Source organism: Pholcus phalangioides, unplaced genomic scaffold (assembly GCF_987345545.1).
Source record: "Pholcus phalangioides strain wild (caught in Gottingen) unplaced genomic scaffold, Ppha-v1.0 ptg000015l_1, whole genome shotgun sequence".
NCBI classification, from domain to species: Eukaryota; Metazoa; Arthropoda; class Arachnida; order Araneae; family Pholcidae; genus Pholcus; species Pholcus phalangioides.
In genome coordinates, this window is record NW_028301608.1 from 38859457 (window position 1) to 38983516 (window position 124060).

General features: G+C 35.3%; 2 protein-coding genes across 5 annotated transcripts; one reads left to right on the forward strand and one right to left on the reverse strand.

The window, feature by feature from the left end:
* Positions 1 to 15150: 15150 nt before the first annotated feature.
* LOC149075983 (F-box only protein 42-like) lies at positions 15151 to 30163 on the forward strand. The gene is made up of 10 exons (XM_089243504.1): positions 15151 to 15467; positions 21781 to 22017; positions 22189 to 22292; positions 22566 to 22741; positions 25318 to 25432; positions 25840 to 25896; positions 26181 to 26306; positions 26730 to 26848; positions 26990 to 27538; positions 29675 to 30163. Exons 1-10 carry the CDS (start codon positions 15341 to 15343, stop codon positions 29994 to 29996), a joined length of 1932 nt encoding a protein of 643 aa, XP_089099630.1. The 5' UTR covers positions 15151 to 15340; the 3' UTR covers positions 29997 to 30163.
* An 11020-nt stretch (positions 30164 to 41183) lies between these two features.
* LOC149075984 (chloride channel protein 2-like) lies at positions 41184 to 121345 on the reverse strand. 4 transcript variants are annotated; one of them, XM_089243501.1, is made up of 26 exons: positions 121207 to 121343; positions 82559 to 82638; positions 79779 to 79929; positions 78646 to 78765; positions 77020 to 77148; positions 76761 to 76894; positions 69633 to 69710; positions 68265 to 68343; positions 67353 to 67478; positions 66209 to 66293; positions 65735 to 65836; positions 64997 to 65081; positions 63672 to 63821; positions 63466 to 63535; positions 61830 to 61940; positions 58279 to 58376; positions 58056 to 58171; positions 57741 to 57877; positions 56300 to 56490; positions 53228 to 53339; positions 49845 to 49909; positions 49678 to 49728; positions 47249 to 47281; positions 46823 to 46927; positions 44893 to 44979; positions 41184 to 41530 (listed from the first exon to the last, which is right to left on the reverse strand). In XM_089243501.1, exons 1-26 carry the CDS (start codon positions 121241 to 121243, stop codon positions 41333 to 41335), a joined length of 2730 nt encoding a protein of 909 aa, XP_089099627.1. In that variant the 5' UTR covers positions 121244 to 121343; the 3' UTR covers positions 41184 to 41332. The 4 variants fall into 4 exon arrangements, 3 of the variants coding, with proteins under 3 accessions (XP_089099627.1, XP_089099628.1, XP_089099629.1); XM_089243502.1 differs by lacking the exon at positions 121207 to 121343 and adding an exon at positions 82916 to 83036; XR_016194026.1 differs by having other exon boundaries at positions 41516 to 41530; positions 44893 to 44954; positions 121207 to 121345.
* Positions 121346 to 124060: the final 2715 nt, after the last annotated feature.

Genomic DNA, 124060 nt, shown 5'->3' on the forward strand with positions numbered 1-124060 from the left:
CGAATCCTTCAAAAGGACCGATTTAACGGGAATGTTCAAAATCATATCTATTTTTTTTATCTCTTTCGCAGTGTGAATATTTTCCGTAGAGATTAACAGCTCACTTGAGCGTGTGAATCGAATCTCCGAGATGTGTTTAGGAACAGAGATTTTTGAGCAGATATCCTTTTTCAGGCACAAAGGCCTGGATCTGGGAATAATTTCTGCACCCGAAAACTTGAAAGTTAGCAAAATGCGAGGGGACTCACCAAAACCGTCCAAGATGTCTTCATCAGATAATAAAGTATTCCAATTATGACTTGTAGACGAGACTTTGTCTGCACTGCCCGCTGGCTGTGTATCTATTTCAACAGCCATAGCTGCACATTTGAAGGAGTCAAACTAGACCCCGGAAACGGGCAGAGCCCTAACCAAGAGCCTTGATCCTTCACTTCAGGAAATTAAATAAAATTACTCTAATGACAGAATTTTTGCCAAAGAGTAATACGGATCCTTTACCCCCTTCTCAGGGCACTTGGGTTGTCAACCAGGATGTGACGTACCCCGTGACGTCGGCGACTTCCGTTTGTGATCAATATCAGAGAAGTTACAGGATTTAATAATGAATTTTATCCGATTTTTCTCACAAAGTTTTTCCATGAACAAAATTATACAATTTCTCAAAATTTTGTAGGGTTTCTATGTCATCGAATGATTCAGGTTCAGATACTTTCCTCTGACCATGTATTATTTAGATTTAAGCGGTACATTTCGCCAATCATGCCCATTGGCGCTTATTACTAAAATCGAAGCAAAATTAGGATACGTGAAGGTGTGCATGTGTGTATTAGGCCGGGATTACACTATAAAAGTTTTGTAAACGTGCTTTTATAAAACTTGAAAAATACAACCAATAAACAGCACGGTTTCATTTGTTCGAATGTAATCGATCAGCTTATTGGTTGTATTTTCAAGTTTTATAAAAGCACTTTTACAAAACTTTTACAGTGTAATCCCAGCCTTAATTGATACGAAACAGTGATGGTAACTCGTAGGAAATTTCAAATATTTGTGGGAAAAATTGGATAAAATTTATCAACGTGGGAAATTTCTCAGCATTCCCGGGAAATTTTAGAAGTATATCCATGGACGGACCAACGGGTACACACGGGCATGGCTGCAACTAAATGCTTCGTCAGCCGGGGCAAGCACGCATTTTGGCGCCCCCTCATCATGTCGAAGGAGAGGTTAAAGAGTGAAATTTGCACCCCCTCTAGTCCGGCGCCCGGGGAACCAGACCCGCCTGCACCCCCCTATTCGCGACCCTGCACACGGGTACGGCAGAGACCTCATGGAAACCCCCAGTGTCCTCAGGCACTCTGGTGCACGCCAGGTTTTTCCTAATTATTCACCCTAGAATGACTGTCAAACTACTATTTCATAATAATAAGAAAGTCATTCGCCATCAAATTCGGACAATAGTACCCGCTGCCTAGCGAAAAATGTACAAGTGTGCCCCTTCCCCACTGCTCTACAATATCTGTAGGCAGGAACCATAGTGGAAGGGTTTTCGGGGCTAGAGAACTGATCATCTACCCAACAACTAGATACTCTTTCAGCAAGAGCAAACGCCCATTTTACCTCCCCCGTGTTATGTTTGATAATTACACGGAAGAATTCAGCGCCTCTGTCGGTCTAGTGCCTGGGACACCAGATCTACCTGCTACCCCCGTTCCTTAGCATATTGGTGGGGGGGGGGGAGGGGGAGGCGAAACCCTAGTCCTGAGGATTCTATATTTTAATATTAAGAATTCCCTGTCTTTGTCCGAGTTTCAAGCTTTACGCATGTAGTTCAAGCTTACGTAAATAATAAGTCAGAATGTAATCAGTCTTTTTATCTCGTTCTTGAGGCCCCTAAAAACGGTAGATGGATAGGTGATCTTATTTACTTTGTACACTTACGATATCGCTAAGGTACCCATCCCTCTATTGCAATTTGCTGATGACGTGAAGTTATCCTCTCTAGTCTAAAACACTGAAGAAGGGGGGAGTTGAAAAAGTATGTAGGATGCCAACAACTTTTCCAGTGGAGTTGTCAGTATTAACTTCCTATTTCAATATCAAAATCAGGTCAATGTATTTGGGCAAATGTATCGATCCTGAATATTATCATTTGGGTAACTGGGTAATGGAACGTTGTAGCCATTAGAAACAAGGGCGTAGCCAGGGGGGGGGGGACTTGGGGGGTCTGGTCCCCCCCCCCGAAATGTGAGAAAATGACCGAAAAAAGGGAAAAAGATGGCCAAATCCATTGTTCTGTCACTTTGGTCCCCCCCCGAAATGAAAGTGGTCCCCCCCCCCCGAACGAAATTTCTGGCTACGCCCCTGATTAGAAACATGCGTGGATTTAGGTATTGCAAAACTGAGCCGCATCCTGGATTTTACTGAACATTATCATGGTATAGTTTGCAAAGCTTATAGAATTTCATACATGTTGTGTACAGCATGCCGCAAATGTGATGCGCATACGTTGTCATGTGCTTTCCTGTGAGTCCGTTCGCCCGACTGGAACTCTGTTCACAAGTATAGAGCCTTTACAAAATTAAGGACATAAAGCTCCTCGAAAAACCACAGATCTGTGGTTTTTCTGGTAAAGAACCTCGAAGTCCTTTAACAAACGAATAGATGGCAGGAGTGGCTGGTCTTACAGACCATCGAGAGGCTTGAATTTCTGGGGTTGCACTCTCTGGAATGACGTAATCACTGAACTAGTACTAAAATGTTTTATCTACCATCGGGAGAACCTTTTTTCGAGGTCATGGACAGACGGGTTAACCAACGTAGGCATCACTTCCAAATAAGAATATCAACGGCCAGAAGAGATGGCTTTTTTTCTACTGGTGCGAATGCCGTGCCGTGAGAATTTCGAAGTCTTTCATCAGAACTTGTATTCGCCACATACGCAATTGCAGGGCCGCAACTAGGGGGGGGGTGCAGGCGGCTTGGTGCCCCGGTCGCCGGACTAGAGGGGAGGCGTAAATTTCCCTCTTTTACCTCTCCTTCAACATTATGAGGGGGCGCCAAAATGCGTTCTTGCCCCGGCTGGCCAAGCATCTAGTTGCGGCCCTGCGCGATTGCTTCCGCTATTGAAGATTTTGACCTGGCTGCGAAGTGCTTTCCCTATACTGAATATTTTTATTTATTATTTCATCTATTATTTTTATTTATTATTTCATCTATTATTTTTATTTATTATTTCATCTATTATTTTTATTTATTATTTCATCTATTATTTTTATTTATTATTTCATCTATTATTTTTATTTATTATTTCATCTATTATTTTTATTTATTATTTCATCTATTATTTTTATTTATTATTTCATCTATTATTTTTATTTATTATTTCATCTATTATTTTTATTTATTATTTCATCTATTATTTTTATTTATTATTTCATCTATTATTTTTATTTATTATTTCATCTATTATTTTTATTTATTATTTCATCTATTATTTTTATTTATTATTTCATCTATTATTTTTATTTATTATTTTTATTTATTATTTCTTCTATTATTTTTATTTATTATTTCTTCTATTATTTTTATTTATTATTTCTTCTATTATTTTTATTTATTATTTCTTCTATTATTTTTATTTATTATTTCTTCTATTATTTTTATTTATTATTTCTTCTATTATTTTTATTTATTATTTCTTCTATTATTTTTATTTATTATTTCTTCTATTATTTTTATTTATTATTTATTCTATTATTTTTATTTATTATTTCTTCTATTATTTTTATTTATTATTTCTTCTATTATTTTTATTTATTATTTCTTCTATTATTTTTATTTATTATTTCTTCTATTATTTTTATTTATTATTTCTTCTATTATTTTTATTTATTATTTCTTCTATTATTTTTATTTATTATTTCTTCTATTATTTTTATTTATTATTTCTTCTATTATTTTTATTTATTATTTCATCCATTATTTTTATTTATTATTTTCTAGTGTATTTTATTCCTTATGGCAGGCCTCTCAAAATGTGGGCTGCCAACCTTTGTCAGGGCCAACGCTCCGCAGAGACTCTGGCAAAAGTTTCGCGAAGAGATTCTTTGTTAGAGTGCTCTGGGGTGAGACGCGGATAAGCCTTGAAGGGAAAAAGGGATGCCGCGGGTGGAAAAAGTTTGAGAACGCCCTGCCTTAAGGCGTTGTTGTAAATTATAGAAATAAATAAAATTTTTGCGGCCCGATGTGACCACTCCCTTTGCTTAAGTACGGTCTTATGCCCGAAGTATACATAACTTCAACAACATAAATGTGTTAGAGCCGTGCATATACACACACTACGACGTTCCTACATGTACCAATTCGTAATAAATTCCCCAGAGGAATGTTTATACGTGTTACGTGTAAAGTTAAGTAGTAGACTTCAAATATATGAAAAATGTTGGTACACTTAAAAACTTTCTAAGGGCAGCTATCAATTTAAATTTAGAGCATGCCATAATTATAAAAAGACAGCCGCAATTATACTTTAAAAAATGTGTTGTTTATAGCGTAAAAATGCAAAATTTAAATCTTATATATAAATGTGAAAGTATGTATGTATGTATGTATGTATGTATGCTCTTTATACAAATCTACAGTTTTAGACCGATCGTCGCCAGATTTTGCATATATACCAAACAGGTCCGGGATTGAACCGTAGGCTACTTTAAAAGTTCGTCAGAGCTGGGCAAATGCCCCAAATGGGCGAAAAACTGTCGAGCAACAATAGTTTTGGGGCCTCAACAATTACTTTCGGAACGTTTACTTTGGTTACCGTGGTTTCCAACAATGCGTTTCAGACGTGAATATATGCCTTTACAATGGTTTGTCACACCTTTAATTCTGTCATGATAACAGTTTATGCCTTTATAACGGTTTGCCACTTTTCCAATCCTCCCAGTAATTGAAGAAAACCCGGGAAGCGCCGGGTATTTCTGCTAGCCTATATACAGGGTGTCCTGTAAGTGACAATGCGGTCTTCATCTCATCAACCACCCATCGTAGAGGTATAGTTTCAATTTAAAAAATGCTTAAAAGGCTTTTGAATAATATTCGCTGCACAAGTTGGACGTATGACGTCGCTAACAACAGAGAACAACAACTACGATGACAAAACTGGGAATAAAAATGTTCAACGCTAGCTGATGAACTCAATGCTTGCCTCAAATCATCAACACTCTGGCACGAAGCTAAAAAATTATCATTATCCACCAACATGCGAGTTCAACTGCAAAATGTCTCAGCACTGCTATAATTTTCACATCAGTTGATCAAACTTGGCAATGGAAGAATTCCCGTAGACACAAGCACTGGACTGATAACGTTCCCAAATGGATTTTGCCAGTTCTTATATATATAAACTCAGTTCAAGACAGACAAAGTCTTTCCAAACATTCAACAAAATCACCAAAACCATGAGTGGCTTTGTGAGAAAGCGATTCTGGCATCGAAAAATGACAGTGTGAACAAGATCAACGAAAAAATCCTAAAAACTATTCCGGGAGACTCCACATCTTACAAATCGGTTGACACTGTCACAGACTCAGAGCAGACAGTTCTGTATCCTGCAGAATTTCTGAACTCTTTGGATATTCCGGGTGTGCAACCACACAACTTGACCCTCGAAGTCGGAGCACCTATAATGATTTTAAGAAATTTGGAGATATCAATACTCTGCAATGGCAACAGACTCTACGTGGACAAATTGCATAATTATATCATTGAAGCAACAATACTAACTGGATGTGCTGGGGGAGAAGACGTCTCCATTCCACTTACCCCAATTATCACTGAAGAAATGCCATTCACTTTCAAGCGATTACAGTTCCCGATTCGTTTAGCTTTTGCCATGACAATCAACAAAGCACAAGGCCAGTTGTTAGTAGTGGCAGGTATCAACCTACTTGAGCCCTGTTTTTCACACGGACAGCTTTACTTCGCCTGCTCGCGTGTTGGTAATCTTAAAAATTTTTACATCTACACACCAGATGGACAAACAAAAATATTGTGTATCCACAAGCGATTGACTGAAGTTTTTAATTAAAATATTTAAAAATGAAAGTAATTTTTCTTACTTAATGCAGAAATATTTTGATTAAGAAATAATTAATAAGCTATGCATATGTAAATTTTTTACAGGGCGGGCAACGTCGCCGGGTATCAGCTAGTTATCTATATATATAAAATTGATTTTCTGTGTGTGTGTGTGTGTATGTTCTCTATACAAATCTACAATTTTAGATCGATCGTCGCCAAATTTTGCATATATACCAAATGGGGCCCGACTTGAACGATAGGCTACTTTAAAATTTCGTCAGCCTAGGGCAAATGCCCCAAACGGGCAAAAAACTGTCGGGCAACAATGGTTTTTGGACCTCAACAATCACTTTCCGAACGTTTACTTTGGTTACCGTGGTTCCCTAGCAATGCGTTTCAGACATGCATATGCCTTTACAATGGTTTGTCACTTCTTTAATGCTGCCAGTTATGTATAATAGTTTATGCCTTTATAATGGTTTGCCACATTTTCAATACTCTCAGTAATGAGGCTTTTGGAATAGTCGTCATAATCATCACCATCATCGCTTTGAGGGTCAGGAAAAGGGTGATCCTCCTAGAAATCAGTGTTATAATTGCCGATTCTATTGTATGAATGCGGAAATTTAGTGGGGTTTTCTGTCACATCAATAATTTTAAAAATTGTATTGAAATCTCGATTTTTGAAATATTGAGGTCGCTTAGAGATATACGAAGCCCAGGAGATTAAATAGGAAATAATTAGCCGCGGACCTACTTTTGTGTTGGATATCCATGCAATAACATTGATTTCAACTTTTTATTTATATCTTCTCAAGCATGAAAATTAAGTTCTCCGTATTGCCTTTTGATATTTATTTGCATAAATTTATATAGTTTAGGATGTTTTTAAAATTAGTTTTGGGCCCCGTAAAGTGCATCGAAAAAATTCCACAGCTTTAATTAAGCATTTTTGGAAGCTCAAACAGGCAGAAATAGATAACTTGAAGTTAAGGGGGAGGGAATCGAAATACCTTACACCCATAAAAAAAAATGGGGGGGGGGGACTATTCATTTCTACGTTTCTTTAAATTTAGATTTATTTCTTTCATGAGTCGCGCAGGACGTCGCCATATTGGTTAACTTAGACATGGTTTGCATGTCCCTCAAAGAAAGAGGGAGATATCGCATGATCCAAAAAGCCTCATTGAAGAAAACCCGGGCAGCGCCGGGTATTGTAGCTAGTAAAGGAATAAATGCGAAATATATATATATATATATATATATTGGTACTATGATTTTTGATTGTAAATATGTAAATATGTTAATTGAATATATACATACTTCTAGCTAAGTATGAGGGCCAGAATGTCACTTTGCGCCAGAACCCATGACGGAGACATGAACATGCATAGAAATCCCACAAGAAGGAAACACAATGAATTTTAGCCCAGGGCAGGCGCGGGCCCATGGTGATGAGTCCGGCGAGGCAATTTATTATATGTATGTTCGTTGGATCATCTTGTATTTTGCACGGACCTATTTTTCTCCATTTAATTCGGCATGGATGATGTGTCCTCTCCACCTTCCTTCTGGATCCGTGCCTGGTCCGCGGTTCTAGAAATCGATCTTATTTATAAAACTTTTGTTCATTACAAAAATTCAGTATTCGCCAAATTCAATTCAATAAGTAGAATGGGTCTCACTCTTGGATGAGGGTACGGACCTGCTTAAGACGTCAGAGGGAAGGGGGGGGCACAGGGGAAAAATATGGTCCAAAGGAGTTCATGGACTGAAAAATGTTTAGAACCTCTTAAAACCACTGCACTACAGGTTATAATATTACACAATATTATGAGGAACATCTTTGAACTGGAACTCTTGCTGTCACCTATCAAATACAACTGTTATAATTTTTCGATTGAAATTGATGACAGGTTTCTGATTAATGGGCCGCATGAAAAAACAATATAATATGATAGTAGTAAATATTTTATGAGCAATAATATTAGTTAAATCGTCGAATTTGTTTCGAAATTTTTACAGTTGTTATTTGTACGCAGTAAATTAACGTTAATAAAACCCGCAAAGCAGGCCCTCTTTAGCTTTCCATATTCTTTTTGATCACAATCAGAAAGCGACGGACGACTACATATTGTGAGTTTTACTAACGTTATTTTTTACACCATACAAATAACTGTTGGAATTTCGAAGCAAACTTGATGATTCAATCAATTTTATTTATTTGTTAATATCATACTGCATTGATTTTTATATGCGGCACATTATTCAAAAAACCGGACGCTAATTTCAATACTCATGTACATATCAAAGGACCACGGGAACCATGCTGTTTATATGGCGTGATGTTCACAGCAGAAGGACCACAGGAACCGTGCTATCTACAGCGAGATGTTCATAGCAGAAGGACCACGAAAACCACACTCTATCGCGAGATGTACATAGCAAAGGACCACAGGAACCGTGCTATCTACAGCGAGATGTTCATAGCAGAAGGACCACGAAAACCACACTCTATCACGAGATGTGCATAGCAAAGGACCACAGGAACCGTGCTATCTACAGCGAGATGTTCATTGCAGAAGGACGATGAAAACCACACTCTATCGCGAGATGCACATATCAGAAGGACCACGTGAACCACACTGTCTATCACGAGATTTACATAATAGCAGAAGGACCACGAGAACCACACTCTATCTATCGCGAGATGTACGTATCACCACGGGAACCATGATGTGCATATGATGAGATGACCACAGCGTGAACTACACTGTATCGCGAGATGTACATATCAAAGGACCACGGGAACCATGCAGTGCATATGATGAGATGCCCACAGCGGGAACTACACTGTATCGCGAGATGTACATTTCAAAGGACCACGGGAACCATGCTGTTTATATGGCGTGATGTTCACAGCAGAAGGGCCGCAGGAACCGTGCTATCTACAGCGAGATGTTCATAGCAGAAGGACCACGAAAACCACACTCTATCGCAAGATGTACATATCAGGACTACAGGAACCATACTATCTATTGTGAGATGTACACATCAGAAGGTCCACCAGAACCACTCTTATAAATGGCGAGATGTACACAGGAACCGTGAGAGCCACACTCTATTACGAAATGTACATATCAGAACAACCACGGGAACCATGTTGTATAGCGAGACGTATACAGCACAAGGACCACGAGAACCACACTGTCTATCACGAAATGCACATATCAGAAGGACCACGAGAACCATACTTTCAGAGAGATTTACATAGCAGAAGGACCACGAGAACCATACTTTCAGAGAGATTTACATAGCAGAAGGACCACGAGAACCATACTTTCAGAGAGATTTACATAGCAGAAGGACCACGAGAACCACACTCTATCTATCGCGAGATGTACATATCACCACGGGAACCATGTTGTATAGCGAGCTATCTACAGCGAGATGTTCATAGCAGAAGGACCAGGAGAACCACACTGTCTATCACGAGATGTACATATCAGAAGGACCAGGAGAACCACACTGTCTATCACGAAATGCACATATCAGAAGGACCACGAGAACCATACTTTCAGAGAGATTTACATAGCAGAAGGACCACGAGAACCATACTTTCAGAGAGATTTACATAGCAGAAGGACCACGAGAACCATACTTTCAGAGAGATTTACATAGCAGAAGGACCACGAGAACCACACTCTATCTATCGCGAGATGTACATATCACCACGGGAACCATGTTGTACAGCGAGCTATCTACAGCGAGATGTTCATAGCAGAAGGACCAGGAGAACCACACTGTCTATCACGAGATGTACATATCAGAAGGACCACGAGAACCACACTGTCTATCACGAGATGTGCATATCAGAAGGACCACAGGAACCATATTTTCAGAGAGATTCACTTATCAGAACTACCCATGGGAGGAGATACGGGAGGGGGTGGGGTGGGGTATTCCCCCCCCCCCCCAACGTCAAAGGTGAAGTTGACTGATTTAATGTATAAATGCATATATGAATTGACATCATCATCATCGTGCCCCCAGACTTCCAAGTCTATCTCCGCCTATGGAAGGACCACGAGAACCACACACTGTATATCACGAGATGTGCATATCAGAAGGACCACAGGAACCATACTTTCAGAGAGATTTACATAGCAGAAGGACCGCAGGAACCGTGCTATCTACAGCGAGATGTTTCATAGCAGAGAAGAACCACGAAAACCACACTCTATCGCGAGATGTACATATCAGGACTACAGGAACCATACTATCTAGAGCGAGGTGTACATAGCTGAACGACCACGACAACCACACTATGGCGAGATGTACATATTAGAAGGACCACATGAACCATACTTTCATAGCGATTTACATAGCAGAAGGACCACGAGAACCACACTCTATCTATCGCGAGATGTACATATCACCACGGGAACCATGCTGTGTATATGATGAGATGCCCACAGCGTGAACCACACTGTATCGCGAGATGTGAATATCAGAAGGACCACAGGAACCATACTTTCAGAGAGATTTACATAGCAGAAGGACCACGAAAACCACACTCTATCGCGAAATGTTGATAGTAGAAGGGGACCACGGGAACCATACTTTATATATGACGAGATGTACACAGCAGGACCACGAGAGCTACACTCTGACGAAATGTACATATCAGAAGGGCAGCAGGAACCATACTCTATCGCGAGATTTTTACGCGATTAATTGATATGGCAAATGATTGCGTCAATGAAAAACCTCTTTAAGTGAGGTCGCGTAAAGCGAAGAATACCCGTAATACAAAAACGGAACATGGGAGCAAAATTTCACATAAGGACCGGAATCCGTATCAAGATCGATCTGAAATGTTTCTCGGGAACTAAAAAGGGAGAGGGTGGAGGAGAGACAGAGAACTAGAATAGGTGATGATACGAACTTCGAAAGTAGTTATGGGGCGGAGTGTCAATCGAGAGGAGTGTAAGAACGCATAAATAGCGCTTAACGACTCTTAAGTTGGTGTAGTCAGACTTGCGCTAACAAACTGCGTACTGAACTGCAAGCTCATCAGTTGTAAGGGTAGGATGTCTGCCACTTCCGCAAACTAAAACGAAAGTAATTCCTGTCCGAGCATGTATGCAAGTGATTATGCACAGGGTCGCAACTAGACGCTTGGTCATGTGGGGCATGTGCGGATTTTGGCGCCCCTTTGTAATGTTGAAGGAGAGGTTTGAGAATATTGCGGCCCCCTCTGGTCCAGGGCACGAGACCTGCCTGCTCCCCCATAGTTGCGCCCTGACTATGCAGGTAAGGGAGCGGCTGTCGTAGTCCTTCAAACCAGTATGACAATGTAAACCAGAATGCAAGTGTTAACTTTACCGAAAGAGGATGTGAAGCCCTTCAATCCAGAAAACAAACCTAGATTGCTACACTCTTGCAGCTACTCATTGGTTACCGTGGGGCTCTGTTACTTAATTATATTTCAAATCAGTTCCGAGAAACCCCACGAAAATTAGGACGTTTTAAACTTTTTTCAGAACAAAAAAAATGCATTGATCAAAAATGCAAATGTCTTCAGTGTTCTTTCAATAAATGTAAATATAAATCATAGTTATTTGTCTCTGAAAGCTACTACAACCCTTCAGTGACCGTCGCACATGTACGAGGTGTTTTACTTTCAGGCCCTGTATAGCAAATCACCAGTTAAAATTCAATTGTGATAGTTTCGTCATTAATGATAATTGAGAGAAATACGAAAATTAATTTTTTACGCATATAATATGAATGGCAATATAAATTAGTAAATATTTTCCCTTTTTTTTTTTTTTAAACCGAAATTTTTGTTGAAATGTCAGCGATTGGAACTTTCGTTTTTCGCCGCTTTTCAGTTTTAAAATACATGAACCCGATTGGAAAGTCTTGAGCTTTTACGTAACTGATCATTTTAGCTCCTGAAAAGTGGTAAAAATCAAAATTTTTAATCATCGATATCTGAATAAAATTTTCCTCAAATATTTCGTCATAAATTTCTTTCTCAACATTTCAAATTTTACCGGCTTGCATTTTTTGATTGAGAACAGTGTAAAAAAACTAACGGTTTTATTTCCCTTTCAAAAATTTTAAAATATTAAAAAATTATCACAACTGAATTTGAGCTGGTATCTTTCCATACGGAACAGAATTTTTTACTTTCCGACGCTTTTCGAGGAATACCTTGTATATGTTACGGTAAATGTGATAAATCGGTGATTATGCATAATCACCAAATTCATCATATTTACCGTGACATACACGTGTATACACGGCAACAAAACGTAAGTGTAGGGTGTCCCTAGGGGTCCCTAGTCCTACTAGATTCTAAAAGCATATAAAGTCACACTTTTTGTTATCACCATATTTTTTCCCCCGCTCTAATGCTTCAGTCACATATGGCCCTAGGTTGAAAATCACCAAGCTAGATCTCAACAATTTTCAGTCCCCGTTGGATCTTTTTTTTCTCGTGGTCCCCCGTCTTATCCAGGGTCCCACCTACCCTCATCCATGAGTGAGATCCTTTCTACTTATCGAATCGAGTTTAATCAAAACTAAATTAATAAACAAAAATTTCATAAAAACGATCTATGGAACCCTGGGCCAGGTACGGATCCAGAAAGTCAATAATCATTACTCTCAAGAGCCGAATTATATGGGAACAATCTTAGAGGAGAGAAATAGATATCTTCTTCTATTTCTCCTCTAAGGATCTCTGTGTAAAATATTGGATGGTAAACACACACAAATAATCTCTACATAATAAATCGACCCTCCCGACACATCACCTTGGGTTTGGGCCTGCCCTGGGCTAAACTTGAGTGAGCTTCCTTGAGTGGATGTTCCATGCATGGCTATCTCAACATCATGGCATGGGTGGAGATAGATATGAAAGGCTGGGGGCACGATAATGAAATCTGTGGAGGGGCATGATGAAGATGATGATGCCCAGGGCCGGCGCCAGGCCTGAGTCGACGAGACGGCATGATTACAGGGGAAGCGCAGGTAAATGTAATTTTCAGTATTGAAATGCTCTATTCAACTCTTTGCTATATATATATTCAATCTTAATTTATATCTCAACACACCCCATTTCTTGTATCGGCGTAAGTGGTTCTAGTTAATTGATGTCATTCTCTCGTGTAAAATACAGGGTGATTCTAAATTCATGGGACAAACTTTAAGAGGTGATACAAGACACCGAAACAAGCATTTTTTATAGCATTTTCTGAATCGCAATAGCAAAGGGTGTTTTTGGAGAACGATTTGCTGATTTTTTTCCGATGGATTTGCTTTGATATGTGCTATCATTCATTCGAGGGTACAAATGCACCTTCGGATTGGATTGGATTTTGTTTTTTTATAGAATTTGCGTTATCAAGTCGCACCATGAGAAGACCCGCCACACTACAATACCCTTCGCTCTGGTCACGAGTATTGGCGTACGCAAAATCGACATTTAGAGCTGGGGGTGGGGGGGAGCACATTGAGTTCGGGGGACACAACATTTTGGGAACCACTGTACCAAGGTAATAGAGCTGAAGAAAGAAAACTCTTTTCACACAATCGAACCTTAAGGGCGGCAAAATATTATTCGCCTCAGGCGGTAGAATTTCTAGGACCGGCCCTGGTGATACCAATTTACATACATGCACATACAGGACTGTTCTAGAAATTCATGGCCAAGGAGCCCTGAAATTATTAAGATGCTTCTGGCTCCCGCTATTTTCTTCGCACTGGGCCCCGCGTCTGGTAAGGGTGGCCCTGGAGGCATATGGTCCCACGTCTCTCCCTTCTCCAGGTTAATAACCACTGGGGACTTTGGGTTACCAACCATCCTCCTTAAGATATGTCCTTCTTTTTGATGTCATTTGAAGCGTCCAATTACATATTTCGGAAAATTCACCCCTTTTAGTCCACCTTTTCAGGTTTCCGGAATTAGTTTTCATTTTTTCTGGGGAAATTTTTTTTTCTTCACTTTGAAACACATGTTTTTCATTGGTATGAGTGTTTTTGTGTTTTTTACCCCCACATGCACATACACCAATAGTCGTCGAAAATCCCACAATTTTTTTTCTCTTTCTGCTGCTTTTATAGAAAAGAGTTGGGAAAAATTATTGTTGTGGCCGGGTTTTATTGGTCGTAATAGTGGTGCCATACATTGGGAAAATTGGGATAAGTGACGTCACTGAGGGAGTGTACGCAGACGTCTTCCTTTCTGTTTTCGGATATCGTAACCAGGCCCATTTCCAGAAATTTCGTTCGGGTGGGGGGACCTCTTTCATTTCGGATGGGGACCAAGGTGATAAAACAATAGATTTGGTCACCATTTTCCTTTTTTTCGGTCATTTTCTCACATTTCGGGGGGGGGGGAACAGAACCTCAAGGCCCCCCCCCCCCCCGCTACGGCCTTGCTCGTAACCCTAACTTAGAACTCTTTTATATACGAATTATATATGAAGGCGTCTTAACCTCACAATCAAAAATCGAAAAATCATCCTCTTCCCCCTCATATGCTTGTGCAGGGTTGGGATCTTTTGCGGGCCCCTGGCCAGACTTTTTACGGGCCCTTTCTGTAATTAATTTACAGCGTAAAAAAAACAAAAATATGATGAGAATTATCCCGGGCCCCAGGGCTAGAGCCCTGTCAGCCTCGCCCTTGTGGGGGGCCATGCAAAGCCGCAACTAGGTGGGAGCAAGCGGGTCTCGCCAAGGGGGCGCAAATTTCTTTCTGAAACCTCTCCTTCAACATTACAAGGGGGCGTCAAAATGCACACTTGCCCCTTTTGAGACCAAGCATCTAACTGTGGCCCTGGGGCGGACGTACTTTCTCGCTCTGAACATCGACAGAGCCTCCCTGTTTTCAGGCGCCGATTACCGATAAACTATAGTCCGTGTTGATTCCTAGATGGCAGCACAAGTAGAAACATTTTGGGCTGCCGTTTTGAGGATGATTTTGGCTGAAAATATTTTTAAGGGACCGCGAAAACTTTGCGCGGGATGTATAGTAATGTGATATTTAATCGTTTCGTGACGTATCGATTGACGCTTAAAGAGACCGTATCGCCATTGTTTTGTTGTTGCTGCTGCTGCTGTGTAGTTTTGAGCAATATATTATCTCTATAATTGCAGTAAAATGTTTCAAATGCCTTGAAGTATAGGGGGTTTGCGGTTTGGAAACAAATTTGATCTCTCTGTGTGTGAATAAACTGCCAGAGACATGTGCGCGGCAACCATCGAGGATCTGCCTGATCCTATCATAGAGTACATTTTAAGTTATCTCTCGCCATATAGGGATTTAAAGCAGTGTATGCAAGTATGTCGGACCTGGCACAAGCACGTCTATGGTAATCAATGCATTTCTTTATATGAATTATCTTATATGTGTGTGTTTTGATGTCTGTGTGTTATGAAAAGAAGTATTCGTGAGATGTGTCAATTATCTCTAGATGTAACTGTCAAATTTAGGTGTGTGTGTGTGTCTCCATGGCCCTCACAAGGGTAGAGCTAACAGGGTTCCAGCCCTGGGGTATGCGATGATTCTCATCATTTTTTTGTTTTTTCACGCTATAAATGCATCATAGAGGAGTCCCGTTAAAGGCTGGTCTGGGGGCTTGCCTCTAGGATGTGGGGGCCATGTGTGTCTCACATATGTTTAATGGGTACAAATAAAGAAAAGTACAATGGGGGCTGGGAAAAGCCCCCAGTTATTTGGCTGGGGTAATTATGGCTAAGATTCCGTAAGCAGGGTTGCGCCAAATTTGACGGTCATTCGATGTCGCCAACTGATTACCTTGGCACTAGCTCTCAGAATTTTTCATTGGTGACAGTAGGCCTAATGTTTTTTTGAAGGTCACGTGCTACCCTTATCTTCTTTTGCGTCATTTTCATTTCTTATTTCCACCAGCGTCTTATGTCTGACTATATCATGTTTATTATTATTGAAATTTATTGACCCGAAGCTTTGTTTGTCCTCATGTATCCTTTGCTTCGGAATATTTCAAATTTTTTAAATGTGCCACTGGTCACTGAAGTGATCCAAAAATGTGCCATGGATTGCTTCAGCAAGGCTGCAACTAGATGCATGGTCAACCGGGGCAAGCACCCTCCTTTTAATATTGAAGGAAAGGTTAAAGTGTGAAATTTATGTGTCTCAGTCCCTTTACCCGAGGCAACAGACTTGCCTGCCCTCACCTCCTAGCTTTGGCCCTAAACTTGAGTCATCTGGAAATGTAGCATGGGTCGCTTGAGTAATCTCAGGGTTCTCAGCAACCTGGAAAGTCAGGGAATCGAAAACAGTCAGGGAAAATGTCAAAAGTCAGGGAAAATTCTAAATACTTGGGAAAAGTATTTAGAATCTTCTTAAAATCTCGTAAAAGCTGATGGGGAAAAAAATCAGAGGATAAATCTATATTGAAGTGGTTTATCTTCATTTTTTTCCCTGTAGGTTATTTTTCAGATCCCCTACTGGGAGAAATGTGTTATCAGTTGAAGGGTGGGATTTTACATACTGGAAAACAATGTTGGGCAAGGTCATTGAATCTGCCCTCTGACGAAATAAAAGAAGGGATCTAAAGTGGAAAGAAAGACCCACCTTTCCATTGTTGAAAACAAAACTAATACCAGCTTTTAACTTCTTTTCTATTTCTTCTGAAAAACATTTTATCCTCTTGCTTTTTTTCCCGCCTGTGGGTAGCAAACCTTTAACCTTTCACATATTATGTGTTGAAGCAATGATTTGAATTCAATTATCTCTGTGTGAGTTTTTGAAAGAAACTGGTATTGTGTGCAAGATCATGTATACAATTTGATTTTGGAAGGGGTAGTGGTGGTGCCGAAATATCAACATTGTCTGCAGTGTGCCTTTCAATGGTATATTACAGAGAAATGATATAATTTAGAGTGATATTGGACGGTTTTGAATTATATATGCGCATGACAGTGTATGTGCTTTTGGTCAGGGAAATTATCAAGCAGATTTTGCTGGGAACCCTGAATCTGTAAATGCGCAGCAGGTCTCTTGAATGGTCTGTAAACCTGTCATGGATCTCTTGTGTGATATGTAAATGTGCTGCGGGTGGCTTTCAGGGCCGTCATTTCAACTTTTTCCGGGGGGGGGGGGGCAAAGCACATGTACTCAATGTATGTATATATATATTTGCATATATATACCATTTTTAGTGTATTTTCAAAAGCCCCAGGGGGGGGGGGGACAACAGGCCCCCCCTAAATGACGGGCCTGGTGGCTTTTGAGGAATTTTTAAATGTGCTGCGGGCCACTTAAGTGATCTGCAAATGTGCCACTTAGTTCAGTTTTACAAAATTGGTATGAGGTCCCATTCCATATCAGATGACTTCCTCAAAGCAGAATGTTTTGCATTGTTCTGCAACGAACCCTTGGCTGACAGGAAACGTTCTGCGGGTAAAAATCCCCATAGTAGTGTTTTTTTTCACTTTTTCTAAAAATTCTTCCAGATTGTTTTGCAGTAGCACTAATTGTTCTGCGACGTAGGTCACAGATTCTGGCATATTCTGCTTTGGGGCAGATGACTCTGAGGCCACATTTGGTTCTCGAGCTATAAGTTGAGCGTGTATGTTTGAAACGATATTGGTGTTCTTATCATTACGCCAGTAAGCCTTACTGAATAGCACCAAATCAGGTCTGGTGATAAAAAAGTTGTCGCCAAGCAGCAATATACCATATAGGGTTAGTTTGTGTGGAGGTTTATAGGACTTCACAACAGAGCTTTCCCCAGTAGAAACTTTGTAAACCGTTGCTTGACAGTTTGATAGATAAAATTAGGTGGGAACAAAATCTATCTTCCCCCCAAGAATTACTGTATTCCTCCTGCAATAGCGGATTGTAATTACCTTTCTCTATGTTGGTAGATACGCTGGTGTTGTCATTGTCTCTAATTTTATGATATTACATAGGAAATTGTCTAAGTATTAATACCAATCTCTTAGTCAGGGCTTGACGAGTCAAAAGATATTAGGCACCAGCCCAATTTCTTAGGAGTCAAGCAGGGTATTTTGCTAAAAAAAAAACAGTTCTTTATTTTTTCTTTTACTTTTCCCGTGTTAAAATGTGTAGGGTAATGAAATCAGAAATTTTATGTTGCTCTTAGACTTCAATTTAGAAATTTACTGTAATTTTGCAACCACATTTATAAAAATTTCAGGTGTCGATACCAATTTTTTAGTCGCTGTGGCGACCTGGCACCTGAGATTTGTGTAGCTCTGCTCTTAGTTTCTATGATGACCTGGCACTTGTTAAGCCTTGTAGTAGACTGTACTTTAGTACTGGTCAATCATTAGCACACTTCTTCCAAATCAGAATGATTTAGAGCGGTTTTAATGGCAGCCTGGCATTCCTGTTCATTCGTGTATGTAAGGTGGGGGAGGGTTGAGGTTAAACACCCCCCCTCTCTTCCCCCACTGCCTTTTGAGCTGAAATTATGATGTATTTTTGCAGTGGAAAACATAGCCCCCCAAAAAAAGAAAAAACAATGTGAGCCTCAAATGAACAAATTTTTGAACCACTAAAATAGATGCAATCTTAACAACATAAACGTCCTTGGGCAGAATGATGTTCTTGAAGGGGGGCGCAATGCTACTTAATCCCAAAAATCATATTACAAGATCTCATTAAGCCATGTCCATATGGACCCATGCATTAAGACTGCAGCTGAAAGAGTCAACACTTCCACATTAGGATTGGCTGGTTTTTCATTGCCAATTAGCAGTCGTCATCCCCTTATAAGCATACCACACATTCTCAACACCAATGGGATATTTTGGCTAGTTTCTTCCTGTACACCTTGTTTTTTTTTTAACTTTATGTACAAAAGAAAATATTTTAACACTAAATAAAACACAGGGCATGAATTTGAAGAAAATTGGCCAGATGATATGGTTATAAAGAAAGAGTAAAAGAAAAAGTAAAAAATTACATCCTTACAGAGTGGATTCCGCTTATAACATTAAAAAAAACGATCATTTAAAGAAAACATAAGTGAGGAAACGCTTTAAACTGGAAATCTTGAGTAATTAGTCAGCGACCAATAATAAGTTCTATAAAGTGGGAAAATGTTATAAGTAGAAACTAAAAGGGCACTGACATATAGATTCAGTAAGCAATAGTATTGTTTGCCCGTGGGTGTGAAAGTTCAACTGCTGTTAATTTGTTATTCCGTATTAAATTCTCTTGAAAAATTTTCTTGCCTGCTTGGTTATCCTTATCCACATATTCTTAGTGATAGGACAGATCTTCTGGGTATTCAAAAATCCAAGTTGTCCTTTTTTTCCACCAATTTGTCCGTGTTTAACTCCTGGCCATGTTCTTCCAGTAGTTCTTGAATGTCCTTCATTCACCTCCAGTCCCAAGGTCTGTTCCAAGGACACAATCTCTTAGACAACTGGTGGCTCTTGTTCATGAGCTAGCCCCTCATTGCAGTCAATAATTCAATCAGCCCGAAGTTTTCTCCAAGCAGAATTTATGGTTCTCTTGATGACCCCGTCCCAGGCTATATTAATGATTTTGAGGCAGTGCGTGATATTCAGATGTTTTTTCCAAAAATCTCGGAGGGTAAGGTTTGTTCCCTCAGTCACCTCGAAGCATCGTTAAAATAGTTCTTTGGTGTAAAGCTTTTTGAAGTTGGAAATTGCATATTGGCAGGGCAGTCATTTCAACTTTTTCCGGGGGGGGGGGGGGGGGGCGGGCAAAGAGCATGTACTAAAGGTACGCATAAATATATATTTGTATATATATATATAACCATTTGTAGTGTATATTCAAAAGCCAGGGGTGGGGCAACGGCCCCCCTAATGACAGGCCTGCATATTGGTCCATCAGGTGGAGTAACAGAGTGGTGTTGGGAGGAAGGAACTTGATCTCAATAAACCGGAATTTCTCTAGTAAGTCATTCTCAAGGCTTGGAGGATGAGTAGGAGCCATAATCCATAACCAACATGACTTTGAGTGGCAGATTCTTTTCTGAAAGGTATTTTTGAACTGAAGGATTGAAACTTCATTGATCCACTCAGTAAACAAGATAAGAGTGACGCAAGCTTTGCTTTTTGATGTCCACATAACGTTTAACTGGGAAAAAGTTTAACTGCAAAAAAGCGACAAACTGGGGAAGGTCCATCATCTAGGTATAATCTTAGCTCTAATCTTTTTTGGATTCTTTGTTTTTATAGTTTCATCACTTTTTTTTTCAAATGAGGTGTATATCAATTTCGGTACTGGTCAGATGTCAGTACAACTTAACTATGAAAAAATTAGCCAAGCATTAACCCTTTCAGATCCAAGTGCCACAAATGTATGAGTTGCTTTATCTCGCTGTACAATTTTTCTTTGTGCCTTGGATTTTTTGAAAGCTTGATGGTATACGAGCAGAGGTTTCACTTTAAAATCCCTGCTTGCGTTAGCACATAACAAGAAGATAAGAAAATCTTTCATGGGCTTGTGGCTGGGCATTGCATTCTCTTCTGCTGTAATGTAGGACCTCTTCTGCATCTTTTAAAGTTTTAAACCATCCCCTGCTTACCCGATAGCCTTCTTTGTTTTTTGTTAACACACCTGATATTTTGCTCACGACATCACCGTACAAAGTCTTTGCTTTCTCACAGATAATGTCTCAGTCACAGAATCACCAGCTAGTTGCTTTTCATAGATCCACATGAGCAGCAACTTTCCTAATTCTTCCAGCATGTGTTGCCGCTACTTTGATACTCTTGAAACTCCTTTTGCTGTATTATTTAGCTCTCTTATTCTTTAATATTGTGCAAGTCGTGGATGTAGATGCCTTATAGGATCTTGCGATGTTGGTTACTCCCATACTTTGCTCGTACTTTTTGACTATTTCCTTCTTAAGTTCCAGAGTAATCATTTTCCTACGGCTTTTCTTCTCAACCTTCTTCGTCATGGAGGCCATCGTTGGAGCACAAGTACTTAAACAGCAGAGTCATTGCACTTGGATGCGGAATAATAAAATACTTTGAGCGTACATACGCGTGATTAAGATGTTACTTTTAGTTTTGTGTCATAAACAGTCAAGCTTGCATGCGTGTTCATTTTTCGAGTGAGGCAGGCTGACAGGAGACAACTTATGGAAAAATATTACCCACAATTCCACAGTACGTGTGTGGGTGAAAGCGAAAAACCATCGGCCTCAGTTATGATAACCGGAAACTCAATAAGCGAAGCAAAAAATTTTTGCTCATAATGCAAATCATGTTCTTGCATCTGCAAGTCAAAACGTGTTTAAAATTTCTGCTCGTTGACCGAACTGCTCTTAACTGAAGTTCCACTGTATCAATTTTTTAACAGTTCATATGTACAAATAGCAATAAAATTACTATATGGCATAGGTATCACATCAGAAACATTGTCAACAAATACATTGCCCATCAAAACATTGCTAGATTTTTTTCTAAAAATTATTTGTACATCTATTTTATTATTTTAAAAATTTCCATTGGAATGTTTTAATGAGAAACTGTACACACGTACAAAATCAAAGTGCTAGTGTTAGGAAATCAGAAATTTATTAATTAAAAAAAAAGTTGTTTCTTCATGCAAAAGCAGTATGAAATTTAGTGAGCTGTATATTTCATCCCCCAAATCAGTGATTTGTGATAAATTTCTTTTTACAGGTGTGGTCAGAAAAATTCAACGAGATTTCAACTGTGCCATCAGCTCAATGACCGTGCAATGGTGTCATATGATTGCTGAACCTGGCCCTACGATCTCCAAGAGGTATTCGCATAGTGCATGCTGTGTTGGAAATTCTATGTACATTTTTGGAGGCTGTACAACTGCCAATACAACTTTCAATGATTTGTGGAGACTTCATCTAGGAAGCCGCTGTTGGATTAGACCCTTGGCAACGGGTAATTTAAATTTTTTTTCCCTTTCTTAAGAGACATAAAAGAGTAATTCTAAAAGCTATTGTTGAAACCAAACATGATATATGCAATAATCAATTATCAAATATGATTGATAGCCAAGACATGCATCTATCTGAGTGAAGTAATTCGTTTCATTATTTTTATTTTCCTTAGGCACGTATCCACCTCCAAAAGCATGTGCAACTCTTGTTGCATATGAAGATAACCTGGTTTTATTTGGCGGATGGACCCACACGTCACCTTATCCTCTACATCAGGTAAACTTTTTCCTGTCATGAAAGTCTGTGATAAGGGTTCAGTCGCATCAGCTGTTGTAATTAGTGGCATAGGTCTGGATTAAGCACCTTCAACTGTTGACACAACATGACAACGTTCACATTTTAAATGATGCCCGCAAGACATTAAGCTATATTGCTTGAGTGGTTCTGAAATAATTAGTTTCTATTGTTTTGTAGTTTTTTGATGAATAATAATTGTTTATAGAGAACCTTCTGTGATTAAGACATGAACTTTTTGTCTCTTAACTCTAGGTTTGGCGTATTTTCAACCATCTCCACCTCTATAATACCAATACAAATAGATGGACTCAAATTGTGACTACTACTAACTCCCCAGCTATGGCTGGTCATTCAGCAACTATACATGGTGACCTAATGGTAGTGTTTGGTGGAATACAGCGACAAACTGGGGAAGGTCCATCATCTAGGTATAATCTTAGCTCTAATCTTTTTTGGATTCTTTGTTTTTATAGTTTCATCACTTTTTTTTTCAAATGAGGTGTATATCAATTTCAGTACTGGTCAGATGTCAGTACAACTTAACTATGAAAAAATTAGCCAAGCATTAACCCTTTCAGATCCAAGTGCCACAAATGTATGAGTTGCTTTATCTCGCTGTACAATTTTTCTTTTAAACTCGGAGTTAAGCTGTGACTTAAAAGATTCTGTAAGTTTTGAGTTAGAAATATGGGGGAATATAAACTTTTGGAAGCTTTCAGAGGTCAGCACTTAAAAATTGAGCTTTCAGGGTTTTTTTTAGATGATTTCTGGGAAAAATGCTTCCAATGAAAAGTGTGATTTAGCAATGCAATTCTGGAAAAAATTGCATGTGAAAATAAATATACCCTGTATTATTTTGGCTGAAAATTTTTTAATGAAATGAATTATTTGTTCACAAAAAAAAAAATTGAAGAAAAAAATCAAAAATCTAAAGATTTGCAGAGACATTTATGTTTTAATGGGTTTTTTTAGTATAAAAAGTGTGAAAACATTTTGGAAATTCAAAAAATCAACTCTCGAGTCTAAAAGGATTATGTTCGATTGTTTTGACAGGTAAACACAAATAACAGCTTAAATCACAAGCACAAATACTACGATCAAAGGCACTCTAAAGCATGGCATTCTTGTCATTCAAACAATCTTCATTGGTTTCAGTGCATACTTTCATAAACTTTTTGTTCTATCGTCCCCTTCTTCCTTTTTTTTCCTCATTGTTCCCCCCCAAACTCAAGCCAATCCATAAGATCTTATATTATACCCATAGCTTCTACCTCTCTCCTCCTCTGGACTATTTATTGCCTACTTTGAGAAACAATGTTTTACATTTGTACATGGTTTTTCAACACTTTTCAGTAGATTTTAAATGGGTGAAATTTGGGCAATATTTTGTCAGAGTTGACTGAATGTCACTTTTCCATATAATTGAAATCTGGCCACACACTATATTGAAAGCTAATCATTAACTTTGATGCACCTCATTCGAACGAATGATTAAGTATGAAATGAATTAATTTAATTCTTGGCTTTTATGCTGTTTCTGGTATAACTGTACATCAGAGCTGCACACATTTATTGCCCGATATGCCGGAGGCATGTAAAATAGATTTATTTATCTAGCCTTTCTTTAGATAAGCAGCATGATGTAGAACAGCAGTTTTCAACCCGTGCTACTCAGAGCCTTCGGGGCATGGTTGAGACATTGGCTCTATGCACACTTCCAGGGGCTCTGCCACTGCTCAAGGAAAATTAAATAGATCAATAAATTTGATAAATACAGTCAATCTTGATTATAATGACGTCAAAGATTCTGCAAAATTTTGTTGTTTCGACCAAGGTTGACGTTCTCAAGGTCTTTTTCAAGTATGAAAAATAGTTTCAGTCCGTGTGCATGGAGTTGTTTTATCATATTCAGGGTGACCATATTTGATCAGGAAAAATTTAAAAAATTGATATCATAAATACGGGACATAGCCAGTTTCTGCTAAAATGTTACCAGTTGGCAGAGAAATCACCAATTCCTTAACAACTATTGGGCAAGAAATACAGTGCTACAGCAAGTCTGTAGTGATTTAAAATGTATTTCACGGGGGGGGGGGGGGTGGTTGGGCATGGCCAGGTTCATCTTAATGGCATCATAAGCTCCCTACTTGGCCATAGAAGTACCTGCTACCCGATTTCATACTCACTTTCGAAAATTTGACTTGATCTTATTTTCACTTGGCCCTTTTTGCCCTTGAGGCCCTCTGACCGTGTCCGGGTAAGCCCATGACTTAAGACGGCACTGAAAATGACAGATATGTGAGAGTAAGTAATATTGTTGTTTATAGTCATAATTACCACACACACATCCATTTTAGTAAGGGTTATGAATTAAAGTAAGCTTTGTTGAAAAGAAAGGGCTTTTTTAATAGGAATAAAAATCAAGAATGGAGCAAAATGTTTCTTATACTTTTCATATTATCACCCTGATTATGATAAAATTGAATAATGACAAAAATGTGTCATTATATCTGAGGTTGATGTGTTTTAATTAATGTTATAAGTGAGGTCTGTGAACAGTTCCATCTTCATGGGAATCAGTCAAAACTGCCAATTAATGATGTTTTTACCTAGTTATCATTAGAACAGAAGTCTTTTTATCAAGTTCAAAAGTATATTTAAAAAAAGAGACCAATGGGGCTCAGTCATAGAAATTATATACTAAAGAGGTTGAGAACCACTGATGTAGAACATTTTATACTTGTCTAAGAAGAGTTCTCCAAAATCCACAATGAACATACATTCTGGAAGTTTCAACTTTGGTGTATATGAAAAAACAAGTAAACTGTGTGATCACACATGCATCTTTCCGTAGTCTGATTCTGAGTCCTTAAAACCAAGATTTTAAGGAGGGAGGGAAACTTCTTTCCCCCTCCCCCCATAAATGTGCTGGCACTAACAGACTAAGAAATAATTACTATAGAAAAAAAAAAAAAGAGTTTCAATATTTTTCAAATATTTTCAGACTCAGTGTGTTTTACAGTTCAAATGATGTTTGGGTACTCAATATGAAAACGTATAATTGGAGAAAACAACCTACTTCTTCCTTGCAACCTCTGCCACGTTACGGTCATTCACAAGTGAGTAATATCATAACAATATAGTTATTTAATACACCCCCAAAGCAGAATATATCGAAATCTATGACATTTCTCGGAACAATCAGTGCTACTTCAGAACAATCTGATGGAATTTTAAGACAAATGGAGAAAAATTTATAAGAATTTTTACTGCAGAACATTTCCAGTCGGGGTGGGGTGGGGGGGGGGGCTCATTGCAGAAAAATTTAAAACATTCTGCTTTGGGGAAATGTACTATTTGCGCATATTTGAAATAGTTTATTTTTCTCCTCTTTCTTAAATAAAAAACTCTGTAATATGTTGTTTATTTCATTGTTTTATTTCGTGTATTTGCCAATTTTAATTAATTATCCGAGAGCAATGTGGCCACTAAACTTCTCCCCATTTTTATTTTATTTATTTTTCAGATTTATGTTGATGAGAAACATTTGCTTGTGATGGGTGGATGTGGTGGACCAAACATGGTAAAATATGGTTATGCTTTATAATTTAAAGGAAAGAGAGCTTGGTAGTTGGTTTTTTTAATAAAGCCATGAATAGTTTTTTGTTTTTAAACACAGTCAAAATATTTTTTCAATGATCTTTCCAAGGAATGTTTTAAGCTGGTTAAAAAATTATCCATAGTAGTATATTTTTATTCTTAAAAGTTTACAAAGATTTATCATTTTTTAATTTATTTATTGGTTTTATTGAATTTTCATTTGAAATTGTCTTCTTTTTTCATTGACTTTTTTTCATTTATGTATAGCTATTCAATGACATATGGCTCCTTACACTGATAGATGATGAGAATGGGGCTTGGCAGTGGCGAGAAATGGTAGTGAAAATGAGGGAGAATTCTGCACCTCATTTAGCATTCCATCCTGCTTGCAAGGTCTGTTGTACTTTTTAATGCTCAATTTATAAAATTTGTAGTGTTAAATTTGATTGAAAAAATTATTTAAAACAAGTGTTTTCTTCTGTACTGGATGGTATGTAATGGGGGGAAATTTACCTTGTGTTCATTAACTAACGTGTGTACTTTTTTTCCATTGAAGATCGGAAAGTTGTGACTTTCTTGATTTTTTTTAAAAATGTATTACTTGTCGTTATGCAACTGTTATGCTAAAAACTAAACCTCCCAAAGAAAAAATTTCGGTGTTAGAGAGTTTAATATTCAAATTCTTGTGGAAGTATGTATACACTAATCTTATAGCATTAATTAAGAAGCTGAACTGCAAAAAGTGTATAATTTTAAATATTTATCATGTTTGTTTTTTTTTAGGTGAAATAATTTTTTTACATGCTTAATTAACAGGTTGGCAATCAGGTTGTAGTCATGAGCAGAGCTCAGAGATCCAGAACCTCACCCTCAATACCTCACCTACTAAGAGCACCGACTCGTATCTGGGTACCTCCATATGTGGATAATAGACAGTGAGTTTGATGATGAATGCTTGTTTTTTTCTCCCATGAAAGTCTTTATTTTCTCTTTTCCAATAACATAGTTCATATCAAGATTGAAATAATTTTAAGATATCTATAACCAAAACAATCTTTTTTATGGTTTATTCTTAGGCTAGGTCAATTCAGTCCACCTCAGCATACTGAAGAGGTAGATCCATGTGTTAATGGGAAGAAGGGTATTCTGAAGCGCCAGTTTGAGAGACGGCAGGTTTCAAACAGCCCGCCATCTAGCAGTAGCGATGAAGAAGAATTTATGTCTCGTGATATTGCCAAGAAGCTTGCTAATTCAGTTGTTGTTCACCACAGTAGAGCGACAAATAGTTCTCAAAAACTATCAAAGAATGCCCAGCAGAAAGACTGTCATGGTGAGCCATCTACTTCTGGTATAGTAAAAGATTCATCTGGATTTAGCCCTCCTACTCCACCCTCTACATCAAGCTCTGGTGCGTGTGGAATTTCTGTGATGCTAATGAAAGGTGAGAACTCGAACCAGCAAGCTGAGGATAATAACTCGCCTCCAGGCGGAGGTCAAAAAGACAATATGGAAGGACATGGTTCCAGACCGATTTCGGTGAGACCTAATGCTCGTCGAAACAGACAACGACAGCTTGAAGGGCTCGATAGAATGGAGCAAAGGTTGCGAGACCTCAGAAGTCTAAAGTGAGCCATTCTCTATTCTCTATCATTTTATGGGAGTTGGGGGAAATCATTCAGAAAATCAGATATAGGCTACATGAAATTATTTAAAAAACTGATTTTTATGTAAAAATATGAAACTTTTTTGTCTTCCCTTTTTGTCAAATTTAAGGAATTCTCCCCTTTTTCATCAAGAAAAAAAATCAGTAAGACAGTTTCATTGGCACATTGAGCACTGTCATTCTGAGCTGACTCATGACAGAATAACCTTTGTTTAATTTCAATATGTGTATTTACACTTCCCCAAATTAGGTCGTACACAACTAATCTTAGTGGAAAAGAATATGCAGTAGAACCCCACTAGTTCTACAACCTGTGTAACCAAAGCCAGCCGCTCTTAAAAAAAATTATGTATGTAAAAAAGTTGAAGAATTGACAACTGAATTAAAAAAACCTCACAAATGCTACATTCTAACATGTGATATTTTAAATATAGAGTATCACACCCCTTATAATGATGAATTACATAGTTGCCTTAAAAAATCGTCTGTTTTCATTTGAAGAAGCTGCATATACTTGACAGACAATGCGGTTTTAGTCATTGTCTTAGAATCATGGTGTCTCACGGCTTGCATTATCATGCTGCTCCATGTATGGAATTGCAGTTTCGAAAGCCACCACAGCTTCTGAATGAGTCTGGTTGTGGAACATTTTAATCTAATCCAGTGGTTCTCAGACTTGCGATATATGGTCGAAAACAAGTCCTGGTCATAATTTTCTCCAGGTTTTCTTTAGCAAGGTTTCCGTCAGGTTTACCCATGCTTCTGCAGGCCATTAAATGATGTATTTCACCGAATTTTTTTTATTCATTTTTTGGAAAATGGAAAGAAACTCATTCTCATCTTTGATGAGATATTGAGGCAACATTTTTTTTTTGTACACCTGTTTGATGGATTGCAAGGTCCATTGGCTGAAGCAGAAGAATAACATTGGGAGGTAAAAAAAAAAAGCACTTTAATTCTTTAATTTCCCTGCAATTGTTTCAGTCATTGTTAAACGTCTGTAACTCTTATCCCACCCATAGGGATACTCATTATTGTTACAGTTTTAAGAAAGCCATGTTTAAAAGACAAACCCTGGCAATCCGAACATTTTGCTAATCTGAACAGGCCTCTGTCCCAATTAGTTTGGATTAGCTTGGTTCTAGTGCATATATTTTTTATAATCATTCACACCACACTGTTTATCTTTAGAGAAAGTTGCATGCTGATGAGTACTTTTCTCCAAATGGCAGCCTTGACAAGAAGGTGGGGGGGGGGGGCTGTAGCATGTGTTTCTGCCTTAATTATTACTGTTCATCATTATTAAACTTGCCAATTCCCCAGTTCTCATCAAGGCACGAAAGTACTTGGCTATCTGGAAAAATTGTGATTGTTAGTGGAAGTTTTTATTTTCTGTCTACATTTAAACATGGTTTTTTTTTTCATAAATGAAGCTTCTGATTCAAGGGATACTATTATGTGTCAGTAGGAAGTGGAATTAATTTTTTTTATAATAAAGAAATGTGTGTTGTCCTATCACAATCAGGTGTTCCCTCTCCCCCTGATTGTGATAGAATTGAAAACATCTGATGGTAAACTTTACATTTTGTTCACCAACCTTTTAGGAAAAAAACTTCCTAGACAAATCTGCATGTGCTTGTCCATCATCGAGCCAGTTCGATTGATGTGAAACCCATTGACTGAGATGTTTTCAATATCCAAGCAAAATTTTTCATACTACTAGAACACACTTTAATGTTTCCAAAACAATTGAGATTATGCAAATTAAACTGTAAACACTGCTACCGCAGCTTGTCTGTCAGACCAGACACGACCCGGGCTCTGTCCCTTCCGGGATGTAAGCCCTTTACCCTGTCTGTCACCACCTATCATTTCTGGCAAGAACTTTGCACCCCACCTTATAGTGAATATAATGCTGTTAGGTCCTTGATTGCATGCCCAATCTTTCTTATTTTATTTGATTTTAAACCAACTTTTTTCTTCCTTAATTATTCAAAATTTGGCTTAAAACACGTGAACTTTTAATCAAAAATTTGTGCTAAATTTCAGATATCTGTATGTTTCATCAACCATGTGAATATGTACCTGTATTTTTCAGGCATCCTCTGTCTATAATGCTAACAAACCAAAGCTCACAAAATCCACCTCTTGGATGCATAAGGAATCCAATGTGTATGTATGTCTTAGACATATCTAATGCTGCAAGTTCCGGTACAGTGTCCTGGCGAGCACTCAGAAATCAGTGTCACAGTGCGCCGGATGAAATAATATTATATTCCTTAGTACTTGGACGTGGAGAACTGATCATGTTTGGTGGCATTCAGAAAGACCTGAACTCCAGGCAGCAAGAGGGCGACACTGTTCCAGAAATTGTTTCCAATACTCTACATTTCATGTCTGCGAAACGTTTTGTCATATGATATTGCATTATATCGATTAGTTGTTTTTTTTTCCTCCCCTTGTTCATCACATTCGCATTTTTTTGCACATTTTTTTTGTGTGTGCACCATGTGGTATAGCACTTTTTATCATCCTATGTTACCATTATACATTTTTTTATGAAAAACAAATGATCAGTATTGTTATACATTTTGTGTTTTCATTTTTTTTTCAATGAAGTATACACGATTCTTTTCAGAAGATGCTGCTATTTAAGTGTTGAAAATTACAGAAGAAATTCATTTTCGATTGTTTTTAATTTTTGCAAGAAATCTCTTTTTTGCAAATGATGAAACTGTTTTGCATTTTCCTCATACTCAAATTCAATTCATTTAGATTGTTTCTTATGGAATTTAACGGTTATCATATAAAATAATGCCTGGTTGAAAATTTTGCTAGGTAGTAGATTGAAACTGTGATTTTTGAGGTTGCGAATATTCGATGAAAGTGCCAATAGGAAAAAAAACAACAAAGAGCGAGCTTCTATAATTTCCACTGCAAATATGATGAATATATTATTTTTGGAATTAGATATAGAACAAGAAAAACAAATCAAGAATAAAGTTAACCTATATAATCATAGATAGAGAGGTACATGATAAAAGAAAAATCTCTTCTCTAGTGCATTAATGATCAGTTTTATATATTTTTTGCCAATCTGTACTGTCCCCCTGACTTATCAATCTGCATTAAGTTTTGTTTGTTATTTCAAGATTTTGTTAAGGTTATTGAAACATTGTTGCACTATGCCATTCTGTTTTTGGTTCAAATAGACTTGCCTGAATTATAACATTCAAAATTCTGCAAAAAAAAAAAAAAAATTAAGATTTACGGGAGTTTTATTTGTTTTAAGTTTGCTAAATAACTTTTGCCCTAAAATTATGTTCATTGTGAGCATTCTTGGGAAATAAAAATAATATATTGGAAATTGCATTCAGTTCTCTCTCAAGTCTTTTCTTCACTCAAATGAGCTTTTTTTTTTCATTGTTCAAAACTGGGAATATGTGCCTACATCTAGATATTACACATACAGTAAAACCTTGTTAAGTCATAACTTTAATTTAGTCGTCAGTTTTCTTTAGTCTTGCCCAGCTTTCATAGATAACAATGTTCATAGACCCTTGTTTACTTGTCACTAATTTCGGTTAATTCGTCATTATGGGAAAGTTTGAGGGAAAGGAATAGATGATTTCTATGATTCTCCCTTTAAAGAACTTGATAACAGCATTAAGTCTTATATACAAAAACGGAATAGCTCAAGTAATGAAAGTTATGCTGAAAAGTTGTCAAAACATTTCAGACTGTTCAAGCTGAACCTGATTTTGGCATGGGCCCCCAATAAGTTGGAGCTTCAAATTTAACTTCTTTGCATATAAGCTGCTGGCGATAAATTTGAATGATCTGTATTAGACTTATAGCCGATGAATGTGGTAGCCTTGCTCCACATTAAAAAAAGGGAGAAAGGGTAAGAAAGAAAAAAAATAAGGATGGGAAGGAACAGTACAGAGATAATTGTAAAAGAAAGTTAGTACACACACACACAGTGCTTTGCGTTTTTGCCCTCAGCTACTAACTTGTTTTTTTTTTTTTACTTCCTCACTTCTATTTGTAGTATATAATAGAAGGATTACATTATATGAGTGTGTATGTGGGAGGGGGAGAAGCTGAGAAGAACCACCACCATCATTATCAGTTCATTATTATGTCATTCAGATATCACGATGGTGGTGAGAAAACGGGGAAAGCACACACAACTCTGTTTCATATGGTTATGGTAATCCTTCGCGATCAGGAAAAACAGGTTGAAGAAATAGATGAATTTATTCCACTGGCATTTGTGTGGATGCATTATAACATTGTAAAGAGGTTAAACAAAATATCTCTTGAAAAAACCAGGCATTTTTTCCAAGTTGAGGCCTTCTAATGTCTGATTTTTTATGCCTCTGCCCCCCCCCCCCCTTAAGTCAAAAATGGGCCGTGTTTGAGATTGCTTTATAATTGTATCATGAACTACTGATGGAGAATTCAAAGCACTAAAATTAAATGTCATTTATATGTAAAATGAATGTGCAATAGTGTTCTGTTGTAGAGAACTATTCAACTTTGTTCTAACAACTATTCTGATTGTTGCTCTGATTGGTCTAAATTAAAAATTACTGCTATAACATAAATCATAAGTGTACCAGTGTATTTTACCCTAATAAGTTAAATACCAAACGCTAAAAAAATTGTTTTTTTTAATCTAATAAATTTTGTTAACATTGTAATTTTATTTCATATTTTAATTATTCACTCCACTTACTCCATAATTTCTCAATAACATGATGACTTATTGAGGTTTTACTGTAGTTAATTTCATATAGGCCTTCAGTAGGGCCCTGTTATCCAAGTTAATATAAACAAAACCTTACTCGGATGTGTGAGATCTTGCATATAGTTTGAATATATATATTCGAAAGCCATATTTTTATGAGCATCTTTTTTTCAGCCACCTTTTCGGACGTTTTGTCTGTTGTGGCCTTTGTATAATACAAACCTTATAGAAATCTGGGATTAAATGAAATAATAAAGCTGAAAATTACGAAGAATGCAAAAGTTATCTTCAAAAATGCTCTATTATAAAAAGAAATGAATATAGAGTAGTATGTATAAAATACTGTAATGTATTTATACAGTTTACAACATTTGAAAGATTATAACTAGAGACCGGTTTAGGCACTAAAAATTGCAAACATAGGCAGGCAAAAAGCTGCTAAAAATGCTTGAAATAGGAATTTAAAAAAAAAAGCCAAATAGGTAAAAACTAAGATATCAAAAGAATCAGAAAAATTACTGAAAAATTTCCTTCATCAGTGTTCCCACATATTAGTCTATAATAGCTGCATTATTTGCCAAGCCAAGTTGATACTATCGCTCCAAAAAGAAGTGATTGTTAGCCTCCAAGGCTAGGGCAGGGGCGATTTGTTCAACTAGCTAACACACAAAATAATGTTAGGTAAAATAAAAGAATTAGTGAATAATTATGAATCATGTTTCAAAATTAAAATCTGCACTTACAATCTTGATGTGAATTTGATGGTATGTTGATAACTATCTAAAACTATGTATAGCAGAGATGAAAGTCATTTCTGTACCTGGCAATACCAAGTTTTGTCAGATGCCTATCTCTGAAGTATCAATGTCTGTGTTTAATGGGAGAGTCTTTCTGATAAGAATTAATACTAATAATTGAAGTTTTTGTAAAGAGCAATTCCTTTGAGGTTCTTGAAGCCTAAAATATCAGAGTGTTACAAAACATGACCTCTAAGATTCAAGGACAAACATAAAACAATGTCGAAATAAGCATTTACAGCAGGAAAACTCAAAAAGACACTTTTGCAAAAAAATTTAAAAATAGGCAAAAAAAGAAATTTATGGAATTTTTCCTAAACTTCGGGGCTCTAATTATAACATTGAGATATTTCTTTCTTTTTATCAGTCTTTCTAAAATATATATGTCAATTTCTTCTGCCGTTGAGCACTCATAAAAACTTCAGGAAGCAACAGGTTTAAGATGCTGATCTTATCCAGTCTTACTAATCTGATCAGCTCCTCTGATTTGAAAATATAATTAAATCCTATAGCCTATAGGATTTGCCATCCCATAGGTTCGTGTGCTGTATTTGTAATTCCTACTGCTCCCTCACTCTCTGGCCCTCTTTTTGAAACATTTGATGAGCCAGGTCACAAGTTATTTTACTGCATCTACTTTTTAAAATCTGTTAATTAAGCACCTCAGATGACTCAAAACTTGATTAATCAGGGTTCTAATCTGTAATAAAAATTAGCCTCTATGTGTTGATTTGATTGAAATTTGTTGCTGTTTCTAATGACTTACACAAGCATTTTTTGTGAGTACACACCTTCAAGATTTTGCAATTTATAAATTAATGAAGTACTTATTTATGTGAAAATAGAGTAAGTGTCCATTTCTCTCCCTAAAATACAGGTGCATTTATTCTGTTTAGTTGAAACTGTAAATTCTTATATTCATCATGGATTGTTTTTGTGCTGTCAAAATGTTTGAGAAATGTCAGCATATTCAAGAAATCTTTATAAAGAGAATAACATGTTTTCTTTTGCAGTAAAAATTCATGTTTTACCATGATAAAAAAAATCAAGATCGTCATTTCTTTCAGCTTTTTTTTATTTTATTCTATGGAAATGATCTTTTCAAATTCATGAAGTATAACTTTCTTTCAGAACATAAATAAAATGCATGCTACAAGAATTCGTAAAATGTTATGATTTTTCAATCACTGCAGTATACATATATATATATATAATGTACATACACAAAAAAAAATTATCATAAAAATAATTCTTTCTAAAAAAGTGATTCGTACTTTTATCACAGATTATTCTCCCATTAGTTTCCTTCAGAAAAAAAAACACATATAAGACATTGACTATGTATATTTAAAAAAAAAAAAATCAGATCATAAGTATGAATGAAACCTTATCACTAGAAATACTTGTTGACTCACTCTGTAGCTAATTTCCTTCTACTGAACTAGGTTCTCCGATTATTTAAAATATGATGTCACATTTTGTCTTATGAGAGAATGAAATGTCAGGGACAGACACAAACAAAAATGAATCACAAAATAAATAATGTAGTAGTTACATTGAAGAGAAATGAAGGGCAAAAATGATAAATGCTGTAAGTGGCAAAAAAAGTTTTTCCACGTTAAAGTGTGAAATGCTTAATGTTGTCAATATGAAAAGTGCCTGGTAGTCCCCTAAGTGGTTCAAAAGAATGTGCTAAGAGGTTGCAAATGTAAACGTCCCTATGGGCTGCTGTTTTGTGATTTCCCAACATTTTCACTTTTGGCACTTAGTGCTTACCACTTTTACCCTTCAAATGTTCATTTGATATGAAAAGGCAATGAAATATATATATATTGCAGGGTAAGATCACATGGGTAAAAAATACAAAGCAAACAAAAAGGAAGACAGTTTTTTCCTTTTGCAATTGAATTGCAAAACATTTGTAAGAATTTTTCATATTGCATTTTCTCTTGGATAGATTTATGTATCCTCATCAGCGATACATAATTTTCATATTTATGAAATAGATGCGATAAATACAAACTTTTTGCAAAATTTTTACAAATAAATGTGAAAATTTTTACTACTTTTCTACCAAATCTTGATAATTTACACTTTTTAAAGCGAAAATTTTGCTCAGTAATATCGCACTGAGCTTTTAAGTGCATAAGGGTGCTTATGCTTGCCAACATTAATAGCCAACATTCCTTTGCATAAACTAGATTATTACACAATTATTTTGCAAAATATGCACATGGTTCAGGTAACCTTTCAGTTTTGAAAATGAAGTTCTAACTTGTATGAGTTCTCTAAGAAAATTATGAAATTAAAAATTTTGGTAAGTCAAGGGCATATTAAAAAAAAAAGGCACACATTTTAGAAAACAATAAATTTGATGTTAAAGAAAAGTGCACAATATTATACGAAAGACAGTAGCAGATAATGGTTCAAATAAATTGACCTTACACATGACATCCAATGCAACGAATGAAGCTTACCAGCACATGGTATTTTGTCTCAGTCTCTGCACCCAAATTTATTATTCAAAAATTTCTCCAGCTATGGGCTGGGCTCATTGGTAAATACAATCATTTTAACAGACACTATTGTACTTCCAGTAGTGAAGTAAGATGTTTATGTCATGCAAAGAACTTGAACTTTTCAAGAGCAGCTATTCAAAACCTTCATTATAACTTAATAGCATGTGGACAGAAGGCAAAGACTGTGTGAAGGAAGAGAATATATAGACTAAAAAACTTTTGCTTTTAACTAATTACTGTAATTTAAACTTGAAGCAGAAAAATATTCATTTTTTCAGTAAATGCTAAATTTTTACTGATTTTTTTTTGAAAAATTTACTTATCTCTAATCATCACCTAAAACTATTTCTAGGAAAAAAACTGAAATGAACTGATGAGAAATTGAAAATTATATTTTTTTACTCGATTACAGTATAGCATCAATTATCTGCACTGATTATCTAACAAATTTGCTTCAATAGTCAGTTACGGTTGTATAAAAACCAAAGAGTTCACAGTTTTAATACATTCTTTCTCAAGAAATGATCTCATTGATGCAATAAGGCTAAAACCCATCATTATACCATGTACAGAAAGCTCCCGACGAAGGCTACTAACGGGATGGGAAAATGTGTGGCTGTTATATATAGGAAGGTTACTGTTATTAAGAGATTCGGTATATTATTAAAAAATATATAATTTTTTATTACACCTAAAAAACTAACAATCCATACTGTAAACCAAAAGAACCTGTTTTGCATTCAAGATGTATAAATTTTGGATGACAATTTTCAATATGTAATTAGACATTTTTCTATTATTAATTTCATTCAAATAACGATTTGTTGAGTTCTAGGTACAAATTGCAACTGGTTTTGGCCAAACCATGACAATTTCATGAAAAAAAAAAATGTGTGGTACTGTGCAGACATGCATTATCCAGTCATGCACTTTTGAAATAAGAGTCATCCGCAATTTCTTGTTATACAGAGTAAAATTTTTAATTGGCACTTTCTCAAACACCCTTAGTCAAACAGCATAGAAACTAAGGATTCCCTGGGCTATGACACACCAATTCACTATATATTAGCTCTAATTTCTGCTGCTGTTGTTTTCTGAAACCATGTTTAGTGCCCCGTTAGCTTAGAACCTTGGGATCTGTAAACCAAATTTTGAAAACCACTAATGTAATGTAGAACCTATATTCTTATTTCCATAGGGTTCAAAGAAAAAAAAAACTCCCTTAGAGCAAATCTTGAGGGCTATTTCTTTCATTTTCATGTCCAAAAAAAAGTGACTGTTATTCAGAAATCCTTATTTGGAGGTTGACCTTAATGTTAATCAATGGGATGTGTTCTTTGTTTTAAGAAAATGTGATAGTTGTTCAGAGGTTTCACTGTATTATTATTCAACATGCGTATTAGAAAATAATAACAATGTAAGTAAACCCGAAATGTGAAGAAAAACAATGGCTAGACACGATCTCATCCAATAGGCACAATCTATATTTCTCAAGATATGTTACAAACACACACAGTGTGAGAGCTGAAGTCAATTATGCAAACTTTTGTGATTATAAAATCACCTATTTTCTATTAGTCTGGATAACTGACACTTTACCGTAATTGATTAGTTTGTTCTTTTGCATTTTACCCAATATAGCTGATAGTATACTGGCCTATCAGTTGCTGTTCAATAGATTTGTTTAATTTTCAATGTAAATTGAAAATAATATCAACAGGATTTCACGATTTACCTCCCATGCAACCCTCGTCGTTTATAAACTATGTTATACCTATGGTTTTATAACTATGATATTTATAATACTTACTATATATAACTATGTTCATGTCGCACAAAAAAAAATGTCTAATATATTTTTATCAACTTTTTTCAATTTTTATGAATATTAATACTTAAAACTGCTCCCATTGCTAGACTGAGTTTAGTAGGCTGGCCCTATCGCTTATTGGCGATTCCTAATTCTTAAAAAAACCCTTTCTTTCACATACATTGCAGGTGCTAAAATGCTTCTGATTTACCAAGAAGCCTTCCCATTTCTGATCCTTATTAAAATCTTCTGGTCGGAAATCTAATTCTTCCGATTTTTCATATCTCCATAGAAAAATCCTTAAAAGTCCTCAAATTGAGCTTTGTTGGAATGGAAAATCCCTATAGAAAATACTCTTCTAGTCCTTGCAATTTCAGGTTGACCCTGTTTTCTCAGGAAAAATATGGTTAATCAGGGTTTCAAGAAAAATCGGTAATTGTCACCAAATATGATGGTTAACGTAAGCAAAGTGGGTAATTATTGCTAAAAAAAATCAGGACAGGAAAAAATGCATCCTGGAAAAACACGATTTTTATATGGTCACCTGTTCTAATTTCAAAAAAATCCCTGGTTTTTCTCTTTTATTTGACATGTTTTTTTTGATGCGGAATGTGTCCTCATGGGATAAACTACAGATTTTTCTAGTCTGTGAATTGCCACATATCTCAGGAAGCATATCTCCTAACATATTTATGCCCTCTAAGGGTTAAATAAGATATAATTGCCTGTATATTTCAGTAATTTCAAAGAAATGGAATTTGAAACATAATTTAATGGCACTTTCCATTCTGAGATAAATCTCTCTAATGGCTATGGTCAAAATAAACTCTTATTGTCCCTTAAATCACTTCATAGACTGAAGACAATGTTGAAAACACTACCAAATATGAATAAATAAATAATGTATGTTTTATAAATGATTTAATACGTTTATTTAAATTGGCAGTTTTGAGCTCGCCTCAACTCTTCTGCAAATTTTCACCCTTTTCCACTAGAATATGGGGTGTTCGTTAACTGTTTAGAAAAAATTGGAAGGTTGATAGTACCCATCAAGACACAAACAATATTTGCAATAGATCCTATGGTCGCAATCTACATTTATTTCCTCAGATCGGACAAATACTTGTGCCAGGAGTCACGGCCCCCTGCAGCTATGGTTCTCCAGGCTAGGATCTTTGATGGGCCCTTCTACAGTTAATTTATGTGAAAAAGCCAAAAAATGGTAAGAATCATCGTGAGCCCCATGACTAGAGCCATGCCAAGAGTCTGAGAGGGTGTGTCAGTCTTCCATTCGCGACGTCACTTTGAGTATCATGTGAGTCTTTTGCTGATCTACACGTGATTTTGAAACATGATTCCGTTATATCTTTTTTTTCACAGTTAAAAATTCAACGTGTACACAATTTGTTTACTTCTGTATAGATTACAATTCACTCTTTGTATAGATTATGAATCCTGCTAAGAAGCCGAATTCACAGGGGTCTTCCTTAATTGTAAGGGGTTGTAATAACAATGAAGTATTGTTTCCTGATGCAGTCCTTTGTAAAGGTGGACTGCAAAAAGGCAAAAAGTTTTAGGGAAGAATAAAAAGTACTGTTTAAAATAATATAATTTTAACATTGGGGGGCAAAAAAAACATGTTTGTCTCCCCCCCCCCCCCCCCAAGAAAAAAATTCTAGTTACATCCCTACATATGCCAATTTGCCAATTCAACATTCATGCCACACACAAGCTCATAAATACCTTTTCTCAACTTTGGCACAGATCCCAATTCCAAGAAATATATCCCAAGAAATATAGTAGTAATTTATGAATTTGAACAACCATGATACACAGATTTTTTAAAATTAATGATCTCATAATTATAAACTTCTTTCAAGACTGTTTCAACCATACAAGATTGAAAACTATGGAATCGTTTTTCAAATAAAAAACATATATATATTTGAGAAATATAAAAAACATAAAAATATACTTTTAAAAATTATATAAATCACACCAAAATCGCTTTTAAAAACACTTTTGCATCGGAAGAGTCTGTAAAGAAATATCGCACTTATCATTCGGTTATTTCCTATTTATATCTGATAATAATAGTCATAATTTGAAGAAAATAAAAACAACTTCCATATGTTGGCATACTTGAAACATTTTTGAAATTGAAAAACTAAAACGCTCACATACATAATACAATATATAAAGGAACTTTAGGGATTTATAAATAAAAGTACACATAAAATGAATCGTATCCAATTGCCTGCATACTATGCAGGCATTTATGACAACAGTTTGAATTAATATGATAGGTTTGACCACACACAAACATCCTCGTGGGACACCAGATTTCAAAACATCACAAGAAAACATTTTAATTCTTACAATGTGGGCAGTCTTGTTATATTCATCTGAATATTTAAAAACATATATATTTGAGAGTATAAACAAAGTTTCAAATATATTACAGCAGGAAGTATATATACCACCTGATGGATTTATGAATCATGAAATACAATGAAAAAAATACAAACTACATAGAGTGAATCAAATGCAAGGAAACCTTGCTACATCAATACTCGATATAAAGATAAAACCCTATACAAAAATATTTTTTCAAATCTTGTTTGGAATATTGTTGTTCAATCACCACTAATGTCAAACTCCTCTCAATACAACAATATCCTTTACTACGATAAATCGCTCTGTAAGGATATTTTTTTTAGATTTTGAAAAAGCTACAACAATGTTTTTTAATATTTTGCTTAAAAAATACCCTTCAATATATTTTTTAATTCGTCACATATTTTAGTTCTTCTGAGGACATCAAATAATATCAGTATTTGGTACTGATATTATTATATATATGCTTTCTTTTATTAATATATGCTTATATATTATATGCTTTCAATAGTGCGAGTGCTACGTTTTATGTGATACCCACAAAGTATATTGCAATAAACCTCTTTACAAGGGCAATACATCTAACAGAATTTTGTTTATCAACTAATGAATTAAATTTTTTTCGTGCGGAATAAGTGCTCAAAAGTGTATTTCTTGGTAGTACTAACAACGCTGATTTAGAAAAGATGCCTATAGCAGCATAAAATTTGATGGCATGGGATAATATTACCTTTCGATATAACGATAATCCTTCTACAATAATTTTTCTTGGTCCACAGAACATTTTTATATCTGATTGGTTTCACTGTAGTGAAAGATTAAATCTAGTTCAGGGGTTCTCAACCTTTTGTGTTCCATGAACCTTTGTGCTGACAAGGTTAAGGACCCAAGTTTGCCAGTAAGATGATAGATTAGACCACAGACCCCTTCACAGAATTATTTTTGTTATATAATAATGTAAAAAACAAGCTAATTGTTATCTCATCCAAAAGCTTACTGATCCCCTGAAACCTTCCCAAGGCAGGGCTATACTCCCTACATTCTGATCAAGTTTGATTGGGTACAACGGCATATCTGAATACATAATGTTTATAAAAACAAAAACTATATAAATGAGATTTTTTTCAATGCTTTGATTTCAAGAATATAACTGAACCATTGTACATGCAAACAGATATAAAATTTAAAAAAAATCACAGTTCATGAATAATGAGTGCAAATTCAGGCATTGAATACTGATTGCATAATAAACATGAAAATTCTACATAAGAAGAGTACTTTTTTCTTGTGCCAAGGCTGGTCACAAATCTTTGAAAACTATTTCACAATAAAGATTTTTCAGGACGAAAACTGGAAGCAAAACAAGTATCACAACATAAACACAATTAATTGTTGATTTTTACTTCCTCTCAGCTGTAGCTGAATTATCGGTATCCCGAATGAATTGCAAGAAAATGGATTGATGCTAACTTCATTGATGTCATACAGGGGATGCTTTATCACCAACTTCATTATGTCTATGCTTCTTTGAAGATTTGCTACCGACATCATTGTTATCTTCACATTCAGAGTGTGTTTCAGATGGTGGGCCAGACCTGTCATAATTGTTAAATTCACCTGTTCCATGTATGCCATGAGTGAACAGGCCACTGCTGATATTCTCTATCGCTTTGCGAAGCTGAAACAAAAATGGGATATTATAAATTCATGAATTTTGGAACAGCTACTAAATGAGTTGAATCATGAGGGAGAAAAAAAAATTAACATTCTAACATTTTCATATATTTTATAACTGCTATCATATCACTTACCAATGAAATTCTGTGTGCACATTTGACATTAAAATATGCAATTCCCAATGATTTTGACCTGCTGAACACGAATATCATCATGAAAAAGTTTTATTGGCTTTTGGTTTTATTACTTATTATTACCATTTAAAGTGGGAAAAGTGTTTCGCGAGCGATATCTTTTTGACAACAATGACAGTGCAACCGACATGAAAATATGTGATTCTGAATAGTTTTCACCCGTGAAACACGAATATCACTATGAAAAAGTTCTATCAGCCTTATTTTCAGAAACATTGCCATGCAAAATGTTAAAAAAGTGCTTTATGAGCGGTGTCTGTGGAAAATGAACTTGACATCATGAAATTCCAGTGATGAATTTCTGACATGAAAATACACAATTTTGAATTATTTTGACCTACTGAACAAGATCACCATGAAAAAGTTCTATTAACCTTTTTAACTGAGATTTTACCCTGTTAAAAATGAATGAACTATAGTGCTGCAATGTAATTGTGTTTCTATGCATTTTTGCTGTGTTTTTATGTATGTTGGTATTATTTCTCTATATATTTTATATTTACAAAAGGTTTATATATATATATATATATTTTACATATTTATTATTTTTTCTATTGTGTTTCAATGTTTTTATGTTGTACTACTATACAGGGTGCATAGCAAATAGGGCATATGGTGTTTTACTGGCAAACCACGTTCATCCTATTCATCCTAGAGGCATACTTGCTATTTAGAAAAAGTTTCCAAATACAAATACAACGCCACAAAAGGCAAAATGCCCAATGAGGTGGCTGAGAAAAAGATGCCCATAACAAATATGGATGTCATATATTTCAAAAATACAGCAACCCAATTAAAAACACAATCACAAAAATTATAAACAATATATACACATGATACAATGCCCATATAGAATATTATGGTTGTCTTATTCTAAGTATGGATAGCTTCTTGATTTACCCCAACACGCTTATCGTATTTCTTAAACGTGTCACAATTGTATTACAATTCACAACCGCCAGGGGTAAGCTATTCCATTTATTAACAACACTATTAGAGAAAAATTCCCTGTGACACCATAACCTCGAATTGTCCCTAACAAATCAATACTGGTGTCCCCCTTGTAGTACCTGTAAATCCCCCTTGTAAATACCCTGTTTAGTACTCAGATATGTCATTTATGTTTCAGGGAGTTGTATAGTTATTAAAAAATATATAAAAAATTTTCATGCAGTCTCCATGTGCCCAAAACCCAATTAGAAGGTTGTTGCCCCCTCTCTGCTGATTCCAACAAAAACATTTCTTGTTTCAATATCCACTGAGATATTTGAATTCGAAAAACAGGAAAATTGGGGGGAAATAGTGTTAAACATGGGTAAATCATTTCATCCAAACTTATATATAAGACTGTTTTTACCCCTTCCAATTTTCCTCCATTTTGAATTTGAATATCTCAGTGAATATTGTACTTAGAAACATGGATTTTTTTTGTCATTAGGAGAGACCTCTAGACCAACCGTGACCCCCACTCTGTCCTCCTAGGGGACATAAGTTGGTTCGTCTTAAGTATTAGGAGAGACCAGGCAACAACTTTCTATTTGGGTTTTGGGGGCACTGGTATAAAAAGTTTTTTTTTTATTTTAATAACTGTACAACTCCTTTCAACATGAACAATATATCTAAATACTACACATTGTTTGGAAACTTTTTCTAATTGGAAGCATGCCTCTAGGATCAATGATTCACCAGAAAAAATATCATATGCTATGGACCCAGTATATGTAGTAAATGTGCGATTACAAAGAAAACCAGAGCCAATCCAGTTATTTTATGGTCAGATTCGTGTTCAGCACACCAAATTATATAGGAATTGACTGTTTTTATTCAAGATGCAGAAAATTTTTCAAATTTTTTTGTCTAATATAATTATTAATTGCAATGAAATGTCACACGTACATGTTGCAGTTGAATAGCCAATTAACAAATTATAAAATCATCAGTAAATCAGCAATGAATTGATAAACAACTAAAAAAATTAATAAAATCTCTTCCACATTTTTTTTTCAACTATCATATAATTCTCATATTTTAAGGCCCATTTACAAATGCTGGTAACTAAATTTTAAGTTGTCAAGTACTTTAAAATGTATGCAGATGACAAGGGCCTTCTACACAGGTTTAGATGGTAAGTGCATAAGTGATTTAGTAATTTAGTGAAATAAAGACAGTTCTATTTCTTCCGGTTAAGTAGACCTATGCCCATGTGCCAGTGGGTGTGGTCTGCCACTCTGAAGGTCTTTTCGCTCTCGGGGAGGGGGGGGGGTATTTTGATCTCAAGTATGAACCTGTTTATGCTCCGTCGTCTCCTACCGTTTCGATAGAATTCCATGGAAATATAGGATGGCAAAGTGGCTAGAGGACCCAACCTTCAAGTTTGTCGAAGAATATTTCTGCCATGAATGTTTGTTGAACTATAAAAACTACCTTAACAAACAAGCTAAAAATTATTCAATGTTGAAAATCGTGGAAGCTATGAAATATTCGGTTGACGTGCTGCCAGGAGGTGAAAAAAATTGAAGATTCAAAAATATATCGGGAACTGGTGTGGAAGATTTATTATGAACTGGAAACTGGGCGGATTTGGAATATTTCCCTCACCCAAAACGAATTGGCTACCATCTATTGGTAAAAATACATAATCAAGTATTTAACATTAAGATAGCATCTGCATTAAATTAAAAAAAAATAATAAAATTTCAAATAATTTTTATGTTTAATGAATCCTTAGAATTAATTCTCCCATAATCTTTTCGGCTTACATAATTCATAATTTATCTCCTCTTTAACTTCGATTAAAATATCACATACATAATATGTCTCTGATCACAATATTCGTATAAGGTTCATCTTCTACCGGTTCATCTTCATCCACTGTTGCAGAGGCTATGAGCTTTAAAAAAACACTTCTCTGAATGACAGATGCATTAAAAATTGTTACTATTATTTTTCCACTCGTTGTGTGTCTCTCTCCATTGATTTGAGTTGAATATAGCACGCATGCACAAACTGCGCTCGCCTTCTTAAAAATGATCCAATAAGCATCTACTAAATCACTTACCGTGTGGACACTTTTTGAACAATCTGTTAACTTAAAATTTAGTTACCAACTTAATCACTTAACGCGTGTAAATGGGCCTTTAAGGAAAAAATATACATCACTCTTACTTACCTCTTTGAGAGCAACCACACCAACCAATCTACCAATAGCAGTCACATATGCATAATTTAAGCCTAGCATAGAAAATAAGGAATGCACCTGAAACAGGATCACAGAAATGATCTATTTATAATAGAAATAGATATTTAATTTCAAGGGAACAGATATTTTTATGGATGTTATGTCGAGGTGAATTCGGAAATAAAAGTCATCTGGTCTCTGCCGGGACACGAACTTAGGTCTTCTTGCATACCGGATGAGCACGCTACATCGACACTACTGAAAACAACCTTGCCTTCCTTATTTCACACACTGTCGCATGAGGCACTGAAGTAGAGGCATTAATAGCCTATTTAAATTTCAGCAAATGCCCCCCTTCAGGTGGGAAATAAGGAACAGGATTGTGTGGTGTAGATGGTAGCAAGCTTGCTTGGTTTGCAAGAGGGTCTGGGTTTGAGTCTCAGCAGAGATCAGATGACTTTTCTTTCAGAGTTCACCTCAGCTTAACATCCAAAAAATATCTGTTTCTTTGATATACTGGGCTGAGAAAAGATATTTATTTCATTTATCATATTTTTTAGTCTAATCTAACAGGCAGCACAGCAAAAAAGAAAAAAATTATGTATATTTTTTCTCATTATTGTCATAGATTGTTGTATATATCCAGATAAAATCTGATTTCGGAAAGAAGTAATGAGTGTTTGATAAATAGATTCAAATGAATACAATAGATGAAATAAGGCAATAAAATATGTTTTGAGTGTTTTGATACTCAAATCACAAGTTTCCAAATTATTGATAGCAATTTAAGGGTTGCTAATAAAAATATAGTGACAAATTTTTCCATCAATATTCATTCATCTTAACATATTATTTAAATCATTTATTTAATGAACTCAATTTCAGTTTCCTGCTCCGGTAGTAAAAAATAAATAAACAGTGTAGTGCAAATGATAAAAAAAAATCTATTCTTCTTTACCAGATTTATCAGACTCGACCCCTGATTAGGGGCAGTAACACAGTCAATTTGTGATAACTCGAACTCTGATAGCTCGAATATCTGTTTAAGTCAAAGGTTTTTACTAAATGCTATTTTTGTAATTTCTTTCATTTCCCAAAACTTCGACTTAAAGGAAGAAACCTTTGAGTTATAGAAAAGTTTTAAAACTAAAATACGGAAAAAGTTCTATTAAAAAATTATTAAATTAGAGTAACTTATCTTTTTGAATTTCCAGTAGTATAAAATGTTTTACTAATACCATAACAGCACTGTTATTTTAATAATTTTTTCTTTTTCTCACTCTGAAATCGGAATTTCCGATAAGTCAAACTAACGATAACATCAGCTGCTGCATATTCGACTTATTGAGATTTGATGTGGTTAATGCCTTGGTGAATTAAATGATGCAGAATGCTGTGATTCTTAACCAATCTTTTACTTATAAAAGTTTCATCCCCCTCTGGCTTTGTGGACCTCAGTTATTTGTAATATTACATCTATAAAAAGAGGAAAAATTCAGCATGAAACCAGGACTTTCCCAGATCCACCTAAAACAAATAAATGCTATTACACCACATATGGACATTGTAAATATTCCTCTGCAGATCTTCCTAAAAATAGAACTGTAGATCAGAAATGGAACCAGAGCATGGGAAGAGAGACTAATTGTGTAGCTTTAGGGATCATACATACTTTATAGGACAGATCAATTATTCTCATGTTATCTGATTCTTGGGAGAGATGGTCCCCTCCCACTGGGATTAAACCGGCTGTAGACCCTCTGAGTCACAGGACCAGAGCTTAGAAGTAGAACTTTTAATAAGTGCTGACATAATGTATAATACACTGACTTTACATTGACTTAGAAGATTACACACATCACTGTGTGTGTGTAATTAGTTTATATATATTCACTATAAGTTTACAGTTATTTGTTTTTACCTTGATCAGAGTTGTGCGTTCAACAAGTTGAAAAGGCGCAGGATCAACATGACACTGGCTAAAGTCAACTTTTGAATTCAACTGATCTTCTACCCATGCGATATGCTAAAAAATAAATATTATTATATTGAAAACACACAATTGACTAACATCTAAAAAATCTATGGGCAAATATACCATATACACCAAAAGTTATTCATGAGACCAGTATTTGATTGGGTTAAAAAACAAATATCTATATTCAAAAAACAGTTTTATTCAAAGTTTAAGAAGTTGACACTGTTTTAATTCACTGATACAGAATAAAATGACATGAAATCTATGAATATGCTTTTATAAAGAGCATTCATCTTTTATATGATTGATCAAAGAATTAACCAATAAAGTCCTTGACATTGAAATCAAGACAGTTGAATGTGAACATACCTCTTCTCGTGACATGTCGAATAGGAATTTGGGCTGAAAAAGAAGGGAAAATAACTAAATATACGAAAACAATTTCAAATAGTGAAACAATATTTTAAAATATAATTTCACTGATTAAAAAAGTTTATTAAAAGCTGAAATTAATTAGCTACATTAAGTATATGCTGGCTTTTTTCTTTATACATAAAAGTTTGGAGAAAATGTTAAAATTCCATAGTAGCCACAGTACTAACTTTTTCATGCTCTTCAATTCAATTGCATGTTCATGTTTTTGTACATATTGATTAGATATATATCAGATTTTTTTTTTAAATCTTCTAAATAAACAATGTACCTACATTATGTTTAATACTCTATTTAACCCTCCATTGGGTGCAACTGATCTAACACAGGCTTTACATTTTATCTTCTCTCATTTCCCAGATGGCATAGGCACTAGCGCTATTGAGTAGCTGTTTCTCGTCTAGTCAGGTTTGAGTATGTAACAGTCAGTTCACTCAGTGGCCCGCCACTCAGTCTGAACAAATATATTTTAGCAGGTGGTCGGAGAAGACCTGGGCCATGCTACTACTTTACCGCACATCAATTTCGGTCATATATCACCATACAGCAATTTCCAACCAGTGGAGTTGGATGGATTAAACTACTACTACCACTGTACTGTGCACCAACTCCAGCAGTCATATATATATAAATCACTATACAACAACTACTACCGACAGAGTTGGATTGGAAATGAAGGCACCCTCTATCGGTGGTTGCCTCAGATTCATAGGGGGAAAGAACTTATTATCAATGTTCTTTCCCCAGGATTAAAACCACGAACCTTACAAAAACTTCCATGGTAGTAGGCAAGCATCTTACCATGCTGCCACTAGGGAACTCTTTAAACTACTAGTACCAAATTTCAATTACAAAATATTTCAATAGAAATATTTTCTCTTTGCTTGTAACATGCGATAGAGTCAATATTAAAAGCAAAAAAAAAAGTCAAGAACATTAAAAAATGTTTACAGTGAAACTTCTCTTTAATGGACACTGGCAGGACAAAAAAAATCTGTAAAAGAGGGGGTGACCATTAATAAAGGGTTCGAAACGCATACTTTTATTATACATTTAGCTTTAAAAGAGGAATGACTATTAAGAGGGGTTTTACTTCCCTATAATATTTTTATTAAATGGGCATTTAAAATTGTGTAATGGGTGTAGTAACAAAACAAGAATTTGATAATTTAATTATACTCTATCGAACTATAAGAATTGAAAAAGAGCAAGAAAAATACTACTACTAACCACACACGCATGTCGTCCATTTCCTCTATGGAATTTCTAACAAATGAGTGCAAGAAAAATACTAAGTTTTGTTTAAATATTCGTAGGTAAGTGAACTTAATCTCTAAAAATAATTCTAATGGTTTATAGCAGGGATGCACAACCTCCAGCCCATTGGCCAAATGCAGTTCACTAAAGGGTTCCATCCGGCTTGCAAAAGGTGTTCGATAATAGGGAAGTATTAATACACATGATATGATATATATATATATATATATACACCTTGGTTGCCCGTACTCCTTCATGAAAATACAGGAAATCAGGACCAATATGGGGCATAAAATTATTGCCAAAAAAAAAAATTATTGATTGTAACCAAAGTTGCCGATACAGAAAAAAAAAATTGTCAAAGGTTGAAAAGATGAAAAATTGTGAATGTCGGAAAATGGTCTAGTGCAAGTTACAGTGGATCAAAATGGAATTCACAGAAGAAACGTATATGTGTGACATGTGAGATATAAATATATTTATATGACTATAATTATGCTGATTACAGTTGTAATTATTATAATATAATTTGTAAAACAGAGGTTCTTAACCTTTTCTGACTCATGGAGCCGTTTTTAGTGAATAATTCCTCTGGTGGAGCCCTGTTTAACTTGAGGAGCTCTTTTTAGTATATCATTTATATGGCGGTACCATTTAGGTCCCTTTTTTTGTTTGTTTATCAAATTTATTTATTTATTTTATTATTCTCGAGTGTCTGTGGAGCCCCTGGGAAGTGCACACGGAGCACCAGTTGAGAACTGCTGTTGCAGAATAATGATGATTAAAAATATAATCTCAATTCTTTATTTCAACAAAAAATGAAATTCAAGTGAGCTTCACTGAAAATACAGGAAAATGGGGCATTTTTAAAAATAAAAGTCAGGATGACCAAAATTACAGGAATGCTCCATAAAATACAGGTCATATGGTCACCCAATATAAACCAGTTTTTGCCCCCCCCCCCCCACCCGCAGAAATACTGCATAATTGGCCTGTGAACAGAAAAGGTTGTGCACCCCCTTGATTTATAAGGGAAAGAAATAAAGAGGGGGGGGGGGTGCTTTTTCATTTCTCTTGGAAATAATGACGGAAAAAAAAATAAAACTGACCTGGTTAGCTTTCTTCATAGTTGGGGTATTGGGTGTACTTCCATAGTCCAACTGAAACAAAACTAAATTCATAAATAAAAACAGGAAAAATAACAATGAAATTTTCAACATGTGATATATCTAATTTTCATGAAGTTTTTAAAATAATAAAAAAAGACTATACATACCCTTTCGGAATCATTATTTGAATATTTCTTAAAAACACTCTCAAATGCCTGTTTTAACCTGGCATCTAAGGGAAAGAAAATATGCCAATTTGAAAATACACATCCTTTTGCATATAAATGTGATGCATATGAAAACAAATACTCAATATTTCTACATAATACGTTAACTATTTATTATTATTAACATCGTGTATTTTGTAAGGTAGAAAAATAGATGAAATTTAAAAAATCCTGTTATGAATGTCAACACGATTAAGTGATTTTATCCCTTACCCAGCAACGTATAACGCTTGGGCCCACCTGGGTATAGCCCAGGGGAATCAAAAGAAAAGGGGTGGCCTCACAAAAATGAGAAATGGTTGAAATTTTCGAGAATTTGCTAGGTAGTCCATCAGAAAATCACTTGGCCTGGGGACCTGAAGACAGCAACATTTTTTAGCCCAGGCTCATTTTTCAGATTAATATCTGCTACTATCTTAAATTGGTCTTTCACTTCCAGAGTTTAATAGACTAGTCTCAATAGTCTATAGTGGAACTGTGATATGAAATTATTCTGTGGACCAAGAAAAAATATTGTTGCATAGGGATTATCATTATATAGAGAGTCATCATTATCCATCAAATTTATGCTGCTGTTGGCATCTTTTCTAAATTGGCACAATCACTACCACCAAAAAATGTGCTTTTGAGTGTTTATTATATGCAAAAAATTTTAATTTCAAACAAAGTTCAGTTAGATGTGTGTGTGTGTGTGTGCATGCATGTTGTCCCTGTAAAAAGGTTTATTGCAATATGCTTTAGTATATCACACAAAAAGTAGTGATGCCAAAAACTTAACTCTTTCTGTGATCAGGTGGTACCAAATACAGATATCATTAGACGTCCTTGAGAAAGAACTAAAATGTGCATTAAGTTCTAAAGTATAATGAAGGATATTTCAATACAAATATAAAAAGTATTGTTGTAGTAGTTTCAATATATCCTCAAAAATATTGTTATATAGCGATTTATTATAGTAGAGGATATCGTTGTTTCGAGAGGAGTTGGGCCTCTCCAGCTATAGAAAATTCTATAAATAAGATTTGAAAAATATCCTTGTAGAGACATTTAAATGTTATATCAAGTATTGTTGTACCAAGAATTCACAGTATTGTGATTAACTCCTTAACTGCCATGGGCATGTTTATATGTTTTTATAGCACACGAGCAAAAAAAAGGGGGTGGTACTGGGGAGCAGATCATGTAAGATTTTTTCGGCAGTAAAGTAGTTAAACTAGATACCACAGCGTTTCTTAATCCGCCGTCACAGTGGTGATCGGCTGAAGTTGGTTTTCTGTGGTTCCCAACTTTGAGGCGTAAATGCGGACCGACCTAACTGTTAAAAAAGTCTCGCCACAGAGAGCAACAGGCCTACAACAATAAAATAATTCAATCATTACTTTTCACTCATAGTTAGAAAAACTCATTTCAAATGGCAGCATTACACAAAAACAAACTTCACATCAGGTTCACTAAGCGTACATGCACATTCCGACATGTACCACTTCATTAGAAATTCAGAAGAGGAATGTGGAGGAGGTGCACGTATGGTTCAGTAGTAGCAGCGCTTCTCAATCTGTCACTTACAATGGACCTCTTTATGCAATTGACACTCATTAAAATAACTGCATGTAATGGTGATCATTCCAATATTATGACCTGTAGAATAGGTTTCAAATGCTTTCATTTCCAGACTATCCTATATGTTTTGTTTTCAATATAACAATCACCCAATATAATGTCAGTTTTTGAAAGAACAATGGGTAGTTATATCATGTGTCAACTGTATATTCCTCCCTACCATTAAGTTATTTCAAACTTTCTTTTGTCTATGATGATAAAAAAAACTTTCTGATTACTTGCAAGAATTTTTTTAAAAATATAAAAAAATTTTGAATATGAAACCCCCTAGAAAGGAGTTACAGACCACAGCTTGAAAACCAGTGAGATACTGTTTTTTGAGCATTTTGATACATAACTTGAACAACATTGAACTCCACAAAAATATAATTGACTGCACATGATCAAATACAATAGACTCTGGACAATCCAGCCTACTATGGTGGAAGGGCGGCTGTATAACAGAAAAACCACATAGGCCAGAGTATGATAAAAGCTCACTTCCTACCTGCACCCACACTGTAAAAAACCCACCCTCTTTATACCGAAACCTGCTCCTAATCATATTTTCCGACCTCTAAGTACACAAGCGAGTACTTAATAAATGTTTATTATGTACTGAACCGTACATTTTAAAAATTAATTAGAATTAATGGTCGGAGAATAAAAATATTGGACATTTTAGGTTTTTTAGGATAAATTTTTTTATGCCTATCTCAATTGTGTGTGTGCAGGAAACACAAAACCATATACACTGTACAGTTCAGTATGAACACATATCATAAGCTTTTATAATAAGCACAACATTAATGTAAAACATAAGTTTAATTCTTAAAATATAATTATTTAAACTTATTCGCTCTTTTTCAACACTCTTGATTGATAAATGCTAACACAAATGTCAAATTTTAGGCCAAAAAAGTAAAAACGTAGTGTTTAGTTTTTAAAAGTCTTTGATGTAGATAATTGATGGCTTCTCTGTTTTAGTCCACTTCTGCACAACACAATGTCCCCTCCACTTACATTCTAATCTGCGCAAAAACCGATCTGGTTTAGAGGTGTGGCTATCACAGTGCTGGAGATTTTAAGTCAATTTTGCATAGCCACACTCCGAAACCAGTTTTTGTGCTGATCGGAATTATATATGGACAATTATTATGTATTAATTTTTAACTAAGCATGATAGTACCGAAACGAATAGTCACAAGTCATATAGTCGAGAGTCTACTGTATTCATTTTTCTGATCTTTGATCAATTCAATTTTTATCTTGGAGCCATTTTTCTAGTTCCTTTACTTCACATCTTTTTAGATAAATGGGTTTTATTCTTAGTTTTTATTAAAACTTTAATTTTATCAAATTATGGACAAAAGAAATGAGCAACTTTTAGTTCAAATATGCTGAGAAATAATTAAACAGTAATGAGAAATAGTTAAAAGTAGTCATCTTAAATACATATAAAAAAATACAAATTAAATTTATATTTCAAAAGATGAGAATTTGCAAGAAATTTTTCAAACAACATTAAGGCATTTACCATACTGAATAATAAGAAATAGTTCTATTTCAACATGTGAACCGTTACTTTTACTTAAAGAATGTTGTGCATGATAATCAGAACTACTAATATTATTTTGAAAAGCAGGAATAATTGAAGCTAAACCAATCAAATAAGATTATGAAACATGCCAGACAGCAAATTCGTGTTTTAAGTATAGACTTACCTAATGAGGTGATGGTATTATATGGGGAATTTATAGGAGAATACCGATGGGATTTTCTAGGACTCTTTGGGGTGATGATTGGGGAAGGCGGAGGAGAACATCTAGGGGATGGCTAAGGGAGGAAAAAGAAAATGTCACATTAGTACGGCTAGAAATTTTGGTTAAGGTTCTGTGTAGGGTAGAGTTCATTATTACATGCAAAAATATATAAAAAACATGAAGTAATAAAAAGAAATCCTTGCCTCTTTGGTTTAGAATGATCCAACATGTTAATGTTAACCACCTATATTAGGAACACGTTCTAACAAAAAGTTGCGAGACATTTTAATGTTACAAAAATTCACACATTTCAGAAATATCTGAAAAACTATGATCTAAGTCATAAAGTGAACACACTGAAACATTACCTATGGTTTCTCCAGAGAGGCGAGGACTGTTCTGAAATATAGCATTAATTTAATCTTCTGGGAGAGAAACACAACACATTATTTTTTTTAATCTAAAAATGCAGTCGTAATTACATAAACCCAAATAAACCAACTAAAACAAAACTTTGATACACTATTGACTGGAGTACAAAAATAATACATTTAAAACACTTAATTCTCTACATTCTCTAGCTGTTATAAATTAAAACAAAAAACAATGGCTAGCATCGAAATTTGTGCACACTACTTATTGTTAGTCAAAAGTAAATTTTAGTTTAAAAAATAATCATTTTAATCTTTTCTAGCCTGAATAGAATTTCAGCAAAAAAAACCAATTTTTCTTCTCCAGTTTACAAAGACTTTATGAAAAAAGTTTTACAAAATTAGCCATAACTTTTTTTTTTTTAAATAGATTATTATTTTTAGTCACCAACTATTTGTAGTCTATTAGACAGTTTCACAATAAACTGTACATAACAAATTAATTCTTTGATATCTCCAATAATGCCTTGTTTTTGTTCTCTTTTTATTAACATACGTTAAAGTATGCTAAATTACAGTGAAACCTTGCTAAAACGATACTCGATATAATGATAAATACCACTCTATACAACAATATTTTTTCAAATCTTATTTGGAACTACCTATAGTGCAATGTTAAACTCTTCTCGATACAAATACAAATACAAATACAACGGCACAACAGGCAAATTGCCCAACGAGGTGGCTGACTTAAGAACATCATGGATTCCCGAGCCATTTTTTGGAGGCCCTACCTACTACTGCTACACCACACATGCACCCCCCCCCCCCTTTATCATAAGAAGTGATATTCTTATGATAAATCCCTCTATATTTTAAGGAGATTTTTGAAAAACTGCTGTAACAATATTTTTTATAATTTGCTCAAATTCGTTCTGAATTTTAATTAACTTTGTGTCATTTTTAATTTTTTTTGTTCTTCTAAAGGCGTCTAATAACATCGGCAAATTCACTACACAGGATCACTGAAAGCACTAAAGTTATTGCTATTGCTACTTTCTGCATAAGACACAAAAGTGCAATGCACGCAACTGAATTTTATTAATCGACTAATTAATTACAATTCTTCTCTGCGAATGCATAAAATGAATGCATAAAAGCGCATTTCTCTGATGATACCATCCATGCCGATTTAGAAAAGATGACAACTATAGCATAAATTTGATGATACATGATGATAATGCTGCATCTCAATATAATGATAATCCCTTTATAACAATATTTCTTCTTGGTCGGCTGAGTATCATTGTATCGAGGTTTCACTGTATTTCTATACAAATACATACAAATACAAATGCAATGCCACAACAGGCAAAATGCCCAATGAGGTGGCTGAGAAAAAGATGCCCATAAGTCATATATCACATATCAACAGTTAAAAATTTGAAAAATATATATCAATAATGTACGATATATTTTTTGAGTTTCCATATACAGACATAAAATTATGTGTAATAGTTTTTTGGAAAATATTCTCTTGAAAAGCTACAATAAAAAACAACTTCATCTCAAAGATTTTACTCTTGTCAATGAAGATCTAAAAATATTTGTAAAATGCTACACATGAAGGAATGTTTAAAAAAAACCAATTAATAGTAAATTCAATACATTAGTGAAAAAAAATTCATATATTTTTTATTTTTTTGCATGCAAAAGTAACTGTGCAAAAAATAGTTTGTAATGAAGAATATTCTCTAATTAAAAGTTCCCACTATAAAGTGATTATGCTAAAAAAATTTTTGTTTAAATGTTTCTTCTGGCAATGAAAACCGAATTATATTTCATAATATCATATGGCTTTTTTGGAAATATGTGAGGATCACGTTATCAAAAAACATGAGTATATATGTATATAAACACAAAATTTGCAATTTGCTTCCCTTATTCAAAAGAAAAAAGAATATTCTCAATTATTCTCTAAATTTTCCATTCCAGAGAAAATTCTCTTTTTCCTTTTGCATCTCTAGTTCTTAATTACGCACATTGCCAAAAAATCATATTGTCCAACTGCAGAAAAGTTTATTAAATAAGCCTTAAGAGTTCATAATTAATAACTTCTTAATAATTTCTTTTCCCTTAGATAATTTTCATCACTCGATTTCTCATATATTTTCTTCGTTACTTTTTTATTACTTTTTTTTAACTTCATGTACTTACACCTTTTTGATAGAATTCATGATTTCAGCTTTATAACAGCCAAGTAGTATATTTATACCCATCTATGAAATTTTGGATGAAAATGCACAAGAAAAAAGTTATTCCTTATAAAAAACAACTTATTCTCCAACTATGCAAAAACTGTGCCTCTTAATATTCTAATTTCTAATACTAATCAGCACAGAAAGATTTTTGTTATAAGCTTTGAATTTTCAGCACATTTAATCTCACAATCTCTATAAGATTAAACTTATAAATTTGCATAACTGACAATATTTTTGGGTGTGGATTCAGTTTTTACTTTACCGGGAACAAAGAAATTACTCTACTAAGCAAACCAGGAAAAATAAACTGTTGAATGAACAAAATCTTCAAATGAAAATGAGCAATTGTGACATAGATATTACAGTATTTCATATTTATTATTTTTCAAATAGATGCTCACCCTTCCACTGTTTAATACTGGAACAACTTCAAATCGGGATATTCTTTTTTCTGCTTTAGGGCTCTTTGGTGATTCATTTAAAAGCTGTGAACGTTTTGCTGCTTCTTGTAGTCGTCGTTCTTGACCCAATTGGTAATCTAATAGGCGTAACAATTCCAGACGTTGAATTGAACCTAACAGAATCATTGAATCTGAAACATAGTCATGAAAATTTACTCTACATGGATATTGAATAAACAAAACATTTATATGCTTTAAATGTTTATGCAATTATTACTATGCATGATTAATTATGCAAAATTTCCTTAGTGATAAGAAATTGGCATCAAGAGAAGATTGTGAAAATCGATTACTTGAGTTTTTCGCCAATATGGACCAAGACTTCTATGAGAGAGGCATTATGAAGTTACCTTTAAAATGGCAACAAATCATAGAACAAAACGGTGCATATTTGACCAAAATTGGTAATCCGAAATATGTTAAATAAAGTCTTGAAGTTCACGTAAAAATAATGGATTTCTTTTTCCCTAATCTAATACATACACAGGTGATAATCTACTGATTTAATGCTTTCTAGTTTGAAAGACAGGTAGCAGCCTTTCTCAAATGTTGCCAACTTTGAGGTGCAATTGCGAGCTGATCTCTCCCTATAAAAAGTCTCACCACAGAGAGCAATAGGTTCCTTAATGATACAATTATTCGATCATTAAACTTCATCACGGTTAAAAAAATTTATGGCAAATGGCAACACTGCACATAACAAGCATTACGGAGAAACAAACTTTAAAATAGGTTTACAAGAAGTACGTGTACATTCCAACATGTACCAATTCATTAGAAGTTCATCAGAAGTATGTGAGAGGTGCATGTGTGATTTAGTAGTAGTAGCACTTCTCAAATGCATAATAAGTACACGTTCCCAAAAGTTGTCTTTAGGTTAGGAGCACTAGCTGTTCTCAACTGGTGCTTCGTGGGGTTCTGTGCATTAATTTCCCAGTGGGCTTAGTGACTGCCTGAGGAAAATGAAAATAACTCAGTAAATTTGATAGATTAATAAATATAAATAGAAAAAAAGACCTATAGATATATTTGCCAGAGAAATTATATACTAAAACGGCTTCACAAATTAAAAAAAAGGTTGAGAACCAATGAGTTACACATCACTTTCCACCATGCACCATTTCATAAGTTCTTTAGAGGATATTGGATTTTTATGAGGTTTAAGAGGTGTTTGTGTGATCTAGTAGTAGTATATTAACTTCATTGCACTGGTGGCAAAAATTGCAAATATTTGTTTAACAAAGACATCAATGATTGTGTTACTTAGTAACTAACCAAATACATCCTGCGATTTGCATCTCTAATGAAATTTCCAATGGTTATGTCAACAATGAAAAAAACATTTATAAATAATGAAGTATGGAAAAAAAAAAGACTTTACCTAAGGAATCTACAAGAGGGAAAAACTGCAGCCGCCCTTTCAATTTCAGGATGCTACGCAAATCTTTGTATGTACAGCCTCTCCATATACAAACAACATCACGCACCATGATATCCTCAACATAGATATTATGTGCTCTGAAAAAAAAATGTACTTCAAATTTCATGTATTCTTACTTACATTTTTCTTTATTTCACCAACCAAGACATTTAATTTGAAAAATAAATTAACTAGCAAGAGACAAAATGTAAGCACAATGGGAATCTCCAATATGTTTCATACTCTATTCAAAATCTACATAAATCATGTACTTACTCAGATGAAGTGGACACAATAGGTGGCAAGTATGGCAACTTTTTTATTTGTATAATACTGTCATATATGGATGGCTGGAGGGCTTGAGACACACCATTCGCAATTAATACTGCAAGCTTTATAAATACGAAAGAAAGCAAAAGAAAGAGTGAAATATTTTGCTTTGACTTTTCAGAATTATTTACTGTCTGAGAAATAGTTGAATGTACATGACTATGCTTACTATGACAGGCAGAATATGAGACATCTGACCAGTAAGCTCGAAAACAATGACTGAAGTAGATATGGTATGAGTCACACTCCCAGATAATGCTGCTGCACCTGCGAGAAGAAGAAAGATGATCATGGTAAATTTTCTGAATCAAAATATTTAATAAATGCAATTTGGTGAAAAAAAATCCTATTAACCGTAGATAAAGATCATTCACATGAATTATAATAAATACAAATACAAATACAATGCCACAACAGGCAAATTGCCCAACGAGGTGGCTGACTTAAGAACATCACGGATCCCCGAGCCCCTACCTACTACTGCTACACCACACATGCACCCCCCCCTCCCCCGCGGAACCCCCCAACGAATCGGTACATGCGGGAATGTGCGTGTACGTGTAGTGCCACTACACGTACACTACACTTCGAACACCACCACTGTGGGGTTCGAACCCGGATCCTCGCATCACGAGTCCGGCACTATAGGAGTCCGGAATTCTAACATATGCACTGCTGTCACTGATGCATATAGTAGGTAATGGATGTGACCAAATTAAAACATGAATGTCTCTTTACTATCATTGCTCAGATGCTTATAAATAATACTACTCAGAATAGCCTGATTCATAAGTTTAGTCACAGTAAGTAAATTGCAACAAAACCAAAAACTAAATGAGGCAGCAAAAAAAGATATTTATTCTCTCGCACATGCACACACACATATAAACTGAGAAGAAAAAAAAACTACAGTAGATCCCCCTTGAAACATTTTTCCGTTTGGCACCACTTAATTTACTATACTCATCGAGAATTTCCATTTAAAGCGTTTTCCTCTTACAATATTTTTTAATGAAAAATTTTCATTTTTGAAAAATGTTATAAGTGGGATTTCAATGTAGATAAATTTACCTTTCTTTGTTCTATTATTTTGAACTGTTTTTACTGAAATATGCATTTAGAATTAACTGCTTAGGTATATACAAAGTTGATTATATTACGAAATTTTGCACTTTTTTGAATGTAATAGTTTCTGCAACTGGAGTGTATTCGTTGCACTATAAAAATGTCTAATAACACTTAAAACAGAGAAAATGATTAAGACCTGTTAGTCCAGTTTTAGAAGATTCCAAGAAAGGAGAGAGAAAGAAAGAGAAAGGATTTTTTTCAAGGGAAATAATAGCCAATCAAAACCAGTGCTCCACCTGTTCAACCAATACACCTACAGATAAAATTATGTGTTTTTCCACCTCCATCCTATATAGATTATAAAGAAGATAAGATACACTATGTAGTCTTCTTATCTATATGGGAAGGTACTGACATGCCCCGTATAAACACCTATTACATTTAATAGGGTAAAAAGATTTAAAAAATGCTGCTCTTTCCAGTCCAATTTTATGTATGATTCTTAAAGAAAGGGAAACATGCTCACTGAGAATTTTGTTGTCGTTATAGCGAATGTGTTCAGATTCAGTCATAAATAACTCACTGTGAGCGAATATTTTTTGTATCGTTAACATCAGATCTTTGACAATCACTTTCGAATTACTCATAATAGCGAGGCTATCGTGAAAAGTTGTACTCATTATAGCAGACTTTTAATGTATATACAGAGTGAAGTATAGTCATTTTTCCAAGTTTATACACAAACGTCATTTTATGGAAATTAATGGCTATGTGTGATTGGATGACCAAGATTACATTCCAGGCTAATGATATGAAAGTGGAATTACCAATTTCTTCTTTAAATCAAAATGTTGAAGTCATCAAAAAACCAAGACAAAGGTTTGTAAACTGTGGGAAGTGAAAATGAGAGACAAGGATGTTAACGAAATTTTGAATCAATGATCCATATGAAGAATTTTACCCTCTGCTGGCCAGTAATATAGATTCTGAGGAAAAATCACAATGTGGAAGACCCCGTACAACAATTACACCTACAGTGAAGTGGATTGTAAGAATGACATTTGGTCAAAAAAGGCCTCTGCATCAGATAAAAAATAGCCTTGATCACAAAATTATGTATCAACAATTTGTCCTGAAACCAAAGCTGTCGTCCACATAGTTTTGAATAAAATTGATATCCACCCTACCAAAAACCAACGTTTAAAAACAAAAAATTTAACTAACTTGTAAGTTTATGCATTTATAAGAAACAAATGGTTAGGAAAGTCTGGAATGCTTTATAGAGCATTTTACTTAAGTGGACAGACCTTTTTGTTTTTTCAGCTGAAGGAAGCCATAAAGACATCATAGTGTTTTTTGCATCCAAAAAGTATACTCCAATTTCACCCATGATAAAGAATGCATTTAAAGTGATCTGATACTAAGGTAACTATAAATATGTAAAGTATTTTTACGTGTGATCTAGAAACTTAGAAACATGTTTTTTTAGATCTTTGCCTAAACTTCTGAAATACTCATTTATGAGTGGTTTGGAACACCCTGTATATTTTTATTTACATTTTTGAAATTTAGTACCATGTATATAGGGTATAGAGCATTTTGTATAAGCACCATGTATAGAGCATTTTACTTAAGTGGACAGACCTTTTTGTTTTTTCAGCTGAAGGAAGCCATAAAGACATCATAGTGTTTTTTGCATCCAAAAAGTATACTCCAATTTCACCCATGATAAAGAATGCATAGGTAACAGCATGCAGGGCATTTCACTGGCAAACCGGGATTTTAAAGGCATACTTTTCCAATTAGAAAAAGTATCCAAATAACATGTAGAGCTCAGATACGCCATTCATGTTGAAAAATTCATATGGTTATTGAAATAAAAAATCAACTTTTATATGGACACAGGTAAACCATTTTACCTACATTTAATACTGCTTCTCTGAACTTTCCTCCATTTTTCAAATTTGAATATCTCGATAAACATTGCACTTAGGAATATGAATTTTTTTTGGGCATCAGGAGAGACAGGGCAACAACTTTCTAATTGGATTTTTGGGCCAGGGTATCCATATAAAAAGTTATTTTTTTTATTTTGGTAACTGTACAACCCCTTTCAACATGAATGGCATATCCGAGTTCTACATGTTATTTGGGCACCTTTTTTCTAATTGCAAGTATGCTTTTAGAACCAATGGTTCAGCTGTAAAATGCCATGAGTGACTGTATGCAGCCTTGTTGTGTATAATAATTCTCAAGGGATTTTTTTTGCTGCATCATCTAGTTTTGTTTGCCACAATTTTATTACTATGCTTAAACTTATGAAACAGACTGTATGGACCTATGCTCAAGTTTTTTTTTCTTTCCTTCTTTGAAACAGTTTAAATTTTAGAAATTCTATTTGACATTACTTGAGCCTACAAAAACCTGATTTTAAAATAATTCCAAAAATAATAAATTTATAATTCAAATTTACTTCAATTATGACACTATAAATTTTACAATTTGAATGTATAAAAAAATTGATAAATTATTTATATTTAATACTTATGTTTCACAAATATTTTTTCAGAATGCACAGTTAAATTAAAAATTATATGCTAACTATTTATTTATAACTTGTATTGTCAAAAACATTGGAGAAAAACTTCCTACCTACAACAGCATAACCTCCAGGAATAATTCTATTGACGCTTCCACCTAACGTGATTCCTTCCGGGAACCAGGAGGCCATACACTCACCCACTAATCTACCAAAAGCTGCTCCTGAAATCGAAACATTGAATATCCATCAAGATACAAATTAAAAGATTCAAAGACCATATGTTAATGCTTCAACAAATTCTAACTGGCATGAAAATATATTTCTTATCCTGTCTTTAAAAAAAAGGCTTTGTACAGTAATACCTCTACCAGATAATTTGTTGCGAAATCACATTCATTAGCCAAAACAGGATTTTCCATGGCTTTGTATAGAAAATTGTTTAATTTATTCCAACTATGGAATGAAATTTGAAGATTTTGAAGTTTTGAAGTTTTATAAAACACTAAGAACCACTATAAAAAAAAACAAACTGACAGAAAGCTGGAATGAACAGCTTCACAGCTGGAGGGGTGACCCACTATGTTATATGTGGTCAGTTCATTTCTCTGTCTCATGCATACAGATGTAGAAGGTAAGCTCCATAACACTAATATAACCGTGTTGTATTATGTTAGTTTGCGCATCAATATCTACAAAGACGTTCGTTAGCCTAATTCATATTCATTAACTGAGGCTGAAAAACCTCTGAAAAAAATCTTTGTTAACCAAAAAGTTCTTAAACGTAGGTATTCATTAAATGAGGTATCAATGTAATGATATTACTCTCTGGTTCCGACACCCTTCCATAGTGTTAATATAGTCCATCTTTAATCATATATATAAATCCTGTACAATATTTTTATCTCCAGTACTTTGAGTATCCTTATAAGGGGTGTCCTGTAAGTCCTAATTCAGCCTTTATTTCATCAACAGTTCACCGTAAAGGAATGGATCTAATTTAAGAAATACTCAAAATGTGGCCAGAAACCATTCTTTCCAGTTTCTCACAAGGGAAAATACAGTGTCATAAAATTAAAAAAACTAAATTTTTATGTCTCTGTCCTATAATTTCCAATTAGAAAGCTATTGCCCTGTTTCTCCTGAGGCCAACATAATATGTTAGTTTATATGCTGTTCCTTTCCCAACTTTTCTCTGATTTTTAAATTCAAATATTGCAGGAAATATTGCACTTAGAAACATTGAATTATTGTTGTTGGCCTAGAAGAGACAGGGCAACAACTTTCTAACTGGAAGTTAGAGGATGGGGAAATGCATGAAAATGTATAATATTTTATTTTATGATGTACCGTATTTTCACTCTTGCAACTGGTACAGAGTGATTTCTGAACACATTTTAAGCATTTTGAAATTAGAACCATACCTTCACAACGAACGGTTGATAAAATAAAGGCAGCAATAGAACACAGGACACCCTGTGTATGAGTTTCAATAATGTATAACTATACAGAAATATTTCATCCACTATTTCAACAGCCTCATTCACATAAATGGTTTTTTCTTGTTTGAATTATACTAGAATGGCCGAACATCATATGCAAATGAAACAAATTAGCCTTACCCTGTATTAAATTTATTTCCATTTGAAGCGTGCAAAGAGGGAAAAAAGTAAGAACATTATGCCAAGGGAAAAAACTGAAAACGACACCACATATTCTTTACTAATCTAGGGGAATTATTTAACTCACCCATTTTGAAAACTGGTATAAACAATCCTGATGGAACCGGTAAGGTAGCAGCCAATGCTGTAGTAACGAACTAGAAAGGGGAAAAAAACTAAGATTGTTTTTAATTATGTAAATTTAATTGTAGAGTAAATTTATATTGAAAAAATAAACATACAAAGTGAAAAAGAAAGTTCAATAAATAAGCGAGAGAGAGAGATGCTACCTACCGTGACAAGAATAAATACAATGAGATTCACAAAAATGTTAGTGTATTTGGTTGTCCAGTGACTGACAATGATCACTTCATCAACTTCCAAGTATTTCTTTGACCAAGTAATGTTACTGAAAAGCTCATTCATTGACTCGTGAGTGGTCAGCTGTATGAAAATGAAAATATTTTTTACATTACTGGAACATTTAAAAAAATGAAATTTGATGTCATGCAGAACATGCAAGCTCAAGTTTTTAAAACAGGAAACCTATTAGCATGTTATGCGATGGTGCAAAGAAGCCAAAATTTAAACCATTTGCATCACGGCTTCAAATACACTACTCCTTTATTAAACCAATGTGTTGAACTCGCATTCAGTGGTAGTCACCACATGCAAAAATGACTATCATTGGTAACTATCAGATAATGACGCTTGTTTTCATGCACAGTACTATACCACCCTTAGCAGAGTTTGGCAAATAAAAGTGCGGAACCAAATTATTTGAACACAGTCGAATTATAATATCCAAGTATTTTTATTGAACTCTAGAAACATTCTCAGATTGCTTTACATTTGGCACAAAGAGACCATTGGAGTGAGCAAATTATCAAAGCAAAATTGAGCAAAATCACAGGGAGCAAATTATTATTATATAAGCAAAAAAATCTGCGTCTAGAGATAAAGGACATTTTTTAAACTATTCCATGTTATTATTGGTGATAAGGGACAATAAAAAATTCAGAATATTCAACTTGTGGATGCAAATGGATCTATTGTCATGACAGACATATCATTTGGTACATCACCACAAGTTTTGAATTGCAGTGAAATCTCAATATAGCAATACTCTGTGGATCCTGGGAAAATATTGTCACAGAGGGATTACCATTATATCAAGAGGCGGCAGTTTAATATTAGAATTCCAACATGTACCAATTTGTTAGAAGTTCTGCAGAGGAATATTTGATGTGGTGCATGTCTGGTTTAGTAGAAGTAGTAGTTTAATATTAGATTACCAGTATTTCTAATTAATCAAGACTTTGAAAAAATATCTTAAAAATTACTCGTATACTCTTATTATCTGAAAAATGACTAATTGCCTTGAAAATTACTCCATCAGAATTTATCCTTATATCGAGTATCCTTGCAGCGAGATTTCACTACAATTTAAACTATTAATAAGAACACTCCCTATATTCGAAGATTGGTTTAAGATCACTTAACCTCAAAAAATCTTTCTAGAGAATACAAGGAAAGACATTGAAGATTTTTCACATTTCTTCCATGTATGTCTTATGCTTTTATAAATTACAGAAGAAACAAACTATATAAGAATATACCTCTGCTGCCATGAATTGTCCCAGACCAAGCGGGAATGTCAGAGTGGAAATAATAAGAGTGATGACAGCAGGATATATGAAGCGACTGTAAGTAAAAAAAATTGTTTCACTCAATCAACTTTTTAATGCTAAATAGTCAAGAAAATCAATGACAATCTTATTGTGTGGTTAGAGAATTAATCTAATTATATTTACATTTATCATAGTTATTTATGGAAATGCTAAAGTTTGGAACTGATAATAGCCAAATGAAGATATCACAAAGGAATGAAATCAAGCATTACCAGAATAGACTTATTTTTAAGCTAGTACTTGTATATCGTGGTAAATTGTAAAAAACAAATTCTCTTGTATATTCATATATTCTGAGATTAGAAATTTATAGTTCATTTCTAATATATGGGAAACAAATGAAATTCTTTGAAGACTAAACTAGTTGAGATAATTTTCAAGCTTTCTATAAATGAGGAGCTGTGCGAATTTCAAAAACCTGCATCTATTTCAAAACTAGTCAAAATACATTATTCAAGGTATGAAATCCTCACAAGTTAAAGCTTTAAAAAGATCAGGGATGAAAAATTTAATAGAGATAGACCAATTAGATGCTCTAAAACGCAGTTGTTTATGACAGGATTTGCCCAAAAAATCTGTGAAGACATACTGGAACATTGTTATAAAAACTTGTTTTTATGAGTATATATAACAACAGTAAAAAGAGATACATATTTACATGCTTACTTTTTCATGAGAAATGCATTCATCTTCTTATGCTTCCTGTTGAAATTTACTATTTGACGATGAAACCATACAAAGAATGCACCACCAAAGCCACAGACTGCACTGCAGAGAAGGAAAAAAAATTGTAGTGTTTCATTAAATGTAAAGTAAAAAACCCATATATTATAAAATATAATATGGAAATCGTAGAAATAATTAGTTGATGAGTTGAGAAATCAAAATATGTTAGAACAAAGTTTAAAAATTTTCATCGCCATCACAAAGAAACATATATAAAGATATACTTTTCAATTTCGTTTTTAAGTATTGAACAAACATAATTATAAATGTGTGGTTCGCATAAAACTTTTTTAAGGAAATTTTGTGTTTTTGTATGTTTTTTAAAGTACTTTTTTAATTTTCTGCATTATGAAGTTCTACTTTTTTTTACATCAATGATATCCATAAATCAATAGTAATGTAAATTTTGCATACCCTATGCCAGCAAAAACAATCAGCTCTTGTGGATCAAATGGAAAATCTATATGAAAGTTGGTTCTGAATATTGCAGTAATTGTCTCTGCAAAAAATGAAATGTTATGTTGGCATCAACAAAATCAAGATCTTGATATGAAATCACATCAAATAAAATACATAATCAAGAGAAATCATTAAATATTAAATACAGTAAAACTTTGATTAACCATCACCGTCTGGTCCAGGGCTGTGACAGATGACTAAATAGTGAATAATAGAAATCTCTTACGTGATTTCACTGCAGGCTTGGGACGAAAATTAAAATTAAATTCTTCAAAAATGAATAATATAATGCATGCATATTATATTTAATTTTACACAGAATGATCAATATAAACTTCAATGTAAGAGTAGTAATGTGTAAAGAAATGTATTGTAATACTATAAACCTTCAAGTTTCTGGTTAAAACCTAGCACTATACGTTTCTGCTTCTCAGCCATTTTAAAACAATTTCACAGTACAATAAAATCAAAGAGATAAGGACTTACTTTTTTAGGCCTACATATAAGTGGTGAAATCGAAACACAGCTTAAAAATACAGAATAGTAACAGTATCATAATGTTCTGCTGAAAAAGTTAATCAGGGCACTATGAAACGAAACATTCATTCGAACACACAGGCTACTCTGTCAGGAATGAGACCCAGTATGTAACGCAATAGCGATTGGTTAATAATTTGTTTGTGGCATGCCAGATCAAGCCAACTCCTCTGCCATTGACAATTAGCCACATCCATCATCATACAGTACAGTCACTTCCACCTTTATACAGTAGGGTGTAAAAGTAATCTGTGGACAATTTTAAAGATGTCTGTTTGTGTTGATATTCAAGCATTTTTTTTAGACGATGATGAATAACAGAAACTGTCTTATCCATCAGAGAGATGGTTAATCGAAGTTTTACTGTATGTGTATATAACTATGTCTTTTCCTTATCTTTGGTTATTATTTTAAATCCTATACATACATTATTACTATATTCTTTTTATCCTACATTGCAATTGCTTCCAATGAACTTATGCTCAAAGCAAACATAAATTAATACCATGATATTTCTCTAGCATTAAATGGAATATAAATTGAAAAATTTTCATTCACAAACCTTCATTTTTGAACCATACACCAAGTAGCCTCCACACCATTGCTCCACAGCAAGCAGCAAAGAAACCCCGCCAATAATTTCTGACAGCAAAGTACACAGATGTTACTTCAATACTGAATAGTACACCTGTCAGAAACAGAAATGTATAATCCAGAGAGAAAATAAATCAAATTTAAAATACTGCTATTTTACACTGCACACTAACTACTGTCATATCGCCCCATACAGCAATTTACTACAGATCTAGGTGAGTCGGAAATGAAAGCACAATTCATCAGTGGTTGCCTCAGGTTTGGTAGGGAAAGAACTTGTTGCCTATATCCTTCCCCAAGGATTGAACTCGCGGACCTGACGGCAGGCTTCATGGTGGCAGACGAGCATCTAACCACAGCACCACTCTGGCACTTTAATGCCAACAGCACGTGTGTTCCCAGATAGTTACCCCCTCAAGTACTAATCGTACCTGATTAGAAATTTAGAATACTGGCTACTATAGTTCAACATTAATTTTTCTTAGTGAAAGTTGAATACTAAAAAATAATTGCAATAAAATGAAATTGTTTTACACTTCATTAAAAGAAATAGATAAAATAAAATTTTAGTCAGTAGATCATTAACAGAACTTTATACATCATCCCCTGCAAACGTTCTCCTTTTTTTTATCAGCTGGTTGGATACCTTATTTTGCTGTCTAAGTTTTGCCTGAAATGCAAATGTGTACCCCTATTGAAACTCATGTTACGAAACATTTTAGGAAAATAACTTGCATAGAGTAACATGGGTAGAGTAAAAATTCAAATGTCATTTCCCATTCTTTTTTTTTTTTGCAATGACATTGCATATTTGTGTTTCTCGCATGAGAAAGACGGTGTAACAAATTATTATTATTATTATTTTGTATTATCAAATTACCTCCTATGGGAGCAGCAAAACTGCATGCAACCCCTACAGCACATGCTGCAGCTAATATTTCATTCGCTCTTGATTCATTCTAAAAAGAGAAAAATGTGCATAAAAAACTGACTATAATAAAAAAATTGTTATAAAAGAAACCTGTTTTATACTGTCATAAAGTAATCACAATTTTTTTTACTAATAAGTATTTTCAATTCTTAAAATTATAACCCCTTTTTCTGAAAATTCATATCAAATGTTATAATTCTTCAACTTCAATGTTTTTACCAACCAACAGTATTGAAAAGCATATAAAAGTAGAACATTGATTAACTGAGTCTCCGTCAACCAAAGCTTGTGACGCAGACATATTTTTTTTACAAAGCAAATTTTTTTATCTCTATAGCAAATGAATATCCTTTTATCATCCAAGTTGACTCGTAACCAAGTCTCTTGGTTGATCAAGGCTTCACTGTATGTTTGCCCATCAATGCGCAATAGCTCTCTTTGGCAACAAGGAATAACAAAGTGAGATTATCCAAACACATATTATGTAGGATTATTTCATTTCATAATCTATTTATTCAAGCTTTGGAAAATTGTTAGTGGAATACACAAAATGTGATTTTCATGTCCCTGATGTGGTTAATAACAATCTCTACACAAACTTATAGAGACAATATTAAAAAATAAAGATTATAATATTGTATGATAGACAATTATATAATAGACAATATATTGTATTCATACTGTATATCCAATTACTATTTTTCAAAATTTGCAAATCATCAGAAAAACGTGTAAATGACTTAAGTGTTCAAATGCTGATCTTAATTTTTTTCCAATACACACTTGAGTTTCCAATTTATCTAATGAAGGAAAGTTTTGCTAACAGTCAAAAAGTATTGATGTAGAAAAATCAATGTAATCGTATGTATAAAATCGTGGGTAACATTATTTTAAAAAAAAGATAAGATGTGCTTTGTAAAATTGTATTCACAATGTAATAGCAATTTTACAAAGTACAAAGTACAGGGCTAGACAAATCAAAGAAAATTTAGACACCAGCCAAATTTTTGAGAGCCAAGCTTATTTATCCCATGCATTTTTCCATTCTTTTACCATTGTTATATATATTTTTTTTTTACTTTTCTTAAGCTTAACACCCTTTTCCATGTCGATTGACATGCTCTCATGGAAAATTTTTTGTCACGCTTAAACTCTAATTTAGCAATCATGGTGTGCATAAAATCATAAGTTCCAATACAGATTCTGTAGTCAATCTGGCACCCGAACATTGTCACAACCTGCAATATGTATAATAATATTGAACAAGAAAATAAAAAAATGAAAACTTGTAATAATTCAAGCAGTTAAACTTCATACCTCATAAATACCTTTGAAATTAGCTATTAATTTACTAAGAATAGTCGCTAAAATACTGGAAATATGTACAAATGGTCCCTGAAAAGAAAAAAAGAAAGCATTATAGCCCCACTTACAAAGAATTCATCATAAGAAAATGTTCTAAGCACCAGTATGAAAAGGCATATTTCTAATTTTTTTTCAAGTTCATATAATGATGAAAATACATATATGTGTTGTTTTACATAAAAACTATCACCACAAATAGACAGAAATTAATGGGAAAAAAATCTCCATGAGAATCTCACACAATAGAAATGAAACTTCTAAGTTGTTTAAGCATAATTTGACATGAATGGATTCACATTGCCTCGCATCTTAATGGTCCCAAGATATCAAAGTCTGGGAACACACACTCCCCCCCCCCCCCGTCAACCCTAACATCTTTTCTTTAAAACTGTGTGCATCACCTATCTCATCATCTCTAAAGGGGATGTTCTATGATTCCAGTGGCGTAACAGGAAAATGAAAACTGTCTGTGACACAAACCGCAAAATGGTTCAGGCAATCATTTTTAAGGAAAAAGAAAGTTTGCATCATTTCCATTCCTCCCTTTCACTTTTTGTGATGTGGATCTGAAACTTTGCACTGCCCCTAAAAAAGTTTCACTTCAACAGAAAAAAAAAGTTTTGGAAAGATTTTTCTTCTAATGCACAATATTTTATAGTTGTTCTGGCATTCATAGCACACCTAAGAAACTCATATGCAAGAAACTTAGCCATAAAAACTATTTGCCAATTAACTTAAAAAAAACTTGACCCAAAATGAAAATTTTATTTTAAGAAAAGCCACCTGACCATCGTGTAGCTAGTACATGCACAACTTTTGGTTTGAAGAGAATAGATTCAATTCAACACTTGCATAGGAATTTATGGAGTGGCTTTTAAAAAGGAGAAAGATATGTGATAGAGATGAATGAATAAAGAATGAGAGACAGTTTTGAGAGCATTCAGTCAGACATTAGCAGTGATTGGTATGTAAACTTAAGAGAAGGTTGATAAAATTCCTCTTGAAAATTTTGGAAATTATAATCAAAAATGCAATTGGTAAAGTGGATAGACAAGAATGAATATATATATATATATATATATATATTATCAGCCACCTCGGGCATTTTGTCTGTTGTGGCGTTGTATTTGTATTTGTATAACATATTGTCAAAAAACCAACCAATGGATTTAGGAAAGGGTATGTCATGTTTAACGAAAAATGTGAATCCTTGGCTTCTCCGATCATGTGACTAAGGCTTTGGATAAGGGCAATAGTGTTGTTGATATTGATTTTCAAAAGACATTCGATAGGGTCCAATATAGTAAACTCTTGAAGCATTTACAAGAGATTGAGATGGAGGCAACTTGCTGAATTGGATAGGGTCGTGGTTAAGAGATAGGTCACAACAGGTTATAGTGAATGGGAAATTTTCTGATTGGACAGATGTCACAAGAAGAGTTCCCCAAGAAAGTGTCCTTGGCCCTATATTTTCTTCACTTTTTATTGATAAACTCGATCAGGGTATCGATGGGATTGTTAGCAAATTCATAGATGGTGATGGGGGGGGGGGGAGAAGATGCATTGGAATCAAAGTGATAGAGTTGCTCCAAATAAACCTGAACAGGAATGCAGCATGGGCAAATGAATGGATCATGTCTTTTGGCGTTGACAAGTGCATAGTCACTCATTTTGGTTCGAACAACCCACGTTTCACTTATGAGTTGAATGGTATTATGATTGCAGATGCAACTAGGATTACTGATCTGGGTATTCTTATTGATGAGCGGCTTAGGTTTCCTGAATATTGTTCAGTGATGGTCAAACAATTGAATAGAATGCTGGGTTTCATTCTTAAAAACATTTCTTTGCGTTCTCCTAAAGTGATCCTTCCACTTTTTCAGGGCTTAGCTGATCTTGGATTGGAGTATGCCATTAGGTTTTAGAGACTATACTAACAGAGAGACATAGAATTGGTCGAGGCGAGGAGGTTCAGAGAAGAGCCACACATGCTCTTGATGGCACATTGGGCTTAAGCTATGAAGAGAGACTTGATTCTTTGAAAATGTTTACATTAGAAGAGAGCAGATGTGAGGGGGATATGATTAAAGTGTTTAAAAGTTTCAACAGGATGGATAAAATGGACCACAAGTTACATCATAAATAAACTGCTTCGGCAAGGGGACACCAGTATGGATTGTTAAGGGACAATTCCAGGTTGTGGTGTCACAGGGAGATTTTCTCTAATAAGGTTGTGAATAAATGGAATAGCTTACCTCCGGGTTCGTGAATTCTAACACAATTGGCACGTTTAAAAAGAAATACGATAAATATGTTGGGGTAAATCAAGAAGCTATTCATATTTAGAGAATAAGAGAACCATAAATATTTTTATGGGCAGTATGTGTATTTATATTTTATCATAATTATTAGTTTTTTATTGCTCTTATTGGGTTGCTGTATTTCTGGTACAGTGTAGATATACAGGGTGATTATAAAAAAACTATCCCGACATATGGGCCCCTAACTATCATACCATTCACAGAAACTGAATGAAATTTTGGCATAAGGTATTTTGATGTATGCGCTCAAGAATGATATGGAAAACAACAGTGTCACTCTAACAGTTATGGTTACAGTGAGAAAATTTCGAAAATATCAAATGGCGACACCAAGTTTTTTGTATTGGAATGCGATCTCCATACTGAAAAACACTAAATAGCGTTGGAATGGCACCTGTAGCACGAAAATCCCCGGAGCTAGGCAAGGAAAAAGTAAAACGGACTTTGCCGTGCACCAGAGCATTAATGTTCGTTTCATTCGTCACACCGTTTCTTCGGCTGAGATCCCAGCCTGATTAGTCCTCCACAAGGTCATGTGGAAAATTTGTGAAACACAATAAAACGCTTTATTTTATGCTGCTTCTCTGTCCTTATTGGTTGTCCTCACTTTTAGCCTATCTACCGCCAGTGATTTTCATGCTACAGTTGCCGTTTGAATGCTATTTAAAGTTTTTCACAATGGCGATCACATTCCAATACAAAAAACTTGGTGTTGCCATTTGATATTTTCAAATTTTTCTCACTGTAACCGTAACTGTTAGAGTGACACTGTTGTTTTCCATATCATTCTTGAGCGCATACATCAAAATACCTTATGCCAAAATTTCATTCAGTTTCTGTGAATGGTATGATAGTTAGGGGCCCATATGTCGGGATAGTTTTTTTATAATCACCCTGTACATGTACCCGATTGGAAAGTCTTGAGCACGTCTCTCTTACATAACTGGTCATTTTAGCTCCTGAAAAGTGGTAAAAATCATTGATATCTGAATAAAATTTAGAGAGAATAAGAGAACCATAAATATTTTTATGGGCAGTATGTGTATTTATATTTTATCATAAGTATTAGTTTTTTATTGCTCTTATTGGGTTGCTGTATTTCTGGTACAGTGTAGATATACAGGGTGATTATAAAAAAACTATCCTGACATATGGGCCCCTAACTATCATATCATTCACAGAAACTGAATGAAATTTTGGCATAAGGTATTTTGATGTATGCGCTCAAGAATGATATGGAAAACAACAGTGTCACTCTAACAGTTACGGTTACAGTGAGAAAAATTTGAAAATATCAAATGGCAACACCAAGTTTTTTGTATTGGAATGTGATCGCCATTGTGAAAAACTTTAAATAGCGTTCAAACGGCAACTGTAGCATGAAAATCACTGGCGGTAGATAGGCTAAAAGTGAGGACAACCAATAAGGACAGAGAAGCAGCATAAAATAAAGCGTTTTATTGTGTTTCACAAATTTTCCACATGACCTTGTGGAGGACTAATCAGGCTGGGATCTCAGCCGAAGAAACGGTGTGACGAATGAAACGAACATTAATGCTCTGGTGCACGGCAAAGTCTGTTTTACTTTTTCCTTGCCTAGCTCCGGGGATTTTCGTGCTACAGGTGCCATTCCAACGCTATTTAGTGTTTTTCAGTATGGAGATCGCATTCCAATACAAAAAACTTGGTGTCGCCATTTGATATTTTCGAAATTTTCTCACTGTAACCATAACTGTTAGAGTGACACTGTTGTTTTCCATATCATTCTTGAGTGCATACCTCAAAATTTCATTCAGTTTCTGTGAATGGTATGATAGTTAGGGGCCCATATGTCGGGATAGTTTTTTTATAATCACCCCGTATATTCAACATCCATATTTTTTATGGGTATCTTTTTCAGCCACCTCGTTGAGCATTTTGTCTGTTGTGGTATTGGTATTTGTATTATAAGTCAATAGCTACTCTAGTTATTGTACTAATGCAGCGTTTCTCAACCTATGGTCCATGACGATGGCATAGGTGGTAGTCCACAGGCAGACTTGATAATGAAAAATTATTCAATTGTTGTAATTTAAATCATTAATATCCATATAGATTCACCGTACCTCATCAAGGAATATGCGGGGGGGGGGGGGAAATGTGATCCTAAATACGGGATACACTGATTGTAGCCAAAATATATAATTTATGGCAAATTTGTTAATTGTTGCAAAAGACGGGGGAAATAAAGGTCTGCTTCAAATCAAAGTAAACAAAAATGTATTTGATGACAAAACATTCAAATGAATAGCTGACCATATTTCATTAAGAAAAATAAGGGGAAATGGGACTTATTAAATACTGTAAAATACAGGACATTGTTAACTGTCATCAAAAACATTGCCATAGGTATGCAAAATTCTATTGTTGTTGAAATCACTGAAAAATTGAGGGAAAAAACATTAAACCTGACAAATACGTAAGATAAGTATTTGTTTTTTTAGCCATAATTATCATAAAAATTATGAAAATGCTGTTTATTCAAGATTTGTAAGTAAACATTACAAATTTAAATAAGCATCATTGAACAAACTGGACAAATGTATAAGACAATTCGAAGAGAAAATACTAGAATGTCTTATATAGTATGGGACACAAGTGGTCCACTGAATTGTCCAGATATTTTACTGGTCCTTGGGTTTAGAGAGATTGAGAAACGTTGTACTAAAGAGTTCTTTTTCGTTTGCATGGAGTATGACTCGATTGATTTTTGTTGCGGCCATTGGTAGAAGTTAATAGTGGGTATTTATGGGAGCATAGCTGTACGAAATATGGACTTATTTTATTCCTAATATATATAAATGACCTGTGTAACTTTAATTTGAAAGGAAAAATCACTGCTTTTGCTGATGATTTAGCTCTTTGTTACTCTGAAAGCTCTTCAATCAACTTGAGGAATAACATGCAAAATGATCTTAACTCAATAAATATCTGGTTTAGAAATAATTATTTAAAATTAAATACAGATAAAACTAAATATATGTTATTTGGTTCTGGTACTTTCGATGATTTTGGTGTCCTAAAATATCATAGTGTGACAGATGGCTGTATCTCGGATTGTATGTGCACAGTTGTAAATAGAGTAGACACCTTTAAGTATTTAGGGATTTTTTTAGATTCAAAACTATCCTGGAAAACACATATTAATTATTTGAGTGTAGAATTAAATCGGAACATTAGGAAGTTTTATTTTATCAGGAATAAATGTTCCCAATCTATTTTAAAAGTTCTTTATTTTGCGTTAGTAGAATCTAAATTGAATTACGGCATTACATGTTGGGGTGGGACATACTTCAGCAATCTTTCTTCACTTTTTGTCACACAGAAGTCCTTCATCCGTATCATTCTGAGTAAAAATAGACTCACGCATACATTTCCACTTTTCAATCAATTAAAGCTACTCCCTCTGCAACATCTGTACGTTTATAAAAGTTTAAAAATGTTTTATAAAAGAAGTGGCCATCTCAATCTGAAATTACATAAGTCTGGAATGCAATTTAGACGTCATACTATACAGGTACCAAGGCCAAATAAAACTCGTTTCCAAAAATTTTTCCTTTATTTAGCTCCCAAAATATTTAATTTACTTCCTCAGTTAATAAAAGAACAATCTTCATGTACATCTTTTTTTATCAATTTAAAATCTTGGTTGTTAACTCAAGAAGATTTAAATTATCTATTTGATATTGTAATGTAATCTTCTTTTATCTTGCATACGCTGTTAAATACCAAAATTTTTTGTTTTATCAATTCCATTCCTGTTGCCACTTATTTCTTGGTGGCAACAGGAAAAAACACACATATATATATATTTGTGTTTTTTTCTTTCTTTTTTTCTCTCGTTATTATTTAGGCCGACAGATATGTATCAGATATTGTTTTGTGGTCTCACAAGCTTGCTTAGCCCTAAAAGTTTTGTAACTAGGTTTAAAAATCATAAATAAATAAAGAAAAAAAAAGAAATCAGCTTTAAACTGTATATAGGCAAGTCAAATTATTCCCTGGGTGTACAAAATGACTGTGGTGTAATGCAAAAGACTGATAATTACTTAAAAATTTAAATTTTATTTTTTTTCTACAGTTAAGGAAAAAAACAAAAGCATATACAGTCTGTCCCGCTTAATCGGATAATGGGAACCTCGCTACATGTTAAAGTTACCCATTTAATATGATAACTTCACACATCAACTTTCTCCAACTTAATCAAATACTACACTTCACATGTCAACCATTAATATACATCAATCACTATACGCATAATGTTTTTATTGAATGAAACACTTGGGATTAATGGAAAATATATTACCAGGTTAAGGTAAATACATTTTGAGAAAAGGTACTGGCCACCAAGTATTCAAGTTGTCTTCAATACGTACGTTTAATTATTTTATTTTTATTCTCTTTTGAGCCAATAGAGGGCACTAACTTTCCTATGAAAAGTAAAAATCTTAGGTATTGTGACCACTGTAATTAAATATAGCTTTCATTTCATTTTTGATATCTAATTTATTTGAGAAGCTTTATTAATATTGATCATTCATCAGTTTTCAATATACAAACTATACCAACATTGTAAAATAGCAATTGAATTGTTTCCCGCATAATTTTATATACCTCACTTAATCAAATATTGTGTGCTGGAATTGTTGATATCTAAGCGGGGACATCTGTACACTTAAATACAAAAGCAAAAGGAAAAAACTGTTAAAATAAATATCACCTCCTTGCCTAATGGCATTCCGCTTCCTAATGTGCAAGTAAGGCCCACTACTTTGGAAACTAAAGTTCTAAATGATAAATACTCTTTTAATACAACTCCACGAAGAATTGTTTTCATTTCTGGTATACCAGAACCTGGAATTAGAAAAGATATAAATCAGCCATGCTAAACACATCAGCTGCACCCAAACATCATAAAATATCTTGAGAAACAAGAAAAAATATAATTTTATTCAAAATTAAATCAAATATTTTCCTACCTATTGCCTGAGGAGCAGTGATATGTACAAAACCAGCTGAAAATAAAATCAGGCACAGAGGAAGTGCCACCCAGGCTAAATACTGAAGTACAGGATGAGCTGTGAGGTCTCTGTAGAGCCATATTCTGGCTGCAAAAAAGAAAATCCAGTGATTATTACAGCTCTGAAGTATTCATCCAATGCATGTGCAATACTGCCAACACGAATCTTTTCTTTTTGTTGATAAAAATCCAACTTTTTTATGCAAATCATTTTCATTTTTCAAATTACCTCGCTATAATAACATTCTTTTCGACACATAAATTTATACATAATTTGAAATAAATATAATATCAAAATCTGTAAGGAGTGAAATTCTTTTTCATGAAGTAAGAAAAGCTTGACACAAGACATGAATTTGAAATACATACAAAGAACTGACTTGAATTAAAAACTAAACTCATATAGATGGTAGATGAGAGGTCTTGGGACACATTTTAAAAATCGATAGCAAATCGACCAATTGACATAAAAAAAAGGTGCGGTTTGCACTAAAATAATAATCTTATTATATATATATAGCCTATAGTTTTTTTAAATAAATTAAAAAAGTTCAAATTTTACTCAGAGGTGGTGCTGTAAAACAAAAAACTTGACATAAAACATAAAATGCCACAAAAACAGCGCATAATTTATGTTTATGGCAATTTGTGTTACATAAAACTGCCATATTTTATTATGAGCACCCTTTTTAGCTCAGGCTACATCTAAACAGGTGAAAAGGTGCTCATGTAGAAATATGGTAGTTTCACTTTATACAAATTGTCATAAACATTACTTATGCACCGTTTGTGTTGCATTTTACGTGTTGTGTTGAGTTTTTCATTTTACAGTCTCACCTGTGAGTAAAATTTGAACATTTTTAAATTTATAAAAAAAATAGGCCATGATAAGTATTTTAATGTAAACCCTATCTTTTTATGTCAATCGGTTAATTTGTTATTAATTTTTAAAATGTGTACGGGACTTCTCATCCACCCAGTATATTCAGTCAAACCTATCTTAACTGATAAACAGGGCCTTGAAAAAACACCAAAAATATTTGATACCAACCAAATTTTGTATTAAACTGAGATAAAACTGGATTTGATAATGTCCAAAATGAAAATTATTTTGTTTATATTGAGAGAAAATTCATATCAAGCATAGGAGGAAAATTCATATTAGCGTATTAGGAATTTCGACTGTGCATACATTTTTTATAATGAGAATATGCTATCTTGATATGATACATCAGATTAATATCATTATCACTGCAATTCATCTCTACAGCTTAACAAAGACAATCATTATTGCTTTAGCAGTTCCATTGATCCTACACTGTTATATGCATCTCTTTCAGTTCAGTGTTGTTTGTATTATCAGGAAATGTGCCAATGCATTTTTATTGGTCTTTCACCGTAGTAGCCTACCAACAACTATGTATTAACATATTGTAAGCTGGTTTTTTAAGAAGAAGCTCCCTCATCACACTAATTATGTACGAGTATAAAAACATGAGTTAACTCATGACTGGTGAAAAATGTGTTAATTTAAAATCTACTTCTATTATAATTAGCTCCAATTGTATATAAGGAGAGAACTTACATTTCTGACACATTGAAATTGCATAATCCATAGAAAAGCTCAAAAGAGATGATATGACTCCAAGGAATGCAAGAAAAAACCAATCCTCCCCACACCGTGCAAATGTTTGCTGCCATATACCTGAAAGAAAAAATGTGTAAGTATGTATATATCAATGCAGAAGCTTCAATAAATTTCATGACATAAAAGTATTTTGTTTTTAGTTAAGCACAAGAAAGAACCAAGCTGTTGATATTCAACAATAAGAGAATCACACTCTTTCTCTTTCTTGGAAACCTTAATAATTTCAATTTGTGTTGTATTCTATTACCAATAAAAAAGCATTCTGGAGGAAAAGCAATAGTCATAGATCTACAGCTACTGAAAATATTAAGTTGGGGCTCAGGTTCAATAGACATTAAAATGGTTGTAAATATTTGAGAACTCGAGACCATGGAACTCAATACAAGTTTGTACTCACGGCTACAGCTGCATCTATATTTCCAACACTTTTTAAAAGTAAGTCTACTGCCTAATAAGTGCAAATACATGTGTACAAGATGCTCCCAATATATGTAAGTTACTGAGAGTAAATTTGTAATGAATGGAAAATCTACCATTGTATATAGTCATCGCACATGCTCTCAAACATATATATATGTATATTACCCTCACTTGTATAATACTGTATGCCTTTAATCTTTAAATTGTAAAACTGTAAAGCCTCTTTTTAAATTTACAATTACACTGTAAATTGTAAATTTAAAGATGCAATTGTTCATTTAATTTCAAGTCACATTTGATATAAAATGATAAAATAATTTTGAAAGAATTCTATAAGAATAAAGTGTCATGTTAAAAGGTTCTGGTACAAGAAACTACGTACACAAAACAGATATTCTCCCCAAACTTTTCTTAAGCATATGATAAGCTACACTGGTTTGAACCCTCGTGAAAAGTTTTCAACTCCTGATTGTGATACATGATCTGATATACATGATCACTATTTGTTATTATTTTTGTAGTATTTTTGAATTGTTTGCAATTACAAATAATTTAATTGTATTTCATTATCTTCAAGGCTTGACCTCAAATTAATTTTTATCGTAATATTCACTCTCAAAAGCAGGATAAAATACATAAAAAATACTTACCAACTAATTTTCTATGAACTGCACTCTTATATGGTTTGAGCTCATTTTGCCGTCTTTTTTCTTCCTTCTTCCTGCGTTTCTCTAGACTTTTGACCCTTAAAGCTTCTAGTTTGGCATATTCTCCAAGATCCTCCCGATACTGGCCAAACATCTATAGGTATTCATAAACAACAACAATCATTAATTATGAGTCTATAATTGTCTATATATTATAATAGTAATTATTAAAATATTTTTTGGTTAGTCTATTGTTTCTTCGTACCGAGGATTTTTTACAGCTCTTACAGGCTGTGGTTTGTGGAAAATAAGTATTACAGATTACATAGGGAATTTTTAAAACAGAAATTAGCTTTAACCTGACTGTGCATATGTCAAAAAAATGTTTCATACAGAAAATATAGGTTGACAGGTCTTATAGACCCAGCCTGTATATAGCCGGGTTTACTTTAAAAATGACATAGTCACATTCAAATACATGTTTCTTCACATATAGGCCTACCATTTTAAAATTTTTAAAATTTACTAATGTGTTTAATGTTTCAACCTATATTGTCTACTTACCATATGACACAGCATTTTTGGTGTGAGAAATATTTCTATGCATAGTCATTTTCAGCCACCCATTGGGCATTTTGTACATATATATTATATACTCGCAATATATATTGGAGTAGGCTATATGTATAGTCTTGGAGTATATGCACACACCCAAAAGTATTTTGTCAGATCAGTTTGATTATATTGTCAGATGTGTGATTGCTTTGTGCTGTTTCTGATGCTGCCATCTGTCTTCCATGTTTCTAAGTAAAGATGGTAAATGATTGAATTTTCATGTTCTGTAAGTATCATGTTGAAGGTCTGCCTGCTTTCTGCAGTGATTGTATATAGCAGACCTTCATCATGATACTTACATAACATGAAAAGTTCAAGCATTTACCGTCTTCACTTGAAATATGAAAGCCAGATGTCAGCACAAGCAACCACATGAAGCAAACACAACTCTGACAACATGAACAAGTTAGGGGCCAACACATACACTGTGCCATCTATGCATGGGCACAGCCCGGGACCTCATGGGAAGAGGGGCCCCACAAAAATGAAAACAATTTGAAATTCTTGAGAATGTTCCGGGTAGGGCCTCAAAAAAATTAATCGGCCCAGGGAGCCCAAGATGCTCTTAAGACGGCCATGCACATATACTCAGAACACCAGTGGCGTCGGAGCCGGGAGTGCTGTGGGTGCTCGAGCACCCACGGAAGTTTGTAGAGCGGATTCGAGCACCCACAGAATTGATTCAAAAATCGAAATTTCCTATATGAATCTCAAGACGGGCACCCACAGGTTCGAAACAGTTCCGACGCCCCTGCAGAACACCCATTCTGGCATGCACGATTCACTTGAAAATCTGAAGAGGAATGTGTATAAGGTGCATGTGCAGTTAAGTAGTTTAGTAGTTGTGATCATTTTTTTAAAACATATTTTATTGATGAATCATTAAATGAAATAAATTTATGAGGGATAAGAAAAGTATATGAATTTGAAGGAAACCATGAAGAAAAACTTATTTTGGTACTGAATTTAATAAAAATTCATAAATGTTAAAATAATCCCTGAAGCAGAATGTGTTTTGCATTGTTCTGCAATGAACCCTTGGCTGAATAGAAATGTCTTGCGGTAAAAATTTCTGTAATAGTATGTGTTTTCTACACCTTTTCTTAAAATTCTTTCAGATTGTTATGCAGTAGCAGTGATTGCTCTATGGCATGTATCACAGATTTCAGCATATTCTGCTTTGGGGGAAATACTTGCCATCAAAAATAAATTTTAATGAGGAAAAGCATGTGAAAATGCCAGTTATATTTTTTTAAAATAAATTGAATCGATAAAAATGCAAACAAATAACTTGGGTTATGCTTCTTGTGTATTGTATTAAATGTAAGTATTGTATTAAATGTAAGTATTGTATTAAATGTAAGTATTGTATTGAATGTAAGTATTGTATTAAATGTAAGTATTGTATTAAATGTGCGATTGCAGAGAAAACTGTAGCTAATCCTCCTTTTTTTATTGTCAAATTTATTCAATGTACCCAATTACACAAACGATTATTTTTGTTTCAGATGCAAAAACTTTGTCAAAATTTGTTTTTTGGTATTTTTAACATAATTTTTTATTGACAAATTACAAAAAAAGAATTCGAATAAGGAAAAGCGTGTGCAAATGCCAGCTGTAATTTTTTTTAATTCACACAATTTTCATGTGTTGAGGAAATAAATCATTGTCAAAAATAACAATAATCAAATCGACAAAAATTCAAACACATAATTTGTGCTGTGTTTCAATGTAAGTATTGTATTGTGTTATTATATGTGCAATTTCAGAAAAACTGTAGCTAATCCAGCTTTTTGTTTGCTCAGAATCACATAAAGAAATGCCTATTTTTATTTGGGGGAACACAGGAAATTTGTCATAATTTGTTGTTCGGTGTATTTGATGAATTTTCAACATATTTAATTGATGAATTCAGAAATGAAATAAATATTTAAAAAAAATATGCATTTGAAGATATCATGAAGGAAAATTAATTCCGTTATTAAATTTAATTTTAAAAAAATTCATAATCATTAAAATTGTCTTTAAAATCGTATTCAGATGAGGAAAAACACGTGAAAACGCCAACTATAATGTTTTTTTAAGTTCACTCAATTTCCACGTGTTGAGGAAAAAATCATTGTCAATAACAATAATCAAATAAAAACATAAACAAATAATCCATTTACCAAAGTGTGCTCATATCCGAGCGCAGCTTTTTCCGGAGGCACGTCGTCGGACATTCTCGTCTTCGTCTTGGACGACGGCACTGGAGAAAAATGATTGTAACACACAATTATTTATATAACAATAAACAAGCTTCTCCACCGAATGAGAAAAAAAACACACACACACACGTAAGCCAAATAAATAATGTTTTTTTTCTCTCTCTCTCTCTCTCACACGGGGACACAACACACAGTTCAATTACTCCATTTCTCTTTAAAAACCGCGACAACTTTACGGATTTTTCATACTGCGCGCACAGACATCGCGTAGTAAAAATAAATAAATAAAAAAAAATGCGTATAAATAAATATAACCACCTGTAGAGGGAGAGTAAAAAGATTTATAAAAGAAGAGATCTCTCGCGAATTATATACGGAGAAGAAGAAGAAAGAAAAAAAAGAGGGAACGATGCCCGAGGGACCGGGTCTCGACGGTCGGTCCAGCAACAGGCCCCGACCTACAGTCGCCGATGCTCAGCCGTTTAATGATCGACTTGGAGACTGCTGGACGGACGGACGGACCCGAAAAATAGGGTTGCAAAGCAATTCTCAGATGGAAAGAAAGAAAAAAAAAATTTCTTTCTGTTTTTTCTTTCTTTCTTTTTCTTCATTGGTCTTCTCCCACCTGTCTGCGTGTTTGTCTCTCTTTCTCTCTATTTTTCTTTCTTTCTTGTCTTCTCATTCAACGTTGGAGGAAAAAAAAAATTGCTCAACATAAAAAAAAAAAAGTCGCCAAAGAAGCCCTAGAGCCATACGTGAGAGCTTACTTACTATACAAACACTGGAACAGCAGTAGCGCAGTTAAGGAGCTTGACTGGAAAGAGGAAAATAGGGTTAAATTTCCGTGTATGTTTGGGTACAATAGGACGGATTTTTTCCTCTTTTACCCTCTTTTTTTTCCCCCCAATTTGTGGTTCGTGTATCCTGTCCAGGTGACTCGTTCAAATTAAGTAAACGGATGCAAAATTGGAAATACAATCAATTCAAGACAGTAGCGTTGGAGCCGGGGATGCTGTGGGCAGAAGCGTATTTACTTTTGAGGGGGGCTTAGCCAGCATAGTTTAGGGCGGCAAATTTGAGGAACAGGTGGGTCGAGAAAATTCGTAGAGTGGGGGAAGGGCAGCAAATTTTTTTTTAAAAGGTCACAGAGGCGGTAAAACCACCAGTTCGCTTCTACCTAGAGAGTGAGAGACTAGGTGAGTGAGATACCAAAACTGTGCGCAAGCATGTAAGCAACCTAAAGATTGACCTAGAGAGCATGGGACCAGGTCAATGAGCGACCAAAGAATGACCTAGAGCATACGCAAGCATGTGAGTGAACAAAAAAGTTGGTGAAAGCATGCCAGCTACCAAACCAGTGTGCGTGCATGTAAGTGACCAAAACAGAGTGCAACCACATGTTCGACCAAAAGAGTGACCTGGGGAGTGAGGGATTAGATCAGTGAGTGACCAAAAGTGTGACTTATAGAGTGTGTGTATAAGCCTAGGACAGACCAATAGAGTGATCTAAGGAGTAGGGACCAAGTCAGTAAAAGAGTGACCAAGAAAGTTTGCAAGCATGTGAGTGACGAACAGAGAGTGACCTAGACTGTGCACAAGCATGTGAGCTATCAAAACAGTATGCGAATGACCAAAAGCGACCTAGAGCGTGTTACAAGCATGTGAGCCTAAAACAGTATAGAAGCATGTGAATAATCAAAACGGGGTGGCTGAGAGTGTATTACCATGTAAAGGAGAGAGACCAAAAGAAGTGGCCTAGGGAATGTGTAAGCATGGAGAGAGCGATTAACCAGTTGGTCGCTCACTGACCAAAAGGGTGACCAAAAAAAGGACCAAGAAAAAATTCAAGCATTATAAGTGACAGAAAGAGTGACTTGGAGCCAGAAGGGTATTTACATGGGCAGGGGCAAAGCAGACTATAGTCTAGGACGGCAAATTTGAATAATTAGTGGTCAAGAACATTTGACTAGATTGGAAGAAGAGCGGAAAAACTTGTGCAGCCCACAGGCGGCAAAACTATAAATCCGCCTCTGGCTGTGGGTGTGACAAACTTTTCTATCACTTGGCAGAGCAACCCCAGAATTAATTCAAAAATCAAAGTATCCTACATAAAACTCCAGTCGTGCACCAATTAGTCTAAAATACTTCCGACGCCCCTGATTCAAAAATAGTGATCCGTTGGGAGGCTGTGGGATTGAAACCCCAATGTCTCCCCCAAAATGTTGGTGTTTTTTTTCAATGTAAAACGATACCCTTCCCTTCCTTTGTGAGAAAATAAGATGAATACCCCCCTCTCCACCGTGCTAAGAAAATCCTGCGTACGCCTATAAGCAAAGATAGACTTGAAAGTCTGGGGAGGGGCGATGGTGATGATTACAGGGAGGGGAAGTATGATGATGATGTTAATTTATATATACACATATAATTAAATACGTCAGCTTCGCCTGTGGCTCTGGGGAAGGGGGTTCCCGTATCTTCACCCACCTGTTAACACCTATGTACACACCAATAGCAATTTCCTGCATATAATCCGCGGATTATGCGTTTAAAAACTCATAAAAGCATGGAAATTTCTTAGTGAGAATTATACAGGATGTATAGGAAAGTACTTTTATCTTGGAATAACTCGCGAATCGTTTATCCTAGAGGTTCACTTCCAATTGGAAAAAACATCCAAATAACGTGTAGACCTCGGATACGTAATTCATATTGCAAGGGGTTGTGTAGTTACTAAAATAAAAATAAATTACCTTTTCATTTGGTCATCTTGTTCTAAAAACCCTAGTAAGAGAAAGTTGTTGCCCTGTCTCTCCTGAGACCGGAAAAAAACTCTATGTATTTAATTGCAATATTCACTGAGATATTTTTGAGCTCTAAATCGCTGAAAACGAGCAAAAAAGAGCAGCTTATGAAGCCTAGAATGAGCTTTCCCATTAGTTTGATGGGGTTCTTTCCTTCATTGCAACGATTTTCAAATTCAAATAACTCAGCGAATATTATACTTAAAAACATTGAATTTCTTTTGTTAGGCTCAGGAGAGACAGGGCAACGACCTCCTAATTGTTTTAGTACCCACATAGAAAGTTAATATTTATTTTTACTTCTATAACTATGCTACGCCTTGCAATATGAATGATGTATCTGATTCAGCACGTTATTTGCATCTTTCTGCAATTGGAAGTATGCTTCTGGGATCAACGGTTCGTGAGTTATTCCAGGAAAAGGGACTTTCCTATGCACCCTGTATACCGCTGCGCATTGTGTGAAGTTTTTTTTTCCCTCTAAGAAGTTGGAATGGAAATAAATATTTTGAAAAATTAATTTGTAAAAAAACATAATTCCCTATAGATTTTACAGATCGTGTGCAGATACGAACAGAAAAAAATTGTCATATACAGGAGGTCGTGCAACACCCCCCCCCCCCCAAATTCCTTAAGATTTTATTATCGATGAATGAAATTTTGCACCTGCGGATTACTGTATATATTTCAGCAAAAAAAAACCGTACTCTCTAACCAGATCTTATCATCATCATGCGTTAAGACGGCCATGCCTCTCATATTGACCGTCTATGCTTGCAGTAAAAATAAATTATGCCCAAGAGAGAAAACATTAGATAATTTTTTTCAAGATAATATATATACATGTATATATATATCAATATGTGCTTTGACTCTCTTAGTACGAATATCATTAACATCGTAGATTTTGGGTAAAAATGTCAAAATTATAAGTGATCTTATCTATCATCCTCCAATTTTGCTTGAAATATCGAGATAGTTGAGCGAAAAAGCCATTATAATAATGAGCTATTTCCAAAATACTTATTTACTTTTCCCCATTAACTTTTTTTTCCCCTATTAAATTTTATTTTCTTTAATTTTTGTTTCCATTGATTTATTTTTTAATCAAAAAGGGGGCGGGATTATTAACATGAGTCAAATGCAACATAGTGTGTGGTGTATAAACCAAAAAATGTTAGTAGAATCTGTTCTCCATCAAAAATGGGTCAATAAAGGTATTTTTTTAACGGCAGCTGCACAGAAAACTAGTACAAATGTTCCATCAAGAAGTTTATTACTCTAGATTCCATATTTGGTAAAAGTTATTACATCATATGTAAAACAAATACTTATATTATAACATTATTCCCTTCTTAAATAGAAAGTTTTTAGTTTTTTTTTATAAAACTCAAAATTTTTTATAAAAAAAATGTTTTCCCCACGTCAACGATAGCTTAATTATGTAAATACTTTTATATGCAATTATAATCATATACGCCGTAGGTAAAGAGCACCATGTGCCGAAAGGGAAATTTTACAGGGGAAAACCGTTTAAAGATATTTTTAGTATGTCTTCTGTGAAGTTCACTTGTTTTATAAAGTGAATATCTCTGTTATTTATTGAAATAGGACTTAGCATGGCCCCACATCCTAGAGCATGGCCTCCTAGCTAGGATCTTTTGTGTCTTCCCTTCGTTCAGACTTTTCACGGGCCCTTCTATAGTTAATTTATAGCGTGAAAAAACCAAAAAATGATGAGAAATTGTCTCGAGCCCCCAGAGCTTGAGCTCTGTCAGTCCAGCCCTTTTGGGGGCCATGGGACTTGGTATTCTATACCTATGTGTTACTCTACACATAGGTTTCATTCTACACATAAGTTTCATTCATTAAAATTACGTTCATTACATTTTTCTTCACATAAGTTTCATGCTATTCAAACTTCTTAATGGAAAATTTATATTGGTTTTCTCTGTGCAGCGGTCGTAAGTGTAACGAAAGTGCTACTAAAACTACTAAACCACACATGCACCTAGTCCACATTGCTCTGCGGAAGGTCTAACGAATTGGTACATGTTGGAATGTGCGTGTACGTGTTGTGAACATGACATGAAGTTTGTTTCTTCATGCTTGTTACGTGTTGTGCCGCCATCTGCCATCAATTTTTCTAACTATGAGTGAAATAATACGATTCATAATTGTGTGATAATCGTTGCACTCTGTCGTGAAACCGTGCCCCTTCGGTCCGCATTTGCTCCTTGAAGTTGGAAACCACAGAAAACCAATTTTAGTCGACTATGACTGTGGCGACGGTGGGGTTGGCTGAAGCGCTGCAAATGAATTGCGTTATCCCAATATTGACGAAAATGGACATGGTAGCCAATACTTCAGGCGTACAGAATCGATTTTAAATTTTCCATCAAAACATTTTCAATTTTTTTTAACCGCGATTTTTTTAAGCAAAAAATCTTGCTAGATAAGCACCATACCTTAGCAGGACTTTTTAGTCCTTGATAGTGGTAAAAAAAATTAGAAAATATTTTGGTAGGGAAATTTGAAAATAATTGCAAAAAGTGCATTTGAAATATCATTAAAATTGAAAAATTTTTTTAATAAAGAAGTTTTCAATGAGGGAAAATAGTTTTTTCTCATACGCTCATTTTTTTTTATTCGTGTTAAAAACACTTTTTTCTCCTGCTAAATAAGTATATTATAGAATAAGAAATGCACGTACAAAAACTAAAATGTAGATAAATGAAGTATGTAGCTATGACTTATATCAATTGATCATTTACTATCGCAATTATCAATTTCTAAGTTAATTTGCAAAGCTTTATCGTTGCTACTGTGCATAACGACCGGTAAATTTGATTATTTAACCATTTAATTGGCAAGCATTGATTGAAATATGGAGAAGAAAAATTTTGTGGGGTTATATATCAAACAAATGAGGAACTCCGGATTTTATCACGTGACAAAAAAAAACTATTACCGATATTTAAAAAAATATGGGATGTCGCACTTCAGGGAACACGGTGTATGTATATGATTTATACAGATATGAATGGTATAACAGTCATTTATTGTGTTTGCCGACTTCTACTTTTCTATCAATGTTGAAGAATGCACTTCAATATGTCTCCTCCACGCATGGTATTTTACTATAAAATGCATGGGTAAAAAATTGTTTTTGCTTGCCTTGTGAAGAAATAGGAGACGCGTACCTTTGAACCATTCTGCTGGTAATCATAGAAACTTCGTAAATAACAGTTCACAAGCAAAAATCCGATTTATAAGAGTTGCTTAGTAGAAATCAATGCTGAAACTACTTCAAAATGTAAAATGCCTTTATTTGAAAAATATAAGAAAACCATGTTGCTTTTGAGAGCAACGCAGTTGAATAATGGGTTAAAGACGATTTATCACATTTAAAATCATGAACCCTTGTACGTATGGTCTGCGATAAATGTAATCAGCTCCCAATACATGAAATTAATTTACGATACAAATGCATGCACTTTGCTAAAATTAAAATATTAATCACAGTACTTCCTTCTTATTAAATTTGTGAAATATCATCAATATTACAAAGAACAGAATGTTTAAAATCTTAATTAAATCTGCGCCCAAGTCTATTATTTACGTTGGTTGGTCATCGGCTGCGATTATCTTGGATGATTTAAAACATAATATCTGAATTTAAAAAAAATAACCTAATTTTATTAACATTTTTTATAGAATATTGGCACGCAGGCCATTGATACACAACTCGACTAAATAAAATTAATTGAAATTAAACAAATTACAATTAATACATTTATATGATATTTATAAAAATGAATATAAATTATGCTTAAAATCGTTTCAAAACAGAACATCCAGAGATGCAGTTTTTACCAATCTTAACAAATTTTAAAATTTAAACATGCGTAATAATAAGTAAAAGTGAGATTCAACTAACCTGCGATTGACGAGATAATGTGCAATCCCCCCCCCCCCTTTCATCACTTTCACCGTAGAATCTCCCTTGCAGACTCTGGTGCTACAAATGTGTGTGGGTGGCTCTTTTTTCTTTCACTATAGAATTTTTTCTTTTGACCTCAGGGTTGTAAGCCCTGAGTTGAAGGATTATGTAAGTTTTGAGTTAGAAATATGGTGAATATGAACTTTGGGGGCAGTTTTTCATCATCGGGCAGTTGAACTTTAAGGGGGTTAGCAAGATGGCTTCCAGGAAAAAGTGCCTCTGGGAAAAGTGTGATTTATTACATAAAATTTAGCAATGCAGTTATGGAAAAATTTTCCATGTGAAGATGAATATACATTGCATCATCTTGGCTGAAAAATTTGAACGAAGTGAATTTTATTTCTCCACAAAAAAAATAACAATAATAACTGAAAGAATAAAGATTTGCTGATATTTATATTTTTAATGCATTTTTTGAGTATCAAAAATGAAAAAAAAAATTGAAAATTCCAAAAAATGAATGTTGGAGTTTGAAAGGGATGTATACCGTAATTAGTAGAAAATTCCCTGCGTAATTTTACTATTTCGAGAAAATGAAATTATCTTATAGGCCTACATAATTCGCAAATTTCATTCATCAGTTTAGGAATGGAAAGGGATTGTTTTTTTTCAGGTAACTTTTTTTTTTAGAAAAAATGTCTACTTTTCTATTCGCATTTGCCTTTATTTATTGTATCTGTATACATTTCCTTTATTTATTATCTCATTCATCAATCCTCTCAAAAACGAAAGCAGTGACAAATTGTGGCGAATCTAAGAAATTCAGATTTTCATTTTATTTTATCCACGGATCATACACACGGAATTATAGTACGTAAAATTACACTGCATACAAAAAATTTATATTCTCTCTATGATGGCATGAATTTTCAAAGAGAACTTGACGGAATAATTAATATCATAACGACAAGTAATGTACTGTATATTATCAATAATTTAAGTAATCACTGAATAAAAAAAATACTTTACTTATTTCAAATCACAGAATCGGCTTGGAACGTGATACTTTCAGAAATGAAACACAGATTGCATATGGCGTGGCGACTGATGCTCCTCACTGATCTCAAGCGCATAATTATAGTATAATTTGTTAGTAAAAATTTAATGTTTTCACTTCGTTATGATTCAGAGAATGACTGTATCCGGAATGGATGATAACGAAAAAGGCGAAACTATAACACAATTGCGGTTTTTCCCATGCTTCGAAATCTCCATAATTTTTGGGATACTCGGGGCATAACATTATGAATATGAATACCAAGTATTTGCTGCTTGCTCTATCCTTTTCATTATTATACTTCAGATGTCAAGGGAAATTATAAATAGGGATTTGCCTTGCGGTCGCAACCGAAAAGAAAAAACGAGTAGCCCATTGTTCTTATCCGCACGTAACTAATGATGGCAGCGGCTCATCGCATAAAAAAAATAAATAAAGGGGGTATTTCGTATCATGAATGAATAGGTAGCTAATTAATCACCATTTGTCTATTCCAAAAAAAGGGTTTTTTTTTGTTTTCTTTCTGTCTGGTTATTTATTGGTAGTTCTGCGCGCTGTGTTATTATTTTAAACATATTACGAAGGATCGAAAAAGAAAGAAAACAAAATGAGACGCCCGTGGACCTGTGTATGTAGTTCTTTTTCGCAAGACAACTGTTCTTAAATTTCAACTGAGTTGTTGAACTGGTTCCTGAACATTTAGTTCATAAACAAATCAAATAACATCTTATTTTATTTCTTGGAAATTCTAGCACGTCGTAAATACATCATGGAAATGTCAATAACACTTGTTTCATAACATTGTGGCTCTCCAGGTTATAACTTTAGAATAGAAACCACTAAGTTGATTCTGCTAATATGAACAACAGTAAAAATTCATTAAATTTTGGTTTTCTAAGGTTTGGTTTTCTGGATTTCCAACTTCGAGACGCGAGTGTGAGCTGATATCCCCCATTAAAAGTCTTGCCTCAGATAGCAACAGTCCTACAACGGCACAAAGCTTCAATCGTTACACTTCACTCATAGTTTGAAAAATAGATGGCAGCAGTATAACAAGCATTACACAGAATTAGCTTGTACCAATTCGCTAGAACTTCCGCAGAGGAATATAAACGAGGTGCATGTGGGGTTTAGTTAACAGTAGTGGCCTCTTATGTACTCGAGACCACAAGACCATGGACGAATAAGCTGATGCGTCAAGGTTGCTCTGGGTACTACGTGGAGTCGTTTAGACTCGTCTAGCAAAAGGGACGCTTAGAGAGAAAAAAATTTTGATATAGGGAAAGGGGTTATAGAAATATTAAGATTATAATATATACTTTTTGTGGTTATGTACTTGTACTGTATATACGTTTATTTTATTGAACAGTGAGTTCAGTATAGTTGATATAGTGTGTTATTTAGACCACTTTTGTGGGAATGCTCACATTAATCACTCTCACCACAGTATACAACTGTTCGTCGTAGAGATATGGTTTCAGGCTAAAAAATGTTCAAAATGTATTAAGAAATCGTACTATGCCAGTTTTGAGAGAAATAATGCAGTTGCGTTACAAAATAAAAATCTAAATTTTATTACGGTCCCCATGTTCTCTATCTTCCAGTTAAAAAGTTGTTTCCCTGTCTCTCTTTAGGCCAACAAAATAAAAATTCCACGTGTCTAAGTAGAATATCCGATTGTTTAAATTCAAAAATGGGGGGGGGGGATTTTAAAAAAACAGCGTAAAGTAACGGACAACGCTCTTTTTCCTCACTTATTCTGTTCGTTCCCAACTTTTCTTAAATTTTTAGATTCAAATATCTCAGCGAAAACTGCATTTAGATACATGGGATTTTTATTGGTGGGCTCAGAAGACACAGAATACACACAGGGCAACAATTTTCTAATTGGAAGTTTGAAGGCGGGGGGGGGGGGAAGACCGAATAAAAATTTAGATTTTTTTCCCCATTTTGTAACACACTGTATTTTCACTCGCAAAACTGACATAAGGTGTGATTTCCTAATAAATTTTGAGCATTTTTTCAAACTGGAACCATACCTCTGCGACGAACAGTTGACGAGATAAAGACCGAATCAGGACTTACAGAACACCCTGTATAAGCACTTGGCATTATTAGCATAGAGAAGAATACGCGGCTATCCCCATCCTCCTCAGTTATAATTCAGTTACCGTGATTATGTAATCATTACAGTCATTAGCATCTGTCGTTGGCATTCCCCCAGCTTTTCGCTGGCTCCTTTAACAACGGTGAAGTAAAAAAAAAAAAGAAGTGATTTACGGTGATTAACACCGCAGTCGTCCAGAGCTAATTGGAAGTCACTTATAAATGATTAATTATATGAAAAATATTCCTTTATTCATTTTATTATTTTTTGTGATGTGACGCTCCGATGATTAGGCCGTCGGTTTGGACATGGCTCCTGGAATATTTTTCTTAACGACTCGATGGTAAATGGATCTAGTGATGACTCTGGGCTATTTTTTTTTCCAACTATTCACCCATAAAGGAGTTTTTTCTTCTCTTCCCTTGTATTCACATCACTATTCTTTCCATCTTTCATGAAAAGACGTTTGCGTACAGCTTTTTTTTGTCTTCCTGTCACAATTGCTTTTTTGTTTTGTTTCAGAAAATGTTGCGTCATCATCGAAAGGTATGCGCGTTATACGCCCTCGTATGGAACTTGTGATGATGCGAAATAAAAAACAAATGATGGGGGGGAATCACATCATATTGTGCTAAATAGGAACCTGTTCGTGTGTCTTCTGTGCGATGTAATTCCGATGTTTGAAGGATCTGTAGGCCTATATGATTTGAACTCTAAACTGCGTCGATTCAGTTTTATACAAGCTTTGGCGACCTCCAGTAAAGCTGAATCTCCAAATCGGTGTCACAAACAGAGGAATGAATGGCCAAGATACATGAAATTTGCATGGCCCACCACAAAATCCAAGTTTTTCCAAAAAGCGAGGGACTAGGTCAGTGAGTGACTAAACGAGTGAGGGTTTACCAGCATGTGAGTGAACAGAAGTGCGCAAGGGCACGCATGAAAATGAACCGAAGAGTGACCTATATAGACAGGGCGTCGGAAGTTCTTGGAACTTGTGGGTGCTCGTTTTGATGTTTACATGGGGGAAAAATTTCGATTTCTGAATCACTTCAGTGGGCAGTGCCGTCTTAACGCATTGGGCCTCAAGAGAAGAGGGGCCTCACAAAAATCAGATGCGGTTGAAATTTTCTAGGATTTACCAGATAGGGCCTCCGAAAAACCACTTGGCCCGGGGGCCCATGATACTCTTAAGACGGCCCTGTCAGTGGGTACTCAACCCCATACTATAAATTACCGTGTGGTTGCTCCCCGGCTCCGACGCCGCTGTGGTGGTCGAGTGATCTCATAATGACGTACTCGCATCGCGAGGACCTGGGTTCGAACCTCACCGTCACCACAGTGGTGGTCGGCTGAAGTTGGCTTTCTCTGGTTCCCGACTTCGAGAGGGAATGCAAGCTGATCTCCCATGAGAAAGTTTCTCCATAGAGAGCAATAGCCCTACAATGCTACAAATATTCAATCATTACACTTCACTCATTTCACTTCTGAAACATAGATGTCAGCACTGAAAAATCAGACAACACTAGATACGCACTCAGACGCACACTTACACTTCCGGCACAGCAGTAGTGTTCGGTTTGAAAGAAAGAAAGGCTCCAACGCCACTGTCTATTTAGTGTGTGCAAGCATGTGAATGACCAAAAGAGTGACCTAGAAAGAAGGGAAACGGTCAGTGAAGGACTAAAAGAGTGACCTACAGAGTGTGAGCATGGGAATGACCAAAAGAGTGACAGAAAAGACTAGAGCATGCCACAGTTCCCACATTCTGGAGCAGGACCCCTAGTCTGGGATCTTTTGCGGGCCCCCCTTCTGTAATGAATACATAGCGTGAGAAAAAAAGATGATGAGAATTGTCCCGGGCCTCATTGCTGGAGCCAATGTCAACCCCTGTGGTAGCCACGCTTAGAGTGTGCACACACATGTGAAACGCCAACAGAGCGACCTAGACAGTGATGAGTAGGGAAGTGATCAAGAAAGTGACCTACAGAGCAACGGACCAAGTCGGGTGAGCAGTTTCGCCTTGGCGCATTGCCCGTTGGCCTCAAGAGAAAGAGAGGCCTCACAAAAATGAGAAATAGCTTAAATTTTCGAGGAGAATGCATGTAAATGTTTGTGGTTGGGCTTCAGAAATATCACGTGGCCCAGGGATTACCAAGGTGCTCTTAAGACGGTGCTGCAGGTGAATAACCAAAAGAGTGACCCCTGAGCGTGTGCAAGCATGAGAATGACCAAAAGAGTGACCCCTGAGTGTGTGCAAGCATGTGAATGACCAAAAGAGTGACCTGGAAAAGTGATGAATATAGAAGTGACCAAAAGAGTGACCTGGAAAAGTGATGAACATTGAAGTGACCAAAAGAGTGACCTGGAAAAGTGATGAACATAGAAGTGACCAAAAAAAGTTACCTACAGTGCAAGGAACCAGGTTAGTGAGTGGCCAAACGAGTGACCTGGAAAGTGTGTGAGCATATGCGTGATCAAAAGAGTACGCCAGCATGTGAGTGATCAAAAGAGTACGCAAGTATGTGTGTGACAAAAAGAGTAAGCAAGCATGTGAGTGATCAAAAGAGTACGCCAGCATGTGAGTGATCAAAAGAGTACGCAAGTATGTGAGTGACAAAAAGAGTACGCAAGCATGTGAGTGACCAAAAGAGTACGCAAGCATGTGAGTGACCAAAAGAGTACGCAAGCATGTGAGTGACCAAAAGAGTACGCAAGCATGTGAGTGACCAAAAACAGTGACTCGCGAAGAACAGGCGTATTTTCATGGGGTAGGGGCAAAGATCATAGCGGCCAAGGGGGGTCATAGCACAGGGTGAAAAATTCGAGAAATGAGTGGACAAAATAATTAGACCAGAATGGGAGAAGACGGCAAAACCGTAAATCCGCAGTAATTCGTCGTCGGTTCAGTTTTATACAAGCTTTGGCGACTTCCAGCGGAGCTGTATCTCCAAATCTGTGTTCTAAACAAAAATCTGGCGCACTTACAAAGTGTGTGTGTGTGACAGGGAAAAATGTTTCGTGTTAGAAATCTGATTTTACGCATGGATTTTTATTATTATTATTAATTTATCCTGATAGCAATCAAGCGTAAAAAATTTGTCACAGAAACCTCAGAACTGGCAATTTGTCGGAACATTACCGACCGACGATTTAGTACTGGGAGCGTTCTTTGTTTCGGAACATTGAAAAATTAAGTTACGTATTGGATAAATGCGTAAGGAAAGTTCAGAGGGCGGGTGTTTCCATTAATGCGGAAAATATTGATGTATTAAATGTATTTTCGTATGGATTTCGATGCGTTCAATAAAGGATTGGTGTACTTACTCTTTAACCAGATTTGGTTCAAATACACAGTGAAACTTCTCTCAGGCTGCCATCATCGGCTCCTTAGAAAATCAGATGTTTGGATAGAGACGTGGTGGCCCCTTAATCAATCCCTTCTAAAGCCTTGCTCTAGAAGGTGTTGCCTTAATACAGGTGAAATAATGTGTGTGTGTGGGGAGGAAGGGAATTCTGGATTAGAAATTTTTTTCCAATTGGCAGGCAGGGAAGCCCTTAGGGTTGTGCGACCTTAAAAGTTTTCTTGCCCCGAAATTGTTGAGATGCACTTCTGGTCCCACTATTATTATCGCACCGGGCCCTTCGTCTGGTGAGGGCGGCAGGGGGTCCCTTTTTCACAACAGGGCCATCTCAGCAGCAGCATGAGTTCCCCGGGAACATGCATGGGTTTTCTTGGGGAGCCGGGTTTGCTGTGATGCTTAAGCAAGCATAGAATTTTGTATCACGTGGCAGAGCACCGCCAGAATTAATTCCGAAATATTTAATTATTTAATTATTCGTAGAGTTTAAGTCGAGAACCAACAGGTCCAAAACACAGGTCTACCACTTTCGACGTCCCGCCCCCCAAAGATACCATCTTCAAATTCTAAACCTATGAGATGAATTCTTCGAATTTTCACTCTTGAAATTTTCAAAAATACGAACACTTTAAAGTGGACACCTCCTAACATGGTAAACTTTTTTGATTCCAGAATTTTTGTCATCATATCCCAGAGGGCAGTGTTTCTCAAAGTATGTTTCGTGACTAGTAGGGGCGTTGCGTGGCGTCGATATTAATGTATACCTATAAAAAGTGATTCTTTTCCATACCATTCTCGAGCCGCGGATAAACGATAACTGAAGGAAGGGAGCCCCAGGGGCTATAAGTATAAGTTTGAGAACCACTGCTATAAGGCCAAGTCTCTATGAGGCTAAGTCTTCGAAGAGACAAGTTTTTTAGTATTGTTGTGTAGCCTTCTTAAAGTAGTTTCACCGTCTTTTACTAGGGGTCCTGTTGTTTCGTGTCATGAGGAATGGGACGGATTTATTTCATTGACGCATTTCTCACGTTATAATTCAATGTTCTTGACCACCGAAGATTTGCATTTTCCGCCCAATTACCCAACTCCCCTTCCCTTGTGAACGCGCTATTATTCATGAGTAATCTTGCTTTCATTGCGGAACAAGGTAAAGGCGAAATATAGGTGACCAAGACGACAGAATCACTGGTATGTCACACTTTAACACCGATTAACCATTGTGGTTGTAACTGAAAAAAAATAATCTCTTATTCGGAGGCCACTCACTCGTCTTTTTTCCCTCATAAACTGTTGACGCAGCTCCCACAAAGCGGAAGTGGACGTCTACTTCAGTAGAGATTACAACTAGGGAGGAAACCACTATGAAATCTAATATACAGTCGACGCTCGTTTTTACGAACCCATACGGACTTGATTTTCCGTTCGTAAAATCGAAAGTTAGTAAATGGGAGAGACGAAGAAAAAATGTGGGAAATAAAAAATGAGTTAGTAGTTCAACTTTAGATTAACGATTTCCATAAAAATCATTCATTTTTGTTTGCTTCATCACAATACTTTCGTAAATAATAAGATTCCATAGAATTGATGTAGAATAACATTTCACGCGCGAATCTTGCTTCTCTGAAATATTTTCAGGATGGTGGAACGCAGTTGGAACCACTTGCCACACAGACGATCTTTTGCTGATCTCTGATTAGAGGGCTCTGCAATTTTTTGCATCCCGTACGTTTCGTCAATTTCTGTCTTTGAAAGAGTTCGCACATTAATTTGTTTCAAAATATTTTTACTTTTCGTATACTTTCAAGCAATCTTTTCCGTTTTGTTGACATTGCGAAGAGAAAAGTAGACGAACAGCAGTTGGCTGAAATAAATTGAGTTTCCCAATTTCGAGGAGTGAATGCGAGCCGATATCCCGTTAAAAAGTCTCGCCACAGAGAGCAACATGTCTATACACAACGATATACTTATTCAATCAATACACTTCACTCATAAGTAATTCAAATGTGGACGCCAAGCACTGTGAACGGAGGCTCTGTTTGATTATTCCCGTCGCAGTGGAGGCTCTGTGTGTTTTCTGGGTGTGTATATTGCATATTCCGTAAAAGGTAAGGGAAACAAAACTGCACAGCACTGTGGTCGTTTTCCGCCACAGTGCAGGCGCTGTATTTATATTTTGTATACATTATGCATTTAGATGATTCTTAAATCTCTCCCACTTCAATATGTCAACCTCTTCTTTTTCTTACTTGCCCCACAAGCCTTTTCCACTCTTCTTTTGAAATCCCAGGCTGGGGTCTCCGGCCCTTATGTGCCACTGAGCGCCATGGGCGGAGATTCCCCCCCCCCCCAGCGTCGAAGGTGAAGTCGACTGATCTAATGCATACATGCATATATGAATTGGCATCATCATCATCGTGCCCCCCCCCCCCAGCAATAATGACCGGGGCCCCCCAGACTTCCAAGTCCATCTCCGCCTATGCTGAGCGCACGTGCAATTTTTCTCCCTGGTAGTCATTGGGTTCAGCTACACATTTTAGTCAAATGACTTGTACGTTGCATCAAGTTGATGGCTGTCTTCATGAGGAGAATGACGTGAGTGATTCTATACTTGCGAGCATGGGTAAGGGGAACCATCACTATAAATCTTACCATCACTATGAGGTAACGGAAGTGAGGTGCTTTGCATCTGTCCGGGGTTGTGAGTGGTTCTATCTATCTATCTATCTTCACTCATAGTCAGAAAAATTGATGACAGATGGAAGCACTACACACAAAAAGCATTACACAGAAACAAACTTCACATCAGGTTCGATACACATACACACAAATTCCAACATGTACCAATTCGTTAGAAGTTCCGCAGCAGAATGTGGACGAGGTGCATATGTGGTTTAGTAGTTTTGGTCGTACTGTCGTTACACACTTACCACAGCTACACAGAAAAAACTAGTATAAATGTTCCATTAAGAAGTTTGAATGGAATGAAACTTATGTGAAGAATGTAATGAACGTTATTAAATGAATGACTTTAATTTTAATGAATGACTTTAATTTTAATGAATGACTTTAATTTTAATGAATGACTTTAATTTTAATGAATGAAACTTATGTGTGAATGTAATGTGAAATGAACTTATATATGTGGAGGTAAGGTTTTCTGAAACCTATGCGTAGAGTAATACATAGGTATAGTGTTACTCACATAGGTATGGGGCGCACCAAGTCCCATTTATAGTTTAGTAGTAGTAGTTGGCTGAAATAGAATAGATCGACTCTCGACTTAAAAATATCCTATCAATAACCTAATACGACAACACCATTTCTGAAACCAAACAATTTATCCAATCATAATTCACAAAAAGTGAAATACGTTGTAAACGCATCTTCAATTCATAGTCATCCCTGCCAACGAATCTAACCCTCCTTCCGGCACGTGTTCGCAAAATACCTGTATGTTGATGACAAATTGGTACTTCTTTAGTTCGTGACTTCTTAATATTCTTGGATAAAGTCGATCTACTCTGCCATTAGCTCTATGGCATGCTATTTGGGGCAAAGGACCAGTTCGTAAACTAGAAGCTCGTAAAATCAAGCGTCAACTGTATTGCGCAGGTAAAACTTACTATCAAGTTCAAACAAGTTATTTCCTCTCGATTTCGGAATACGGATTTCTGAGAAATCGTAAAGGCGTTTCCTCTCCTAAAAGACAGATATACACACATATACAGATATTGTGCACGTAAAGCAATGGCCGAGTAGTGGAATTGTGATCATAAAGAACAGCTGTGCGTAGGGTATCATCAGGTAACACAGTAAAAAATTTAAAGAAATAGTTTTTTTTTATATACTCATTTATTAAGGTAGACAGCCAGTCTCTATGCAAATATCCGTACTCAATAAAACTCTTGTTCTAGTAAATAGATCGCTGCAATACACTAATGCTTAGTAATTCTTGGTAGACAATGTCGTATTACGCATATGCGCAACGTTATGTACCAACGACGAAATGTCTCCGAAGTGGGTGGGCGGTTGTTTTCGTTGATTTGCAAGGAGATATGATTGGGGTAAAAAAAGAAAATGAGAGCAATGTGTTTTTAAGTCGTGACGAATAGAAACGTTACTATTCACGAAAAAACGTAGCTGAAAAAAAAACCTACTTGCTTTTTTTTCTTCTAAACGAATGCAATCTATCGCCACGCAGATAATTTGCTACCATTTCGTCTCTTTTCAGGGGCGAGTTGTGTATGTGTATGTGAGAGGCTGCACGTTAATGCTGCCACCTATATTTTAAATCGTGAGCTAAGTATAATGACTGAATATTTGCATCGTTGTACGGTCTGTTGATCTAAACCAGTGTTTCCTAAAGTGGGCAATATATCCCCCCCCCCGGGTGGAAGACAATTGAATGGTCAGTAGAAGCTATAGGTTTAGTATAGGATCCTATCAGAGACGCTGACATGAAGAAAGCATTGGGGGTGGGGGGTTGGAAGTTGCTGGTCGTCCCGTATATACGGGACTCAAGCACGTTAGCAGGAGAGGAAAGGTGCATTGTATTGTTTTTTCGGAAATTATTGGGTAGGGGGAATCAGCCCCCTTACATAATTTATTGGTAGGAACAAATGACATCATCCTCTAGGTTTCGGCGCCTATGAATCCGATGGGTTGGTTTAGAGTGAGGGACGATGGGAAAAAAATTGAAGGGGGATGAGATGGAACGAAATGTTTGGGAAACTATGATCTCAAAATGAGAAACGTCAACTGACGGTAATGAATTTTTTCTGTAAAAAATATTAATCGTATCTCCATTGAAATTTCCACTTTCATCCCTGTTGCGATCGCAGCACCACAGCTCCCACTATACAAAATCCAATAGACGAAATTCACAAGCTTCTTTGTGTAATGAATAATAGTCATAAAATTTGGCGAAATTGGAGTGCTTCTGTTTGATGGGACCTCTACATTAACCGAACTCCCACTTCATGCCAGTGTTAAAGTTTTCTGTGGTTGTCCAACTTCGAGATGCGAATGTGAGCCGGTCTTCCATTTTAAAAAAGAATCCTCGTAGAGAGAGCTGGCAGATCTTCTCAACACGATACTTCTTACATAAGGGGCCATTCAAGTATTACGTAAGCAGATTTTCAGCCATTTTTGACCCCCTCCCTCCTTGTCAGCAAAACACTGACTCCCCCTCCCCCCGTCAGCAGCTTAGAATATTTCATATTTTCAAAAAGGGGTGGTTGATGACGTAAGCAACCTTCAAATCCCCCTCCCCCCTTGTCATCAAAAGTCACCAAATCCGAACCTCCCCCCCCCCCCCCCGATGCTGACGTAATACTTGAATGACCTCTAACACGAAAATTTGGGCATCCGCCATTTTCACTTAAAAGTATGATGGACGGATGGCAGCACCACTGGAACACAAAACACTTATGACCCTGAAAACGTAAATATAGTCCTCCAACCACGAGATGAGATTTGACTACATACGTCATGTCACGTCATGTCGGACGATTTCATTTAATTCTTTTATGTAAAACGATTGGGCATTGACAAATAGATTGTCAGCGACTGAACATCCACTATTGGCTTACCCTTCTAGAAAATAATAGAATCGTCGGAGGTGGCATGACGTGGCGTAGCTAAGTCTCATCTCGTGGTTCGAGGACTTTACGTTAGGGGCACACATGGTAGACACAATACGTTTCAGCAGGGCCGTAACTGGGCAGGTGCAACAGGTGCAGCCGCACAGGACCCACTTTGAGAGAGGCACAGAATGGGCCCAAAAATAGGCCAGAAGGGGCCTAAATTGAAATTTTTGCACAGGGCACAAGAATGGCTAGCTACGGCCCTGCGTTCCAGCATCTGCCGATTCGTTGAAAATTACTCAGAGAAATGTTTACGAGATGCATGTACGGTGAAGTAGTAATAAGATTATTCGTTTTACTAAGAGTATTCTTTGAAAGTGTTATTCATGATTAAAAATTTATCATTTCTCTGAAAATTAAAATACGGGATAAACAAGTGTCCCGAAAAAGTTTTTCATTGAAGTTTTTGCGGGACTATTTTTAGAAACACAGGACGTCTGGCATTCAGTTTTTGAAACAGATAACCCCCCTCACGGATAACATAAAGCCATCATAGTTTCATAATTCCCTCTTTTTCGACGAAATTTGTAAACGACGTAAGTAGAAATTACTTTGCGTTTGTTATCATTAGAGCCGGATTATAAGCGGTATAAAAGTATCAAAATGTTCACTAAAAATCCTGAAATAGGCAAATAAAATTCTGCATTTAAAAATGCCGAGATATGCCATGAAATAAAAAATATGTGGAAGAAATGAAAACAAGTCCATCTAATAATGGCGAAGTATGACACAAAAAATGAAAAATGTACGTTAAAATTAAAAAAAAAATGCATTGAAAGTTCCGAAAAAAAGAAAAGTTCATAAAAATTGTGAAATATGCATTTAAAAATACCGGAATATGCACGAAATGAAAAATATGCCTTAAAAATTTTTCAATATGCCCTGAAGGACGTATGAAAAATATACGTGAAATGAAAAAATATGCATTAAAAGAAAAAAATATGCACAAAAATTACAAAAAGAAGTATGCATATTAACAGCACAGAACTGAGCCTAACCTAAGAACAGAAAAATATGCGCACTAAAAGAAGAACACGTGTATTTAGAAGTGTCTGAATATGCATTTAGAAGTGAGAAATTAAGCATTTAAATATGCCTAAAAATATATCCCAAAACGAAAAAGATTCAATGGTAAAATATTTCTTGATAAAATTTTAAAAAATATTATTTAACTTAAAGAATGGAAAGAGGTAAAAATAATCTTTCAAAAAATTTGTGTACAATGCAATCAAATAGAAAAAAATACTTAAGAAATATCTGAAATCTCGGGGATTTTATGCATTTATATGCATATTAACTGATTAACTGTAAAAAATGCTAAAATATGCAATCGCATATGCACTCATGCATTTGCATATAATCCGGGCCCTAGTTACCATCCAACACATTTGCGTTTGTTATCATCGACGTGCCTATACAGAGGTGCAAGTGAAGTAGTAATGGGTAATTCCCCCAAGAGAGAGAAAACTGCGTAAGCGTATAAATTACGTCACCTAAATCCAAATCTGTTATTAAACGACCCGTAAGATTTCCGCGAATCATTCGCAGGTCTCGGCGATGGGAATTTTATTCGCAAAAATGACTTTTCTAACAAGGAGGCCATTATCTGTAATATATATATTTGTATGTCACTGTTTCCACTCGTATTTCCTCCACCATAAGTCGAGTTACTCGAATATACAACCGTGCTTGTATTCTCAAATATTTGAGTTACCGTCAAATATTTTTTTTTAAATGTTTTTTTCTCTTCCCATTTCACTTTCAAAACACTCGCACACACACTCATCTTTTCACAGATGTTAGGAAGCACGTCACTCGTCCGGTGAAGAGGTGATTTGTTCCGAAACGCAGCACTGTTCATTGTGAGACATGTTGTAACAACTTATCACTTCCCATCAAGAAAAAAAACCTCAAGGCCATTCTATTTAAAAAAAAAAATGAACGCAATAAAGGTGAGGAGAAATCGCTGATATAGCGGTGTTTCTCAACCGCGGACCAGGGATGGGCTGCTGTAGTGGTCCAATGATCATAGTGACTGAATCGTGATCATGGTCTGCTGAAGTTGGTTTTCTGTGGTTCCCAACTTTTCGAGGAGTGAATGAGAGCCGATCTCCCCGTTAAAAAGTCTCGCCACAGAAAACAACAGACATACAAACAGTACAATTAGGGGCCGTTCAAGTATTACGTCATCATCGGTGGGGGGGGGGGTCGGATTTGCTGACTTTTGATGACAAGGGGGGGGGGGTTGGATAATGCTGACGTCATCAACGATAGTTAGGATTCAGAGTTCAGAGTGGCAGAGCTGATGACGAAATTTTGCTGACAGGGTGGGAGGGGGTCAAAAATGGCCAAAAATTTGCTTACGTAATACTTGAACGGCCCCTTATTCACTCATTATACTTCACTCACATTACTTCTGAAATATAGATGGCAGCATTGAAAAATCATACACAACACTAGATACGCACTCAGATTGTTAGGTATACACACACACACACACTTCCGGCACAACTCATTCGGTAGTAAAGTGCGACCGGAGTTGTGGTCGGTTTTTTTTTTTTTTTTGAAAGAAGAGGAAGAAGGACGGAAGTAGGGTCCGCACAAGCAGACTTGATAAAATTAATTCCAATATAAAACTCAATTTTAACTGGATAAAAAATTATTCACCCTTTGTAATTGATTTTAGTTTTTATATATGAAAATTATACTTCCACATTTTTGTTTAACATACATCATCGTGGAAAATGGCTAGAAATTGCGATCCTACCTACGGGATTCAATAAATACGGGTTTTTTTTATCACTAAATTTAGTCAAAAAATTCAATTTATTACCTCAAATGCAATTTTCTAACTGCTGTTGAAATTGCTGCAGTGGGGTGGGGGGGGGGAGTGTAAGACTGCTACAAATAGCAGTGAAAAAAAACATATTTCCCGGGGAAAAAATATTCAAATGATCAGCTGACCGTATTTCATTGAGAAAAATACGTTAAACTGGGATCTTAAATAAGGTAAAATACGGGACATCGCCAATTGTCATCAGAAACGTTTGGCAGTAGAAGGCACAATCACAAATTGTTATTAAAATTATTGAAAAATTGCGAGGAAAACATTGAACTGGAAAAATATGTGAGGTGAATGTTTAATGTCATAAAATTATCATAATATAATTTATACATTATGAAAACGCTGTGCATTCTCATGTCTTTAGTTCTTAGTAAATATTAGAAAGTCAATATTTTTATTGTATAAAAAATCGGAACGACCAAAATTAAAGGAATGTCCATTAATACGGGACAGGAGTAGTCCGTCAAATGTTTTTCAGACATTCTACTGGTTCTGGGGTTCAGAAAGATTGAGGAAACATTGGCTTTTTATATATAGGACTAAACCCGGCATTACACTATAAAAGTTTGTTACAATATATTTCCCACAAACTTGATATATAAAAATATATTCCCACAAAAAGATATTTTCCCCTAACGAGCTTGAGGTGACCACTGATAGATGGCACCTTCGTTTCCAACCCATCAATGGCAGTAAATTGCAATATAGCGATATGGCTATAGTTGATGTTTAATAAAGTAGCCCGAAACGATTTTGATCTTTTTTTGTTGTTGTTTTTTCGCACTAAAAATTCACTATTGAGGAGCCATTGAAAAGTCTGGCATGGGGGGGGGGGTAGTCAGTAAATGAGATATCCTTATGTACAAGTTACAGACGTGCCAGAGATGTGGAGGTAAATATCCCAAGATTCAGAGGAACAGTATTATGGATATCTCATGTATAAGTTTGAGAGGTATCTAATGTATAAAGGTACAGTATTACAAATATCCTTACGTACAAGTTAGAGAGGTGACCAAAATATAGAAGTACAGTAGTGTGCATACAAGTTATGTACAAGGTGTATAAGATTCAGAGGAACAGTATTGTGGATATCCTATGTGCATATTAGAGAGGTGTTCAATATATAGAGGTGCAGTATTGTGAATATCCCTGCGTACAAGTTAGAGATATGTCCAAGATGTTGATTTTACAGTATTGAGGGGGGGGGGGGTCCGGAACGTGTGTTTATGCATTGGTGTACGCAAAGGGGGGAGCCCCCCCAACCAACCAAGATTATAGTGTTATTTTGCAGGAAAAAAACGTAAACCCCCCCCCCCCATCAGAAGTTTATGCAGGGCCGTGACTAAGATTTTTGCCGCCCCCACAGCTTTGAAACTCGATAATTTTTGTAATGGTGTTCTTTGTTCCCACCTAAAACTGCCGCCCCCTAAATTTTTCCACACGGACAGTTGCCTGGGAACCCTGGCAACACTGGTTTATGTCATGTGAAAAATGTCTCGCATTTTACTGATAAACAATGACCTCTAAATGGCCCCACAGAGAGAAAAAAAAGTGAAATAAATCAACTATGTGCTGCCATCTGTTAGCTGAAATGTAATTGTTTTTGCAAACCGGTGTATTTACACTTCCACGCCTCTGCTTCCATCAAACGTAAAGCCGGGTTTTCCTAGGAAAAGGTTTTCTACGGTGCGTACAGCGTGAAATCGTTGATTGGTTAAAAACCTGAAATTCACGTTTTTTAACCAATCAGCGTTTTCACGCTGTAGGTAACGTGCTCCTAGGAAAACCCGGCTTAACAGTTAGCTTCATTTTTCTATCCATCCCTGTTTTGAAGTTATGTTATTTCAAAGTCAATGAGTTTTTTTCTGAAATACCCCGTATGTATAGAATGGCTTCGGAATATTAATTAATGCCTCATGCAAATAGTAGTACAATGGAATTATGTGAATTGTAAAATGTATAGTTCTCGTCCAGCGACGTATTCACGGCAGGCACAGGCAGGGCCGTCTCAAGCGCATCATAGGCGTGATAGCCAAGTGATTTTTCTGACGCCCTAAATGGCAAATTCCCGAAAAATTCAACTACTTTTTCTGAGGCCCCGGGCCGTGCCCGTGTGGGCTCATGCGTTAAGACGGCACTAGGCACGGGGGGGGGGCTTAATGGGCTAATGACGGTGACGAATTCGGAAAGACGGTAAAAATTCGTGGAATGAGTGGCAGAGAAAATTAGTTGAATGGGAGAAGGGTGGCAAGATTTATCCACTATCACATTATCAGCTATATTGTATAGTTCACGGTAGATCCGCCTCTGCCCAGAGAGCGTGGAACTAGGTCAGTGAGTGACCAAACGATAAAACGTAAAGAGCGAGAGACCAGGTCTGTGAGAGTTCAAAAGCATAACCTAGAGCTCATGCAAACATGTGACTTTCCAAAAGCGACCTAGAGCATGAGAAACTCTATTCGAATGACCAAAAAAATTACTTAGAAAGCAAAGGACTAGGCCAATTAGCGACCAAAAGAGTGACCTAAAGAGTATGTGAGCACGGGACTGACCAAAACAATGACCTAGAGCGTATGCAAGCTTACGAATGATCGAAAGGGTGAACTATAAAATGAGGGACCAGGTCAGTTAGTGACCGAAAGAGTGGCGTAAAGAGTGTTTGAGCATAGGAGTGACCAAAAAGAGTGGCCTATGCAAGCATGTGATCATGGCCCCCATAAAGGGGGGGGGTTCCTGACAGGGCTATAGCCCTGGGGCCCGGGACAGTTCTCATCATTTTAAATTAACTACAGAAGTCTGGCCAGGGGCCCGCAAAAGATTCCAGCCTGGGGGACCCCTCTCCAAGATGTAAGGGCCATCCATGCATGTGATTAACCAAAAGAGAGTAGAGACACAGGAGTATTCACAGGAGTGAGAGCCGAATTGGTTAAAGCACAGAGCGGCGAATTTGGGAAATAAGTGGTTCAGAAAATCAGACTGGAATGGGAGAAGGGCGCTAAAATTCGTGTAGTCGCCCAAAGGAGGCGAAAAACCGTAAATCTCTCTCTCTCCGACTCTGTTCTCGTCACTCATTACAGTCACTAGTTATTACGTATAAAGTATTGGCGAAATCAGCGCATAATTTGGTGATTCTAAGAACTCAATCAAAACAAAAATCAAACAATTTTGAGAAAATCGCTGTTTATATAATTTTGTTCGCCCCCATTCAAAAAAAAAAATAAAAACTCAGTTTCGCTACAGACTATACACTACAATGGCTGTCAAGGTCGTTTGTGGTTTACGTAATTTGGCATAAGGGCATTGTGTGTGTGTGTAATTCACATTCTTTTCGACTGACTGAGAAAACCAGTTAACGTGATCAAGACTAGAAGCGGAAATCGACAATTGAAAAGTTGTCATGACTAGGATATGAATGGGTTGATGATGAAAGGGTTCAAACAGGTCAACTGTGTTTTTTCTAGTGCCGCAGTGATGACGAATCTATCTGGCTCAACTTATGTAACCGAAAATGGCCCAAGTTTCGAATGAGGAAAGTTAATATGATGCGTTCTGGTATAAATTGGAATTATTCCTGTCAACAAATTAAATCTGCATCTTAATGAAAAAAAGAGGGAAAGAAAGAGGCAATGTGGAGAGACAAACGATATTAGCCTTTCGTTTCTCTTGTTTTTTTGATTTGGCAATCAGAAAATGCTGCTACAGTTGAATCCCATTATAACGAAACCGGAGAAATCACTTCGTAATAATGAAATTTCGTTATAAAGGAATTCCAGATTTTTACATTGTTCCTACGTGAACTTATTGGAGGGATTAGAAAAGTTTTCGTTAAAACAAGATTTTTTCGCTACAAAGGTATTGGGTAAAAAGGGAATTGACTGTACTTAATGGTACATGCACCTCGTAAACATTCTTCATGTAGGAAAATTTCAAACGAATTGCTGCAAGCCGGAACGTATTTCGTTTGTGAATGCCTGTCTCTAACGTATTTATGTTGTCTGAATCAGTGGTTTCCAACCGTTGGTCCGCGAACATTTCTAGCCGGTCCGTAAAATATTCTGCTGCCCGTTGGTTTGAACTATGTATATTCATGTTCAGCACACGAAAAATAATAGCCAAAATTTCTAGAGTATACACGCTGAACCCACGAACCAAATATGGCCCTCGAAGTCATCTGATGTGGCCCGTGACCTCAATCCTAATGTTTGTAAAAATGAACTGAGCAGCACATACCCAAATCACTTAGAATGACCTAGTACTACTAAACCACACATGCAACTCGTTCATATTCCTCTACGGAATTTCTAACGAATTAATACATTTTGGAATGTGCGTGCACGCGTTGTGAACCTAATGTGAAGTTTGTTTCTGTGAAATGCTTGTTATAATGCTGACATCTGACTTCTATTTTTCGAACTGTGATTGAAGTGTGATGATTGAGTGGTGTGCGGTGCAGTTCCTCGTGACTTAAATTAACCGCGACATAGTTCTAGATGAGCATGCTCTGGCTTCTCTTCAATCTACGAGCTTTATGTGGTTTAGTAGTAGTTCTAGATGAGCACTCAGGGTACCTGTGGCGCATTTGCAGATTACTTAGTGACTTGCGGCACTGTTTAAGATCGTTCGAGTGGCACAGTGACACGTTTACAAAACCAGTGAAGTGGCCCGCACTCTCCTAAAGATTGTGTGACCACACTTAGTCTACGGCAAACGTAAAAACACAGCAACCGGTTTGCGTCGCATAAAATTTACACACTGGTATGCAAAATTAAAATAAACGATATATGCCATGTATTGTCTATTTTCATGCTGCCCACCGGTTTAAAACCAACAGCTAATTTTACTTGTAAAATAATAACAAATGGTTTTTGTCAAGTTTATTTGATAGGTGGCAATCGGAGTTCAAAGCTCCAGCTCAACGCTGTTTCTCGCATGTATAATGTAATAAATAGAGTATAAATATTGAATATATTAAGTCACAGAAGCATAGGCAGAGATAGACTTACAGAAGTGAAAATGGCAGATGACTGAATTTCTCGTGTTATGTAAGTATCTGTTGAAGATCTGACTGCGGATCTGCGGAGAAACATTTTTTAATTCAACTGTAGGGATGTGGGACCATGGTCCAACTACCCAGAAGGGAGACTCTCTTTCTACTTATTAAAGTTGTATATAGAATACTTTTAGTTAATAATCTGAACAAATTTGTAGTATAAGAAAGGTGGATCTCTCCCTACCCGTCAGCCTTCCTCCTTGTGGGGTGGTTATATGAGTAATTCTACTACTAGCTGTACATATGCAAATCATTCCCCTGCGGAACTTCTAACGAATTGGTACAGATCTTTAATGTGCAGTGTATGCGTTCATGTGTTATGTACGTAACGTGCGAAGTTTGTTTCATAGGAATGATGGTTAAGTGTTTGGTAAATGAGGTGATTCGGAAGATGAATGACATTTTATCTTCCGAATTTTGAAACAAGAAACTGGGCTGGTTATTTGGCCTGTTGTTATTGTGTATGAAATTTAATTGTTTTTAGGCCTGGTTGTGCTCTCTCCCAAGAAACTTTTGTACAGGCTACTACTACTTAACCCTACATGCACCGGCTGTTCAGCAACCTTCGTTCACATGCCTCTGCAGAATTTCTAACTAGGGTTGCTAGATTCGAAAACTGAGAAAGGAAGATGCCCGCGCGCGCACCCTTGGTAACATAGTTTTCCCGATTTCTGCAACAGATGGCGCAACTATACTGACAAAAAAAAAAGGAACCCTGTAAGAATTTTAGACTAGGCAGATAGAGGAGTAGGATGATGTCGGTCGAATAGTCTCTCAATTAAAAAATATCTCAACGTTTTGACAGCGAAAAAAATTATAATAATAACAACCTCTCTGGTGCTTATAATGAATTTTCCGCACCGTCTGGTCAGTTTTCTTACTTTGACTGAAGCATGGCGAGAGGTTCTCTACCCTGAGATGGTTTGTTTTCTTTCGGGTGCTTTGTGCTTTTTTGAAAGAGGTGCTTTATAATTCGCTACAGGAACTAGCATTGAGTGGGGTCTGCATCCATTTTTATTTCTTTTTGAATGGAAGAGGTAACCCCTCCCCTTTTCACTTTAGTATACGGCATTAGCTGCTGACGAGCAAACAATGGTATTCTTAAAATGTATGCTGCAGTTTTCTCCTTACAGAGAACTGTCAGAGAACTCTCAGACTGCCTTTTTCATATTATCCTGGAGCAAACTGTACCATGGTTAGAATAGCATCTGTGCCCTGCTTGGTGGCAATTTGGGTTCTTGTCTTCTGGAAGTTTCGACGGCGAATTGTAATTGAAACATGGGGGGGGGGGGGAAGAGAGAAACCACACTCAACACTCTCTCATTTCAATGAAGAGAGATATGTTTCAGAGTGCAAAGGGGACAAAAAATTCCCGGAAAAAAAGAATAATAATTCTGGAAACCGGAAAAGGAGGTCAATAGGGCGAATTGTCTGAAACGTAGGATGATGCTTGAAATGACATAAAAAATTAGGACTTGTTCTCCTAAAAGATGATGTCTGGTAACCCTATTCCCAATGAATCAGTTCATGCCGCAACGTGTGTGCGTGTGTATGTATATAAGTGCCGGTATATGTTATCAAAGTTGGGCTTATTTCGCTTTCTGGCTGGTGCTGCCACCTTTCTTTCATATTTTGAATTGAAGATGATAGATGCTTGACTTTTTTAGAGATTGGTTTCTGAAGTAAGTCATGGTTTTCCTTGTCATATTACACTTTTCCATGCTTCAGATCTGTGGTTTTTTTCCCCTCCCGGTTTCTGTGTGATTCCCTTTAATCACTTGCCACGGCTCCTCATTCAGTTGATTTTTACCGGCGTCCCCCTGGGCTCTGAGAACAGAGCCCAGGACTGCAAAGGTTGAGAACCACAGCTGTAGAATGCGTATATACGACAAAAGAAAAAGGTGGGTGAAATGTCACTCATATTCTACTCATCAAGATACACTCCTGTTCAAAGTTTCAAAAGAAAAGAAAAGAACCAAATTACACATCTGGCGACCTTCGAATTCACCTCTGGCTTCATTTAGGAAAAAAAAAAGCTGTTTTCTCTTTTTTCACATGTGGTATGTGCTCACGCGTTTTGTCACGCCGAGACTGAATCATTTTCGACACTGCTTTTGAAATCGCCGACATTTTTCTGGTCTCTCACACAGATTTGTGCATTCGGTGAATTTCGATCAAGATCAAAAAAATATATGCAACTGTAAATATCCGGTAGTTTGTTTTATTACCCGATGCAGTTGGATTAAAAACCCATTATTTTGTAACATTTTATGAGTAGTACTTGTTTTAAAAATTCAAATTCTAATTTTGTTGAATTTAAAAAAAAGGATTAGATTAAAATTATGATATCCTCCTATTCAGTCGCTGATACGAAGTCATCATATAGAGCACGGGTCTTCACTGCATGGCCTACGGGCTAAATTTGGCCCCTCGAAACTTTTTGTCGTGGCCCACCGATCATTTTCAGAAAATTTTTAAAACATTGGATAAAACGATGAATTCCATAATCAATTAAAACAATGATTGCGGAACAAATTAACAAATAATTCCAGGACAAATATTGATGAAAATTTAGAATTAATGAAATATATATTTCCAGAACTAATGAGAGAATTCAGAATTACTAAAAGAAGTAATTTTAGAGTTTTTAAAAAAATAATTTCAGTGAAAAAACCTGTCTTATAAATAAATCAATGAGAGAAATAATTTAGTTTATTTCTAAAAGAATAATTGCATGTTCTACACTGGGCACCAATTTTTAACTTTTTTTTATACATGAGTGAAATAAGTTTTTTAGACTAATTTTAGGGTGTTGACTTCAAATATGAATGTAAAAATATCTCCATCACGTCCAGTTTTTCTGAATGCATGATAGTCATTTTCTGTGTAACATATACACTATGAAAAAATTACTCTTTTTGAAAATGGAGAATAATTTTCATATTCTTAATAACAAATTATAATACATTTATTATCATAGTTATTTTATCATATCCATACATGATTATGTATGAATAGCAAAGAAACTTTTTTTCCCTCAAACACATACATATAAAATCCATAGAGTGCACGTGCATATATGCAAAACGAAATTTATACTCATATTTCCAGTACAGTCGAATCCCGTTACAACGAACACCAAGATACCGAAGGAATCACTTCACTAAAACGAAATTTCGTTATAAAGGAATTCCTGGTTACCTAGCATTGTTCCTATGTAAACTTATTTGGGGGATTAGTCTTCGTTAAAACGAGATTTTCGCTATAACGGTATTCGTTAGAACGGGATTCGACTGTATTTTATAAAAATAACTGCGAAAATCAACAGTAATCACTCATCGTTGAAAGAGGGAATCAGCCTTGATTTCCTAAAAACCTCTTTATTGGAGATACAAATACAAATACAACGCCACAACAGACAAAATGCCCAACGAGGTGGCTGATAAAAAGATGCCCATAAAAATATGGTTGTCATATATTTCAAAAATACAGCAACCCAATTAAAAATGCAATTAACACAAATTATAAACAATATATACACATGATAAAATATTATTCAACGCCCATAAAGAATACTTATGTTTGTCTTATTCTAAGAATGGATAGCTTCTCGATTTACCCCAACATGTTTATCGTATTTCTTTTTAAACGTGTCAATTGTGTTACAATTTACTACCTCCGGGGGTAAGCTATTCCATTTATTAACAATCCCATTAGAGAAAAATTCCCTGCGACACCATAGCCTTGCATTGTCCCTCACCAATCGATACTGGTGTCCCCTAATGATGGTGGTGGTTAATGATTGCCATGCAGATCGACATAGGAGGGGTTACAAAAGGTTTGTGGGGAGTTTTCACAAAGATTTTCTTCCAGATGAATTTTTAGTTATTAATCTTCAAAAACATTCAAATTAACAGAAATTGATTAAAATAGCTGATAAAAGTATTTTATTAGACACTTTCGCGCTATACTTCATTTTTTACACAAAAATTTTTAAAATATTTTTAATTTTTGATCGTCTTGGGAGGGACGTAAGCCCTACGTCCCCCTGCGTACACATCTGATCAGCCACAATTTAATGTGACGTGGTGGCAGCAAAACATAATTACAGCAAAACTCATTTGGAACATTAACGACTCTGTGGCATTGACTTAGCTCGAGACTACAGGGTTGCACATAAACATAAAGCCTGTGTTTCTCTTTCAATTAAAAAAAAATTGAGAATCCGGTTGTAATTAGAGATAAAATCAGTGTTGCCATTCCCCAAGTTCTAGATGGCAAAAAATATAAATATATGATTTCTAGTATCATTTCACACGTATATAGCATAAATATGTAAATTTTGAAAATTATTCCAAATTTAAATACCATATACCAAAAAAAAAAAACTAGACATGATGGCCATTTTGTAAGGCCAGATCTGGAATCAACACCCAAAAATTGTAAAAATTTTCCGTGTTATAAAAACCTTGTAGACTAGAGTTATTGAAAGAAATGATTTCAAGATATATTGAAAAGGGAAATAATTTTTTTTTAGAATTATTGAAATAAATTATTACAGAATCATTTAAAGTGGTTTCAGATTGGCATATATATCATAATTAGTTTAAAACTTTTATTAATTAATCAATAATTAATTTTAAAAACTTTTATTAATTAATCAATAATTAGTTTTAAAAACTTCTTCGGAATCGGTGAAAAACATTATTTCAGAACTAATCAAAATTGATAGTTAATGAAGGAAATTATTTCAGAATAAATAAACATCTTCAATTGTTTTCGCCCCTTTTTTAACTCGGGGCCCCATTGGCTCCCTTCTATTAGGATTGCATGAGTTTTTGGCGAGCGGGCTTCGTGGGAAGTTCAATTTGGTCCGCCGTGTCTGAAAGGTTACTACTACCACTACTACACCAGACATGCACCTCGCCCATATTCCTTTGCTGAACTTCTAACAAATTGGTACATGTTGGAATGTGTGTGCGCGTATAGTGAACCTTACGTGAAGTTTATTTCTGTGTAATGCTTGTTATGTGTAGTGCTGCCATCTGCAATCAGTTGCCATTAAATGTCATCTGTCTGAAAGGTTGAAGACCCTTGATTTTTAGACATATAAATGCTCAACACATGACCCACGGTGTAAATGTGGCATTGGGAGTCATCTGATGTGGCCCGTGACCTCAACGCTAACTTTGTGAAAATGAACTTAGTGGTACACACACATTTCCAGATCACTTAAGAGACCCGCAATATATTCACAGATCAATTGAGTGACCTGCAGCACAATTCCAGATCACTTAAGGGACCTGCGGTACAGTTACGCATCGCTTAAGTTACCCGTGGCACATTTCCAAATCAAAAAACCCGCGGCAAATTTACAGATCGCTTAAGCGACCCGCGGCATATTTTTGAAGATCACTTTAAAGTGACTTTAGACAACATAATCTCCTAATTCTATTTTGTATGAAATAAAATTTTTACATGTAAATAACAATAAGCAATGCATCAATCCCTTAACTGTGGAAAATGTTTCGGAAAAATGCATGAAAAATTGATTTTTTCAGAAAAAATTTTGGCCAGTTTAATTTCGTACATTATATAAATAAAAAAGATAAACTCAATTTGGACTTTGATGAAAGGAAAAACCAATTTTTCTCGTCGCAAAAAAGGCGAAAAAAAGTCGAATCACAAACAACACTTCAGTTGCCCGAACCCAGTTCGGATGATAGGTAAAGGGTTGAGAGCCATTACTGCTACTATTACTACTACACCGCACATGCACCTCTGTGGTGGTCGAGTGGTCATAGTGAGGGATGATGCGAATGCCAAAAAAACGAGAACCCGGGTTCCAACTTCACCAGCAACAGCGGTGGTTGACTAAAGTTGGTTTTTTTGGGGGTTTTCCATGTGTGAATGCAAAACATAGAGTAATAATAATATAATATCTTTAATCTATATGATGCGAGTCTATCTTCCAGTTGAAACGTCTCACCACAGACAGCAACAGGCCTACAATGGTAGGATTCAGACCTCGAAAACGGGATAAGTCCGGTGGCGGAGTTCTGGCGTTCATTCAAGCGCACATGAACCTCCTAAACATTCCTCTAAAGAATTTCTAACGGATTGGTGCATACTAGAATGAAGGGCCCTAACGTATCTATGTTGTCAGAGTTGGGCATGTTTCGTGTTGCATTTGTGCTGCCATCTGTCTTGCATATTTTGAAATGAAAATGATAAATTCCTGAATTTTAATGATACAAGAATAAGTATCGTGTTGTTGTTCTGTCTGTTATCTGCGGGAAGACATTTTTCCCAACGGGATACCGTCTCGAAGTTGGAAAGCCAAGAGTCCATTTATGAAATCCAGTTGGAGCTAAATTTTTTTAAATGTTACCAAATTAAAAGAAAGGCCACAGGGACATTTCTAGTTTCATTTAGCGCAATATTTATATCCACAGTATTAAAATAAGAGAAGCATAAACACGCATTATTACGCTAGTTTCCGATATTTTTTTACGAGATAATACATTCTATTTCTTAATTCAAACTTACTTGGTCTTTTTTCTCCGTCGTGTAAATACTTAATAACCATGAATCACAAACTAGTTAGGCAATGTACCAAATGCAAACAGGAATGCCTGTTATTATTCTCGATTACAGTTTTTTTTTTCAACTTACAATATCACATAAACACGAATAAGCAGATTATACAATTAATCCTTCTTTAAAATATGCAAAAAATTAAGTGTTGCCAGTCACCTTTGAAGCGCTTGTTGTTGAAATTCGTCTATCTAATGCTTTCTTATTTTATACCTTATGAAAAATAAAATGATTTTTTTTGTTTTTTGGATGCGCATCATGAGCTTGAAAGAGGAAAGAGAAAAATCACAACGCAGACGTGATAATTGCGAAAAAAAAATAGAAAGAAATATAGAAAAGATGAACACAAAACATCAATTTTTATTTTTCTCCGACGTATTCAAAAAAACAGTCATCGTGCTCACCTGTACAATAAATGACGGATTTTCTTCCCGCATTATTTTTGCGTGTGAGATACTGTATATATATATAATTTGATGATAGGCATATTGCCAAAAAGATCAACAGTGATTTTATAAAGAAATAAAATATAATAAAAATATATATATATATAATGCGAGGAAGAACCAATCACGGATGACGGAAAATATTTTTGCACGTGAAATTACTAGATTCGTCACCCCTCTTTTATAATATTCCATAATGATTGAGAAACATCGATGCGCATGTTTGTTTTGATGGATGTTATGATGTCATGTTTTCGTATACGAGACGCCATTCTGGCACTATAATTAATCCCCCTAAGACTAACCGTGGATTTGTATGTCTGATCAGAAAATCGCAATTCATAAAATTTACGACATTTGTAAAAGATTATTGTAGGGTTTTTCTTATTCCGATAAAGAGTAACACATATTCAGTAAACTAAAATATGCGAATAAGCAAGGGGATCAACGGTTGACTCTAGTTAGACGTTACAGAACAGGGGTACTATATAAAAATTTAGATTTTTTTTTTATTTTGTGACACACAGTGTTTTCCCTCTCAAAACTGGTACAGGGAACCAACTTCAGCCGACCACCACTGTAGAGTTTGAACCCGGATCCTCGCATCGCGAGTCCGTCACTATAACCATTCGACCACCACAGCGGCTGTTATTAGCACTGTGAGCATATACAGGGTGCATAGTAAACAAGGGGTATGGCATTTTACCGGCAAACCGTTGATCCTAGACGTATACTTCCGATTAGAAAAAGTTTCCAAATATCGTGTAGTTTTCAGATATAGCTTTCATGTTTCAAGGGGTTGTATAATTATCAAAATAAAAAAAAGTGACTTTTTATACAGTCTCCGTGTGCCCCAAATCCTAGTTAGAAAGTTGTTGCTCTGTCTTCCTGATTCCAACAACAACAAAAAATGTCACGTTTCTAAGTGAGATATTCGAATTCGAAAAACGGAGGAAATTTGGGAAAGAACAGCTGTAAATGCGAAAAAACCCTTTCACCCGCATTTAACACCGTTTTTTTCTCAAACTTCCTCCGTTTTTCCATCGAAAAATATCGGGTTTTTTTTCATCAAAGCTCTATTTTTTGTGATTCCAATGTTTTTACATACAAGTAATCCGTGAATAAACACGTGCTTACGAAGAATGCTTATTTTGACATTTTAGAAACATGATTTCTAAAAATCGATACAAAATTTTAATATGATATTTTGCTATATATTATTGAAGTTATGAACTACATACACACTGTATTTGTCTAATTACAGTGTTGGATGAAATTTCAAAAAAACTCACAAGTACATTTACAGATTTGAGTGTAACTTTTGAGCATACCATACAATCCTTTAAAATTTAGTTCATACCCTGCATCATTACTATCTGAATGTACTGCAAGAATAACAAAACATTCCATTCATAGAATTTTTTGCGATCGTGTTTCGAATAGTACACGAATTTCGCTTAAAATTTGACATAAAAACGGCTTTTCCACAGGAAATGATATGGGTTAATAATGATAAATTTATTATTGTTTTTGCCATTTCGAGACACTTTCCATCATAAAATGTCATTGAAGTTCACTCCAGAAACATTTCATAATAAAGTGCTTCCGAACGTAGTCGGATACCTTAATCAATTGCTGTTGATTTCAAATGCTTTTTGAAGGCTAGTAACTGACAATTCTCAGAGAGAAATTTCTTATGTCCACCCCCCCAACCCGGTGTGTCTCCCTCCCCCCCCCCCACTGCAAGAAGAGACATATTTACGGTTTTTCCGCCTGTGGGCTACACGAATTTTCCCGCCCTTCTCTCATTCTTCGTTAATTTTCTTGACCACTCATTCCTCGAATTCACCGCCCTGTAATATAACCCGCGTGGCACCCCCGTCAGTAAATAAGCCTGTGTCCCAAGTCCTTCTCTTGGTCCCTCACATCAGGGCCACGACTAGATACTTTTTCAGCCGGAGCAAGAACGCATTTTGGCGCCCCCATGTAATATAGAAGAAGCAGTTAAAGGGTGCTTTGGCACCCCCTTCCTTCCAGCTCCCGGGACACAAGACCCGTCTGCTTCCCCCCTAATTGCGGCTCTGCCTCACATGCTCGCGTTCTTTTTTGGTCACTCACGCACTTGCGTACTCTTGGTGAGTACGCAAGTGTGAAACATACTATGCATTCATAGGGGTATGAAATCCTTCGCAGAGTTGACCTATGCTTTTCTTCTACTGACAAACACGCACTTACACAAACCACACCCCCGCACAAGGTTGTCTACCGTCACTCTTCACAGGCCCACACGTGCAGCCCTTAAGTTGACCGTTTACCTCTAAGGGGAAAGGAACCAACGAAAAGCTCAAATTCTGGTCTGGTGGTCTGGAAGTCCTTCTACACATCTCCGCAATAACTTGGAGCATGAAGGTGGGAAAACACTGATTAAGATGGATCTCGAAATGTAACATTTCTGCATCACCCATACTAGTCAATATACAGTCAACCGATGTTATAGAGAAAAATATTGAAAATAATAGATAAATGGGAAATATATACTTTCTTTTTTGCAGCAGCATACACTAAATTATAATTCATTTTTTAGGATTCTTTTTTTCTACGGTTGTTCCAACGTTTAACAACAATTTTAAAAGGGGGAATAATCCCATGCGATATTTATTAGGATCTTTCGAATTTCATTGTCTATTTTGCGAGACCTGAAATAACAGCAGACAATGAAAGGTTAAAAGAAGAAGAAGAAACAAACACACAAAGGAATTCGGGTGATAATCTTTCTCAGAGAAACCACATCATTCATATCTTTTTGACTGACAATCGAGTCCAACTCAAAAAAAAAAGTTAGGTCAAGGTAGTTGAACAGCCTCTTGTTCTTCTTCCTCCTCTTTATCATAACCCAAACGGAAGCATAGTATATAAAGTGAGAGTTTCTTCAACCCTATCCATGTTTAAGAAAAAGGAAAGAGAACTCCAAATATATATATATATATATATATATATATATATATATAAAAACATGCATAGTTAACTAACTACTGGTGTTGAGCAACTAACTAGTAGTTTGCCCTTAAACAGAAGAGCATTGACAAGGAGATCTGTTTCTTTTTTTTCTATCTTGAGAAGCTTCGCAATTATAGAAGGTAATTACTGGTTTTGTTCGAATGGTTTGTTGTCAACGATTGCAACAACTGTTGTGCACAGAATTCCCTGTCTTCACGCTATAATATGTCGTCCTATTTCGTCAAATATTTCCATCCCTCTTTCTAATTTATGAATCCGTTTATTAAAACATGTCTTATAAGATTGCGATATATTACCGTCAATGAACTCAACGAGATTAATATATATGTATATATAGATATGTAACATGCATACGTATATTCTGTTCTCACCTCGAAATTATTTTGCAAGCAAAGTAAATCATATTAATAAAGAAAAGAAAAGACCCGGTAATTTATTGTCCTCTTTTAATGAATATATTTTCCTTTCTTTTTTTGTTTTCTCAAGTTCGTCATTTAAGATGACGAAAAATAAACAGCTATAAAAAGCATTTTTTGCCCGGGAGCGATGTTTCTCACGTTATCTTATGAATTATTGATTATTTTTTCTCGTATTAATTAGAAGGACGGAATTTTTGATTGATCGGTGATGCACGTATCTGTTAGTTTTGTAAGAATTTAAAAATGTATTTTTTTTTCTTATTCAAAACACATCATCTTATCTTTTGTTGACGAAATTATCATTATAATTGCTTACATAAAATTATAATGTAATGAAATGTCAGTAATAATATCAGTCATAAATAAATAAAATAAGAATTTCTGAAAATATAAAAAAGAAGTAGGCTTAAAATTATAGAATGTTAAAATAGTTTTCAAATGATTTTGTGACTATAACAAAAAATTTTGATTCGTGCACTCCCGAAATTGCATACAATTGAGATTTTTTTCAAATACACAATAAAATGGGTATTTGAGTACAAAATTTCATTCATGGATAAATACTTAAAATCATAAATAAAACGTAAGTTCTCTCAGAAAAAGCAAAACATACAACGTCGATAGAAAACAATATTTGAATTTCAGAGTTTCCTATTACAGTCACATCCCCATACAACCAAGTAGCATTGTTCTATCAAAACATTCGCTATCACGAAGCAATAATCAATGTTGAATAAATTAACAAAAATGTGGAAATTCGGGTGAAAATTTAGTAGTTCGGAAAAAAATCATTATTTAAAAACTCGCCATAAAAATATTCGTTGTGCAAAAATTCGTCAAAGAAAAATTCATCATAGAAAAACTTGTTATGTGAAAATATTTTCAATGCAAAATAAGTTAACGGCAATATGAACGTTCTAGTAAAAATTTCATTATCCAAGAAAAATTCCATCTACAAGAGTTCACTATAAAAGGGACCATGCTGTGCTTTTTTATGCACATATTTCACAATAAGATTTACAATTTTTAAGCTCATCAACAGGATCAAAATATTTTAAGTTTTAAACTATTAATACCCAAGTACAGTTGAATCCCGTTATAACGAACTCCAAGAGACTGGAGAAATCACTTCGTTATAACAAAATTTCGTTATAAAGGAATTCAAGATTTTTGAATTTTTTTCTATGTATATTTATCTGGGGATTAGAAAAGTGTTTGTTAAAACGAGATTTCCGCTACAACGGTATTCGTTAAAACGGGATTCGACTGTATACTTAAGTTCACAAGACTGGAAAAAAAAAAAAAAATTTTAAACTTACTCATACGTCCCAGTGTTGCAATCGCCGTGTTAAGCATGGTTGAGATTATTCCTGTTATTTCTTAGGTATCAATCCTTCAACATCAAAGAGAAACTTCCACTGTGACGAGCGCGTGTAAGAACAAAAAAAATAATAAATAAAATTATGTCGAAATGACAATTATTCTTTATCCGTTGTTTTTCCAACCGCAATAACGAAACCATCATTTTCACGCATATTCTTCACCCATCACATTTTGCCTGTTTTCCTTCTTTGTTTTTAAAGGACCGGAAAAAAAGAACCGATTAAAAATCCGTGATAAGAGAAATCACTTCTTTTAATATCGCTTCTTTTAATATCGCTTCTTTTTTTAAATCTTTTAGTATATCTGTGCACTTCACTTGATGTGAACTGTGCCCAACTGTTCCAGCACGGCGCACAGAACTGAAAAGGAATAGTAAAAAAAAAAATAGAAGCAGCTCTTTTCAAATGGCAATGAATTCTGTGGGAAATTCCAAGAACTATACATTTTTTTTCTATGTGCATGTATATGTACATTTATCCAACAAACATTATGTTACGAAGCTCATCACGCCCATCCGCTTTTGTTAATTTATTTTATTTATTTATTATTTTTTTTTTTTAACGTATCCTCATTTTACCAGCGTTGTATTTGTGACGTCATCAGGAATGGTCAGTTCTTTTTTTTGTTTTGTTTTCCGTGCGCAATGCTTTCACAAACGAGCTGGTGAATAATAACAGTTCTTTCTAATCATTCCTGACTCCAACTATTTTATAACGATCGCAGTGACATGAGCATCCGGTATCCTATTTTATTTCCGTGAATCGTTAGGGAAAGGCTTTCAGGAAATAAGGGGTAAAAAAAAAGAAAAATAGCTAATGTTTCGCCAGCAGAAAAATAAGCAAATAACGTTCGAACAACCGCGGTAACAATCACGAAGAGTGGCATCGACAGAAATAATTGCGGGTATTTCGCAATGTTCATGAAAAAATTTACGCCCCAAATTATGCGTGAGCGCAAAGAAAATTTTTTTTTTTTTTGCCGTTGATGGGCATGTACTTCCTCGTCTGCAATGGTTTATGATGATGGACATCTTGATATATATGCACATACCACGGGCACGGGGGGGGGGGGATTTATTAAGGAATGTGTTTATTATAATGACTTGACACATATATTACGGACGTCGAAAAACAAATGCAGCTTATGGCACGTTCCTGTGGTTGGTGCAGCTATAGCTTGATTTTGGTAGATTTCTACTTATAAGAATATTGAGTAATTTATATGTGCAGGACGAGTTCCAGATAATATTAGACAACGTATATCCAGACAACGTAAATATTCTGCGACCAATCAACATTTTAGAGAACAGAGAGAAAAAAAAAAAGCTGTAAAATATTGATACAATCTGTGATTTTAGAAGCCAGAAAACATTTTTGTTGTGATTGGAACTTCGTACGTTGGTGATCGAGTGGTCTTTATTTTTTCATTCGAAATGCGACAGCTGTGGAAAAGTTGCCCTCATGCTCCACAAATGCAAGCAGAAACAAAGCATTGCAGGGAAAAAAACACAGTCGGCCCCACTTAATGGGATATCAACGATTCCAGTACACAATATTCGATTAAGCGGGATATTCGATTGTGCGGGAAACAATTAAATTGCCATTTTGCAACATTAGCATCGTTTGTAATTCGTATTTGTATTGTTCGTTAATTCGTAATTGCACTCGTTAATTCGTAATTGCATTCGTTAATTCGTAATTGCATTTGTTAATTCGTAATTGCATTCGTTAATTCGTAATTGTATTCGTTAATTAGTATTGTTTGTATTGAAAACTGATTAAGGATTAATTTTAATAAAACTTCTTGTATAAATCAGAAATAAAAATCAAATGAAAACTATATTTAATTGCAATGATCACAACACCTAAGATTTTTACTTTTCATTAGAAAAGAACGCCCTCTATTAGCTCAGCGGAGAACAGAAATAAAACAATTAAATGTACGTATTCGAGACAACTCGGATATTTGGAATCCAGTAATTACTTTCAATTTGTTTTTTAATCTTAACTAAGTAACATATTTTTTCCATTAATTCTCCAAATGTTACATTCAATAAAAACGTTATGTGTACAGTGGTTGATGTGTATTAACAGTTGACGTGTGAAGCGTAATATTTGATTAAGGGGGGGGGGGAGTCGAAATTACATGCGTTGAAGTTATCATATTAAGCGGGGGAACTTTTTAAACATTGTCTCTATGGCCAGTATTACACTATAAAAGTGCGATAAAAAATATTTTACTAAACACGAAAAAGACAACCAATAAGCCTATTGGTCACATAAGCTCAAATGTAACCGATACGCTTATTGGTTGCAGTTTTCAAGTTTTATCAAAGATCTTTTACAAAAAGTTTATAGTGTAATTCCGGCCTATGGGAAAATTTTTGGTCCAGTAGGATTTTATTTGTTTAAGCAGGGTATCTCTCTCCGTTTATCCGTTATACGATGAACTGAGGCCGACTGTATCTAAAAACGCGATAAAAACCTCTTGCTTTTCAATACCAATATACCGTAGTTTAGCTGAAAAGAGTGGAGCAAGAAAGTAGATTTCGATCCATGACCTCGGTGCGATTACGCACTGGGCACCGGGGGCTCTCATGATGATAATACGATGCAGTGTCACCAAAAACAATCATATTCGGTATAGTCAGTACTCTTCTCCACAGTGGGCAGACTTTCAACATGATATTTACATGACTTTTTAAATTCAAGCATTCATCATTTTACAAGATATACGGAAAACTGGCTATATGTAGACATGCTTATTTTTATTTTTATTTATTTTATTTTT

Bases quoted from the DNA above. Each gene is read 5' to 3' on its own strand.
- LOC149075984 (XM_089243501.1), bottom strand. From the start codon at position 121,243: ATGCTTAACACGGCGATTGCAACACTGGGACGTATGA. The intron at 61,941-63,465 runs GTGAGTTAAATA...TTTCGATTTCAG, and splicing joins TATACCAGTTTTCAAAATGG to GAGCAGCTTTTGGTAGATTA. The intron at 49,729-49,844 runs GTATGTATAGTC...GTTTTGTTTCAG, and splicing joins CAAATAATGATTCCGAAAGG to TTGGACTATGGAAGTACACC.
- LOC149075983 (XM_089243504.1), top strand. From the start codon at position 15,341: ATGTGCGCGGCAACCATCGAGGATCTGCCTGATCCTATCATAGAGTAC. The intron at 25,897-26,180 runs GTAAAATATGGT...ATTTATGTATAG, and splicing joins GATGTGGTGGACCAAACATG to CTATTCAATGACATATGGCT. The intron at 26,849-26,989 runs GTGAGTTTGATG...GTTTATTCTTAG, and splicing joins CCATATGTGGATAATAGACA to GCTAGGTCAATTCAGTCCAC.